At 37.1% G+C, this 144179-nt stretch overlaps 5 protein-coding genes across 10 annotated transcripts in view; 4 read left to right on the top strand and 1 right to left on the bottom strand.

Annotated features, from left to right (window-relative positions):
• LOC114365807 (monoacylglycerol lipase ABHD12) overlaps positions 1 to 13493 on the top strand; it is a 17536-nt gene extending 4043 nt beyond the window's left edge. For both annotated transcript variants that reach the window (XM_028322482.1, XM_028322481.1), the window contains 8 exons: positions 529 to 642; positions 2552 to 2692; positions 3582 to 3674; positions 4364 to 4501; positions 5208 to 5362; positions 7907 to 8074; positions 10180 to 10307; positions 12546 to 13493. In XM_028322482.1, coding sequence (XP_028178283.1) covers positions 529 to 642; positions 2552 to 2692; positions 3582 to 3674; positions 4364 to 4501; positions 5208 to 5362; positions 7907 to 8074; positions 10180 to 10307; positions 12546 to 12570 — 962 coding nt within the window. In that variant the 3' untranslated portion in view covers positions 12571 to 13493. The remainder of the gene's footprint in view (positions 1 to 528; positions 643 to 2551; positions 2693 to 3581; positions 3675 to 4363; positions 4502 to 5207; positions 5363 to 7906; positions 8075 to 10179; positions 10308 to 12545) is intronic.
• Positions 13494 to 13882: 389 nt separating this feature from the next.
• On the top strand, positions 13883 to 35990 carry LOC114365809 (monoacylglycerol lipase ABHD12). The gene is made up of 10 exons (XM_028322483.1): positions 13883 to 13993; positions 14090 to 14211; positions 14504 to 14617; positions 14819 to 14947; positions 15987 to 16079; positions 16899 to 17033; positions 18151 to 18296; positions 32542 to 32709; positions 34605 to 34738; positions 35893 to 35990. The coding sequence occupies exons 1-10, from the start codon at positions 13983 to 13985 to the stop codon at positions 35927 to 35929; spliced, it is 1089 nt and encodes a 362-aa protein (XP_028178284.1). The 5' UTR covers positions 13883 to 13982; the 3' UTR covers positions 35930 to 35990.
• LOC114365805 (piggyBac transposable element-derived protein 4-like) lies at positions 20109 to 31381 on the bottom strand. 5 transcript variants are annotated; one of them, XM_028322477.1, is made up of 14 exons: positions 31313 to 31381; positions 29425 to 29480; positions 27733 to 27847; positions 25830 to 25888; positions 25125 to 25188; positions 24957 to 25024; positions 24755 to 24824; positions 24392 to 24397; positions 24110 to 24187; positions 23005 to 23175; positions 22805 to 22924; positions 22618 to 22730; positions 22451 to 22519; positions 20109 to 22373 (listed from the first exon to the last, which is right to left on the bottom strand). In XM_028322477.1, the coding sequence occupies exons 3-14, from the start codon at positions 27822 to 27824 to the stop codon at positions 20638 to 20640; spliced, it is 2646 nt and encodes an 881-aa protein (XP_028178278.1). In that variant the 5' UTR covers positions 27825 to 27847; positions 29425 to 29480; positions 31313 to 31381; the 3' UTR covers positions 20109 to 20637. The 5 variants fall into 5 exon arrangements, with proteins under 5 accessions (XP_028178278.1, XP_028178280.1, XP_028178276.1 ...); XM_028322479.1 differs by having other exon boundaries at positions 24755 to 24812; XM_028322475.1 differs by lacking the exon at positions 24392 to 24397 and having other exon boundaries at positions 24110 to 24199.
• Positions 35991 to 55838: 19848 nt separating the features above from the next.
• oc (homeobox protein OTX2) lies at positions 55839 to 116271 on the top strand. Its single transcript, XM_028322480.1, has 5 exons — positions 55839 to 56172; positions 81241 to 81606; positions 106982 to 107136; positions 113296 to 114078; positions 114507 to 116271. Exons 2-5 carry the CDS (start codon positions 81354 to 81356, stop codon positions 114795 to 114797), a joined length of 1482 nt encoding a protein of 493 aa, XP_028178281.1. The 5' UTR covers positions 55839 to 56172; positions 81241 to 81353; the 3' UTR covers positions 114798 to 116271.
• A 23706-nt stretch (positions 116272 to 139977) lies between these two features.
• Positions 139978 to 144179, top strand: part of LOC114365803 (thioredoxin-related transmembrane protein 1) — an 11349-nt gene continuing 7147 nt past the window's right edge. Inside the window, exons 1-2 of the mRNA XM_028322473.1 lie at positions 139978 to 140145; positions 142204 to 142371. Coding sequence (XP_028178274.1) covers positions 139994 to 140145; positions 142204 to 142371 — 320 coding nt within the window. The 5' untranslated portion in view covers positions 139978 to 139993. The remainder of the gene's footprint in view (positions 140146 to 142203; positions 142372 to 144179) is intronic.

The following is a 144179-nucleotide window of genomic DNA, read 5'->3' as shown; positions in this document are numbered from 1 at the left end:
GAGATCCGAGGATCGCGGGTTCGAATCCCACCGCCGCTCGACTGTTGTGGTGAGCCCACTCGTAACACAAGCTTATTTAGCTTAACACGAGGGGCTAACGGGACTATTCGTAATATGTGCAATACAAATTGCTAATAATCTTAAAAAATATTCGAGAAAGTTTTCAGAAGAGTTCTTTTCAGATATGTTTTGCACTCAATATGTTCTTGCTCTGCTAATTAATTATTTAATCGGTACTTTTAATTTTATCTTTTGCATAAAAAGACTAAATTTTAGGCAAGTTATTATTGTTAGCGAGAATATTGTAGCTTTGTTCTACCGAAGATGCGATTTGTAGCACAATTTACAATTTACATTATTTACCAACATATTTATTTTATTAACCAATTAAACATGTTTGAACTTTTGAAACATGCAAAACAGAATTTTACACAGTGACTGACCTGTTGTCTGTTGTTGTTGATTGTTTTTCATCTTTATTTGTACAAAAGCTTGATTGTTCATAACAAATGTCTGTTGTTCCAACAGTTCAATGGCCTCTGTACATAGACCACGAAGAGCCATCGACAAGAGGCATCGACGGAGGTCGCAACATCAGCATAGAGTATCACTCCAAGGTTGACAACTGCAATGTGAAGATTGGTAAGTATTCTTCGTTTCAGCCAAATGACGTCATGCACAAATGCCTCCCCCAAGGATTTTCACAACGAATGGTCCTGCGCTGGCTGCATCCAGGTACCTACCGCGACCTTCACCAGATCGTCGCTTCATCTAGTGGGAGGCCCACACTTGTCTTCCTGTCCGTGGTCGCTACTGGTACGGATTATTATATCATTTCAGCGGGCCTAGACAAGTGACACTTTTTGATCGCTTCGAAATACATGCCGGAACGAAGGTCTTCCCAAACTCACTGCGCACACTCACTGCGGGCGCCCCTCGCACAGTCGCGACAGCAACATAATTACGCGCGAGCGATAGGGATGGGTAGCTTGGGGTCATTGGACGGGATTCTACGTGCTCACGGACCAGGCTTTAGAACTGTCAAGTCTAGGGGGGTAGGTCAGTCAGATTAGAATTACTTACTTATTTGTGTCGCGGCGGTGTGCCCCAGTCTAGTGGTTTGCGTACCTACTTGTATTCTAGAGGAGGTCGCGGGTTCGATCTCCACACAATACCTACAAACATTTGTGTGCATGAATATTGAACATGCTATTTGTATTAATCTGGGTGTTTTCTATGTATAAATCAGACAATACATTTTTATTGCATACTGGCACTTACTAGGATTAATTTGATTTTCTGTTGTCTGTTATCTGTACACAAAGGTTCTATATCCGCATAGATTATTGTAATTCTAATCTTTTATCTATTAGGTACGGGACTATTCCCACCTCTCGTTCCCACCACTGCAACTCCTGTGTAGCCAGGATCTACAGCTTGACCGCCACAAAAACCCAACCAATGAAGGTCAAGTTTGTCCCGGGGGAAAGTTAAACTGTCATTGGACCCGCAACGAAATTAATCAGAAGAACATAGGAGGAGTTCGAAATTAAGGTTCGACTTCCCTCCATTGCAAAGCGGATGACAGGTGACAAACAAAGGTTTAAAACCTTTAAGAAAAAGATTATGCACCACGGACAATAAATTAAATTAAGGGGGCCTATCTTATGAGTAATTAGCAACTATCTGCCAATATATACCATATATTTTTCACAAAATCGCTTAAAAGCACGGAAATTTTTCCTTGTCGCGACAAGATCGGTGTAATAAATTGCGGAAACAGATGTATGTTGTATTGTATATTATCTATTAGGTACTAAGCTTTCTATGACACACATATGTATTAGTAATATTGGTATATCTTTAATTAACCGTATTTTTTGGCTAGTTGAGACTATTAACCGATAAGATAACTTTTAATTCGCACAAATTGACACACATTCGTATCATGATTCGGACTTTGCACCTGTTGATTTTGTTTGTATGTGACCTACTGGTTGTTTTCTATTTATAAACTTTCCAATTAATATTTATATCAGTTATCTGATACCCATACAAACTGCGCAGTGTAAAAATGTCCCAGTAACAATAATAACCGACTGGTTCACTGTGGCTCAGTGGTTATAGCAGCCAGAAACCGAAAGGTCGTAGGTTCGATTATCTCCTGAGGCAATCGATTTTTTTAAGTTTACAAAAATTTAGTTTGAGATGTAACTCTTTACCTTTTAGTTAAATCATTGATTTTCAACTTCATGACAAAAATAAAGCTACAAAACCTTAGTTATTTAATTTTCTAGCGTTAAGGGTTCACCCAGTGTCTAATGCCCGTTTTCACCATCAATCCCTAATTTTTAAGTGACCCCTATGGCCTATGGTAACAAATAACAGGAATTTTGTTTTCATAGGGGTCACTTTAAAATTAGGGATTGATGGTGAAAACGGGCATAAGTAGCTCAGATGAAAGAGCAGTCGCCCGGCAAGCGAAAGGACGTGGGTTCGATTCCCGCCTTAGGCAGTTCAATTTTTTCAAATTATTACAAAACCTTTTCAGGGATATGGCATATCCTCCCGAGGAGCGTTTACGAGCGTTTAAAAGGAAGCTTCGAGTGCGGCGGTGATAAGGAAGACCTCAACAAGCTGCTTGACGAAGAACTGGCCACTTCCAAGATGCCCATCATGATATACTGCCATGGTGAGCCCTCATGACGAATGCCAACTCCACACATTTGGTATATTGGCTCCAAGTTATTATTTTGGATGCAATAGATGAATAGACCAATGTCTTGGTCAGATATTGGACATAAATGTTACATTGCGTCCAACAGCCATTTTTTGTACACGATACTCCCTTCTCTCTAATTTTGCCAAAAGGTATTGGAGTCAAAATGTGTCCGCATACCTTGTTGGATACAATAATTTGCCATTAAATTGGTGGCCTTTGGACCCAACTCGTGCCTATATGTGTGACGCCGGCATTATGCTATAAGCGTTCGTGATAATACTCGAGATAATAATCTTTAAACTTTTTCCTTTTTTTACACAGTCTATAGGATTGTGTCTTTTGAGCATTTTTTGTGTTTATTAATTGTGCAACGTAAATAAAATTATCGTACCTAACTCATAAATGTACGCTACTTATAGGTTAGAGTCTAGACACTGTTTTTTTATTTACCTACTTGTATTTTGTTATGTAACTGTAACCTGTATGTGTACTTATTGAATAAAATAAAATAAAAATTTGTCAATTGCGGAAGATGGCAGAGTTTTTAACGTTATTTAATAATTAAAAAGGGTTCAGCCGTATATTATACAGCTTTTTGTCGTTAAAATCTTTTGAACTCCTCCCCCTATTAAAAACACTGTTAATTATTTAACTGTGGAAACTTTGCGATTTCTGTCCTATTTTTTGTGTGATTATTTGTCTGTGTATCAAAATTGTTTGTTTCCCTAATATGAATAAATAAAATAAAATAAATTATTGTCAAAAGCATAAATAATAATAATAAGTCTTCATAATAATTAATAATTATCATCAACATAAATTATAATTTTACTAATTTCATCCTTTTTGTGTATTTCAGGCAATTCCAACTCCCGCGCAGCGACGCACAGGATACAGCTGTATAGGTTCTTTCAGCAGATGGACTTTCACACAATCGCATTCGATTATAGAGGTGAGAGATAACATAATAATATTTAATAGTCTCTGTCTAGTCCTGCGAGCATGCTGGGGTTATAAAAATAATCCTATTTAATAATTTGTTTTTAAATGTTATTATCAAATCGATAGCCTGTAGCTTTTAGACACACTTCCGTGAAATCCTTTAATGAATATCTTATGACATTGATATTAAGAAAATTTTATTTACCAGAAAAATATCACCCATTTTCAATTATACAACCTCTTCAAATAAACACTCGACATTGGCAGAAATAAACCTCCCAGGGAAGATATTTGGTTGCTACTAATTAAATGGGCAAAATACATACATAAATCAAATCAAAATCGTGTTTTCTTTAAATAAGTTTATCACAAAGGGAGTGTTGGTAGTAGAACTAGTAGAGTACTTATTATTATTCTGTGGTAGTAGGCGCCCTTTCGTACACCATCCCCCATATTTTTTTAAAGATGATTAGTAATTCGTTATTGCACAAATTACTAATACTCCCGTTAGCCCCTCGTACTAAGCTAAATATGCTTGTGTCACGAGTGAGCTCACCACAATAGTCGAGCGGCGGCGGGGACCGAACCCGCGTTCCCCGGATCACGAGTCGGCCAGTCCGACCCCTTCACCGTTCGGCTATCTATCGTGGCTTCAATGTGTGTCAAAACATTTATTTCTCTATTTTTCCACTTCCCAAGGATACGGAGACTCAACGAACCTGAACCCCTCAGAAGATGGCGTGGTGGAAGACTCTTTGGTAGTGTACGAGTGGCTTCACAACACTTTGGAAAAGGCCAAGGACAAACCCGCTATATTTGTTTGGGGACATTCCTTAGGTGAGTTTACTTACACTTTGATTTACTTGCTAGCTATTGCCTGCGGCTTCGCGTGAAATTCAGTATGTCACAGATCGTTATAAATTATAACCTTAGGCCCACTAGGGTTATCTTAGCACATAAATTCGAATAAATGTTTAGAAAACTCATTCAGATTGAATGAAATTGACGTAATGAAATCTGATTGGTTATTTAAAACATTTCTTCGTTCCGCTCCGCCTTGATGGATCCGGGCGTCAGTTCAGTGCTAAGATAATAATATAACGATATCTGTGACATACTGAATTTAATACAGTTAACCCTAGTCCTACTAATATTATAAATGCGAAAGTTTGGATGTCTGGATGTTTGTTACTCTTTCACGCAAAAACTACTGATCGGATTTTGATGAAACTTTACAGTATTATTGTTTATGACCCAGAATTACACATAGGCTATAATTTATGACGATATGTAACAAACTAAATTTCAGGCGGGTGAAGCCGCGGGTAAAAGCTGGTGGGAATATAATTCCCACCATTAGGGGATGGGTTCAAGGTCTTGTCGTCGGTATAAAAGCATCTTTATATGCCCACTAAGGGGATACGCTGCTCCCAAACCAGCTGTAATTCTCAAATTCGAATCCCACCTGCGACAGATATTTATTACGACTATTCACATTTCAGGCACAATTTCCCACCAAATAATCCTATTTTTCATATTCCAGGCACAGGCATATCGTCTCACCTGCTAGGCAACTTAGACGAACTGTCTGTTAAAGTCCTGGACCGGGCAAAGCCTCTCCCGATGCCCAAAGGACTGATCCTGGAGTCGCCCTTCAACAACTTGGCTGAGGAGGTCGCCGAGATCCCTATATCAAAGGTAAGGGTTATTTTAACTATCGATCCCCTCCGACTTCTGGATGGATCCCCTCTGGCTTCTAGATGGATCCCCTCTGGCTTCTAGATGGATCTCCTCTGGCTTCTAGATGGACCCCCTCTGGCTTCTGGGCTGAAGACCATGGTAGATCCCATATAGTTTCTGGGCTAAGGGGTATTTTGGATCCCCTCGGGTCGTCCGCTAATGGGCTATGTAAGGCCCCTAAGTGGGAAGAGTTGTCCCACCTGCTAGGCAACTTAGACGAACTGTCAGTGAAGGTCCTGGACCGCGCCAAGCCTCTCCCGATGCCCAAAGGATTGATCCTGGAGTCGCCCTTCAACAACTTGGCTGAGGAGGTCGCCGAGATCCCTATATCAAAGGTAATGGTTACTTTAACTATCGATCCCCTCTGGCTTTTAGATGGATCTCCTCTGGCTTCTAGATGGACCCCCTCTGGCTTCTAGATGGATCCCCTCCAGCTTCTGAATGGATCCCCTTTGGCTTCTAGATTGATATCCTGTATATTCGGGCTTAAGAGAAATGTTGGATCCCTTTTAGCTTCTCGGCCGAGGGCCATGGTAGATCCCCTCCGACTTCTGGGCTGAAGACCATGGTAGATCCCATATAGTTTCTGGGCTAAGGGGTACTTTGGATCCCCTCGGTTCGTCTGATACCATTCGTAAGGCCCCTAAGGGGGAAGAGTTGTCCCACCTGCTAGGCCACTTAGACGAACTGTCTGTGAAGGTCCTGGACCGGGCCAAGCCTCTCCCAATGCCCAAAGGACTGATCCTGGAGTCGCCCTTTAACAATTTGGCTGAGGAAGTCGCTGAGATTCCGATATCAAAGGTAAGGGGTCTCTTTTTTAAACTATACATCAGATTCGGTTTCTGGATGGATCCCCTCTGGCTTCTGGATGGATCCCCTCCGGCTTCTAGATTGATCCCCTCTAGATTCTAGTTTGAGAGGAATGGCGGATCCCCTCTGGCTTCTAGATTGATCCCCTCTAGATTCTAGGTTGAGAGGAATGGTGGCCCCCTCTGGCTTCTAGATTGTCAAAGTCAANCTGTTTTTACGTTAGGCAAAGATAATTTTATACATTTTGTTTTCTTTGCATTGAGTTGTAAATTATTTGTAGTGAACCAACTTAAAACTCTTGTTAGTGCATTATTTACATCGTCAAAGTTATTTTTACTTCTATCGATATTAAAAATCAAAGATGTGTCATCAGCAAATAATACGATTTCACAAGAGTCCTTAACAAAATATGGTAGATCATTAATGTATTAATGATTGATCCTCTCTGACTTCTAGATGGATCCCCTCTAGCTACTACATTGATCCCGATAGATTCTAGGTTGAGAGGAAAGAAGTTCCCCCTCAGCTCCTCGTCTGAGGGCCATGGTAGATCCCCACCGGCTTCATCCCCTCTGGCTTCTGGGCTAAGGGGTACTTTGGATCCTCTCTAGTCGTCCGCTAATGGGCTTCGTAAGGCCCCTAAGGGGGGAGAGTGGTCCCACCTGCTTGGCAACTCAAGCCTCTCCCAATACCCAAGGGTCTTATTCTGGAATCGCCCTTCAACAACTTGGCTGAGGAGGTCGCCGAGATCCTTATATCGAAGGTTATATCCTTATAAGGAACTTTTTTGAAGAAACTATAGATCATTGGGTTTTTGCATGGATCCCCTCCGACTTCTGGATGGATCCCCTCCGACTTCTGGGTGGAACCCCTCTGCCTTCTAGATTGATCCCCTCTAGATTCTGGGTTGAGAGGAATGGTAGCAGCCTGTGTCCAGCGCCTTCCTGCTACCTTTATGATGTCGTCGGTCCACCTTGTGAGTGGACGTCCTAAATTGCGTTTTCCGACACGCGGCCTGTACTCCAGAACCTTGCTGCCCCATCGGCCGTCAGTTCTGCGTACTATGTGCCCTGCCCATTGCCACTTCAGCTTGCTAATAGAGATATTTGGGGCCATTCATTTATTACGTAAGACTATTTTCGCAAGTTTTTAACCCCCTCCGTCTCTACTATAAGAAAAAATAAGAATAGGCCGACCCCCTACCCCCTGTTTAATATTTATTACGTAAGAATCTAAAGGAAAAAATGAAATAGGTACACGTTTGACGACTAGTACACAAGCAGGGAATTCCCGAGAGACGCAGTGCGGGTAGCGCGCGTCCTTTGCCATGGAAATGTCAAAGTCAAAAGTCAAAGTCAAAATTTCTTTATTTGTTTAGACTAATAAATAGTTCTTACAAATCGTCATTTTGCTCTTAAGGAGCCTCTACATGTCTCATAATCTTTTTTACCCTACCAGCGCTTCGAGACCAACATTTGGCAAGTGCTGAGAAGAAGCGCCGCAACAAACTCAGTCACCACTGTCTGCCGGTTAATATAAATGAAAATCATTTGCCTATTACGCATCTCACATCTCACCTCTGACCCCCTTGTAAGAAAAAATAAGACATGGTCGACTCCCTCCCCCCCTAAATGATCTTACATAATAAATGAATGGCTTCTTTTATTGCAAATACATTTTGTTTTTCATCAGCTTGTAACATGGCTGCCGTATTTCGACGCGGCGTTCGTGAAACCATTCCGAGCGGCGCCCGAGCATTCGTTCCGTTCGGAGGAGCATTTGGCGCGCGTTCCTGCCTTGCCGATACTGATACTGCACGCAAAGGATGACGTCATCGTGCCTTTTGTGGTGGGGGTCAGGGTAAGTAATTATATTTTGACTAGCAGCCGCCCGCGACTTCGTACGCGTGGATTTTATCCATGAGTTTTACCGTTTTACCCCCTTAGGGGTTGACTTTTGCAAATACCGTCTTAGTGAGCACCTACGTTCTAAAAAGAACCCCCATGCAAGATTTGAAACTGTTAGTCAGTGACCTTTCGCTTGTATAGTTTATTTATTTATATTCCTATAGTCTGGTCGGGGAGCACGTAGAATTTTGTCCAATGACCCCAAGCTACCCATCCTTATCGCTCGCGCGTAATTATATTGCTGTCGCGACTGTGCGACGGGCGCCCGCAGTGAGTGTGCGAGCGCGACAGCAACATAATTACGCGCGACCGATAAGGATGGGTAGCTTGGGGTCATTGGACAAAATTCTACGTGCTCGGAGACCGGGCTTTAGTTAAAAAACCATTTGCTATATTATAAACTGGATATACTCGTAATGCATGCCAAATATTTTGATTTAATGATGAAAGAATTTCTCTATTCCGAAGGAATATCTAACTTTATGTCCCAAACCCAATCTATAAAAACCGGCCAAGTGCGAGTCGGACTCGCGCACCGAGGGTTCCGTACCATTTATTTATGAAATTAAAATTATTATTTTTTATTTAAGTTATTAGTATGAAAGATTACGCGGTAATAAACGGTTTACGATTTACGAGGTATTAAAAAAAAACTACTTTTTAGATCTCGTTCAAAACAATTTTCGTTGGTAGTTTTTATAGTAATGTACATCATATGTTTTTTTTAGATTTTTCATTTTCTTATTTTAGAAGNAGCGGTTTACGATTTACGAGGTATTAAAAAAAAACTACTTTTTAGATCTCGTTCAAAACAATTTTCGTTGGTAGTTTTTATAGTAATGTACATCATATGTTTTTTTTAGATTTTTCATTTTCTTATTTTAGAAGTTAGAGGGGGGGGGGGGGGCAACTTTTTTCCACTTTGGAAGCGTCTGTCACGCAAACTATTCGGCTTAGAAAAAAAATGTTTTTGAAGACCTATCCATAAATATCCCACACGTATGTGTTTGATGAAAAAAAATTTTTTGAGTTTCAGTTCTAAGTATGGGGAGTCCCCAATATTTATTATTATTATTTTATTTTTGCATCAAAATCTTAATGCGGTTCACCGAATACATCTACCTACCAAGTTTCAACAGTATAGCTCTTATACACTCGCGAGCAAAAGTATGGAATCACTTACATGAAGTTGTTTCCACGCGATCTTGTGTACTAACGAATTTGTTAGGAACAAAAAAAGTGGCACCATTTTAAAGATTAAACTTTTATCTTTAAATTGATACCAAATTCATTTAAATCACACCAGTATTTAAAAAGATATCCCGGCTGATGTGAAGAAGTAACGAAAAAGACATGTATGAACTGTTTGATACGTCGCGAGTTGCGGCCTATTACCCCCTATAAAAGCACGCGTTTTCGGATTTTTGCTTTCACACGTTGATTCATACACATCTCCGCTTCTTTTTACACTTTACCTGGGATTCTACACCTTCAGAAGCAGCACGAATCGTTGCACTATTGCAAGAAGGGCTCAGCCAGCGGGCTGTCGCACGTCAGCGCCACATAAGCCAGTCCTGGGTTTCAAAAGTTTTAAGACGCTTTAGGGAGACTAGTGGCTTTATCCCGAGACCAAGTTCTGAACAGCGCCGGCGCACATCGCAGAGGGAAGACCGTTTTTTCATGTCAACCTCTCTATGAAATCGTCATTTGACTGGAATCGATGTCCAGTAAGAGCTCAGAAATGTTCGTAGGATAGCTGTTAGCGAGTAGACAGTTTGTATAAGACATAAGCAATAGAATTTAACTCCAAAAAGGCCTGCCACAGGCTCGAAACTGACGGCAGGTCACCGATAAGCACCCTTTCAATTTGCTCGTACACATCTCGATGTGTATCGATCAAAATAAATTTTATAAAATCCGATTTGTATGAAAAATAAATTAATTAAAATGAAGATATCAATTTTCTGACTTCACCATACCATTTATATGACCATGTTAACATGGGCTAGTCTCGGCTCATATACCCATTTACCTAACACCCTGTATATTATTTTCCAGCTGTTCAAATCGATCGTGGCGTCTCGCTCGCTAGGCGGCGCCACCGTCAAGCTGCACGCGTACGACAAGTCGCAAGGGCTGGGACATAAGTGGATCTGCCACGCGGAAGACCTGCCTGAGGTGGTCGGGTGAGTGGAAGATCCATCATCATCTTCATCTTCATCTTCATCATCTTCATCATCATCACCATCATCATCATCATTTCATTTCACAGGTCATTTAGTCACCATTGCCAAAACATTTCATCATCATCAGTTTATTTAGTCTACTGCAGGAGTACAACAAAGTCAAATTCATCATCATTGTCATAAAAAAGTCATTTAGTCTCCAATGCTGGAGCCCAACAATGCCCAATTCCATCATCATTATCAGGAACACGACCCTCTATACAGGGTGTCCTAAAATTAGCACGTCACACTAACACTGGAGGTAGCTGAGTCTAAGGCCTCAGCCTCGAGTTTAGCGGGCAGCGGGGCGGGAGCGGCGGCGGCGCGGGAGCGGGGCGGGCAACGCAGACCCGTTCTCGAAACCAGCGGGCAGCTCGCGCGGCGCTTTAGCGGCGAAGTGTTGTGTTCGGGGTTGTGTTGTCGAGATATTTGTTTTTATTCGCGAACGAAATGTCTGAACAACAGCGACAATTTTATTTCGATTCAAATTTATTCCTAACGCTCGATTTATTGTGGGCAAAAGAAGGAGTGCGCTGCCCGCTCGTTGCCCGCTCCCGCGCCGCTGTTTTCGAGAACCGGTCTATTTGATTTTACGCATAAGATCCTGCCGCTCCCGCGCCGCCGCCGCTCCCGCCCCGCTGCCCGCTAAACTCGAGGCTGAGGCCTAAGACGCATCGAACAAGCTTAATATGTCCATAGAAAAGTTTAATAAGTTTTAAGATATGACCAATTTTATTTATTAATTTCCATAAAAAGTTTGATGAGTTTTGAAAATATATGACTTATATTAGTTATTATTAAAAATGGACTTAATAGACTAGTTAGATGCGTCTTAAGCTCTTTTACTTCTGGTGTCAGTGTGACGTGCAAATTTTGGGACACATTTGGGACAATTTTGTTATATATGTTACGGCTAAAGATAGGTGTGAACATAAACTTAAGATTAGCCGGCTAAACTTAAGTTTATCTTCGACGAGGTGTTAATGTTAGTTTCTTCTATCTTTAGCCGGCTAAACTTAAGTGTAACCGCAGGCCCCTGGCTAAAAATGTAGAAGGAAATGGAAAAGGAAACAATGTAATAATGTTTACTATTTTGACACGAAAACTTTATTAACACGTTCCGACGCTGTACTCCAGTCCACTATGACACTAACAATCTTCATAATGTTTCATACACCTATACCCGTACTGTTGTTCACAATATTTTGCAACAACAAGTGTGCTCTCTATGAAACTCTATGTAAAATCGACGGTTGTTGCCGTAGTGATTTTTAGATTGATTTTCGTAAAAACGGCGAGACCCGAACTGCCATAATATGAATGAATTCCACCTTTACTGTATATGCCGTTACCGCGGCGGAACGTGTTAAAAAATAATCACTTTCATTACATATACTTTTATGTACCTATGTACATTGTACGTATTCAAAATTACAATTATTACAATAACAAAATATTAATTACTTAAAACAATATCTACCTAATCATTAAAATAAAATAATAAGGAACCATTTGGTCATTACAATTGAATCTTCTGTAGGTATTTAAAATTACAAAATAAACTGCGCGCGCGTTCTCTCCCCACCGCCCCCTCAAGCCCTCCGCCGGCCTGGCGCGCCCATCGAATACATTTTTAGCCGTTTCGTTTTGGCTAATGTGCACATTAGCCGGCTAAAGATGGAATATCACGACGCAAACTAACATGTTATCGAACTTTAGCTGCTTCTCGAAGATAAACTTAAGTTTAGCCGGCTAATCTTAAGTTTATGTTCACAACTATCTTTAGCCGTAACATGTATATGTAGTGAATTTGGCCCACACTACTTCTGCACACAACCTCTCCCACTCAAAGTAGCACAAACCTTTCTAATTTCATCGCAAGCAATGGTAGGATTAAAGTAACACTAGGACGTGTAAAAGAGATTTTTAAAAGGCTACTTACAAAATAAATGAAATCATCTGCAATATCCTACTTCCTACTAATATTATAACGGCGAAAGTTTGGATATCTGGATGTCTGTTACTCTTTCACGCAAAAACTACTGACCGGATTTTGATGAAACTACAGCATTGTTGTTTATAACCCAGAATAACATATAGGCTGTAATTTATGACGATATGTGACTAAATTTCACGCAGGTGAAGCCGCGGGCAAAAGCCCACAATATTTTAACAATAGAAAACTTTGTTTTGTTGCAGAGAGTTCGTGAAAAATCACCAATGAAACGGCACACTCCGACAGCTTTTAGACGCTCATTGTAATTTAGGATTATTATTGTCACAATACATTTTCAAGGCTATAAGTATAACTTTGTGATATACACAAGTCTGCTAATTTATATTAATATTTAATAACTATTTATGGATAATTATAATGCTGTAAACAAAAATACTCATCGTGGGGATTTTGAACGTAGTACATAGGACGTAAATTTTAGGCACATTTTTGTTGTTTTATGCCAGTTTTCACCATCAATCCTTAAGCGTTCCCTAACTAAGTATCACTTTAGTTAAGATTTTCGTAGACGATTTTCATAGGGGTCACTTAAAAATTAGGGATTTATGGTGAAAACGGGCATTAGTCTCTCTCAACTCATCACAGGTAAAGGTATGTTCACATATTTTAGAGTGCATTAGTGCGACTGACTTATTGTAAATTATTTAATTTTATGTTTTTGAAATAAATTGTATACAACCGTAAAGATTGAGTTGACTGGAGAATTCTTGAGGAATTATAAATTTTATTATTTTGGGAGATCTCATGACATTTTATTGATTTTTTTTATTAATATTTTATTTCCATAAATTCTCTGGTCTTACGATAGATATGGGTAAATCAGAAAATGTCTTGCATTAAACGCTAAAGTGAAATGTTCTTTTAGAGAAATTATGATTAACTGTCAAATACATAATTTATCACCCGGGTTTACCCGTGTCTACCAATATGTTGGTATGTGGTTTAATGCGACATTTTGTATGAGACAGGTTTTTTGTATGAATGAGTCCCATACAAATGACGCACTTGTTTTTGTTTAACGGTGTTTTTATTTTGTTTAAGTGTACTTATCGGGTACTCTTGTGATAATGTTATTATTGTTTTCTATTTATTTGTAATTTATTAAGATGAATAAATGACTTTTATACGACTGTACGTTTTTAATTCGTTTCTGGTTTTATTTGTTTGTATTCAGGGAATTCATATCAAAACATAAAGGGATATCATTACAATATTTTTAATAATTATATTATACGCCCAGTTGCTGGAAGAATAAATATTTAAGATTCAATTAGGCAACTTGGCCCGTGTACCAAGCCAAAAGTGGGCCAAGTCGCTGGAACACTCGTGTTATCTGTGGTTTTACTAAAAATAAATTCTCATTGTGACAACCTCCATGCTCATTGAAATATCTATGGAAAGTTATCTATGACTGACCGTTGGATTTGTATAATATTTCAGTCTCCTTGGTGGTTGTAAAAAATGTTTTTGGCAATTCCTTGTCAAATCTTAGTGAAATAAACACAAATAATGTTTTGAAAATGCAAAAAGAATAAAATAATTATGTTAAAAAATAAAAACAAATAGTAAAATGAAATTAAAAAGTGATTTTAGACAGTGTAAAATAATTCCTATCCACGATGGTGATAGGGTAAGTAGTAGATAATTACGGTTATGTTTCAACATAATTTACTAAAAGATTCTGGGTTTGTCTACCGAGTTGTGCTTAATGTTTCAATAAATACAGGACAATATTGATGGCTGGAGCCTCCGTAACGGCCAGCTTGTTGGTGGTGCAAGTGGCTGTTATACCTTTGTTATTCAAATATAGCAAGGCGGTTCAGAGGAAAATGGTCTTTTCCAACTGCAGTAAGTAAAATTACATTACCTAAATCAATTTTAAGTAAAAAAAATCCTCTAATATGTTCTTTCAAGTCTGAAAAACAGTACTATCACCGCAACCACGAAAGTAATGTATAGCGCCTGATAAAATTCGATAGCCACATGTTACAGAAATGAGTTTATGCTGTGAAGCTTATAAACGAAAACTTTTTCTGTAGCAACATGTTACAAAACAGAATTTATGCTATGAAGCTTAATAAAAATGTCTTTTTAATGATTATTAACAATATTGTGAAATACTAATGCTTTTGTATTTTAGTAAACTATCCAAGAAATCTCGACTATGACAATCCTTCGAGCTGCAACGTAGTCGGCGGTAGAAACTTTAAGATAGAGTTTGAGTCGACTGTTGATGACTGTCCTATAAAATTGGGTAAGAATGAGACAATCTTCGTAACAATACCACACATTGTTTTGTTTTACGTTAGTGTGGTTACAATTTGTCAAAGTTTAGTGGCCCTACATCTACTGTTGCTTTTTTACATACTTACTTGATGGTATATGACTAAAATTTTTAGTAGCTACCTACTAACAGTTTATCTTCAAACTTAAGTAAAAACTCTTATGTTCCCAGGGGTATGGCATATCGTCCCGTGCTCCATGTTTCGGGACGTGTTCGTGATCCGAGACTACACGCGGGTAGATGAACGTCTACACGAAGAGCTCAAGAGGACAAGGAACACTGTGGTGCTGTATTGTCATGGTAAACACTGAATTAACGAAATCTTCCTTCATCATAAATCAGGTGGCAGTGGCGGCGTAGCTTGGGTTGGCACCCGGGGAGATAGATAGAGAGAATACCCCATCATAATTCCATAACGTAAGTTGGGTATACATGTCATAGTCAAAGGTCGATATGCAGTCTCTTCGCGGAATGACTGGTCTATCCTAGGTTTGACCAAAACCTTCGGGCCAACCCCGAAGTGAATTATTATTTCGGCCTTTGACTAAGTCAAACCTAGAAGTGCCTAAACTGTTCAGTTAAACGTCGGAACTAAAATAATCTGTTTCGGGCTTTGCCTAGTCAATCCTAGAAACGACTGGCAGACTTGGTCAAAAGTAGACGCAGCGTTACAGAGGCCGGCAACAGTTATAGCTGAAAACCGACCAAGTTCGAATCGGATTCACGTACGAAGGGTTCCGTACTACTCTTTTATTGTTATAATTATGGCGAATGGGGATGATTTTTAAACTTATTTTTATTCATTTTTAAAGTGACTATAAAACTAAATATTTTGGGAAAGGCATGAGATACAGCCTGGTGACAGACAAACAGCAAAGTCATAGTAATAGGGTTCCGTTTTTACCCTTAATCCTTTAAGGTACAGAACCCTAAAAATAATAATTTCAAGATCGGTTTAGAAACACTGATAAACTACCGCAGTAAACAAGTTTAGTTATTCGTACTCGTACCTTCACCTAAAGAGAGAACCGGTCGGTAAAGTCTATGTAATAAGTTCAATATCAAAATGAAGTGTAGTTTAGTTTAAAGTCTTAATTGAGGTTTGACTAGTCAAACCCCGATTTCATTAAATTCAGTTTCGACGTTTGACTGACCAAATTAGTCTCTCTTAGGTTTGACTAACATTCTTTAGTTAAAGGCCGAAATGTTTGGGCTTTGACTAAGACTTCTAGTCAGACCTGAGGATTGACTAGTCAAACCTAGGAGCGCCTGAGCTTCGAGGTTTGACTATAACATACATATAAAGCCCCTTACCGAATTCAGAATTCGTTGATTTCAGGAAATTCCAACCACAGAGCGTCACCGCACCGGCTGCAAATGTACAAAGTGTTTCAAGAGCTGAATTTTCACGTCATCACCTTTGATTATAGAGGTAAGTCTTGTAATAATAAATTGATTACGGGCAAGATTATATTTAACACCGTTTGAATGAAAGACAGCCTCGAAGGAGAATTCCGGATAGACCGTCCTTTTACACGTACCGCATTCGTAACTAAAATTTTATTGCTACATTCTAGAACCAAAGCCAATGAGACCTATATGGTTTTTATACATAACTAGCTTTGCCCGCGGCTTCACCCGCGTGAAATTTAGTTTGGCACAGATCGTCATAAATTATAGCCTATATGTTATTCTGGGTTATAAAGAATAATACTGTAAAGTTTCATCAAAATCCGTTCTAGCTTTGCCCGCGGCTTCACCCGCGTGAAATTTAGTTTGTCACAGATCGTCATAAATTATAGCCTATATGTTATTCTGGGTTATAAAGAATAATACTGTAAAGTTTCATCAAAACATAACTAGCTTTGCCCGCGGCTTCACCCGCGTGAAATTTAGTTTGTCACAGATCGTCATAAATTATAGCCTATNATATGTTATTCTGGGTTATAAAGAATAATACTGTAAAGTTTCATCAAAATCCGTTCTATTGTTTTTGCGTGAAAGAGTAACAAACATCCATCCAGACATCCAAACTCAGTAGGCACCACTGACGATTGAAATGACCCTACTCTACGGTGGCGCCACTGTCTTCGTACTAGCAAGTGACAGTGATCTAAACGATCGACCTCTCATTATTACGTCACAGCAATATGAAGCAATATAGGGTGTTTTCATCAGCTGCCTTTTTCCCTTCTGCCTCTGAAAAACATTCTTCTCACAATGATTGTATATCAAACCTGTATACTTGCAGGTTATGGGGACTCCACACGCGTCCGCCCTACAGAGCGCGGCGTGGTTGAAGACGCCCTGCAAGTATACGCTTGGCTCCTGGATTCGCTCACCACTGTCAACAGGCCGAAGGTGCTGCTATGGGGACATTCTTTGGGTATGGACCAGCTGGTTGTAGTAAAGTTAATAATATAAGTTAGTGCTTGAACATTGACTTCGTTCGTTCGTTTCAGCCGAAAGACGTCCACTGCTGGACAAAGGCCTCCCCCAAGGATTTCCACAAAGACCGGTCCTGCGCCGCTCGCATCCAGGCACCTCCCGCGACCTTCACCAGATCGTCGGTCCACCTAAAAAGCGATGGAGCGTGCTATGCTCGGAGTTTCCCTGCGTGATCGAATCAGAAATGAGGAGATCCGTAGGAGAACCAGAGTGAATGACATAGCCCGCAGAATCGCTAAAATCAAGTGGCAGTGGGCGGGGCACATAGCTCGAAGAGCTGATGGCCGCTGGGGCAGGAAAGTTCTTGAGTGGCGACCACGAGCCGGAAGACGTAGCGTGGAACATTGACTTACTTACAGCTAATCTGGGCTAGTGACCGTCCACCAGCAAGGTGGACAAAATACCTCATAAAGGCAACAGGAAGGCGCTGGATGCAGGCCGTTACCAACCGGTCATTATGGAAATCATTGGGGAGGCCTATGTTCAGCAGTGGACGTCCAGTGGCTGAAATGATATTATGAAGAATGAGCTTTTGCAAAGACGAAATCCGAACGTTTCCTAGAAGATTCTCGCGGAAGACGATCGGTGTTGATTGATCCCTTTCTAAGTTGCTAATAGGGATGATGAATGACTGGGTAATGAAATCGAAATTCTATTTAGTCCGTCAGATAAGTAGTTAATAAAAAAAAATTGGACACATTTTTGAATTTTTTTCATAATCGAATATTTACAGTATTATTATTGAGTTGAAATGTCGCGTGATGTCACTTTTGAGTAAAAATTCTACTCAAGTGTGACGTAACGCGCCAATCCAACTCGATGTAGCACTGTTATTATATTATGTGAAAGAAAACAAAAAATATGAGTCTAATATTTTCTAATTAAGTATCTATCTGACGGACAAATAATTGAAATTTTGTCATCTAACCTATTCCCGTTTTCATCATCAATCCCTGATTTTTAAGTGACCCCTATGAAAACAAAATTCTTTTTATGTTACTAAGATGGTGAAAATGGGCATACGTCCGCTATAAGCTTTACTCGTGTGCCCACAGGAACAGCGGTGGTTTCCAACATGGCGGCTCACCTGCCCGAGCTGTGCAAATGTGCGGGCAAACGCCTGCCGCCGCCAGATGCCCTCATTTTGGAGGCGCCCTTCAACAACCTCACTGAGGAAATCGAGAGACATCCCTTCTCTAAGGTATGTTCGTTTTACCAGGCCTGTTCATCTCCGCGAGTTTACATCGAAAACAAAACACGCACGATGGCCCACCTACAGGATACTATTCGACAAGGCCTCACATACGAGCGAACATTGACTCACGCACGCGTATTCTTGTGTATGATAAAAGAAAATAAAGAAAATGGTGTACTAAATACTGTGCAGTATTTAACTGCCTAAATAATAATAAAAACACAGAATGTAATTTTTTAAGTTGCCTCAAGACACTGAGAGGTAAATAAGTAGTTAATATTATTCATGATAATTCATGCGAAATCATGTATTTCCTCCGTCATTTTCCGCAGTTTGGCACCTCACGTCACATCATTTTACCGAAGTCAGCCCTATAGCTTCGGCGCAGTGCCGATCACTGACGTTTGTCAACAAAATGGTGCTTGACTCTTGAGACATGCTAAATTACACCTTAATGTTAATGACATTGAGCATACATTTTTTTAAATACCTTCGCGAAGTAAAACTTCTGTACGTAGTACTTATTATTATTCTGTGGTTTCAGCCAAATGGACGTCCACCGGACAAGGCCTCCCATAAGGCCTTCCAAAACGAGTCATGCGCTGCCCACGTCCAGTGGTCCAATTCACGGCTTATTCCACTATTCCCCGTTGTCAATCCCCGTCAACTAAACTAAAAGTCAAAGTCAAAATTTCTTTATTTGTTTAGACTAATAAATAGTTCTTACAAATCGTCATTTTGCTCTTAAGGAGCCTCTAGGTACATGTCTCATAATCTTTTTAACTCAGCGATTTGTTGTCGTTGAAGTTTTATTACGTGAATAAGGCTACAGTACAGGTACTCCCCGTGACCTTCACCAGATAGTCGGTATTTTCTTAGGTATAAATCGTTTCATCTACGAAGACGCGCCCCACCACTTTTTGGTCGAGGGAAGCGCGGGGTGCGGGAAGTATTAGATATCTATTAAAGGGTTAAAAAATAAAATAAAACCAAAGTCGATCCTTTAAAAATATTTATTTACATGTCTTACAATTTTGTAATGAAATTTGTACTCACATTTTGTTTGGAAGAAGCAATTATAACAAAAAAAAAACCTTGTAAAATATCCTACAAATATCCTTTTCTATCTAAATTAAAATTTTATTCTTAGGCTGGGTTGCACCATCTTACTTTAATTTTAACAAATGTCAAAAGTCTGTCAAACTCCTTAATATAGTAAAATTCTGTATTTAGACTATATTTAAAAAAGGAATAATACACGTTATTGTACAAAAATAATAGGGATGTTTCCTGGGTAAAAAAGCAAGAGTTTTAATTAGTCCGTCAGTTAGCTTATCAAAAACTACTCGACACGCATTTTTCACTTTTTAAAACTAATGAAAATGTAAAGAGATAAAGCGTGCCAAAGTTCTAAAGAAAAGGCCCGTGACGTCATTGAGTGCGTAAATGTGCAGCACTTTGTAACGTCCCGCGGAACTTCAACGCACTATAAATTTGTAATTACAATTTGTTTGATTGACAATTAAAAATATATGTGTCTAATATTTTTTTATATTACAATTGACGGACTAAAAAATTTTTTTTAGGAAACTAGCCTATTAAAACACAGCATCTGAAAATATCACAAAACAGCGCAAAATGTAATGTACAGCCATCGTGAGCTGAGGCGGGCGTAGTCACAGCACACGTTACATAGGTATGTAACGTGTGCTGTGACTACGCCCGCCGCTACGGTAGGTAGGTACCTACCGTAGCACTTACGTAGTAAAACGGGATCCACGCGTACGAAGTCGCGGGCGGCCGCTAAAGCCCGGTCTGTGATCACGTAGAATTTTGTCCAATGACCCCAAACTACCCATCCTTATCGCTCGCGCGTAATTATATTGCTGTCGCGACTGTGCGACGGGTGGCCGCAGTGAATGTGAGCGATGCGAGCGCGATAGCAACATAATTACACGCGAGCGATAAGGATGGGTAGCTTGGGGTCTTTGGACAAAATTCTACGTGCTCGCAGACCAGCAGACTATAGTAGATTTATAAGTCAGAGTTCAGTTTACATGGTTTAAAAAGTGATGTCTATTTTAACCGACTTCAAAAAGGACGTGGTTATCAATTCGATATTTATATTTTTATATTTTAGAACTGGGTCGGGCCTGTCGCATTGCATTTCCAATTCAACTAAAATACAACCTTTAGAGCAAATTTCTGGTGGATAATCCTATCTTCGTTAACTAGACCGATTTGAAAGATATTTTTTGATAAAATAAGATAAGTATATTTGTTTACCAGAACATGTGTGGACAAACATGGACAGAAAACATGATGATGCTTTAAACAATCTCACAATCTATGAGCTGATATGAAATCGTTTGAAGCATCCATCAATGCACAAACTGACTAAGCATGTATCACACGCCCAGGGAGTACGAACATCCAGTTTACTTTTCGCGCACAATTTGCAACGCGTTCTTTTATTGGTTCTAGTTGGGAAATGACCAGTTTTTGGCACCTGAGCCGGCGTAGGGAGTTGCGGGTTGTATTTTTTCAAAATTTGGTCGGCAAGTTGTACACGAAACAGCCTTTGACTTATATTCGTTTTACAGTTATAAATTACGTATGAGTTGTGTATGGAGACATTTAGAAGTCTCCGAAACAATTTTTTGTACCAAACTAAATTTCTGATTCTTTCAACGGGGTATGCCTGCAAGAGTTGATCTTTCTTGTCGACACCCCCCATTGCAAGATTATAGTCTAGAACAACTTGGGGTTTATATTTATAAACACCATGTTTTTCTTTTCCACTGATTTCCACTTTGTGGTAAGTGGAAATCAGTGAAACTAAATTATTATCTTTCCACACCACAATCGTCAGATCCTGGGTTTGGCTGCTGGCAACCTCCCCCGTGCGCATATTAAGCTTTGTTTTGCTACGAAGGCTGTCCGGTACAAATTGCCGATTGAGCCGAAGAGTCCCGATGGTATCTGTTTTACGAGATTTTAGGGTTCGTGACAGTAGAGGCGAGTTATAGAAATTGTCCATCACCAAAGTGTAGCCTTTATCTAATAGAGGACGAACAAGACGATAGACTATTTGGGACGTGGCCCCCTCAGGTTCGTTCAATCCTCTTTCCGGGTCCACACTTTCTGATACATCGTGGCTTTTTCCTGCGTAAACCTCCATCTTCCACAGATATCCTGTTCGGGACTCGCATAACTCGTAGCTTTTTATACCTACCTGAGCAGCTTTGGTGGCGATGAGTTGGGAGAACGAGAGTCGCCCTTTCCAAAGAAGGAGAGACTCATCGATCGCTATGTTCTGCTCGGGTAGGTATAAACTGCTAAATTTATCATTTAAATGATTCAGTATGGGCTGAATTTTCTTAAGTTTTTTTTGTTCACCTGTAGACTGCTCAGTTATCGAAGTGTTGTCTACGAAATGCAGACATTTCTTAATTAAAAGGAACCGTCTGAAGGACATTCTGTTTTTAATGTTGCCGATCTGAAGATCGGGCAGTAGAGGGTACCAATACTCTTTTTCGACGGGATTTGGGACAAAGCTGTGTAACATTATTATCCCAAAGAAGGTCCATAGCTCGTCTCGCGTGACATCAGTCCACCGTCTCATCCTGGACTGCTGCGTTAAATTTGTCTGACTAAAAAGTTGAAAGGCATATCTATTGGTCTCCTTTATAATATGCTCTATAATAGCTTCGTCCCAAATCCTCTCGAAAATGTCTAGTGGGGTGACACTCTCCACTGGGAATGTTGGGCCCGATGGACCATGGAAGTCTTCTCTGGCTCCAGTAAAGACTTTGGGGTCGCTGCTCCAGGCAAAATGCATCAAGTCTTCATTACCTGCCATGGCCCGTAATGCAGAATCGTCTTCAGCATCTAAATGGTGCAATTGGTGCAGATGCTCAGGAGATATATCAAACAGGTCTGCTGGATAATCGTTGACATTCCTGCACCGGCCTTCGTCAATGTCAACGGTGCCTGTATCAAGTAGATCGTCATCCACATCGCTGCCTGTGTTGTTTTGACACTCGAAACTCATTTCCTCCGGGTCTCCGAATAATGATGGTTCTGAAATAAAACCACAATCATACTATATTATACGCACGCACAAGCACACAATTGAAAAGTTATAAAATAACACTCACCTTTAGTAACTGCGGGTAAAGACTTTGGAGTAGACGTATTTGAGTCTGGAATGGTACTGGTACCGGATGCTAAAAATATATAATTAAGTAGTTACTGGTTAAATTCTGGAAAAAAACTACCTACGTTTTTATGGGCTTTTTTAACTTGAATATTACATTTAACTCACTGGGTGAAAATCCAATTAGCTCGATACGAGCATCCACCACAACTCCTTCCGCCTGAATGGCCTCCACGAGTTTAGTGCCAGTTGAAGGTGAAAATTGTGCTAATTTACGTGGTCTGTAAAAAACATAGTCTTATAAATGTATCAACATCGACTAATAATTTGTCAAAGTACTTAAAATTATAGCTACCTCTTGGCAGGGGGTTTTTCCACCACCGACTCTGTGGCACCAATTCTAGGTTTGGGCAGAGGAGGAGTGGGTGGTGTGTCAGGTGTAAGGGGACACGGAATACGTGCTGGAGATTTTTTTCTGTAAAATATTTGAAAGTAAGACACAACAATTTTATTTACCTCATGATCATTTGAAAAAAAAAACACACAAATAAGTACCTTTTCTGCTTTTTTTCCGGGGCATCTGGCAGCAAAAACCTGACTACCTCCTTCTGTTCCCTTAAAGCAAAGAGACGTTCTTTCTGTTCTGTTGTAAGAACATTGAGGATCGTTTTGTCAGCAACCTTCTGGCCCCTCACTTTTTTTTTACCTTTGGCTGGTGACGTTGACCTAAAAAAAAACTTAGAAACTACATCTAACTGTCAAGACAAATTCTGTATGATATACACAGAAGGCTGTACTACGGCTGCGTTTATTACCGTGGCCACAGAATTAAGTAGGTACTACCAGGCCTGTTCATCTCCGCGAGTTTACATCGAAAACAAAACACGCACGATGGCCCACCTACAGGATACTATTCAACAAGGCCTCACATACGAGCGAACATGACTCGCGCACGCGTATTCTTGTGTATGATGGAACAAAATAAAGAAAATGGTGTACTAAATACTGTGCAGTATTTAACTGCCTAAATGATAATAAAAACACAGATAGTACTTTTTTAAGTTGCCTCAAGACACTGAGAGGTAAATAAGTAGTTAATATTATTCATGATAATTCTAAATCATGTATTTCCTCCGCCATTTTCCGCAGTTTGGCACCTCACGTCACATCATTTTACCGAAGTCAGCCCTCTATAGCTTCGGCGCAGTGCCGATCACTGAAACTTGTCAACAAAATGGTGCTTGACTCTTGAAACAAAAGCTTAAAACCAACAAGGAATCGAACCAACTAAAATATGTTAAAAATTACACCCTGTATTCTTATTGCATCGATCGTTCGGGTTAAGTATTTAAGGATGAAATCTATCAAACAAACTTGATAAATCAAATGAAAGGAAAACCATGAAATCTTAAATTATTGTAATTATTTACAGAAAATTGTATGTAATGGGGTAAATTTTCGAAAATATATGAATGCAGTTCTTTTTCTTTTAAAAAATAAAGGGATGTTTTCTTTGAGTAAAATTTTCTATCTACAGTATTAAGGGTGCTTTCCCTCCAGGTGGCATTACAAAATTCGACCCTGTATAATACCAAAATAACAATTTTCCCCACACTCTCATTAAGAACTATAACAAGACTCGAATAAATAATGAACTTACTCTTTTTTTGGCGACGCATCTGGCAACAAAAAGTGCATGACTTCTTTTCCTTGGAGCTTTTTATCTGCTATTTTTCTGGGCGACTTTTTCCTGGAAAATCATCAATTTTTTAATTTAATAATTTAAAAAAAAACATACGGGTCGAATTGAGAACCTCCTCCTTTTTTGAAGTCGGTTGATAATATTTAAAAAATAACTTTCCCCACAATATAACAAATGTAATTTGCATCAATCAACATGGAAAGCATTGGGGGAGGCCTATGTTAGGCAGTAGTGGACGTCCTATAGCTGAAATGAAGATGATGAATGTGCATCATGTTTAAGGTTTAAGCATTATATTATTTAAATATCTGGTATAATTGAACACACGGAAGAATTTACGCTTTTTTGGGATTTTTGGGATTCGGTGTATCAAAAACCTAAAGTGTAACTTTTTTTTCTACCCGCACATTTTTTGTAGCTTTGGTTGAGGATCACTTGTAGTTGTTATTTGTACGATATTACCAGAGTAAATACAAATGAGTAGGTAGGTCATCTTCATAGAAACGCCCGAGCGCGGTTTGTATGTGAGGGCGCCAATACGTATAATCAGTTTTGTGAATACTCGTAATTATTAATTCTAGCAAAAGAAAGTCAGAAACTTACTTGGAAGCGTTTGAATTAGTCGTATCCGTATTCTGTACATCTTGCATTGCAGGTGCGTCTAAAATTATGTCTAAGATAAGTGTTACAACAAACAACAGTATGAAATATTGTGTGAATATTTGTTATATTTAACAAATATTTTTTAATTTCGAGAAATAATATCAAACAAAAATCGAAAAACTTTTATGAATAAAAAATCTACCTGTATTGTTGGGTAACTTTTGAAACAAATCCTTTCGAAAACGAATTCTTTTGTATGGGGACTTGCTCCTGGAAAGTCATCAAATTAAAATTTTGTTGAATCATAGTATTATTAATTAATTACCTTCTTTCCTTAAAAATTTAACTGAAACCATTATAGCGAACTTACTTGCAAAGTGGTACCATTGAATTAGTTATATCCGCCTCCTGGACATCTTGTCTTGCAGGTAAGTCTAAAATATTTAAAAATATTAAAATTGTTATGATAAGGCTATGCACGCAAGCGCAAGGGTGGCTTTTTGTCACCGTGACAGTATATCTTTTATTACACTTTAATAAAGAGAAAAAGAGAGACTACGTAGTCTACTAATCTTATCTATGGAGAGACTGTCACGGTGACAAAAGTCACTAATATGTGTTACAAATAACTTTAAAAAAAAATATAACCGACTTCAAATGCGTGAACACAAAAAAAAACTAAAAATTAAAAATTTTGATAATACCTATTCAACAAAAAAATAATCGTTCAAATTGGTTCATAATCGGCGGAGATATTGCGTATAAAAAAGTTCATCCCCAATTTTCCACCCTTGGGGGTTGTTTTTTTTATTATTAAATTTAAATGGGACCACCCTTGAGGTAACCTATACGCCGAAAAAAGATTTGTTCAAATCGGAGTTATCGCGTAACAAACATAGAAAAAAAAAACATACGGGTCGAATTGAGAACCTCCTCCTTTTTTTGAAGTCGGTTGAAAAACGACAGTAAAAAAAAGTTTTGTGTGAAAATAGGTGAATAGGGTAGGAGGCTCAACAACATTGACATTAGTAAGAAAAACAACAAACAACGTAAATCTATTATGAATAAAAAATACCTGTATTTTTTATGTTTGGTGGCGGAGCTTCTGAAGTTCCAGGCGTCAGAGAGATTTTCCTGGAAAATCATCAAATATTTAAATAATCATAAAAAAACTTTCTCCCTCACTCTCACTAAGCCTAGGCGCAGACCATCGATTTTTCGTCGGCCGATAGTTTAGTCGGGCAGTTGATCAGTATGGGCATAGAAGTGCGCACATTATGCCGCGCCGATTCGATTTGGCCGATTCTTCATACAATTTAAATTCGTGCACAACTATCGGCCAACTAAAAATCGGTGGTCTGCGCCTAGTCTAAGATAATTATAACAAGATTAAGGGCTCGTTCTCACAGCAATCTAGTTTTGCAGGATTCAGTAATGCACGGTCACGCAAAACTGTGAAATTAGGTATGTGTTATGTGCCGGACGGTCTTGGGTTGCAACTGTGCGGACCCTCAAAACCGTACCCGTCACGGCGCGATGCAGGGTCCCGGGTAGGGGAGACCTAGGAGAGTTGTGACAATTTTTACTTTAGGGGCCATATCTCGCTCAAGAAATATTCCACAGCTATGAGTCATACAAATTAATGTAGCGCCGTTTCTTCTGTTTTCAAAACAATCACCAAAATGAACTAAAATATTAGGGTTTCTAAAAAAATCACCAAAATCTTAGACCACTCCCTCTGTCACAACTCTCCTACCACCGAGGTAAGTTGTGACAGGTACCGAGGTGAGTTGTGACAATATTATATTTCATTTATTAGATATAAAAATTCCTTAGTACTCAATCAAATATGATTTTTTTAGCAAAAAAGTACTTTAGTCATCCTTTAGTACCAATTAAAACAACAAAAACAAATAGTTATAGGATATCGTTACACAGCTTGAGCCACATCTCTCCAGCTTTCATTTTTCTCCCACGACACTGGATTTTTTTTATTATATTTTTTAGCTAATTTATAGTCATAGTCATTTAATATATTTTCCTCCTCTTCTGTAAAAATAAAATAGTCGCGATGGTATAATCCATAGACGGAGCTTCGCCTTTCGGGTTTGCTTGATATGCCTCTTTCTTCTTAATATATCTTGACAAGTTTAGAGTGTAAGTGTTCGCAACATTATCTTAAACTTTTACCTCTTAACCTGATCACTTCATAAGCCAGGTCCTAGATTTCGACTCTAGCAAGCAGTTCCTTTATATGGCTTTCATGTATAGTTATACTAGACATTCTGAATCAAAAAAGTAGCAGCATGCAATTATACAAATTATGAACCTACTAACACACAAACAAACATCTAAGACCATCGTGGAAATGGCCCATCAGAAAAATTAAGTAAGCCTAGGAGAGTTGTGACAGGCTGTCACAACTCTCCTAGGTGTTTAAAATGACGACTTGGTTCGAATAATAATTTTTATTTTCTAAACACGATGTGCACACAAAAGATCTGTGCTATATTTTGAGACCTGAATAAACATGCAACTTGAGAAAAAATAACACAACAGTACACTTATACTAAAACATGATATAAATTGAAATAAAATTTTGAAGAAAAACTTACTTTTCGCATTTTTTTGTACACAGACGTCATATTTACGTAACCGTACCTCTTGCGCCGCCCGCAGGTACTTAGTCAAGAAGAGCGTCTTAAAAGCGACAAACAAGCGTTTTTACCAGCTTCCTAACTATATTAAGTAAGGAGAAATCGTCCTTGTCACAACTCACCTCTGTCACAACTCTCCTAGGTCTCCCCTACGGTCCATCGTGCACATGTTTGAAATTCGAATTGAAAATTCAAACAGATCGTTTTTTGCGGGACTTTAATAATAAACGGGATCCCACAAAAAACAAGAGACATCCTGTAGGAACAAGCCTTAATTTGTACCATGAATGCGGTTATAGCTTAAGAAGAGAAGAAACTTGCTCTTTTGGGGGCGGCGCCTCGGGAAACAAAAAGTGCGCGATTTCATTTTCTTCGCACAACGTTTTACTTAACAACTGCTGTTGTTCTTCCATCTCAATTTCTTCGATATATTCTTCTGAAATAATAATATTTTTTTATAATATTGTATACATATTAAATAATATTGTGTAAATTACGTACAGTTGTGGTTGTGGTTCTGCTGGTACTGGTATCTTATTTCATCTAAGTTAAGTTAATATCAATTTTATACCGCCTACTTTATTTTCAGTTTGGCCCTAAGGTTGACTGGAGGAAAATGCCGAAAGGCATTAAGTCCGCCTTATGTACAATGTATTATGTGCATTTAAGTTCAAAATCTATACTAATATTATAAAGCTGAAGAGTTTGTGTGTTTGTTTACTTGAACACGCTAATCTCGGGAACTGCTGGTCCGATTTAAAAAAAAAACTGTCAGTGTTAGAAAGCCCATTTATCAAGGAAGGCTATAGGCTATATACCATCACACTACGAGTAATAGGTGCAGAGCAAAAATGAAAAATGTTGCGAAACGGGTTTTGAACTTTTGACGCGTACGAAGTCGCGGGCACAGCTAGTAAATAAAGGCATGTAGTATTTAAATGATCTTTTTAAATTAGCAAAAACGGCAAATAAAAAATCTAAATGGTCATCTATTTTAATGATTGATCCTCTTTCTTTGAGGCGTAAAATAAAGAAATCAATCGACTTATTCTGTTGTTCCTACACACTTAAATTAGCTGTGAGACTCTGTAATTGGCTAGAGTTATACAGGGTGTTTGGCGCATCGTGTGCCAAAATGATTTGGCGGATAGAATGGGTCATTTCCTATATTTTCAGCCCCCATAACACGTTCCATGTCAGGCGGCTACTTTTATATTAAGTTTTTTAGTAATTTCACCAACATACCCAAATCGCATCATTTAATTTCGATTTAAAAAAAACTACTAAGTGTAGCCTCAAAGTAAATATTTTGTTTTGACGTGCATTGACATAGGGTTGCATCAAATCTAAATTTACTGGCAAATATCATCTAGTATTTTTTTAATTCAGCTTTGAACTTTTCCGAAAAGTTAAAAATGGACTGAANCCAGTAAATTTAGATTTGATGCAACCCTATGTCAATGCACGTCAAAACAAGATATTTACTTTGAGGCTACGCTTAGTAGTTTTTTTTTAAATCGAAATTAAATGATGCGATTTGGGTATTTTGGTGAAATTACTAAAAAAACTTAATATAAAAGTAGCCGCCTGACATGGAACGTGTTATGGGGGCTGAAAATATAGGAAATAACCCATTCTATCCGCCAAATCATTTTGGCACACGATGCGCCAAACACCCTGTATAATGTACTACTCTGTAACATGTAAATTGTCGACCAAGCTGTTGAGTTTCCAAATAAATAAATAAATAAAAGATATTTTAACTTCTTTATAACTACGCAAAATTTTTTTGAGATGTAAAAATTATATCTGATCGTTAATTGGTGGTCCTCAAAAATAAGAGAAATGAACAATGAATTTCAATATTGTGATACTTTTTGAAATAATTCGATAAAATAAAGATAAAATTTATAATAAAACACATCATTTATTTTAAAAATGCACATACATAAAAGATCAATTAGTTTTTAGAGGATCAAATAATATTGTCCGTGAATAAATAAAAATAAATACCTCAGTCAGAAATCAATGGTTGCGGTGCCCAAGACTTAGAGGGTTGTAAATACGGTCTGAAACGGAAAATTTATAATTAAGATATATTGTGAATTCTATCGGAATTATGTACCTAATTTAAGAAATATCATCAATATAAAGAGCCCTTTACAGTCCACTGCTGGGCTATGAGCCTCCTCCACTATAGTGGAGGGTTTTGCCATAATCTCCACGTTTGGCAGGCGGGTTGAAGATCGCAGTTTAAAAGATTAATGTTTATCAGAGAGAGCTGCTGCCCTCTGAACACGTGGTTGTAGGTAAGACTTGATAGTCCGACTCCATAATCGAACCAACAGGAAAAAAAAATCACGTGGTCCGATTACGGACAAAGCAGTCGGACCACGTGTTCAGAGGGCGCTGCTGCCCGTTCTTTGTTAAATGTGTAGTCCAAGGTCGCCTCTTGTTACTAGCGTTCTTTTAAAAGAACGCTAGTTTTTACATAAATATTTTTACTAATGTGGGTAGTGTAAACAATTTATATATGCAACATTTGAAAGATGAGGTGTGTCGCAGTACTGTCCAAGTCTTATAAGTACACTGTCGTAAATAACTATAAAGTTTTGGAGCGATTGTTTTGAGATAAATTTATCATGACTGATTTAAAGTAAGTGATAGAAAAAGTGAATTCCGTAACAAGTGGGTTAAGACACCCGCGAAGAAATTAGGGGTTGGTGACAAATTTACCTATTCTACTCTGCCGTCTTTAGGCGCGACTACGAATCAGTACTTAACTTAATCGATTTACGTAAAAAATATAACTATACTTTTTTCACATTTTATCATTTTTATCCGCTGCGCGTGTTTCAAAATTGGCGTCGTTGGGAAAGTAAATAAATTAACACGAACACAGAATATTGTAAGTCCACTTCTACAGTGACTGAAATCTCCAACGACAGACAGACAGACATGACGAATCTGTAAGGGTTCCGTTTTTTGCCATTTGGCTACGAAACCCTAAAAAGTGTTAGTGCGGTCTCGCTGCGCCGAGCCGCGTTATCATATTTTGGCGCTAGTGTAGCAGCTGAGCCCGTCTTCGAAATCCAAATAAAGATGTATTTAAAAAGCTAACCAAATCGAAAGTTTGGTCAAAAATACTTACATATAGTCTTTTTCACGTAAGATGATCCGTATGACACTTCAAGGTTATCCATATTACGCATACTACATATGCAGAATATTTTTGGAAAAATATTTGTATTTTATTAGCAATATAATAATAAAAAATTAACTACTTGTCTTGAAATATATAGTAAAATTTGAGTCTATTGATTATATTTTAATTAAATACAATGTAAAAATATGTTTTATTTAATGTACGCAATGTGTGAAACGGAATAGATTTAGTGCTGGGGTATTTCTTGTATAATAAAATCGATTATTTCCGCGGTTCATTAATCGATTGCAGTGAATACTTAGTTATTAAAGAGATCACAAAAATCAACTATATTTTTCGATTACTGACTTTAATAAACGCATTGAAAATAAATTAATAGTTTTTAATTTAAAGAAACAGAACCAGTACTTTTTAGGAATCGTTTTTTTTTAACAAGAACCATGAAATTTGAATATTATCAATAAAAAATTGTTACAATAATATTTGTAATTAAAAAAAACATGTTTATTTGTTAAATAACACCTATACAAAATATTTCTCTAAAAGTAGGTTTTACTAACTCTTCGAAAAAAATCGATAGATAAATCGCTATGGTTTAGTTATGTGACATCTCTAAATCTTTCAAACTCGAAACGTCATACGGATCATCTTAGGTGAAATAGACTATAGTTACTTCTACACTTGAATTAATCGATAAACTTAATTTTTTAAAGAGTAAACATTTGAGAAACTCACCAAAACACGTTTTTTCTTAAATTAAACAACACGAACGAAAACACCACACACTTGCTTGACTGACGTTTGTGTATGACTGACTGTGACTGACCCGGCGCGGGCGGGAGGGGAAGCGTCGCTTACAAACATTCACAGGTCTATGAAAGAGATAGAATGAGGATTTCTAGAGGAGCGAAGGAGATAAAACACTCCAAATTTGTTGTTTGGTAGCGGCTAGGCTGCGTTACACACGCGGTTACGCGGCGTTGAATGAAATCAAATAGTGTAAATAACTAGGCGCCATATACGATTTTGAAAAATCAGTCACTTTGCGGAAAGGAAAAGGAGTTTACCGTCGAGAAATTAAAACTAAAAAAAAACTCATTAAAACTCATTTATTTCTGTAAATAGGCTTAAAAAAAGCACTTTTACACGTCCCAGTATTAACCCTACCACTGCTTCAGGACAACAAATGGGCCAGTGCTGAGAAGAAGCAGCGCAAGAAACTCAGTCACTATTGTCAGCCTCTTTTTCAAAGGTTTACATGCTTTAAAATGTACAAAGTTATAAATATTTATGCGAGCTAGGCAGTAACGTATCCCAAACATTTTTATCTTTTAAATAATCATCGACTTTATAGTAGCCCTTTTTCATTAAGGTACTTTTAATATGTGCTTTGAATTTATGAATGGGTAGTTCTACAACAGTTTGTGGTAATTTATTAAAGAATTTAATACATTTTCCCATAAATGAATTACCAATCTTATGCAATCTGAAATTTGGAACGGCAAGTTTATTTTTGTTTCTTGTATTAAAGTTATGCAAATCGCTCTTTTTCGTGAATTGCTCTATATTTTTGCGGACATATAAAAGGTTTTCATAAATGAACTGTGAAGCTACTGTCAGTATGTTTATTTCCTTAAAAAAATCTTCCTTTCTTTCTCTTAGTACCTACCTAATGAATTCTCATTAATACCTAATGAAATGCAAGGCTTACTAGATCAGCGCCCTCTGTTGTGGACGCTTAGCATGATGTATTGTAATCGACGCAGTGCTTGGCGATAGGTTTGTATTGTGGGCTGTTTCGCTAGTTTAATCCTGCCGAAGTTGGTGTTACTCAAGCGCTCCGATAGATGGCTCTAAACAGTATTTTAAAGAGACCTCTCTACTTTTGTTAAAGGCTCATTTTTGCAAAAGAGGTTCCTTTCTTGAGTTTGGGAAGACGAATAATTAAATTGCTCCTTCCTCAGCTGGTCTCCTGGCTGCCATATTACAAGGACACGTTCGTGAAGCCGTTCTCAGCGTCATCGGAGTACGCTTTTACGACAGACCAGTACCTAAGCAAGGTGCCGACGATGCCCATACTGATGCTGCACTCGCGCGGAGACAAGATCGTGCCTTATGACTTGGCTGCTAAGGTTTGTTGTTGCATGTATTGTTTATTCTAGTTCATTGTCAAGGTCCAGCGCCTAACTCATGCAGTGGCCAGTGCCTGAGGTAATGGAAGAGGCACGGGAGGGGTAACATTGACATACTCGCTGACATTTTTGACATCATCATCATCTGAAAACGTCAGGCAGGCTCCCAGCAAGTCCAGCTTTAAATTTCATGTGCGCAAACATTTTCTCGCTAGTGTTTCATCTTCATGATTTCTGTTCAACCTCCTTTTTTCCCCTTTTTTTTTTCTTCTCTTTTTTTTCCCTCCCTTTGTCATCCATCCTATTATTAAATATATGTATGTGTCTATGTATGTATTCATATGTTATTTATGTAATATTTTTTTTCTAAATTCGTCATAAGTAATTCTATACCGCCTACTTTATTCTCAGTTTGGCCCTAAGGTTGACTGGTAGAAAATGCCAAAAGGCATTAAGTCCGCCTTGTGTACACCGTTCTATGTGCATATAAGTTTTAAATAAAAAAAAATCATTACAAAAACACCCTGCCCGTGCCGCTTCCATACCTAACCTACCCTGAGGTAGGTATGGGAGTGCCTGAGCACTGGAGCACTCATTCAATTATACGCTAGATCTATAGCAAGTCGTATATCTTGTTGGTTTCGACTAAGTGTCCTCAGCTGGATGAAGGTCCTCCTCAAAGATTCCTACAACAACCGGTTTTGCGCTGCCCGCATCCAGGTACTTCCCACGATTTTCACCAGTGGCCTAAGGGGACATTAATTACGTGAGGCAATTTTGGCCAATTTTCTTAAAATACATATTTGCAATGTAAGAGTTAGATTCGATTAGGATTTAATATGAGAAAAAATCATTTCTTCTATTTTCTTTACTGTTTAGACGGTTTAGCTCCAACTCCAACTTCGATTACCATCAAACCTATGAACAAAGTTGGCGAACGAATTTTGATGGCTGCAGGGCAGGAGGACGTTTTCTCGCAATGTGACCCTTTTTCTTGCTGAAAAAAATTACTTGACATTTATTGAGACCCCCCCCCCCTCTCCCCTACGTGAGATTTAGTAAGGTTTTTCTTGACCCCCTCCCACCCCTAAACGTCTCACGTAATTAATGGACTCCCCCTAATTCACGTATTTTGACAGCCAAGATCTCGCTGACATTCAGAAGTCGTCCCATTGAAAAACAGAACTAAATGCGTACTCACAAGGGTCATTTTGATAGAACGATTACTCGATAGGATCGCAATTCAGCGATTTGTTGTCATTGAAGTTTTGTTGCGTGAATAAGGCTACTGATCGTGTCGGTTCACTGAGGCCTAACATACTACGTCTCTGATCCAGGGTGGCTACTCCAGAACTTTACTACCATCATCAGTTCTACAATAATATGCCCAGCCCACTGCCACCTAAGATTGGCCATTCTGCAGGCTATATCGGTCACTTTGGCTCTCCTATAGTTCCCCTTGGCTCTTGTTTCTGATTCGAACACAACGGGTAACCCCGAGCAAAGCTATCTACATCGCCTTTTGGGTGACGGACGTCGGATATCGTTTATCTGAACAATATAAACTGGAAATTTTGACATAATATTTCGTCAGTAAGCCAATTTTGTAATTAAGTTAGAAGTTTTTCGATGATTGGAAAATCAGCCCTAAGTTTACCAACTCTACAATCTTCCTAAAACAAGCCTACCTCTGAAGAAACTTATACATATTTTGATGTAAAGCAGATCCACACTTACCCCTTTACTAATAAAAAAGTTACACAGTTATTGAACACTGTTTTAAAATGACATTTCCATACTAAACGTCACTTTAAAACACTATTCAACGAGCGTATAAGTTTTATTAGTACGGGGGTAAGTGTTTATGTCTTATACCTATTTTATATTTTTTTTAGCTCCACGAGACAGTCCTCCACTCCCGGCTGTCGGTGCCTGACGCGGCGCCGCTGGTCTTCCACACCTTCGAGAAAGGCAACGGCCTCGGGCACAACAACCTTTGCGAGTCAGCCGAGCTGAAGACTGTTGTCAGGTGTGTATATCATCATCATCATCCTTCCAGCCATAGGACGTCCACTGCTGAACATAGACCTCGCCCCCTTTCCACAATGGCCGGTTGGTGGCGGCGGCCTGCATCCAGCGCCTTCCCGCTACCTTTACGAGGTCGTCGGTCCACCTTGTGGGTGGACGTCCCACGCTGCGTTTTCCGGTAGGGTGANAAACAATTAAATTACGAACAATATTCATGAATATTTACCTTAAAATTTTGACAAGCATGCGGCTACTCGGACGACTCGTTGTCGAAAGAAAGCTTCTGCTGTTTAGAGTGCCATCTGTTCTTACTCTGACATACTACATTGGATAGGGTATTGCTCAGAGAAAGTATTTGTGTCTCTTTTCCACTATTAATAACGTACATATGCTTGTTTATTTTTATTTTAGCCAAGGTGGCCAATAGCTATGTACAGGCCAATTACTATAGCAATCACCCTACGTAGCCTCCACTCCGGAACCTTGCTGCCCCATCGGCCGTCAGTTCTGCGTACTATAACATAGTTATGCCCTGCCCATTGCCACTTCAGCTTGCTAATCCATGGGGCTATGTCAGCGACTTTAGTTCGTTTACGGATCGCCTCAGTTCTGATTCCATTTCATCAAACACTTTTAAAATAATATTATCATTATCATCGTTCGTTCGTTTCAGCCGAACGACGTCCACTGCTGGACAAAGGCCTCCAAAAAGACTAATCCTACGTCGCCCGCATCCAGGCACCTCCCGCGACCTTCACCAGATCGTCGGTCCACCTAGTGGGAGGCCTACTCACACCACGTCTTCCGGCTCGTGGTCTTCCACTCGAGAACTTTTCTGCCCCAGCGGCCATCAGCTCTACGAGCTATGTGCCCCGCCCACTGCCACTTGATTTTAGCAATTTTGTGGGCTGTCTATTGATGTGCCGTTCCCGAGAACGCTCTCCCAACTGAGAATATTCTCGGGAGCGTTCCCGGGTGCGTTCTCCTAAGTGAGAAAGGTTGAGAATCATCTCCTGTGGATCTCCTCAATTCGATCACGCAGGGAAACTCCGATTATTCCTACCTAACCTGAACTTCGGGTAACTATAGGAAAGTAGCCTTTTCATAAAAATACATTTTAGAAAAATCAAAATCTATGAAACTTTTTTGTTCCAGTGACTTCTTGGACCTAATCAAGATAAAGCCCGAGTAAATAATTACAAAAACAAACTACGAACGATCTATCCTTGTAAAATATACCTCTACGCTGTTTACTTTATTGTTTTTATTTCAAAATTGACCATTTAAAAACCAACTCTATTCGTTTAAGATAGAGTTCAACAAACTGGCTGGTTATTTTAACAGCAATCGTGCATTAGTTAATTTGTACAAATTGGTGGCCATATTTTATAGGTCTTTTTTAGTGGCATCGCGCGACTTGTAATAAATCTCGGCGATATTAAAAGGACTGGCCGCTGCACGGTAGCCGAGAAAAAAATAATTTATTCTCTGTGGCACGGACCCGGAGCCAGGGGTCGTAAACTTGGAAAAATTATAATTTTAATCGCTCTTTTTTTCGATTGAACTACTGACCTGATTTGGGCTGATTTTTATACCGTTATAAACCAATTTTAAACCCTTGTTCGTACCATAGTAGAGTAGCTCGCCGTTAATAACTAAACTACTCGCTTCTGACCAAAAAACCGTTCGCACTTTGGTCTAGTACAGTTTAAAAGTAATTTTAGAGTTTTTAAGCTTACTCGCCTGTTAAAATACAACGAAATGGATTGGCTCGACTAAGGCCCAGAACAGACGGTGAAACGCAACTGCAACGAAACTGCAACTGCTAGTTACTTTTGAGTTGCATCTAAGTTTCTGCCATAGCGTCCGTTGAGAGACCACACATGACGCGACCAGTTTGAAACTTTCAGTTTCAGTTTCATTCATCAAAATCATCAAAAAGTTGCAGTTTCGTTGCAGTTGCATTTCACCGTCTGTTCTGGGCCTAAACGATTTACTAACCTACTCGATTATGTAATTATTGTGTTCAGATATGTTTAGCAACTAAATTAAATGTTTAGAAACTGAATCTTCCAGTAACTTGAACCACTTCTGGCTTGGTCCACGGGCCAAGTCACTGAATTGAATTTTTAAATATTTTTGCTTGCTGCAACTGGGCTTTAATGAACAGGTGTGGGTGACAGTTTTGTAGACTTCCTGCATCTTGGCCCGTGGCCACGCTAAAAGTGGGTCAAGTCGCTGAAAGACTCCGAAACTGTTCCCCATCCCTGTTCATTAAGCGCGTGTGAATCAAACATTCTTTATTTGAATTTATTCGTCTCTCGATCGTGCGCACAATGAAGCGGAAGCCTTTTGTAGAGTCGTCCAGTTTAACTTCATCTTCAGACCTTCCCTCCCTCCCTTGTTTCTTAGACTTTAGTGCACCAAAAAGGATATTTTAAGGAGTTTTGGGGGTCTAGCAAACTGGTTACTCCGGTTGGAGGCAAAGGATGTTCCATAATGAATTGTATTTTTTTAAGATGCAGTATTTTGAACTTGGGTGCTGGCAATTTAGGTTTGCTACGTATGTTACTTCTTAAATTTTAGCAGTAAGGGTTTTGCTTATTTATTTTAGGCATTACATAGCTCCAGTCCAGATCCAGGTATTAATGGCAGGTAGCTAACACCTCGCAAGATAGGTCCCCATAATTGATGCTTACCGTCCATGGTGTAATCTTTTCATAAAGGTTATTCAAACCTTTATTTAGTCACCTTGTTATTCGCTTTGAACTTGAGGGAAGTCGAACCATAACGTCTATCAAAACAAGTTATTATACTTTTTACTTTTATTTTAATAACATAGGCTCTAATGACCACCAAAAACGCACAGGTTGCACTTATTATTTTTTCTATTTACTTCAAAGTTAATAGTGAGGCCAAGGAACCGTGAAATGCAGCCGGAGTGCCCTCGACGGCCAATCTCGCCGCATGTGACGAACGGAACGCAGTTTATTATCTGTGGTATTCATTACAGGCCACCCCGCGGCGAAAATTGGCGCGAAATCTCTGCCGGCATGGCGGCCGTAGGGGTGGGAAAGGTCGATAAAATAATATGAACTCATTAGTTTTAAGAATGACGAATTGTTATTAGGATTGTACCAGCCACAAAGTTGGAGTTTAGACTGTGGGTTGATGTTGCAATAAAAAAGGAGAAATTGCAAGTATAAGTTAAAGAAAAACATTTGACTATACTAGACATGGAAAAGCGTTTACGAAGTGAGGCTCCACAAAAGCGAAAATGAGATTTGTTTTAATAACTCAATTAGGCTACTTAATAGGCTATCCCGAAAATAGGCTCGTAGTGCAAAGCTCTCTTGAAATGAACATACTGCTACGAGCCTACGAGTATCTACAGATGACATCGAAGAGATCGACTACGGATTCCCATTTTAAGTAAGTACCTACTATCTCCCCCAAAGATTTTTCCATAACGACAGATCCTGCGCTGCCCGCGTTATTCCAGTGACCTTTTCCAGATCGTCGGTCCATCTAGTGGGGGGCCTGCCTAAGCTACGTCTCCCGGTCCGTGGTCGCTACTCGAAAACTTTTCTACTATGCTTCTTCTATAGATTCTTCTCTTCTATTCATAATCCTACTTGTATAATGAATGTAATATTCGTGTGTTGTTTAGGTATAAATGAAAGTAAAATTTGCGTGTATTTACAGCAAATTGAACGAAGAATAAACTGTAGAAAACTAGCTTTTACCTCCAACCCCAACAAATGGACTTTCAAAAGCATCGATACCGACATTTACCGCACCCTTACCCAAGTGAGGGGTGAAATTTAATATTCATAATAGCAACATGCGGCGTTTGTTTTGCCATTTCGCGGTTACCACGAGTTTGATTGCGCCTGCACGCCGAAGATTTTGAGGAAGTAAGGGGTAGGGGGTTTTGCGTGGAGTGCTTCTTATTGCACAAAATTGCAAGCGCGTTGACACTGAGGGTCGGAGTGTGGTATTATCGCTATACTTATGTAGGTATAGGTCATGGGACATCAAGGAAAAGACTGGCATCATAATAATAATTACGTAGTTGAAGGTGCATTTTGCGACACGAATGTAGTTTCTGATGTGCTGTTGACTATTTTGCTTCGAGATATTTTTGGTTAATGATTCCCAGATATTATGCTGTTAGGTTGTAAATTGGCAATTACAATCATGGTTTAATTATAATACACTTTTAGTAAATGATGAAACTAACGGCCCCCTAACTTGCATCAAAAAATCTTAATCGCTCAAAGGTGTACTAAATGTAATTGAAAACAAAATTAAAATGTCCCGTAAGTTAAGTACTGACCCCGCTACAGCAATTACGAAAATGAAGCGCTATTTAGATAAAAGGACATTATGCTGTGGATGAGGTAGTAGGGTAGACTCACCCTTTTAAAAATATTTTTATTTGCAAAGTATGATACAACGGATACAACTATGATATGATAAATGAGCTAACATATCGCATGGTGCCAGTACCTACTGCTAGTTCCAGTGATAAAGTTCCTACAACAAACATTAATGGAAATTACGAAATAGTGATAAATTTCTTGGTAAAAAGAAGAAGTCCGCAAATCTCTAACTACTCAACTAGCCTGAAACATAGATCTTCAAGACGCTAAATACCTACATTGAATAGGACTTATTCTGGGTAAACTCATCCCATCACACCTACACCCCTGTAGTAAATTGTAAAAGCAAGACCAATTATAAAAAACCTCGTCTCATCTACGATAAAAAGTACTTTTCCGCAGGCGCGGATTTGCTCGCTTCTAATTTGAACAAGAGTTTTTTACTTAACAACTTTTAGTAACGCTCCGACTGTTTTGATGGACGTCTGAGTTATTATTTTCCTTGTTTCTTGGATATTTTAATTAATTATTACAATGAATTAAGTCTCGAAATTAATCTCTACCAAATCATTTTATTTTAGGGTCTCCTTTTATGGTCACGTGACGTTGGTTTCAGACAAGCAAAAGTAATTATTTTGTCTGTTGTATTTAGATGTGTTTTGTTTCTTCCGCATGACTCGTGTTCGTGAGTATCGTGACATAGGTATTCTGAACGAAATGTTCCCATTTTCACAGTTCCCAAACATGAATAGTAATTTAGTAGGACAATTTTGATAGCTCTATCTCTACTCTAACACTTTGAAGTAACTAGTGTTTACGGATTTTGATTTTTGTTCGATCAAGCTTTTACTGCGTACCTTGCTTTTTTTTCGAATTCTAATTCTGTGCGTAGGATTTGGATTTTTATAACTGAAAGAAAAAAGCTATGACACGAAACAGTGTTATATGGACACCATAAAGTCCGTGTGGCTACTTACAAATAAAATTGGGTAACATTTCCTTGCATTATAATAATAACATTTACATATCACGCATAACCTCAACAATAAATTATAACGTTCGTAACTATTACTACTTAAATAAGAACCAGTATATTACTACCATAATCTGAATATCGCTTTAGGTCCCCTGTTTCATCGTAAATCATAAATACACCATTATTTATTACCGATTCAATTTCACCCACCTACATGCGGTTCATTGTTTATTTCGTAGACACACGCCTATGACAAAAAAGGAGTGCGTTATCGTAGTCTGGTTGAACGCCGAGAAAAAAATACATCTCTTGGGCACAGACTCTTTTAAATAAAACAAAAGAGGCTACAAAGACATGTCGGTAAAACAATTGACTTCGTATCGACCGTAAACGTCACATCACTACTCCCCTGCAGTTCCATTTTCAATTTTCGCGCCCGTTAATAAAAGTGAGAATGGAACGAGGGTGGTTTGAATTTGGAACTGTTTGGTGCGCATCGAACGGAAGCGGTTACATATTTATAAAATGGAATCGATTTTTAAATGGGCCAATGGTGGGGCTCGTTTTGAGAGGCGGGATGCGGTAAGCCCCACCCAGCGTTTGCTGTCAGATGAGTGTCTCGGTCGCTTTTTTGCTCATTCGCGCAGCGTCCGCGGGCGCAAGCGGTCGTCGTTTAACGCATGCTTAATGGAAACCGTTCAATTTACTTTATGGCTTCTCTGAGCCGTTTTATTGCGTATAAAGATGACACTCAAACTGGGTTTTATGTATTTAAGTATTTTAATTAATTATGCCACTAAATAAATACTCTATTTTAGTACGAATGGTCGTGATAGGTGGTGATTGATGATATTTTTATTGGTTATTTTGATAAAACTATTTTTTTTTTTAATTTCACCTATTTTTTAATCAAATAAGTTATTCTTGTAAATTCAAGACAATTGCTATTACTAAGCTGAAAGTTACATCTGTAGATGTCATAGAGAGTCTCTTCCTTTTTGAAATAAATTAACTTCATCGGAAGGAATCTAGTCAAATAAGCATCACAACTCAAGGTCACTTAGATTTTCTAAACAAACATTAAAACTTATCTGTAGTTTTCAAGGTACAATATATTTTGACGCTCTTTTAATTAACAACTCATAACTAGATACAGAAATAATTAAAAAATATTAAAGCTAAATTCAAGTTCTAGCATTGTTACAGCATATTTGTGATTTCGATGTTAAAATACGGCCGCGAGACGCGACAATCGGCCCCGTAAAGCATCGATACTTCCGAGCGCAACACTAATCCAGCTTACGGCCCGCGCCGTGCGCGCTCTCGATGACATATCGGCGTGTCGATTTCTTTGTTATTTTGCGCTGGCATAGATAAAAAATTGGCGTTTTGCGCGGGAAACGAAAAAAAAACTGACTTTATTTTTTAATTTTCTAAATTCGATTTTTTTCTAAATTCAAATTCAGATTCTTTGTAGGGCTATAGTGTAGGCCCTTTTTAGGGAACAAATAGGGTGTCCCAAAAATAATACAAAATTTGAATTTGCCGTTATGTTTCCACTAAATTGTTCGAAAATGTCTCAAAATGTTAATATTTTTTAAAATAGTGTTTAGAACAAAGTAGTGTCGTCAACGGTTTGTTTTTTGATGGCCAGCGTGTTTAATTAGAATATCCAACTGATTCAAAGATTCTAATAGAATCTTTTCACAGTTGACGAGGTTAAACAGTATTTTTTTTACCATTTGCTGCAGCCATCAAACTTTCCTAATTTTGAAATGTTTTTCAATAACAAAAATGCGTCATAATGTTCGTTCGTTACGTGCCCAGTTCAAAGTTCGTAAAGTATTTTTATATGTAAACCTACAAGTTTCTCTGACAGTGATATTATGTAAATGATACGTGCTAACTGATGACAAACCGATATTTTATTGATACTCGCCTCGTTTGCATAAATACGAGTTATGACTTAATTATATTGCACTATGTTTTGTATTTTGAGTTATTTAAAAACACATTGAGTATTTTTAAAGTTCTCTACTTTCTTTCTGCAGGATTTTTGTGTTCTAAAGTCAGCAAAACTTGCATCACCATCATTTCATCTTAGTCGCCATTGCAGGAGCACGACCCCCTAATTTACCAGAGGCAAATGGAGGATTTGGTCTACACTCCCCACGCTGGCCAGACGGGTTGGAGAGGCCTAATTTTCATAGTAACCCATACATTTTACGAAATCCTAGGGAAGAGTGGGGGTGGTTCTATTACCTTCCAGAATAACCAGCATACACAGTTGTTATAGTTCTTGCAACTCACGAAGGCGAGTGAGCTTTACTTGTGTGTGCACGTGTACATGCACATAACGATAGTGTAATGTCTCTCAAAACTTTTGAAAAACGAACGGTAGCGAGCTACCACACATGTAAAGCTCACTCGCCTTCGTGAAATGCAACAACTATACCGTTTGTATTTCTTCTTAATATTTGTAGGTAGAGTTCCTTTATGGTATGTTATCATGTCATTGTATTACCTACGTAGTTGTTCAAGGTAACAAACCGGTTTACACGATGAAGTGTGTGAATTAATTCCCTTCCTGCTTGATATACTTAACGCAAAACTTTCAACTTTCCCAGATGAGAATAAAAATGTGTCCTTCTGGAGATTTAACCCTTCAATCGTTCTTTCGTTCGTTTCAGCCAAATAACGTCCACTGCTGGGTAAAGGCCTCCCCCAAGGCTTTCCATAACGACCGGTCCTGCACTGCCCGCATCCACGTTCTTTCCGCGACCTTCACCAAATCGTCGGTTCACCTAGTAGGAGGCCTGTCCACGCTACGTCTTCCAGCCCATGGTTGCCACTCGAGAACATTTCTGCCCCGACGGTCATCATCTCTACGAGCTATGTGCCCTGCACACTGCCACCCTTCAATAAAAAAACTTAACTGAAATTGTAACGTAAGCAACATAAGCCATATCAATGCTACGTTATTCACACTTCCAATTGAAAAAATACAATTTTTTTAACCATTAACATACAAGTTGCATATTATTTTTTACACAACAAAAGGCAGTATTTGACCGCAATCACACCTGATGTAAAATATGCAGTCTAGATCCAAGATGCTAATATCTCGTAGTAGCTCTTCTGGGACAATAATGTGGCAGCGAGGATGCCATAAATTAGTATCCGCAACCATGAACTGGAGGCGTGAAAAAACTCAAGTGACCACCGTCCATTGCGGAGGGGAACCATGCGATGGGATTTTGTTGGACATTATACCTGAGTTGCACCATCTTACTTTAACTTTAACAAACGTCAATACTGTCAAACTCCATACAAATTTACCGGTTATTGTTATAGATGGTTAATGTATGATGGTGCAACTGTAAACTCAGCCAAAATGTTGTTAAAGATCAAGCTGTAAAAGGTGGGAGCGAGAGACAAGAGGAGTCTCGTATAAGTAAGTCTAGCATTTTTTTACATAATTCTTTTAAACTATAAAAAAATATATTTTAGTCCAATAAACATTACAGTAAGTTACAGGTAGGTAGAGATATTAATCCAATCAGGATCAGGGCCATAGACATCAGGCATAGGCTGGCAAATCCACTTTAAAAAAAATCAGAATAAGAAGTAACTACCATTGTTCTTGAGTGCGTCACCACCACCAGATAGTAGGCGATATCAGTGAAAGGATTGTCTGCACTTTATTTATACATTGTGTCCTTTTAATGAAATCTTTAAATTTGTAGTGTTTATTGTCATTTAACTCGTTTTGTCATTATGCCCAGGTAGTTAGCCATCTATTGTTCTGTTACAAAGTCGCTATTGTACGAAAAATCATGAATAAAACACAACCATTGTTTGTTTTCTAATCCTAGCCCCGACTAAAACATGGCCGCCCTAACCGCGACGCAGGAATGTCTATGGCTGTTCGTTTTTTCGAACGTTCCTTTTTTAAATATTCAAATCGAATCACCCAAATTAAGTAGCCATAAACGGAATCAGCTTCCAAATTTGAATATTTCATTCGTGCCCGTACGAGTTCACGCTTTGATTTGTACGTAGTGGTGTGCATGTGTGCGTGTGCTAGTGAGGTTTAATTATCGATAAAGATCTGTGATTGTCAAGTTTATTTCAAGTACAATTATTATTAAACCGTGGCATGTGGGCATGTATGAATATGTTGATCTCCATTTTTGTTTTTAAATACTTGAGACTGATTGGATTTAAATGAAAAGTAAAAATGGAACACCAAATGATGATAGCTAACCTACTACACCAGTTAAATATCCTTGATTCTAGGCTTTCGTGCAGCTTTTTTTATTACGAGGAAAAGAGGATTCAAGGTCTAGGTAATCTATTCTTGTATTTCAAAGAAGTTTAATATATGCCATACCAATCTATATTTAAAATACACGGGATTAAACGACGTCTCCACGATTGAAACGTTGCATAATTGCTTGTATTAACGTACTAATCGAATCTAAATTCATGCTTACTGCTTTATGAAATGCTTAGATATTCTGGATTGCTTCATTACCATGGACTTATTCATATCAATTAGTTTCACGCAAAAAGGTGCATACATTAACAAAGACGTGAAATGTCGTTGGGAATCGAGCAAATCGATTTACATCGCTGATTATAAGATAATTATCGATTCTCGATTGTAATACTCGTTTGCATGAATGAGTGAGCATTACCATAGTTTAATTGTTTTACTCATCGGATTAGTCTTACCGTGCGAGTCTTTTTGCAAAGTTCGAAGTGCTAAGCCTAATTCCCATGTCTAAGTCTGTAATAGCAGAGTGTAACTGATAACAGTAGACTCACTCTATCTATATTAACTCGTGGAATGAGACCGCGGTAATAATCGATTTCGTTCGATTGATTCCAAAGTTCAGTCAGAAATGATTCATTGACTATTAATAATTATATTAGGTATTTGGAGGGACTTTATACTTAAATAGTAGAGCTATTTAGTCTCTAGTATCTAGCTGATGTTCGATGTTTTTCGCACATGTAGAGATGTGTGAACCAACCTATTTCAACTCTATTGTGGTAGTAATAGCGTGTTAAATGTTTCAAATTGATTGAGTATGGCTTTTAACTAGTAGCTAACGCCACTGATAGATTTAAATGCTATTCAAATGGATAAAATCATCGAACATGTTATTTTTTGTGACTTCGTATTTTTTGCGATTGAAAATTATTATGTAGAAGCTATTATGGCAGAGTAACAGTTATAATTAGCAATCCCATGCAAAACATCGATATCGAAAAACATTTCAAATCAAAGTCAACACATCCCTAATTCTTTTGTCGCAGCGCGCCGCGCGATGATAAGGAAACATTTTAAATTAGTAGAAAAGGAGAAGAGAAAAAATATCGTAAAAAAATATTATATTTTTTTTATTATTTATATTTTATCACGCGCACACAAAACGGGTAGCCGCTCGCTACCAGCGAACCGATATAAATTATATCATTTTTCACTGCGACATGCCTAACGGGTGTAAAAAATGACGGCCATTCAGTTTTAAAAGTTTTGCCGCCGTTTTTTTATCGTTTCCGGACGGAGGGATTCCATTTGAACTTGGAACGATCGGTTTCACGCGACCGCTCCAAAAAGTCCTGATACATCAACGATTTGATGCAACCTCTTTATTGGAAATGGTTTTTAAAGCTGCATTGGAGGTTAAAAAGTCTATGTAGCCAGTGTCATTTGTTTTTTTCACGTTTAACCTCGACTGTCGGCCTTTTTATGATTCGTTTGTGAATAAACGGGCTCTATGGTTCAATATTGGAATTTATAATTGTAAGTTTTGGGGCTACGTTAATGAAAAATAAGGTCCTTGAACCCTGATGTGGGTCAAAGTCGTAGTGGACTTGAAAAATGTTTTAGTTTTGGGACTTTTTGGGATATGACAGGATTAGATGGTGGTCATGGTAGCGAAGATTTCATTCATACACATAGGTTTACCTACATTACACCTTGAGTAAAATACTATGAATTAATACTACACGCAAGTGAAGATAAATATGAAAGTAAATAGTGTGGAGCGAAATTAATACTCTTATTTTTTAATATTTGTATTAAAATTGCCTAGAATATTAAAATGACGGCTCTATTAAAGTTTGACGGGTTTGGGGAATTTTGAATTTAGTTGTAACAATCGATATAATACCTAGTTAGAGACTTATGTAAGAATGTTAAACTCTACTACAGAAAAGAGAGAAAAAATCAGCACACACCTTTTTTTTATAGATTTATCTTATTAGTTCAATTTTTAAGGTATTAACGTATTATCTATTGAAACTACGGATCGGAGACCACACCGAATTTGACTAAACATGGATGTGCTAAGCGTGGAGGTGTCTTCATTTGTAACAAACCTTTTTATTATATTCAGTAAAAAATAATGTTTTTCAGTAACATAGAAAATAAGTTCAACTTAAAACGTCGCAAAATAAATAAAATTAATGTAATTATTTTTAATTACAAAACTTGTCTCTACAATGTCATTTTTATTTTCTTTTTACAAACTAGAAACATCAAAAATTATAAACTTGCTTGCAATGGACAATATGAGCTAAACCATCTACTCTATTAAAAGCACATTTTGGGTGAATTTTATTCTACGACTTGACTCTTCTTCTGAATGCAGCTGCAAGGTCTTCGTAGATTGTAGAGCCATAGTTGCACCTCTCTACTAGATATAGGTAAGTATATTTGATAGGTCATTCTCTTGAAATAATTGTTAATAACTGTTTTAAATATTATATTATACTTGTTGCAATTCACGAAGGCGAGTAAGCTTTACATGTGTGGTGGCAAGTTTTGATAGACATTACACTATCGTTATGTACACACACAAGTAAAGCTCACTCGCCTTCGTGAGTTGCAATAACTATTGATACTTACACTCTGGAATGGAATCCAGTTCCAGCTGTGTAAAATGAGGGTAATTTTACTTAAACCTTTTAGTAGCTGCTTGGTCAACACCCGTTGCCCGGGTTCGACTCCCGACTCGGGCAGCGTCGTAAAATCACTATATTTAACGTATAATATCTCACTTTTGTACTGCGCCGACCGCGAGTAGGCAGAAAAGTATGGATATGCTGAGTACAAACTAAAATTTACGCCAGTTTGAAGCTCAACAAATACGTAGTCATTCAAATCTGTTTAGTAGTATCACAAATAACAAGTCGAGCAAAAAAGCGGCACGGCCGTACCATGCTTTTCTCGAAGCAATTCAGGCCATTTTCGACCCCCTGTATCATCGTTGTGGATAAAACTAGAAGACTGAATTTTCAGTATCCATGCAGGCATTGTAAAGACACGGTATATTTCAAATTTCATTCAATTTGAACCTGTAGTTTAAGAATTATAATGGGTAAAAGTTTCTTAATTTTGTCACTCACTGACTGACTGACTGACTGACTCACCGATCATCAAAATTCTAAGGCACTTCTAGCAGACCTAGAAGCTTCAAACTTGGAATATAAGTAGTGTTTGGTGTATGAATCAAGGAAAAACTAAAATATTTGGGGGCACGGTAGTGCAACCGCTAACTAAGACTAGCAAAATTTTTCAATTTCGGTCCAGTTTTATAAATATTTAACTACTTACTTAAATAACTTTGTAATACCATATAAATATAAAAGGCGCACGGTAGTGTCCCCGCCAAGTCGAGTAAAATTTTTCAATTTTGGTCCAGTTTTCTAGATACATAACTGCTGTCTACAAAATACAAAAAGAAATGAGATCCCATCAAAAACAATACTTGTCAAAAAACCAAGTCTCAAACAACTTTTTACCGTAGAACAACTGAGTTGCGAGACTTGGTTTTTTTGACAAGTATTGTTTTTGATGGGATAATATTTAACCTGTGACTAACACACCTACATCCATATTCAGGAGCAAACTTGTGAGACAATGTTCCGTTTAAAAAGCTAAGATACCCCGTTCTGTAGTTGAGAATTCCGGGTGAAGCTCGCTTCCGCCTCCAGCCTAATCATCCCTTTCGATCATCAGTTTCCTTGTGGTCGATAAAAAAAGAAGATAATAAGTTTTTAGTAAAGTATACCTAATGAGGATAGAAAGAAACGATGCTTTGGTATCAGATGACGACCTCTATGCCTGTAACTATATTTTCAGAGATGTGTTTCCATTTTTTTCAGCTAGATGCAAGATGTATTATGCAACCAGTCTTATCCACACTACAACTACCTTCATTAGCCCGACAAAACCAATGACATTTACCGCAAAGGGCCGCAGCGAAGAACGTCGCAAGTCCAAAAATTCAAAAATCATAACCGACTCAAATTTTATTATTATAAAACACGTTTTCGTTTTTATATCTTTTATGAATTGAGCCTTTATGGTGGGTGTGAAACTTATGACATTTGATAATGTATGTCGCCCCAATATGTTTTGGTTTTTTTGGGCCGGGACCCGAGAATGTAGTGGCATCCATTGCCATCATTTTTATAGGTAGGTTATTACGAATGTATTAAAATATTCCCAATATTTATCCCGCTTCCACTAATGGCGCAGTCTTCCAGCGACTTGGCCCACGTTAAGCTTGGTCCATGGGCCAAGTAGCCAGTTTGAATTTTTAAATATTTTTTCTTTCGGTAACTGAGCCCACCTTCAATGTTTTATTTTTAAACACTAACCACCTTACTAATGTTTAAAAAGTTACACAGTTGTTGAACACTGTCTTAAAATGTCATTTCCATACTAAACGTCACTTTAAAACACTGTACAACTAGCGTGTAAGTTTTATTAGTAAGGGCGTAAATCAACAAAGATCTACTCTTAGAATCTTAGAGTTTGGTCAGTTGCTGGAAGAAAAAATATTTCATATTCATAAATGTTTCATAACTTAGTCTTACGACTATTTCTATACTTCTAATTCTGTTAACTATTTTTATACTTCCTGATGTTAGAATTTTAATAACTAGTGACTAGGCTACTTTACTTAGAACTTTTCTAGTCGTCTAGTCTCTTAGTACCGGTTTTGCGTTCAGAGGTCGAGGTCCCGGGTTCCTTTCCGGGGTCAAGCAATTAACGTGTGTTGAGTGCAATATAGGTAATAATATTATGGAGAAATAAAGTTGTTTGTGGGTATAGAGTCGTAAGAGAAGGTATAGTTTATCAGCCTGTATATTTTTATTATTTTTGAAAGCAACGTGAGACGTCCACCCACAAGGTGGACCGACGACATCTTAAAAGTAGCAGGAAGGCGCTGGACGCAGGCCGCTACCAACCGGGCAACATGGAAAGCATTGGGGGAGGCCTATGTTCAGCAGTGGACGTCCTATGGCTGATATGATATTTTTGTTGCAAAAATAGCATCTATTACAATCGCTTAAGGTAAACCTTCGTTTGTCACCTGTCACCTGTCGCTTTGCAATAGAGGGAAGTCGAACCTTACTTCGAACTCCTCCTATGTTCTTCCGATTAATTTCGTTGCGGGTCCAATGACAGTTTAACTTTCCTCCGGGACAAACTTGACCTTCACTGGTTGGGTTTTTATTGGCGGTCAAGCTGTAGATCCTGGCTGCACAGGAGTTGCAGCGGTGGGAACGAGAGGTGGGAATAGTCCCGTAATCGGATAAGGGCTTGTCCCCACGGCAACCTAGTTTTACGGGATCCAGTAATGCAGGATCAAAAACTGGACTGTCAAGTGAAGACACATACGCCCGTATTCACAAACGATACTTTTTTAAGTGAAGCAGCAAATCGAATGCACAGCATTGAATAGATCTCTGACCCTGTACGTCCTCGCGCACTGTGAGACCTCATAGTAATGTTAATAAATATGGGTGATAGAGATAGTTATGTGTGTTTGATATTCGAATTACAAATTCAAACGGACCGGTTTTTTGCGGGACACTGCAAACGGGATGTCTTCGTGGGATCTAGCCCTAAGATGCCACAGTTAGCTTGAAGTTCTATCTTAAGTACACGGTAGCAATTTTAAGTAATTAGTAGTATTTTACCTACAGACTGGAATAATATCGTTTTAAATACATTTCAAAATATTTTTACCAAACTAAAAAGGATTTACCCGACTTACTCTCTCAATTTTCTAAGCAACAAGATTATACAATAGTAAAAATTAATAAAAAAAACTTTTTGGCAAAACTTCAGGTAATCGTTATCTATTTCTTTACAATTTTTAAACAATGCATCATTATCACTAGGCATTGTGCTATTATGCCTTTGCCAAAAAAACTGTCAACTATAAAAAAGTAACAGAAAAATAGTTCGTACAGGTTTGGTAAGTAGGTAGGTACAAGAAAAAGGTAGAGACGACTTCGAGCGTCAAGTTAGCAACTTGAAGAGTAAACAGTGGGTCTAGACAAAGTGCAAATTATAATCGCAAACCAGTCGAAAAGTGGTCGAAAAGCCCCTTTTTTATATGGACTTTTGACGGATTTGATTCGATCAAAAAGTGCGTTTTGTCTAAGGGGGCAGGCAGCATAGTTCATGACACCTAAAATGGCCAAAATGTTGACAACACAAACTTATTCCAATTGCAACAAAGACGTGTTGCGAACTTTTTGGCTACTTTGGGTGTCGAGAATTGTTTTGACGCTGACTGTACAGCTTAGAGCTTTTGGGAAGCTGCGTCATATCCTCTCGTCGCCACTGCCAGTGCCTAGATATTTCAAATTCAAATTTAAAATTGGAACGTGTAATATGACAGTAAAGTTGTGTAAAAAATAATTACACGAAAAAATAGCTAGTCTATAATACCCGTCCTCTATGCATTCTTGAAGCCTGTGTGACTACGAAATTTACAGAAATGTGGGGTTCATTCCTATTAATCCATTAAACACGCATGAAATACCGTATTTTTGTTTAACTACTAAAGGTTATTAATAGTTTTTTATTTCCACCATCTCAAAAAACATAATCTTCTCATATTGTAATCATTAAATCCAGAGCAGATACCAAAAAAGTTAGTAAGAGACAGTACGAGTACCAGCTACCAAAAAATATCATCACAACATCTTAGGCTGACTTGCACCATCTTACATTAACTTTAACATATTCCATACAAAAAACATCGGTTATTATTGTTATAGTCACGGTCAAAAGCTGGCGCAACTTAGCCTTAAAAATCCAAAGCCTTCCCAAATCTTAATATTTCCGAGCATCTTGATATCAAACATGGCCGCCGCATTCGGTAGCCGAACGGTTTATACTTTATAGGGCCATATCAATTAAATTACGTTCCGTTACGAAACAAACGTTATTTATTGGAATGTTTGAACTGGGCACTGACGATGGTGATATTTTATAACTTGGGATGACCTTGTCGTTTTATTGGATGACTGTTGTTGTTTTGAAATAGAAAGGTTAACTTTAACTTGAAAAGAGGCTGACAATGACGCCCGTATTCACAAACGATGCTTGCTTAAGTAAAACAGGAAATCGAACGCACGGCGTTGAATAGAGCTTTGTGATTGGTTCGTGTGTCACACTGTGCGTCCACGCGCACTATGAGACCTCATAGTAAATGTTTGTGAATACGGGAGTACGGGAGTAAGACTCAGTTGCAACAACTAACTTTAACCGTAACTATAATGACTACCGGTGTTTTTGTTAGAGTAAGGTTGGGTTGCACCATCTTACTTTAACTTGAACAAACGTCAAAAATCTGTCATACTCCATACAGAAAGCACTGGTTGTAATAAGCCTTAGTTTGATAGATTTTAATAGTCTTTTGGTCTTAGTGAAGGTTAACTAAAAGTTGAAAATCTTTTCCAACTGACAATAGTGATTAATGTTTCTTAAGTTGCTTTTCAGACTGCATAAGAACGTTCAAAAATCACTTTTAGCCTTTTTTTTGCTATTTACTGATAAAAACGAGGAGATGACTCTCATTTAACTGTCTCTAAAGAATTGCAACAACTATACGTACACAATTCACGAAGGGGAGTGAGCTTTACATGTGTGGTGGCTCGCTACTGTTCGCTGAGTGTGAGTTTTCATTTCACTAGTGAGCGCGTTTGATGTAAACTCACGCTCATCAACCCACTGTTCGTTTTTCAAAAGTTTTGACAGACATTACACTATCGTTAAGTGCGTGTACACGTACACACATGTAAAGCTCACTCACCTTCGTGAGTTGAAAGACTACGATATGGGTGTCCCAAATATCAGCGTCAAGCCAGTGGCGGCGTAGCATGGGTTGGCACCCGGGGCGATCTCCCCCCCCCCGTTACAAGTCCTATGGCACCCCCTGGTATCCTGGTATCCCCCAGGATTTTTTGGGGTTACCTACCGATTCGAAGATTGAAAGACAATCGCACCCCCCACCCCCCNCTGGTATCCTGGTATCCCCCAGGATTTTTTGGGGTTACCTACCGATTCGAAGATTGAAAGACAATCGCACCCCCCCCCCCCCCGTATCATGACATAGACCGCAGATTTGCCATGCAGATGTGCCAGTGAGTACTAATCTGCGCGACTTGTCACCCCCTGATGCTTGGCACCCGGGGCGGACCGCCCCCACCGCCCCCTCCTTACGCCGCTACTGCGTCAAGCGGGCAACGAGTGACAGAAAGGGTAGATAATGTGACTTAGGATTAGAGAGAGACACTTGACTCTCTTGACTCAAGACAGCTCTGAGAACAATGCGCGTGTCTCTCCTGAAGATCTAACACATACGCATTCACAAACATTACTATGAGGTCTCACAGTGCGCTTGAACGCACAGGGTGACACACGAACCAATCACAGAGCTCTAATCAACGTTGTGCGTTCGATTTGCTGCTTCACTTAAGCAAGCATCGTTGGTAAATACGGGCAATAGACACACAGTGTTAAGTACAGTTACCTAGTAGATGCAGGCACACTTGAAAACGGCTGGAACATAATAATGTATTCATAATCATCATAATTTCAGCCATAGGACGTCCACTGCTGAACATAGGGCTCTCTCAATGATTTCCACTTTGGCCGGTTGTTAGCGGCATCCAGCGCCTTCCTGCTGCCTTTATGAGGTCGTCTGTCCACCTTGTAGGCTGGACGTCCTTTGCACTTGTCGGTATGGAACAAAATATTGTTTCTATCTTATTAGCCACTAGCTTTCCGCCCACGGCTTCGCCCGCGTGGAATTTTGTCTGTCACAGAAAAACTTTATCGCGGGTGTCCCTGTTTCAAAAACCGGGATATAAAACTATACTATGTCCTTTCCCGGGACTCAAACTATATCTATGCCAAACATCAAAATCGGTTCAGTGGTTTAGGCGTGAAAGCAAGACAGACAGACAGACAGAGTTACTTTTGCATTTATAATATTAGATAGATTTGTTGAAGTACGCTAAAAAGGTTCATAAGAAGAGAAAAATTGAGTAACCTGAAAAATCGTAATAATGGAAAAAATGTCTTTAAAACGTGAAACCCACACGGGTAAAGCCGCGGGCAAAATGTTAAATATAAATACTGTAATAATTTTGTATGTTATTTAATATTGGCGATGCTACGAGAATGGAGAAATTGTTGAAGTTAAAATGTACATGAACTTTCATTTTACATTTATAACTGAACAATGATACGGTTGAAATTCTCGGTTATTTTATTTTAACTATTAATTATATCCGAAAGTAAATCTTGCTTAATATTGTATCGATAAAACAACACTTGATTGAATATCAGTCATAGAATCTGTCCTGCGATTGGTCTAAATATTGAAGCTTAACAAATTTTAAGCTCTATGCTAGATTCGAGCTTTAAGCTTTGATAGTACGCATCTTCTTGAGATACATACATAATTTATTTGTTACTCTCGTGTAAGCTAGCTTTGTAAAGTTACATCCAAATCCGTCCAGTAATTTCGCGTCAACGAATATCAAAATCTATCTTTTCCCGCTGAGAATCGAATGTGCTATCCACTGCATCCACCGGTCCCCCGGTCAAAGATTTGAAAGTTCTTACAAAACAACTTGACGACAATTGTTGGAATCAATACCGGTTTCCGAACGTGGTGACACAGTTCAATTCCGCGGTCGGGCGGTGCGAGGCGCAAAAGGCAGTAAGTACAAATGTTCATTTATTTTTGTATTCGTTCTTGTAAAATAAAGGCAAAAGCTTCGGGGTGAATTAAAAGAAAATAGTTAATTAAAAAAGTACTTCCTAAACATTCTTGTTTTATTTTAAACTGAGTTTAAAGCTTTGGCTCTCCATTGGCAACTGACTCATAGGTGGCTCAAAGACCGACGGCTTAAGTACATTCTATGAAGCACGGAATAGGTACATACATCTCTTTCACAATCAATTTTATTCAAACCTAAACAAAAAAATTAATTAAGCTCATTTCCATTTTATTGTTGAATCTGAGATTTGAACCCAGGACTTCCAGGTTAAGTGTCGACCTCACTCACTATTCATCATCATGACAGGACACATCTCAGGACGTCCACAGCTGAACATTACGCCTCCCCCAATAATTTCTAAATTGACTGGTTGGTAGCGGCCTGCATCCAGCGCCTTCCTTCGTCAGATGGAATGGAATGTGTGTTATCCACTTACCATTTAAAACAATATTAAATAGTTTAAGATTTTTATAAAAGAAACTCAAGAAACCAAAAGTTCACACTACTGGACACCATAAACAATATCGACAGAAAAAGAAATTGTTTAAAAATTAAAAGCAATTTGTAAGAAAAATAAATACCATGCAAATAAAAAATCTAAAAATTTCGGCGACGCCACCGTAACACTATTGTCTAATTTTTAGACAAAAAAGGGATTAAATCATCATTTCCAGTATTAACTTCTGTCTGTTTGTCTCGTTCTTGAGATTTCTTTGTTTGAAAACAAAAGAATGGACGGATTGTCTTTGGATTGTCACCCTTGTGTCATATTTTTATACTGTGGGAACAGATTTTGTTATTTGCCAAAAAAAGGATTTTGCAAATTATAATAAAGTTTTTACTTTAAAACGTTATTTTAAAGTAAAAATCAAGTTTGTTTCACGATACTAGTGCATTAATCCGTTTTTGACTATAGTTGAGTGTTTTATCCCATTAATAAATCCCTAATTTAGGCGTCTAGAAAGCAAAAGGGTATAATTTAGAAAATGTTTTTTTTATGTTGAAACATTTTGGTTGAATTCAAAAATGATTTATTTTATCTGGAGATCAAAATAGTTATTATAAAATATGAATTTACTTCAGTTCAAAAATAAGACTTCGGAAATCCGTTAATAATATTTTTTAAGGATAATCGTTGATGTCTTTTTAAAACCTCATCTTTCTAGTCATAGCCTAGCCTTTTATCCATTAGTCCTTCAGGAAAAAAGATAATTATTATGTAGCTGCTTCACACCTAAGTATTAAAAACAAAGTATTTTCTAAAATGTATTTTCATTGAAAAACATTAAAGTTTCATCACATAATATGTATTATCTGTAACTCGCAATTTGATAACGTTAACATGTAGATCGTTACATTTGTTTGGACTGGATTCAAACAACAACCCCAAAACCGATGTATCAAAACAATCAATATCGATCCAGGCCAGCACGTGGTACGAAGACACGCCTCTTAAACAAAGCCTATACCCACACAAAAGAGACCACCTATATCGCTCCACCGAAACTACTAAACACCGCTAAATATCGTCAGGTATTGCCAAATACTCGAAAAAGTGACGCTTTTTCGTTTTTTCGTACCTGAAAATTGTGTCGCGACAGGGGTGGGGCGAGTGAGGGGCGCGATGCGGCAGTCTGGGCCCAACCTCCCGGCTGAACGTCACGCGCGCGCTCCGGACAAAGACATTCGAAATTCGAATTTTGTTTACGGACAGTGTTTGTGGTTTCTTTTTTCAAACGGCCTAACCTACAACGAAGTTTTTTTTAATTGACTTATATCGAGTCGAAAGTCGCTGATTAGTGTTTTTAAGATAAGATAATTCGGTAGAAACATCGCATTCGTGCCGTGCCGTGAGAAGTGATAGATCGTCAGTCATTAACTCCGCTGATTGTGATATTGTATCGAGTTTTACACTCTGTGCAAATTGCCACAGGACAGATTGGATTTTCATTTTCTGAGGTGAGTTTTTGTTTTTTTTTTACGTGAAAAGCGACGGAAGCTCGCGCAAAGCTGACACTGCGCACTGCCTTGAATAAAAAACCTTGTTCCAATTTCAAAAGACAAAAAAAACAACATAACTTTATAAAATAGTTTACGCACAAAAATCTTCTTTGTTTTTGTCGAAAAACTATGCGACTATTTTTAATATGTTAAAACCTCGTACTACGTCAGCGGAACATTTTTGCTTTGCGGTAGGCGTGAAAAATTAGTGCCTGAATCGGAACGTAGTTTTTTATAACAAAAAAACATACAAAATAAACATTGTAGTAAATTAAATAAGTTTATTAATCGTTAATACTTTTTAAGAACCGTGGAAGACTGTCATATCTTGCAATGGCGCGGTGATAACAATTTGTAATCAGTTCTTGTATCTATGATTAATGCCGTACATTATCAATTATAAATAAGATTAACAAAAAACAGCTGCCTGTTTTTTTGCTATTTTTTAATAAACAGATTGAAGTGAAAAAGGGCGTAACTGTAATTAATTACCTTTTTTTTAAGTTTTAGGATTGTAATATAGAAGGGAATTGTAAATAATCGATACTAATTATCTTAATATTTTTAGTTTTGTAACATGTTTCGCTACTATTAAGAAAAAATACATAAAACACTTTTAAAACAAAATGAGTGTCTCTACTTAATTATTTTAAAAGGCTTGCAGTATCGTATCCTAAAATTTAAAATTTTAAGGTGTTAATAAAATGACAAGCAACATTTTTATAAAATGTAATTACACACATCATTAATTACAGCTTATCAGGTTATCAGTGACACCTAAGGAACGTGAAAAAAATCAGCCAGACTATTATTTTATAGGAAATAAGTATTAATCATAACTCTTCTTACCTTCAGCTTCAAAGAGTCTACTAACTTAAAATAGAATTCAATTTGTCCCAAAAACATCAGATTAATCATATTTTAATCTATTATTCCTAAGTGACATTAATTTAATTCATATTAAATAAGTAAATTAAATATGACTTAATGAAAAGTATCGAGAAATGTATTTTTCATTAGTCTTGACATATTATTTAATTTACTTTGATTACGAATGATATTTTTATTATACTAAAAATTATATAATTTTTGATTGAGCATCGACGTATTATTATTGAATAGCCTGCCAAAAAATATATTTTAAAATTCAATTGCGCACGCCCCTATGGTTTCGTTAATAATAATTTTATACTTTTGTATTCACTGTGAGGGGAAGGGAAATGCTCATTTCTGGGGTGTGAATTGTTGATTGGTATATAATTTCTATTACATTGGCCTATCCGTTACATAGGGTAACGCTGCTGGCAGTAACCCGACTATTTTTTTGCACTTACTACATTTTTGATTGCAGATTAAAAGCAAATGAAATGCGATATAATGATAAAATTGTGTGTTATTGGAGTATAATAATTGAGGTAAATAATAAAAGCAAGTTGGCGACTAGTAAAAGTTATAAATCTATTATTTTATTTTACTTTAAGCTACCTGTATTTTCTACAAGTATAATTTCTGGTTTATTATTAGCAGTGCCCGCGACTTCGTACGCGTGAAAATCATTTTTCCTCTGCACCTATTACTCGTAGCGTGATGGTATATAGCCTATAGCCTTCCTCGATAAATGGGCTATCTAACACTGAAATAATTTTTCAAATCGGACCGGTAGTTCCTGAGATTAGCGCGTTCAAGTAAACAACAAACAAACTCTTCAGCTTTATAATATTAGTATAGATAGGTAGAGAACAAAACTGTTATCTTTTGAAAATTAAAGTTATAAATCTAACTTTTTAGTACAGTTAATAAATTAATTAGAACTTCCAATCACGGCACGCAAAATACTCGGTTAGATTACTAAATCAAAAAAAAGTTATTTCTTATCCAAAATCCTTGTGAATTACACACGTACAGTAGGTATCTTGTCAGAATATAATGGATTAGTTCCTGATTTCGAATACAAAGATAAAAACTATAATTATGATAAAATAAGCGCGTAATCCACATATTGTTGTAATTCCTATTAATTATTTGGTTTGATTTAAATTTTATTTACGGCATACCATTTGATTTCGTCCTTTGTATAAAAATAATCATAAATTAATTAATTAATTATTGCAACATTGCGAAATGCTCTAATGTGAAAAATTGTATTGTATTGTATTGTATAATCATCATTGATCATAATAACTAGAAATAGCTACTATCTAGCAATTATTGCATCAAGTAATAAAATTAAATACTACCTACCTAAATCTATTTTGTCTTAATTGTGTCTTTTACGTTTTGTCTATCCTATACCATTATTTTGAATACACATAAACTTATTCATACTTCGATTACAATCAGAAATGTCAACCCTATTGGCCATTTTAATACCACGTGCTAATAAAACTATAAAAAAAAACCTTTCTTTTAAGGACAATAAAAATAAAACTTACAGTTGCGCGCAAAACATCACAAGCCGTTTTCGGCAAAAATGTATTTGTGATTCGCAAAAAAATAAAGAACGGATTCGCCAAAGTATTGTCTAAACACTTGTAGTAATAAAATACATTTATTGCCCCCGAAAACACTGGACAATGCATTTTGTTAACAATGAAAACCGTCCTAAGGAAGTGTATGAAAGTACTAACGAGTGAGATTATAGTTTTATTGCACCATAAATATAGTAAAAGACGAGAGTAGACTTATTTTGTACTCCTTTTAATAATATTTCTTTTAAAAATATGTTAGATGCCGACAAATATACTAATTACTGATTTTTAAACGGACAGTTTTGTTCCAACATTTTTTATAAGAATCTAGATTTTGTTAAAAAGCACAAAATATTAACCTAGTATGCTTAAATAGCCATTCACAATACTGCAAAATCCACGTTAAAACTATCAAACATGTCTCTAATTAATAAATAATAATAAATAATAATAAATAAATAAATATCCTTGGACATTTTACACTGCGCCGCTAGCCCCAAACTAAGCAAAGCTTGTACTATGGGTACTAGACAACGGATATAAACATACTTAAATACTTTTTTTTTTTGTAAATACATACATATTATACATAGAAAACACCCAGACCCGTCACAGAAATTAAAATTCATCATTTCAATTTCTGCCCGGCCGGGAATCGAACCCGGGACCTCTCGGTATAGTAGTCCGTTCTGAACCACTACACCAAACGGCCGACTGATTAATTTAAATTGGTATAAATTTTTGAAACTTTTTTTCAAATTCAGCGATTCAAAAAAAAACATTCATACAGAATATTATTCAACAAAAACACCCACAGCACACTATTGTATATTTATGATGATACACCCCTACCCTAGGCGTGGTGGCGACACGCCCTGCAATTTGCGATGTTTCCACTTAGGACGCTCTGCGACGCGGCTTTAGGGCGTAACGGTTAAAGTACAGGGTAGTAAGTGCGGTCGATTTCGAATTTCGAACGCAAAAAATGAATAAATGCACTTTCGGCGTTTTTATCTTGGCACTTACGTCCAAACGAACCACTGCGTAAAAGTACTTCAACTTCAAGTACTTCTTTTCTTGTCTGTTTGGTTATTTTCGATTCATAGTTCAAAAGTACATTATTATGTAGTAAAAGTAACGTAAAGTCACAGTTACGGCAAATAACTAGCAATAAAATCATTAGACAAATAACATTTTATTTAGGTTCTTAGTTATGTAACATAAACATAACAAACCAAGCACTGAAAAATAATTTGGTGATTTGCAGCCTTTTTCCCAGTGAGGTTACCAAATAACCAACGAGCTTTTCCAAGCTCTGGTAAAGCAAAAGAAAATAAAGAAACCAACCGAATTGAGAACCTCCTCCTTTTATTGAAGTCGGTTAAAAAGACAATTACTTAGACATATTATACCTATTTGTAATTGGCTTGTATTGTAAAGGAGGCTATCCAGTAAGTACCTACTTGTATTTAATAAACTGGAACACTTAAAAATTTCCAGAAGCTTCTAAGTAAATAACCGATTTAAAAAATACGCTTGAAAAATATCAGAGGAAACTTTGACTGAAAAACAAACCTTGTAGCTGAAATAAATGGAAAATTTTCGGCTTTACTTCGTATTTTAATAATCTTAGCGTGGGCTGCAACAGCCCTCGTCTTCGTCTCACGATCAGATGTTTACCGCCCATAGACAAGTGTTTACCGCCCATAGACAACTGTTTACAAAATGTTAATCCTTTTAAAACCTACAGGTTTTCATGATAAATAATTTTCCATTGTGAGTGTAATAAGCGTGTACTTGACTTTGTTAAGCTATTATGTAACAGCATTATTTCTAAGTGTATGTACTTATAAAATACCTAAACATTAACATAAACATGTTTCGGTAACTTTTACTCAATAATAAGGCTTAACCAGCTATTACCCGCGGCTTCGTCTACACAGAATATTATCCTAGGATTTAGGTTTATTTTCCCTTGCCATTTAAAAGGAATTTACATAAATAAACCATAGACACCTATTAACTAACTTTAAAGTCTCTTTTTTTGACACAAGTTATTTTTTTTATGAATTGCCTAGTGAAAACATAATTACTCGTATCTACTAAATCCTACATGAACTTTCATTCATTTCTCTTTTTCACAACTTCAGACATGTTTTCCTAAGTAACTCATGCCTTTTTGTTTTTTTTTTTTACAACGGGGACATATTTGTCACACTGGTGCATCTCAATATTCTAAATTTTTAGCGCCGCCTTGGTGGCTAAATCCTGGATGCACCCATTCAAGTATTAACTCTAAATTTTCAATATTTTAATGGTGCTATGAAAAAAAAACTGGTAAAACATCACAGTAGCGCCGCCCTGATGGCTAAATCCTGGATGCATCCATTGAAGTCAAAAGGCATACATTTTAATTGGCCCTCATTAGAGAGGGCCATCCCTCCGTCACAAACAAACAAACTGAAACTAATTGGGCAGATCTAATCGGTGATAGTTTAACTTCATTTTGCGAGGGGTAAAAATTAATGATGTTGAAATATTTAAAGAGAGAAAATCTAAGTATTTGCTTTATTTTATTGCTCTAAAAAATTGGTCTGAAATATGGTTTTGCCAGCGCGGGAAGAGACAAGAAAAGAAAAAAGCTTTGTTGATTGGTTTATAATAAATAGAAAAAAACTGAAGACTTGACTGTATGGCATAATGCCTTTTCCTTTTCCAGGAAGAGGAAATAATCCAACCGAAAAAAGTATATTTAAATAATAAAACGTGATAGCAGTAAACAACGTATAAATTAAACATCAAATAAAAAATATGAAAGAGTTGGTTCACCTATCAGTTGCGTTTTAATTTTAAATGTTCAAAAATAGAACGAACAATTTCCCGCGTAAAAGCGTTCCATTTTTCGGCGGCAAAATATTATTTTTATCTCAATATCAGGCAAAGGCATCAAAGCAAACAGCCTACCCTTTGTGTGATACTCTTTTGTGATATCTACATTCGTTAACTATACCAAATGTGTACGCAAAATCTGCTAATTAGAAGCGCCTCTGTTATTCAATTTTCAGTCGTATTGCTATGAATTTAGGTATTTAATTAGAAATGGCATAAAGTTAGGATTATAGCAAATGGTAAATAGATTTGCAATGGAATTGATATTTGAAGCTTAATTAAGTTAATCAATGCATGAGTATCGAACTGATGAATATTTCGTCGCATCTTGTTGGCTACTGAGTCTAATAATGATTTGAAATTTAATTCTAGTGTTATGAGAATATAATGGAATCTAAATTAAGTGAAAATTTATAACATTTCTCGCAAAAACATAATGATAGTGCGGACTTTAAATGGAAATTAGTTTCTCTGTAATAAAACATCACGCAATCATCCTTCGAAGACAGCAAAAAACGGTTGTTAATACACTGTTAGTTAAACATTATTATTTACTAATTAGGTAAATTAACATAAATGAAAACCTACAATATTGCAGTTAACTGAAAAGTTAACACGCAGCGTATTTATGAACCATCATAGGTTCAACCTAAAGTTCATCTGTCCAACGGGTAAAAAGCGCGCGACCTTTAGCCTAGGCCCAGACCACCGATTTTTTATCGGCCTATTCGGGCAGTTAATCAGTATGGGCATGTATGGAAGTGCGCACATTACACATACAAATTAGAATCGGGCCCAACTATCGGTCGACTAAAAATCGGTGGATTATTAGAAACCACGTTATACCTACTGAGGAAATTCATTGATTTGACAGATACAAAAGATTTTACTAAGAGTACGTTGTAAATACCCAAAACGACCTATAATCTGCAATACATTCGAATTACGCGTGTTATTTTAGAAATGAAATCACGAATTATCGGTAATTACCGAAAAATTCCGATGATAACTCGATAACAGCTGTCAGATAATAGATCGATGTGGCTTTAATCGATTTACGAAATCATTCTGATTTAATTTTGGATTGTGATTTCATTTTGAAATATTTTTTGTTAAAAAGTCGAGGAGAAGGAAAAGGCCCCAACTACAAAAATAAGAGTTTTCTAATTTGTTCCTAATTTTAAAGTAACTATCTTTTTAATATTTGTGGTTTGTGATTGTGGTGTATTGCAGCAATGACAACCTTCTTTATTAAAAGACAAGAAAAAAAAAAGTAAAAACTACGTAAATATTTCAGACAATTATGTTCAATGATGGATATGATTAGTTGTATCAAATCCTCTAATCCATTTTCCTCTGATAAATTAGAGTCTTGCCACAGTCTTGCATTGGAGAATAAATGACCTGATAAAGATGTATAATGAAAAACTATTGTGTTAGAAACACATAATATTTACAGACCAGTTTATCAACAAATTATTTTATTTCAGTTGCGTAATCCCCTAACACCTGCATAAATCTCAGTGATAAGAAATAGTCCTAAAGATAGATAAATTCACGTTTATTTATTTTGATATCATTGTAATAACATTGGGATTAAATATCTTTTTTAGAATTTCCGTAAATAAGTCTTTATATACATTTAAGTATGTGTAATTCTCAGCCGTAGATTGTACATAGGTACATTCAATTTGCTATAAATAATAGGTACGGCATCTCATTATTTGGTAATCTAATACTTTTTAATGTGTTAAAATGTCTCGTCAAGACTGTATGATATTATAGAACTAAGAAACAATAAACGTAATAATGATAACATACGCACTTATAAGTATCTAAAATTACTCCCAATTTCAAGGGGTATTTTTTTACTTACAATGGCAAAAATACACTATGATAGTTTATTAAAAAAAAAAACTTAGTATAAAATATGTTATTACGCTTATAGATTATATTTGCTATCTTAATAGTAGTAATTATCAATAGATATAGCTAGATACGTAATTGCCCAAATAATGATGTCGAAATAACGTGACACTATAATACACGTGACTACATTACATGTGGTATTCTTGTAGGTGATTATAATATGTGGTAGGGCAAGCTATAACGTGTAAAAGTGTCCTGAAAAGGGTAATTATATTTTTAAAAATTAAACTAACCGTACCTTTCGCGAAAGCGTTCTTTACTTCGGTTTCTGACATTCGGCAAATATAATAAATGTAAATATTTAGAACTTTGATGTCGTTCGGGGACCTTCATAGCTTAGCAATTGGTTGCGTGTAATTCTTTGGGATTTCAGGCTGAGATGGAGTCAAATTTTTACATACTACTTAAACTTAAGATTCACAAGTTGTGACATTATTCATAAAAAGGGCGGATTCATTACTTTCAGTTTTTCAAGCAAGCAAGCAAGTAATAAAAAAAAATATTTCAAAATTATGTCCTCCATGCAAAATAACCATAATAGATTTGCCAAACTGGATGCGGTCTGCGATCACGTAATATGATTACTTTGACCCGACCGCAGACCGAATGCAGTGTGGCAAATCCTTTAAATCTTAGTTCAAAACGATCTACCGTTTTGATAAATACCTATCCAGTAGCAAAAGAAACGCTCATTATCATATAAAATCAATTCCACGTAATAGATTCAGATAACTTATATCGCTTCCATTTTTATTCAATCGCAAAAACAACAATCATTACGCCTCCGCTGCTATGTCCGAATGATCAATGATTATCGAGTTTGTTTATTCGATTCATTCGATTCTAAGTCTCATTCGAGATAATTGGGCATCGATGCTGACGAAGCGCTTCTTTTGTGCTACCGAGTTACGCAGCTAGCGTAGACAGATACTCGTATACATTTAACATATAGTATGGCGCCAGTGGGTAATTAGATATGTCAGACGCTTGGGTTTTACTATTCACCGAAATACTGGCAGGTTCCGGCAAAAGCAGAATAAGGGTTCGTTCCCACGGCAGTCCAGTTTGCGGGATCCAGCATTACTGCAAACTGGAGTAGTCGTGTGAACACACACTATGGCCGCTTGTAAACATCCGTTTTTTTGACCGGACAACGGCCCGATTTTTTCACCGGATTTAGCGGTGGCGTATGGTTTATAATGAACGTGTGCACATGCATCGGACATAGGTCCGGCGAGAAAATTGACAGCAAACAAAGGATATCCATTTTTTGACGGTTCGTCGTCCGGTGAAAAAACGGATGTCTACAAACGGCCAAAGGATATCAGTTTTTTGACGGTCCGTCGTCCGGTGAAAACGGACGGATGTCTACAAACGGCCTATGTGTACCTATTTGAGATTCGAATTACAAATTCGAATGGACCACCACCGAATCCACCTTCTAATGTTGTGTTTTGGAGGTACGGTAGCCAGTTCCTCTGTGGTTGAGGATTTCGGGTGAAGCTCGCTTCCACCTTTGATCACTTTCCATCAGATTAGATGCAGGCCCCGTTGTGGTTAAAAGACTCTTGTATCGACCATAAGATAGCCTGAACTGAACTAAGATTTACTGCTCGAAAAGCTTTGATTGCTATCATACACGGAAAAAAATACCTCGTAGTGATTCTAGAATTCTGGTAAACCCAACAAAATTATCGTGCTATTACGTGACAGCAAGAATTGCATTGTAACAAATACAAATTCTCGTTTTTCTGAATTGACAAATTGTGATGATTACAAGAATGTTTAATACGCACTACTAGTTTCTAGTTCGTGTGACATTTTTGTAAATTACTAATCGTTCTAGTAGTCTCGTAACTCAAAATTTATTTAAATGTAAGTAGTTAATCTTTATTGAATGGCAAAACCCTCCACTAAAGTGGAGGAGGCTAATAATCCAGCAGTGGACTGTAAAGGGCTGTTGATGATGATGATGAATCTTTATTTTAATCGAATTCGAGCTGTGTCGCGAAGCTAGGTTAGGTAAAAACTAACACTCATAACACTCAAAAAAGTTAAGATGTTCGTCTAACAGCTTTTATATCAATTTGTAGCCATAGCATAGAAGTTTGATGTTGTTCTCACTGATGTCTATTACTTTCAGTCAAATGTAACTTTCTATTGAGGCGGTTACATCAATCCAATTACCCATACTCCTTTGAACTCACCTGCAACCTTTACTTCATTGTTTAAAAAGCAAACGAATACAACCTACTTTGTTTGTGACCCTTGGCGGCACGTCGCTAAAGGCTGACATTGTAAAACAATGAGGGCTATCGTTTTTATACTTAACAGTTGGCACCCCTGGCGATTGACAGGACCTTACTCTACAGTGGCGCCATCTTGATGAGTGCAAATGCGATAGTCCTCCTACCACTTTAGCGCTCCCCAGTTGGTGCCACTGTCTTCGCTACTAGCAAGTGACAGGACCTTACTCTACAGTGGCGCTAACTGGTGAGCGCTAAAACGATTGCCCTCATTGTTTGAAATTGTAAAAACTTACTCATGGATTTACAATGGGGGCTAATAAAATAATTTGCAGATTACAGTTACCGTTTTGCTGTAAAGTTTTTTGGTATAGAAAACCTACTGTATTGTTTAACTGTAACACAGTTACTTTTGTTGTATGTTTTGCAAGTTGCCGACATTTACGAAGTTTTGGGTTTTTGGAGAGCGATAGGCAATACTTTGTGTCTAATACCTAAAGACACCCCGGTGATTTTCGTATTTTTTAAACAGTTTTACAAACGGACGCATATAATAAAATAATCATGTCTTTCTAATTTTCCTGAAGAAGCGTTTTATCAGTTAGTTACCATAACGAAAGCTCATTGCTCTACCTTAAGTGACGGATTTTCAGCAAAAGCGCTACTTTGCTACAAATATTTAATTTACACATTTCTCACAATGAATAAATAAATATCCTTGGACATTTTACACTGCGCCGCTAGCCCTAAACTAAGCAAAGCTTGTGCGATGGGTACTAGACAACGGATATAAACATACTAAAATACTTTTTTACAATATTATTGTTTATCAGAGCTATTAAAATAGTCCTAAAAATCTAAATATTTAACCACCAAAAAAACATACCTCCTCCTTTTTGAAGTTGGTTAAAAAGCATTCGCTTATCTACCAAACTATGACAAAAGAACCGAAACAAAGGTGGCATCCCACTATACCTAAAGGCAGATGTTCGCTACATTATGTAATGAAACAAACTACAGCCCCAGTGGGTCGCACCACCCTTCGTTCGGGCAAAAACTTGGTATAATAATAGTTATTAGTGGAATGAAAATGAAACGCAGTGATATGGCCAATGTAGTTTTGTATTTTGAATGGATGCGTTTTGGATGGAATATCGCCCTATTGGAGATATTTTTGGGTAATTTTTAATTTTGGACTAAGGTTTCATAGTGCGATTTTAGATTTTTTTATTATGTACCAAGGTTAGTTTTTAATAAGCAACAGATTTCTTTTTTTTTTCTTAACATTAAACAGTCGAATTGCAAAGCTTCGTATACTTCCAATGATCTTAAAAATAGTGGACCGACGATCTGTAGGCCTAGGATGCGCGTCGCGATAAGCTATCGCGCCATTATATCGTTATACCTACGCGATAGGCCCATAACATTTGTCGTCTAAAATCGACGATATGATTTTATCAACATCCACAGTGCACATCCTAGCCCGGCTGGCGAAGGTCGCGGAAACTTCGTTGTGGAAATCCTTCTGTAGGCAAGTGTTGTCCAGCAATGAAGTTTGGGTGAAACGAACAAAAGGCATCCGTTATACAGTCTCAGTAAATAACTGTATGAATTGAGCTGGATTTCGACTCGTTTCGCTTTCGAAATAAAACAATAGCTTATTACCATGCGTGATACGACCTTGGTCTTGACCTCAGTTGATTAACCTGCTTACTTTTGACCTCGACCTTTGAGGATTAAGAGTATGCATTTAATGACGATTTTCATCATTTTTGAACTGTCGTTTTATTAAAAATTGTACTGATTTATGATTTGGAATTTTGATGCTACCAAGTTAGGGTTTCGTTGAAATATAAAACGATGGAAGCCATAACTATGCAGTGGGACTAGTTACATACTAGGCTGACTTTGGATGCTATGGACATGTGGAATAATTGTCAGTAGACCAAACCTAGGAGGCTTTCATTAACAAAATAAAAAAGGCGATTCTTCATAAAAATTTGAATCGGGCCCAACTATCGGCCAACTAAAAGTCGGTGGTCTGCGAGGCTTAATTGAACAAAAAGTAGCATCGCTAACGATTTGATCCACCTCCTTTCTACCCTGGCTGGTGATTCAGGTTTTTTTTTAAGTTTCCCGCCCACACGCGAAGTCGCGCACAAAAATAGGTTCTTTCATATCAACACAATCCAGCGTATTTGTTTGTTGCTATCACGTACTGCATTCATTGGTGCGCAAAACTGACACCATAAATTACCTTTTGTGCTAACCTTTTTTAAAAGTCACGTATAGAGGAAGTTATCAATTTAAATGTATTTTTATTCCAAATTCGAAGTTGAAATGCTGAATGATTGATATTATCCCATTAATTTCTTAAGACCCTATCAAAAGTCAATAAGAAAAATGTTACCTATTTGTTACACATTTAATGTTAAAAATGAAAAAAATAATTTGTCAATTGAAAATTGCTTCACGTTTTCTCATAATTGATACAATGTGCGATTTTTTCCTTGCTTGACAAAGTGTGTCATTTAGTTACATTGAAAAAGTAATAATAAGTAGGTTGATTTATTATATTTTTGTTAAGACTGAAACTGAAACAATGATCTTCTGAAACGTTATTGTAATTTTACTCTGACTTTCCCATTTTGTCTTTCTTTTTGGACACGCTTAAAAACTGTTTATGGGTCATTCCATAAAAATCTGTATATTTTCGACGTCATTTTGTCCGTAACTTTTTTAAGATGCTTTTGAATACTTTATTAGTGTAAATTATTGTTTATTAATTAATTATGTTATGTCTAAAAGGGCCAGTCATTTTATGCTTTATTTTAGGAGAAATTATAATTTTCAATTTTTTCATACTACATTACTCCTATATGACTTCTAATAAAGTATAAAACTTTTAACCTTAACATTTATAGATAAGTTAATACACATAATGTAGTTGTTTTGTTATTATCACTATATAAAAAACACCATTCCCTAACTAGTAATTTAGTCCCAAGTGCCATTTAAAGTTAGGGCCTGACGCTCTAGGGACTGACGATTTGGAGTAAAACTTAACACAAATGCAGATTAACTTTATATTATAAGATGCTTAATACCATGTGCAGAGAATAGCCAAAAAACTACACGTAAATACTATTAAATTATATACAATTTCCTATTATAATCAATACAGCTACTCAACTAGGGACTGACGAAGTGACTGGATTAACACATGTTTCGGTAACAACTGTCACGTTTGCACTAATTCAAAAAACGGCTACCGCAAAGCCAGTATGGTCTGAGGATAACTTCGTATCGTACTTTAAACTCAACTAAATGTCATTCACTCTAAATACATATTAAAGCGCAAAATTATAAAATCAGTGCGTGGCGAGGGAATGACGCTAAAAACTGTAGACTCTTTTTCAACTAAAGAAAATCAAATTATTGTTTATTGAAACCGCAAAATATTAATAGAATTTGGTGTAATATACATTTAAATAGATTATTCGTTAATTAAAACAAAGGATAAAGTTGATGTTTTTATAAATGTGGGTCCCAAAACACAAACTTTTGGAGTACAGACATGCCTAGGGAATGACGTTTTGGGTCATTCAAAAGGAATTTAAGATGTTTTAAAAATAGTTTCAAAAAATATAAATGGGTGATGAATAAAGCACATTGCGAGCTGTTATTTAACAATTTTGGAATAAAATATTTACAAATATTTCATGTGAAATGTGGCGCGGACTAAGAGTTGACATATTTTTGTGGAATGACCCTTATTGGCATATATTTTGCCCACAGTGCAGTTTGTAATATTGTCTCAATTTGACTGTAGGTATTAATAGAAACTTAGTTCGTTCTACGCTCCAAACATTTACCTTACCTTTGTTCCACATGCATAATTAACTTATTTAAAAGGTATTCAGCACGCGTGTAATCCCTAACCTCTCCAGTCTGTGCTAACCGCATTATTGTTCATAATAAACCAACTCTGATGTAGTTAATAAATGATTCGTCTACAGTACCTACTTATAGACAGCGCTTGCATTATTTACATGTGCCAAGTAGAAATTCCACCACTAAAGCGGAATAACCAAACTATATCTGTCCAGCTCACTCGTATAGCCGATCGTATCGCCTCTTCCTTTTTCATAGGCGGGTTTTAGCCACGCCTTGTAACGATCCCTCCGCCGCCCATCCTTTTCTTTCTTACGCGAGCCTAATCCGGCGTCTCGCTCGCTCTTCAGCTATCGATTTTCTTAACTGCTAGCTTGTTTACTCGGCTGAGTTCTGTTGGTATGAGTTTGTACGATAGGTCGTAATAACTGCTGTTGACTTACCGTGGTCGTATATTGCGGCGATGTAGACGTATTTTATGTGCCAGTAATTCACTGAGGACAAAATGTAATAAAACACGTGAAATAATTCTGAGCACTTGCGATCGTATGGAGTTTCATTTTATCTTTCGACTTTTAATTTCGAGATTTAAGTTTACGCGTCAGTTAAGTCCGATGTTTTTTTTTTTTTTTTTTTTTTTTTTGCTAGACAAGGCAGGTATTTGTTTTATGAAGTCGCAGATTATTGCTTCAATTTCATAATAATGTCGGGGTTTCGTTTCACTGGGTACTTTTCTCTTGAATTTAAGGTCCTGCCTGATAAGCAGTAATCAATAAAATAGTTTGTTTAGAAACAGTATTGAATTTTTTTGGTACTATTTACCTACAAATACAAAGCTGGCTTTATTCAAAGGATCACTACTTATCAAAAAAATTTTACAATCGAAAAACTATTGAAAATAATGAAAAATAACGAAAAAAATAACTTGGCATAATGTAGATAATATAAGTAACTATCAACAAATACCTTTGCGTAACGGTTACAGCTATATCAAGAAGGTACTTACCTCTTAAAAACACAATTAAGTACAATTAACAGTAATTCCTCTACTTAAGTGCCTACTCACTTAAGTTAAGCCGGTAACATCGACCTTTCTAGTGTGCTAAATTATTTATTATAGGTACCTAAGTAAGTGCTGTTATTGGCCATCAACAGCACTCAAAATATTAAATTAAATGTTTAATAATCGTAACTAATGAAATTATTTGACAACTAGCTTTTGCCCGCGGCTTCACTCGCGTGAAATTTAGATTGTCATAGATCGTCATAAATTATATCCTTTAAGTTAATTTGGGTTATAAATAATAATACTGTAAAGTTTCATCAAAATCCGTTCAATAGTTTTTGCGTGAAAGAGTTACAAACATCCACACAAACTTTCGCATTTATAATATTAGTAGGATTTCTTTTAAATCAACCGTCTAACCTATCCACGATAGCTTGATTGAGAAAATGAAGCTTGCAATTAGATGATTGATGAAAAATCTGGACACCGCGGTTTACAAAATTCATGCCATCTATCGGCCAAAGAAGTAACTATAAATACTTAACATAAACAAATTTCACACCAGCGAAAATCGATACAAAATCCTCTCCAACCCCATCTAAACCATCAAATTAATATCATAAATGTAACAGGAATCGTATGGGTAGAGAAACTATCAATTTTCACAGTAATTTGGGCCCACAATGAGCGACGCGTGCCCATTGTGCAGCACGCAAGGGAGTGCAATGCGAAATGAATTAGAAATTGAATTGATAGCAGATTGTATGGGAAACCATATTCGATAGCGATCTTGGAACGCTAATTTTGATTATCGAGATGGGTTTGCGGGGAATCGTTTGGGAAATGGACGGTAGATGGATAGATTGTCAACTCTACAATTTCGATTCGATATAGTTATATGTATGTATCATTTTAGTAGCCCGTTTACACGACACAACTAAAAAGTGTTTCCGATTTTAGGGTTAGTGTTAAAGTTAAAATATTTAGCATTTTTCTGCCTGCATGATGTCAGTTATTGCACTTCGAAACTACTGAACGGATTTATATTTTAATAAATCGCACCCTTAGAATGAAAGTGACCTAACTCAAAATTCCTGTTACTCTCGATTTCACCATAAACTGACCTTATAAAGCATGCTCTATATCCCTGTATAGATAAAGTGACCTATCTCTTAGTAAAGGCAGAGCAACGCATACTTCGGTCTCTTTCACTAGTACCGCTTTTCATGTATGCATATTGTGTGAAAGAGGCAGAACTAGTTTTACGTCGGCGGTGCTTGCGAGTGTACGTGTAAAACATTGGCAGATCTCGAATTGTATCTGTTTATTACAAAAACACTGNACACTCGAAGTTGTTGACAATTAAGTGTACCTGGGACAATCCAGTTAGGTAGGTCCAACTTCGAGAAAGAGGTCAACCGTCGAATTCATCTCGGCTGTGCTGCGTTCGGGAAGCTTCGCAATATTCTCACGTCCGAAATGCCGCAGTATCTCAAAACAAAAGTCTTTGACCAGTGTGTGTTGCCAGTGACAACTTAAGGATCTGAGACGTGGTCGCTTTCTATGGGCCTCATAAGAAGGCCCGAGGGTGATGGAGCGTGCTATTCTCGGAGTCTCCCTGCGCGATCGAATCAGAAATGACAAGATCCGTAGTAGAACCAAAGTGACATAGCACGCAGAATCGCTAAAATCATTTGGCAGTTGGCGGGGTACATAGCTCACAGAGTTTATGGGCCGCTGGGGCAAAAAAGTTCTCGAGTAGCGACCACGAGTTGGAAGACGTAGTGGCAGGCCCTCCACTAGGTGGATCGACGATCTGGTGAAGGTCGCGGGAGGTGCCTATGCGGGCGGCGCAGGACCGGTCGTTTTGGAAATCTTTGGAGTAGGACTTTGTCCATAAGTAAACGTCATTTGGCTGAAACGAACGACTAAGAAGCCGACTATAGTTTGCTTCTTAGTCGAAGAAGAAAAAACTAACCGAAGTATATCCCAAGGGTATACCCTTGGGCTATACTTCGGTTAGTTTTTTTCATACAAAAAGGCTACCTTATAGCACCCAATATCTGAATGTGTAATTCGAATTATCCGAATTATTCGATAATTCGGATTATTTCGGATAAGATTTCTTGGTGTAGGTAGGTACCTACACCAAGAAATCTTTCACCCAAAAAGTAGTTGGTAGTGTACATCGTATTGTAGTTAGTACCAAGATAATTATTTTTTTTAGGTTTGGTTAGGTACCTGACAGGTTAGAGCACTTGCCCCACCCTGCCCCACCGTGGCTACGCCCATGTTCATTACCTTATATTCACATAACATTAAGTATAGTAATGACTTATGTCAACAGATTCATTTGCAATATGCGTCATAAACAGACTTAATTAATAAAAAATCTCATTAGTTTCAAAAGTATTTTGTAATAAAGTGACCTAATTTAGAAGTACTTTATATTTTATGTCAAAATATATACTAAATAAAGTATAATTACAAAAAATACTCTGCCAATGTTAACTTAAAAGGTTAATCAATACATCTACTTAAAATCAATCAAATGCGACGGAACACGAAAAAGATATAGTAAAATGTATTCAAGACTACACTTTTTTAAAGACTTTCTTGTTCATTTACCACAAATTGTATTTTTTGGATTCGGTCACTTTCATTCTAAGGGTGCGAAATGATTACCACCTTAAACTCTAGGATACTTACTTATGCCCGTTTTCACCATCAGTCCCTATTTTTTAAGTGACCCCTATGAAAACAAAATGCCTGTTATGTGTTACCATAGGGATCACTTAAAAATAAGGGATTGATGGGGAAAACGGGCATTAGGCACTTTCTACTGTGTACAACTTGTGAAGACGCTACTAGAATAATAGAAGCAGTTTCTTAGACTGAGAGGTTAGTTGACTATAAACTATTATCATTCACTAGCGGCCGCCCGCGTCTTCGTACACGTGGTTCCCGTTTTACCCCCTTAGGGGTTGAATTTTGCAAAATCCCGTCTTAGTGAGCACCTACGTTCTAAAAGGAACTCCCATGCAAAATTCGAAACCCCTAGCACTTGTAGTTTCTGAGATTTCGTGATGAGTGAGTGAGTCAATCAGTGACCTTTCGCTTTCATAGATAAATTAACTTAGTCACAGGAACAGGCAAGTTAATGGTGAACTCTACATCTGTCCAAAGCTGCAGCCAGTTGCATAAAAAGAAAAATCCAAATGAACCCATCAACGAAGATCACAACAAACAAATCCCCAAGACAAGTGTCGGGTTACAGGCCCACCAGTGGGCCATTAGCGGTCCCGTGGGACCACGCCCTCGTATCACGGTTGATAGGTTTCTAAACTAAGACGAAAACTGCATTTATTTCAAAAATAGACCTAAAAGAAAAAGAAAATTTAAACTGATTTTAATCGTGTAATTCAATCGTTATTCTAGGACTCTTGTTTTGGTCATAGTTGTAATTTCTGCAGTCTGTACACCAAAGGGCGAAAAGAAATTAATAAAAATAGAAAATATTATAACTAGATTCCCAGACTTAGGTCTGTTTTGAATTGGAAACCAGGCCTCATGACTTAGGTACTGAGCATTATGTTTGCTCCTACTAGTTAATCTGGCTTTTAACAGTTAAAATAGACGAGGCAATCTTGACACTTACGCCCGTACAAACATTACTATGAGGTCTCACAGTGCGCGTGGACGCACAAGGTGGCACACGAACCAATCACAGAGCTATTCAACGCTGTGCGTTCGATTTGCTGCTTCACTTTAGCAGGCATGTGAATACGGGCGTAAGCACTACACACAAATTAATAGGTGCCATTTCAATTAAAACCCCTTTTGAATTTACCCACAAAAATCACCACCAACAGCGAATTCTTGCACTTTCTTACACTATCAAATCAAATACCCCTTAATCCCTACCCCATCAAAAACCCATTCCCCCTTAATGAGCGTATCAAGTTACTCCTCCGGGAGTGAGGGCGTAATTGTTTGGCGGCCTGTAGGGACTCTTATACGGTATTTAGTTTCGAGAGAAAAGTTCCACGAATGTCTAGCATTGTTGGAAGATGTTGAATTTGAGGATGAGTATTAAATAGACGTGGCTCATTATTTAAATTGTGGTAATAGTCTTTGATGACAAAAATGTCTTTTTAGGTCACTTTGTTTTGCTCCCATTTGATCCTCGAAGAGAAAAAAGTGCTTCGGACAGCTAGTAATGCTAATAGGACAGGCTTACAGCACGTTAAAATTGCCCTGTCACAATTTTTTTAGGAAATTAAATCAATAAGTTTTTACCTATGAAGGTACTTTAAAATGATTGTTTTAGATATTGACTTGTTTTTGTCATTCCTAAATCTTATTTCATTAAAATAATGCGACAATGATTATTATTTATATTATATTATAGTAATTTGATTGGAAAAGATAGACCAAGAACAAAACGTATTTTCTTTATTAATACCTACTTTACTTTTTCTATTACCCCCATGCATACCAGTTACAAGCTGCCAGTCAGTCACAATGCTAGCCCAACAATACGAGCTACATTTAAAATTCGAAATAGAGACGTTCCAATTTCAAAGACACCCGAAAAAAAGTTCTCCGGTGCTGCCAACTGTATTTGGTGAACTGTCACATTGGACAAAGGAGGATGTTGCCCCGTCGGCCTAAACATGCGTGTCCAATAACAAATTATATTTTTTTGGACAAAATAAATATTTGATGGGGACTCTAATATGTTTCTTTTGTAAGAGAGACGTTACGCGTAATTTGTATAAAATTTTGAAGCTTTCTTTACAATTTTGATAAAAACGTTAAAACTATCTTTTAGTAAGGAAAAATTATTTCTACTCTTATACTACTAGGTGGACCGACGATCTGATAAAGGTCGCGGGAAGAGCCTGGATGCGGGCAGCGCAGGACCGTTCATTGTGGAAAACCTTGGGGGAGGCCTTTGTCCAGCAGTGGACGTCATTTGGCTGAAACGACGAAGGAAAAATATTACTTTGCTTGAATCCATAATAAACATTTTTACAACAATTCCAATTAAACTGTTATCGTTTTATTATCACACATGTGTTCTAGGAAGTATTAATTTGCACATAATTTTATCTGAATCAAGATTTTATTTATCATCATAAATATTGAACAAAAACCCTGATAAACATTTTTCAACATCATTTTAAAAATTTCTAGATATTTTACTGTTCATCGTCAAGTCACGCTTCTGAGCAGCTATAACAAGCTGTGTAAAGTATGATAGTGCAATTAGCTTAATATTTTGCATATTTAAATAGTTACTTAAATAGTATTTTTGTAACTGTCGTACCCAATAAATGAAATGAAACAAAGTCAAATGAAAATTCACTCTCCCAGAACTTTTGGGGGCGTAGTGTGAGTTTACGTCAAACGCATCGATGTCGACTGCGTATAAAAGTGACATTAAATGTTTGACAGATTGTACAGCGACCCCAGCGGAAACTTTCAAGAACTAAAATTTCATATACGAGCTCACTAGTGACGATGATGTGAACTCACACTAAGCTCGCTCTCTATTCGCGTTCGTAGACGTCTAAAACCCGGCCGTTTCCAATCACTGAAAATCATTCACAAAAACTCCATTGAGGATCTAACCCTAAAATTGCGACAAAGACGCTAATTCAAGGCGTGATAATTGTTGGCCGGGCCGCATTGTCCCGGATTCCTCGCTTCACCTCACACTATTAACTATTCTGTACGCCCCTGTTGTGATTTTTTCCGAAATTTCCGAGTAACCATTTGTCGACACCGCAGACTGACGTTGTCGGCACTTTTTGTGTAGGTCTTTGTTGGGATGTCGCAGTTGGGAATGTTTGCAAATATGGACGAAATTATAGTGGGACGGTGCTGAAATTAGTTGTTGAGTGAGTGATAGGGAAAATGGGTGGCAGGTGGGAACTGTACGTGAAATGAAAGATGTAACTGCTAACAAGAACAATTTAGTGAAAATATTTTTTATGAGTCGGTATTTAATACACTGCAATAATGCTGATACTATTAGAAAGAAAGAAAGAAAGAAAAAATATTTATTTGGTACTAAAATAATGATACACATTGACATTAAAAAAAAAGTAAACTAAAACATTATTAAAGTATTACGCACACCTAACTAAATATTACAGCGTCTTATGTAGTTTTAATAAGAGTAAGCTATAAAATACGATTTGTAAGCACTATTTAATAGTCTATGCAAATAAAAAAAAAATGACTTTGACTTTGACTATAAGAGCAAAGATAAAAAGGTTTGTATTGATGATGATTTGATGCCGCCGTCTCTACATTTTCAGTTTCCATCTTTCAGCTATAATACACTCGACGTCAAATAAATCGCACCTGCCGCGACAAGCATTTTCAAACGTATGCATCCCCACTTCCCACCAATATTGGTACCATTTAAAAGCCTAGTTCTAACCCTCATTTCATTAAAGGAAAGGTTTTTACCCCAAAAATGTGTCTTTAGAAGGATCCAGAGTCACTTCTTCAAAAAATAGGTAGTTACGCTAGAGCCAACTTTTATGGCTATAAAACTGTTAAGTTGGGTTTAATTGCTATCCATCTGTTAAAGAGGACACGTGAAATCATTATTTGGTTTTATAACCATAAAAATTGCTCTAATTGATCCCATAGGTGGGCCCAAAGTGAAGTATTTTTTCAAGTCACATTTATGGTATATGTTAATTATTTATTAAGAAATTAAATGTGTTTTTCTTTAAGGATATTTATTGGGCTTTCAAATAATACCAATATTGTTGGGGTACCATGATTGTGTCAGAAGAAAATCGTTAAAGTTCGCGTCGCGGAAGGTGCGGTTTATTTGATGTTGAGTATATTAAGTAGACTTCTGATCATAGTCTAGTTTCTTTAACTGCTTACCAGAAATTATTAATTAAATATCTTGCTCATGAGTAGGAAAAGGTTTGATCCCACCNCGTCCTTTAATATTATAGGTAAACATTTTTTTTACGATATTAAACACATCTACCTTTAAAATGGACAACGAATCAGAATTGTTTTAATAATAACTTAACCTTAGCGAACCTCACGATATAATAAACGAAATGAACCAAATTCATATTACACAACATTCAACTTAATCGACGGGGTCTAGAGAGGAAAAAAATTCTGGACACCGCGGTGCAGAAAATCGACGCTCAAAGTGCTAGCGCCATCTAGCGGTGAGCGGTACAGGCGAACACCACGGTGCCGGTGTGGCGCTAGTAGTATTGATTATGAATGTGGTGTTACTCCAGATCTTCGATTTTCCTAGTTTTTATAGTTTTCCCTTTATGTGGCCATTAAACCATAACTCTTTACCAAATTTCAGCTCTCTGAGTTTATGGGAAGTACTAGTTCTATTTTGATGATCATCAGTGAGTGAGTGAGTGTCATAAATGCGAAACTTTGCTTTCATTTAACTTCGGAACTAAATGACCTACAGACTTGAAATTTTGTATTTTAAGTATGTGATTATAGCTTACTAGGTGACGAAAATTTCTGCGTTCTGGTCTTATCCAGAGGTTCTCAAATAGGGGCCTGAAAATGCGACGAAATGGTTCCAGTAAAGGATGGTACGGCAGTGTTTGCTTCGCGCTCGACTTGGCGGGGGCACTGCCGTGCCCCCAGATACCATTAAACTCCTCTGATAGACATAAAGGAATGATAGACAGATGACCAGAACTCTGAAAACGACATTTAATCTAGCAAATTAGGATATCAATGAACTATTCAATTAGCTACGAAATCAATGAATAGTTAGACAACTTAGTTTACTAGAAAATGACGTCAATATGTTCTTCTTAATTACCACACATACTTCCTATGTGAGATCTGCGAAACTTTTGGGAATGCAATCCTTTTAATTTTTTGTATTTTCTTAACGTTAAGAAAATTAACTAAACGCTGGTCATTTGATGTATTTTCTGTGTCGAAGAAAATCTCTATCGTGTGCCTTAAAAATTCCAAATCCAAACATCTCACGTCCCGCCAATTTGTCACTGACAGCCACCGCAGCCAACTGCGCAAACAAAATAATTGAAGGGCGCGAATGTTTGCGCGCGAACAATATGGCGGTGTTTGCGAACGTTATTTATGGCGTTCATTGCTGTGCAAATAGATTTCGGGAGTTATTGACACCATCGTTTATGAGGGTGGCTGCTAGTTTTGTTGCTTTAATTTTTTAGAAATTGTAGTTTTTAGAAAGACACAAATCGCAGAGCTCTATTCAACGCTGTGCGTTCGATTTGGTGCTTCACTTAAGCAAGGATGTTGTAAATACGGGCGAGTGTGTTTACCATGAGTTTACATAAGGCGTGCTCGATAGCGACTACGTAAAAATATTGCATGAAATGTATGACAGATTGTACAGTTTCTTTTAAAAACTAAAATCTTCTAGATTTTTTGACGCACTCGTTAACGATGACGTTTGATAATATAACTCACAGTTACGCTACTGATAATTTTATTCTACGTGGGTGTGGGTTTTTATTTACCTTTTTAGTCGCCAACTAACTGGTATGCGCGTTTCTTCACAATTCTTTTGCTTTTAAAGAAAACAGAAGATGTAAGTTTAACAAAACCCAACATTGCTTTATCTGTGCCAAATTAAAAACTTGTTCCCGTCCGTGGAAAGAGTATTGACGCGAAAACACTTCAATAATGCCGCTGCAGAGAAAAAGTAAAAGGGACACGTCCCTTGGTTACACAATCGAACGCCTTTTCAAAAATTTTGCCGCCAAAATCTGAGAATTTTCTCGAGCGAAAATCCTTCGTGGATCAACCTTGCGAATTTATACCTTACTCCATGGAGTTACAAGTGTGACTTGAGTGGAACTTTTTTGGGTTCTTCAACATAGATACTATCTGAGGTTTAGGATAATCTTTTGTTGACAGAATCAAGGTGCGCAGAGAAGTACAAAATGTGGTTTCTTAGAACTGACTCGAAGAAAGTGACGATTTTTTTATATTAAAAAAAATACGTGCAATGAAAAGCAGACTGAAGTTGTCGAAAAAAGTTTTACTTTAATATTTTTCTCAAATACAAGTGACTCATTCGTGCCAGCTATTTTTGAGTTTGTAAGTAGGTATCATTTTTTCATGATCTTTCTCCTGAAACGTATTTATAATAGTGATAATAACAAAACAACTACATTATGTATATTAACTTATCTATAAATGTTAAGGTTATAAGTTTTATACTTTAATAGAAGTCATATAGGAGTAATGTAGTATGAAAAAATTGAAAATTATAATTTCTCCTAAAATAAAGCATAAAGTGACTGGCCCTTTTAGACATAACATAATTAATTAATAAACTATAATTTACACTAATAAAGTATTCAAAAGCATCTTAAAAAAGTTACGGACAAAATGACGTCGAAAATATACAGATTTTTATGGAATGACCCATAACTGTATGTATGGGGATTTAAATTATTTATTTAACTCACAATCACGTTCACTTTTATTATTGAAAAATGTAGAGTTAAATAAAATTCTCAGAGAATTCAATTGGCCTGTTTAATTCCCAATAGAAAATATTCTCTATTCAAAAATAAGCATCATTTTTTAACCACCCGTACCACACTGTCCGTTGCGTATCATGCCAATTTTTTCGCCTCCTCAAATGTCATCACTTTGATATTGCTCGTCAATTTTTTCGTGCACAAAGCCCCAGCCCCTCGATTGGCAAAGGAATCTCAGGTAACAGCCAACAAAAAAACAAACGTGACAGAATGTCTGTAAACACGTACCTACACCTAAAAAAAGGTATCCGAATTTTGCAATACGAATTTCGAATCGTTTGTGACGAATAGAACGTTCATTCAGTTTTCAAATTTGGAAGGCGTTCCGCGCGTTTGACTTCGCTTTTTTTCAGTGTTGCAACAGCCCGTAAAATTGCCTTCGAACCGGGTAATTGTAAAATAGTTTATGATTGAGGCAAAAAATGATATCCATTGCTGGTAATGTGAACCGACGCGCGTGCAATTGAATGCAGAATTATTATGGACTGAATGAGGCGTGGATAATTACGATATTGAGCTCGATAAGATACTTTTTACGAGTTGTATTACACGTAAATTACAATAGAATCAATAGAAGAATACACTGAAGAGGTCGCTTATGAAAACAATGAGTTGTTAACGGTGTTTTAACATCGTTTTTGTAATATCTTTCTTATAACTTTATTACAATTACTTTTATGTAACCGAAAATCATTCTACAATCGATAAGCTACCCAAAAATGGCAATTATTAGTCACATGTTGGTAATATTTACCAAACACAAATAATGTTCATTCGTCCTGTAAACGTGTTCAGCATAATACGCTTGAAAAAACCTAGGCAACTCTTAACGCCAAAAAATTTTGATCATCATCACCATTTCAGCCACAGGACTTCCACCGCTGAACATAGGCCTCCCCCAATGATTTTCAGATTGATCCGTTGCTAGACTTATCTCCTTCCTGCGACCTTTTTGAGCTGTCCATCTTGCGGGTGGATCGGGTCGCTGCGTTTTCCGCAAATATTTTAATGAATCTTTCTATTTGTTCCAGACCAACCCACTATGCATCGTTCGCTGCCCGCTCCTCCCTCGGCACAATAACGACCGGCCTCCAAAATGTCAATACACACACGCAAAAGGTGTACACGGTGACTACGCTTCGCGATGGCGTTACTGACGAACTCGGCGTCGGCGACGGGGCCCACGGCCACTGGGCCCGCGGCCCCACAGGCCCACCATTCCACCACGCCGCTACATCACTATTTTCACTATTTGAAGCAGCCCTCGCCGCTTGCGCAGAACCCCTATGCGCATCATTCGAGCGCCCACCACATGGGCATGGGGCCGGGCCCGTTGGGGGGCCTGGGCCCCTTCGGGTTGACCCACCACGGGTTGGAGGCGGTCGGATTCCCGCAAGGTAAGCCTTTTCTTTCATTATCAGTTTTCTTATCTTTGAATTTTATAGGACGATGCACACTTATCAACGGATCGTAACCGTATCAACTTGAGGCGGTCAGTATTCTTTGTATGAAAGTCCGTACTGCAACCCACACTTATCCGCACCGTAACCTAAACGCCTCGCCTCGCCGCGAAAGGCGATACGATGTTGATCCCTTTCCGGGTTGATAAGTGTGCTATAACCTTATTAGGTACAATAATTTCGACAAATTGTGAAGATCTCATGCTAACTGTGCATTTAATAACTAGATTCTGCTTCAAGAAGGCATTCTATCTGGTCCTTTTCTACAAGGGAAAGCTTTATGACACTTCTTGAAGAAAGGGACGGACAGTCGCCATGCAGTTTATGTAACTAGTTTCATTTGTATTGCAATAAAATACTTATTTGTGTAACTCGAATCAGCAGTGATTCTGAACTGCTGAGTCAATCAGTCATCAATCATTTTCAGACGTACTGTAAGCCTAGTTTCATTGCTGAGGCATACAAATCACGACTACCTTTATTCATTGCTGATTCAATACATACCTAGCTTTATGATCTGTATGACTTTATGTACACAAACTGTCATATTGTATATGATCGTAATGGAGACTCCAAGTCATACTTATAACTACACTCCTGGAAATCAATTGAGCGAATAACTATATTGGTGCAAGTTTTCAATAACAGCAAGCACGTTTATTCATACTTCGATGTTGTAATTAATGTGAAAGTTTGTAGCAGTTTCTCTGATCTTTACAACACTAATAACTAGTTAAAGGTACTATGGGTGTTATACTAAAGAACAACATTATGAATAGTAGAACTATTTTGCTTTTGTAATTACTTACTTAAAACACACACAAAGTGAAAAGAACTGACTAACTTTGAAGGTAAAAAAATATAGATACCAACATTCTTATGAAATTATGAACTTTTGTTCCAAGGTTAGTGTATGTCCCTACGAGTAAGTTTAGATTTATAATTTAGTGTGCTTAGTGCGAGTCTACACCAAAAGTCATCGTTAGCGACTGCGTAAAAAACATGAAATGTACAGCAGATTACTCACTAGTGAGCGCGTTAAAAAAAAATGAAAATTTTAGTTCTTGAACGTTCCCGATAAGAGCGCTGCTGTACAATCCGTCATACATTAAATGTCATTTTTTCGCGCTCACTATTGAGGAGGACGTTTGATGTAGGTAAACTCACACTCAGCCCACAGAAAGTATCTACTAGGAACGCTTCACTAACGGATATCAAGAACTAAATCTTCATAGATTTTTTGACATATTCGCTAGTGACGGTGCTTAATGCAAACTTGCACAAAGCACACAGTTCGTGTGTATTTAGCCAATATTTTGACCATAAACGTACGGCACTTAAGGCATGTAATCTGCCAACTCGGTCCTCAGGCCTCACAAGCTCCTCGGGCCTCTGAGGCTTAGAGACCTATTAATATTCTACACAACTAAGATTGTTTTCGCTTAAGGCTGTACAGTCATGAATATTCGTTCAAGAATGAAGACCTTGAGTCAAAATTAATATCAGATGCTTCATAGTTCTCTTAAGCCAACATTGAAACATTGACGAAAGAACATGACGTGTAACTTACTTAACTAATGTTGAAACATTATTTGTTTTGGATTTTTAATCAAAATTACCTTTTTAAACGGTTTATTTTCACTTTATCATTTAAGTTTATTACCGTTCTATAGCGTAAGATCTCTTTGTCATAAAATCTTTTACATTTGCGATATAACTGACAAAGATAAAACAACACAAAACAAAAATGAACCACAAAAAACGGTTAATTACACAGGAAAACTTCGCGAATACCTATTCTTTCCTTTATCCATTAAACGCCCAAACGACTCCATTTCGAAAATGGAATCGGGAGTACCAACCTGACGCAACTAACAAAACAACGGCGAAAAGCATTGCATAATTTACGTACCAAGAAGACATCCTTGGAAATAATCAAAACATCCCAACCACCCCGGTAAGCGGCTTATTCCCCCTCCAGTGTTGCCATGCTACCCCAAAACGCGGGAGAATCGGAAGTCGACGCTTGTTAGTTGTTCTAATTAGTACGCTCGAGTTTTGATGTTTCGCATGTGGTTTCGATTTTTAAACGCATTTTTAATCTACAATGAGTTCTATTTTCAAACAAGACTAACGTCCGTATTCACAAACATATTACTATGAGGTCTCACAGTGCGCGTGGACGCACAGGGTGACACACGAAACAATCACAGAGCTCTATTCAACGATGTGTGTTCGATTTGCTGCTTCACTTAAGCAAGCATCGTTTGGAAAGCCAGTTTTGCAGGATCAAGTAATGCAGGGTCCCGAAAACTGGATTGTTGTTTGAAATTCGAATTCCGAATTCGAATGGATCGGTTTTTGCAGGACTCTGCAAACGGGATATTCGTGTAAATGGTAATATTAAAACACGTTATTACTACTCAATGTGATCCTGCAAATAACAGTTCCTGTAAAGAACGGGAAAGAGGTACCTAAGATAAATGTGCATAAAGGTAGCCGATTATTTATGAACAAAAATAAAACACCTCTGTCCACTTTTCATGGTAATATCCTCATTTACATTTCCTTCGCCATCCATTAAAGTTTAAAAACCAGTAGTCTTGCCATCATGACAAAACTTTTTTCTTCCATAAGTATACGCAACTTTACAATAAATTCAAATATTTCTTTAGTTAATTTATAAATATCGTCTGCAGTTACTACGTTAAGTATAAAACTTTAAAGAAATGTCAATGAACTGTTTTTTATTCATCCAAAAAAAAACGATACATTAATCGTTTTAACAACGCATGGTTACTTTCTTAGCCCTTTGTAAAGAGCACGCATTGCATTTTCAAAAATGGAATCCCCGTTCTGAAATCAAAAGGGGACTTTTTCTCCGAAGAGGCCGGATTAGAGCCCTTGTAAGGCAGACGTTCGGAAACCGAGTAGTGGGGCCATAGATACGGCCACAGATATCGTGTGCTGAAACGAAATTAAAAAAAGATAGTTGTCATTTTTGCCGCCAAATGAAAATAAAAAAAAGATAGTTTGACTTACCGCTGAATTTTTTAAATTAAAAAAAGATAAGTTTGACATTTTCCATTCGTCAAAACCTCATTTCAGCGTAAAATTCTTAACTTTAGCTTTGAAATACTACATTGGATCGAACTTTGGTAAAGTTATTATGCGGGCAGGGTCTAGTCTAGAGTTTTAGACTGAACAAGATGCTCTTACACTTTGGGGTGTACTTGAAGCAAATACACATCTACTGTTTGTTAGTTAGTAAGTCCAAATATCAGGTCACCACAGTTAGTATTTTTCAACAAGTACCTACTAAGTACATATAGAGCTTTTAGAAATGTATCGAAATAACGATGAATATACTGAAATTGTATACCTATCTTGAGAGGAAACAGGGTTTGGTAAACACAGTAGGATATCCTACAGCAAGATATAGCGAGGACACACATCTCAGTAGCATTTAGAAGAACCCTGGCGAGTAGATGAGGTGTCCTGACGATGGTTTTATTGTCCATAGACTTCATACCATGCTTGTAGGTTTAATAATACTCGAGGTTATCATAAAAACGTTAATAATACTCGAGGACCATTCACTGTGGAAAGCCTTGGGGGAAGACTTTGTCCAGCAGTGGACGTCGTTTGGCTGAAACGAACGAACGAATACTCGAGGTTATAACACACTTTACAGAGTGCCATTTCTAGGTAACACATGAACAGGGCTTGCCTGCTAATTTTACTTTTAAAAGGTAAACCAAAACCATATTTATGGCAAAATACGTTGGGCCCGGGCCGTTGCCCTGTCCTTTCTTATAAAAAAATAATAATCCGCAAAAGGGTTGGTACTCGTTTGGCACAAAAGTCTGCAATATTTGAACAGTGTGGAGCGGAGGTTTCTTGTGTACCTTATGCTCTTAGTTTTAAAGGTTAGAATGTCTGCCAGTTGTACGGAAACCTTCAGGTAGCCTCCTAAACCTGTCTATGTGACGTTTATAGTTTGTTTGAATACAGCAGGAAAGGATATGAATCACATCCTTCTTTAGTTTTGGATTTACCAGAAGTCCTGTTTTCCTTTATTTATGAAATTACGTTTTCCTTTTCCTATAGTTTTGCACCCCGAAACCAAGAAAACCGCGTCTATCATCAAATACTCAACACTGAAAAGCTCGATTCTAAATCAGGCCAAGATTTAAAAGCATTTCATTGGTTGAATTTCTCTACATAAACTGCCTGTATACATAAGTCTGAATCAAGTTTTGAGGTCGTTCCATAATACAGGCTTTCATGGAGTGGATTGTATGAAACTGAAGCCGATGGCCTAAAAAAAAACAAAAAATAATCAAGAGAAACAATCAAAATCTTAATTCTAAACTTGATCAAGGAGGCCGTTCTGCTGGACAGTATCAATTACACAGGCCTGAAACTTACTTAGGTTCCTTGCGTTGTCGTAAGCAGATTGTCATTTTCCGTAAATCAACATTTTCGTTTGATTTTTGGAATCAGACTGAAATAACTGCATCCAGCGTTCCAGCAAACCAATACCAAACAAAATTAACGGCTCGCAACCTATTAGATTTAAAGTCCAATACGCATTTAATACGGGAATAAAATTAATCCGCGACTTCCATTTTTAATCCCTATATCCGTCTCGCTCCCACTCGTTTATCAACCGGCTAACGCGGACCCGCTCCCTCGCAGCGCGTAACATGGCAGCTGGGCGTTCGTTTTTTGAAATTTATTTTTTTCATTGTGTTTCACTTTTTATTGGCATCCCTTAGAATTTTATACGGCCAGTTGCTTTTTTAATCTGTCGACGGTATAATTAATTGATTTTTTGTTCTCTCTTATTTTTTAATCTATTTACGTTGCACAGAATAAGGAAGCCGGATCTGTTGCAAAAAGTTGTAACTTTTTACGTCAAAAATGAATGGTTGACCTTTACGACCTTATTCTTCACACATGCTCTAATAAAGTGGTTGTTTTTTTATAAATTATGTTTTTATACCAAAGTACACTGTTTTTAACCGACTTCAAAAAGGAGGAGGTTCTCAATTCGGTTGGTATATTTTTTTACTACATATTTAATAATTTGACTGATTTTTTGTTTAGGTAGGTTGGACATTAAGGCTGGGTTGCACCATTTAATTTAACTTTGACAAACGTCAAAAATCTGTCATACAAAAAACACCGGTTAACGTTAAAATTCCGGCCAAAGTTACGTGGTGCATCAGCCTAAGTTGTCATAGTATCAAAATACAAAAACCAGGCAATCAACAATACTTATAAAGATATCTTAAGCCTTAACAGCTATTAATGCTCGTAGCAGCCTACATTTTTTTTACTGGGCAAGAAATCTTGACTTTTTGTTTTCAAAACGTGAAGGTGCTTATCATAAACTATAGCAAAAAACTGCATGTCATTGTGTTACGGAATGTGTTTTAAATGAAAGACAATTTGACACCCCATACCTAGATATAAAGCCTAACCTGACACCTCTTAAACCCTCTTAAATACGGATTAAAACTCAATTATTTCTGCACTGAGCAAAATTAAGCGGTAGTAACGAATATTACTAGTAAAATAACGCTTCTTTAATTAATTAATTCTGTTTTTACCGTATGGTTTCAAGCCACTGAAATGTCAAACCTCTAACCTTTTCAGAACTGTATGGGTTACTAGAGAATTCTCAATGGAATTGACTTGATAAATGATTCATGATTCATTTCAGAATCTCAGAATGATTAAATCCTGACTATCTTAACGAAAATAAAGCCACATAATAGTGCAGTGAATTTCCAATTTGTGTAACTCAACGTCGAATCTAACACCTCTATGTTGAATTCCGAACTCGTCTAATACTGGATCATAGAAAACAACATACAATTAGAAGGTTTTTGAGAAAACTATAGGTAAACCATTCCTTTATTTCTGTGAACGACCTTAAATCCACGCGTCGTAAGCCGGACGGAAGGAATTTTTTTATGGTTTTTTTTATCCACAACGAGGAAGCTCTTGGCCTGTATCTCACCTGATGGTAAGAGATGATCAGGCCGAAAGTGGAAGCCAGCTTCACCTGGAATCCTCAACCACTGAGGAACTGGCTATCTTACCTCTAACTGCCGGAACACAACAATGCTGTTAACATTGTTGTTATGGCGACAGACTTAGGTAAGATGGTGGTGGCTAGCCAGGCGGACTTAGAACAAGCCCTACCACCATCCAAACCGAACAGAAAAATCTGCCCCCACTGGGAATCAAACCCAGGACCTCTGCGTCTGAAACAATGAGAAATTAGTTCCGTTACTATTTATTGCAGTTTAATGTTGTTTATTACAGAACTTCGTTCCGTAAGCTCCTCATTTTTGTGGGCCTTGCAAGGCTTCCCTGGCACAATGACCTTAATCAATATCGATTTTCGACGGCTCAGCTGATATGCATCGATCTATTGACATGACTGTGTAGCATGTTAGTGTATAGCTGTACCATAAAACAAAGTAACTGTATGAAAAATCTTTACATTTTTGTGAAACTAGCCTTTGCCCGAGGCTACGCCCGCGTATACTTCGATTTTTCATACAAATTCGTTATTTCACACTCGCTTCAGCCAAATGACGTCCACTGCTGGACAAAGGCCTCCTCCAAGGTTTTCCACAATGCACAGTTCTGCGCCGCCCGCATCCAGGCTATTCCCGCGACCTTCACCAGATCGTCGGTCCACCTAGTAGGAGGCCTGCCCACGCTACGTCTTCCAGCCCGTGGTCGCCACTCGAGAACTTTTCTGCCCCAACGGCCATCGTCTCTACGAGCTATTTATTTCACACTAGTTATCCCAATCCCAACTTCCCAACTAATATTATAAATGCGAAAGTAAGTCTGTCTGTCTGTCTGTCTGTCTGTCTGTCTGTCTGTCTGTCTGTTACGCTTTCCCGCTTAAACCTCGCAACCGATTTTGATGAAATTTGGCATAGAGATAGTTTGAGTCCCGGGAAAGAACATAGGATAGTTTTTATCCCGGTTTTTGAAACAGGGACGCGCGCGATAAAGTTTTTCTGTGACAGACAAAATTCCACGCGGGCGAAGCCGCGGGCGGAAAGCTAGTCTACAATAAAAATATTGCTTCCTAATCCTCTTCCAACTCTTCTAAAAAATAAAACCTAATATCATCTATGATACAAGTAAACCTATCTTTAGTTGCAAAGTAAAATATTGTTACGGATAGTGAGACAGTTCAATCTCTCTTTGAGTCGACATTCATAATGTCGGCTTCTATTGATGCAAACTATAATTATTAATCTAAACTTTAGATAATCCAAATACATAAATACCAAATGCGTCGTTAGCGGGTTGCACCATCCTATTTTAAGAAAAGTCAAAAGTCTGACAAACTCCATACAAAAAAACACCAGTTATGGTTAAAGTAAGGTGGCGCAACTCAGCCTCAAACTTGCTATATGTCAATAGGCCTTTAACATAGAGCAAATTTGATAACACTTGAATACAGTCGTATGTTTAGATAATACAAATATACTAATACCAAATGCGTCGTTAGAAGGTGTCGGGCTGGACAAACAAACAGACACCCGACACCGGATTACGATGTGAGGGCTCTATAATCGATACGATGCCGATGGCTTCTCGATTGTTGCAATCGTAGACAAAAGTTGGGTAATAGATTCGTTAGTTGGACACGAGTACTGGGCACAGATAATGGCATGATGAAATGAACACTGTGTATTCTATGTGCTTTTAATTGATGTGATTTCGCCATCAAAATACCTATCTGGTGAAGTACCGTAGTAGTAAATTAATTTTCTCCAACTTTCTACTGTGTTTATTATAAGCAGAAGTATGGAATCAGTCTCTTGTGTTTTGTTCCAAGTAAACTAAAAAACTTTACGATAATCTAAGTATCTGTGGTATCGATTTAAAGTTTTAATTGGTACCATGTTTTATTCAATCTTCGTAGTTATTTAGTTCTAAAGATCACTCGAAACGAATAGGGTGATTTCATACTTTTGCTCGTGAGTGTTGTAATTATTTTTTAATACATTCTGTAGTTCCGTAATACTTGATTTAGGTCTCTCTGAGTAGTGGTCAATTGAAACCTGCATCAAAGTATTATTCTGACTCCTGTCCGCGCCACCAAGTATTACGTCATCAGCCAGTCGGCGGTCTTTGACTTGCATGATGGATGACTCACAAGTGATACGAAACGAGTGCCTCAGAAATTGTGAGGCACTCACTTCTGAGTCAGAATCGTAGTTTGGCACACCTTGTAGGTACGTATGTAAGGGTCAGAAAATAAGAATATACTGGGTATTTTGTTACAAAATAGTAGGGATGTTATGGATATGTAGTTTCGGTTATGGATACGGTTACGGATATTAGAATAATATTATACCGGTTTCGGTTACGGTTACGGATGTTTTGTTTTCGGATATCCGAAAGTTTCGGTTACGGTTACGGGTATCAATACTCAATCGTATCGATATCCATAACATCCCTGCAAAATAGCATCAACTTAGGTATAGATAAGATGTTAAAGCTTCATGTGCTTTCGCCTCTATAGGTACCGCCAAAGTGTTTAAATTCAGATATCCACATTGATAAAAGCTAAAGGTCACTGATTGACTGACTCACTCATCACGAAATCTCAGAAACTACAAGTGCTAGGAGTCTCAAACTTTGCATAGGGGTTCTTTTTAGAACGTAGGTGCTCACTAAGACGACATTTTGCGAAATTCAACCCCTAAGGGGGTAAAACGAGACCACGCGTATGAAGTCGCGGGCGGCCGCTAGTATTCAATATTTTCAGATCTGAAACGAGGATTTCAGAGCAGAGCTATATGAAATTACTTTTGTACGGACGACAGCACATCTTCAAATCACTGTAGCATCATTAAGTCGTCGTATTAAGGTCTTATTTGCCTTTTCCTTTTTCATACTGTATTATTTCCCTTCCCTGGCTTTCCTACTTAATTAAACCTTACATATTTGTTTAAATAAGATTAAACGAATTGATCTGTCGATGTCACTTAGCCAGAAGACTGCCTAAACAATCACCATTATCTTACCTACATCAATTGCGAAGATTTCGTAACCATTTTGGACGCAACTCCTACAACAAACATTATAATTGTCTTGCACAACGTTTTCAACGCGCCACTTCATTTTAAATCAACTGTACGTATACTCCTGATATAAATATACGTCGGGCGCGTGAAATTGGGGCCAGAACGAGTCTTGTATAAATTAACTATCATATTTTATCAGCCGCTCTGGTAATTGTTCAGAGGCGATAATACCACCTCTTGTGATATAATTAACGTATTATTGACCATGATGATATTTTAAAATGAAAATTGACGAAAAGTTATTTTAACTGAGCTTAAATTGTGGAATTACAATGAATTTTTCCTGACATACAGCTAATCGCTATTAGATATTATTTAATTAAGCATAATAAGATTTGAACTTTCTTCTCTTGGGGAAAATTGTTCATTTGAACAGTAATCCTTTTTGTTTCGTGCTTACATAAAAGGACATCCTGTATCGTCATGTGTTTGTACAGGGTGTCCCAAAAAGTAGTGTCAAGCCGAAGCTCAGAGGTAGAGCAACACTAGGGCTATCCTAAGCATAGCTGATTCAGAAGTATTTACATCCATAACACGAATGTAAACTAATATCCTGTATGTTGTAAAAAAAAACACTACTTTTTGGGACACCCTGTATAAAAAAATGTTCATCCAAAGTCATATTGTAGAGTAAAGAAGATTGAGCAATGTTTCAAATAACCCCTGATTACAACAAGTTCCATCTTTTACATCTAAAAATAGCCCGCTACCATTTCAAAAAGCAAACAGAAAAATAAATAACCGACCACAAATTACAGCTCTTAATACTTCTGCCTCCATAAATTATATTAAATTTATCATTTATGAATTCCAAGTCCCAGAGTTGCTACCGTCGGTTCCTTTGTCGCGCCGCCATCTTGAGGTCGTATTTGTTTTTTTTCTCAACTTAATGCAATGCTCTTGTCACCGTCAGCCGTTATCTGTGGTACGTCATTGAAATTTTTAAATTTCGCTACCACAGATAACCGTATTGAGCTCTCACAATTATCTATGGTTTGTCGTACGTTAATGGGTTTTTGTCTATGGTGACAGGTTTTTTGATGAAACATTTATGGTGGGTTGGATATGTTTTCTAGCTTACTGTAAGTATAGGGAATCTTTATTGATAGAAACTTTAGTTTACAAGACAAAAGATAAGTAGTTACAGAAATAAAGTAGGATTTGTCGTAATGAATGCTAAATAATGGATTTAGACCTTGATTACCGTCATTTATCAAACCTAACATTTATCAAATATCGAAGATAGTAACTTAACAACTATTAAAACACTTTAATCATTAAAAACTTATGAACATTAATAGAAAAAAAACTTAAATTAACAATTATTTGACTACGAATTCATCTGACGCGTTTATGTCTTTTGTATGAAAATCAAAATAAAACTAGTTTCTTTGTATTTTCAGCACTTTAGTTATTAAAAAACATACTGATTACCTGCCTATGATTAAAGTATACAATTTACTTGAAAATCAACGACTTTTATTTTAAAGAAAGAAAGAAAGAAAAAAACATTTATTCGATAACTAATAAGTACAAAATACAATGGAGAGAAAAAGAAAAAAAAATGCTGTCAAAGAGTTCACCCACTCAGTATCATCTTGACAGTTGACATTTAACCGCCAAGTGCCAAGACACTGGTTTTCTGGCGGTACAAAAAAAAAAACAAAAATTCCGTTTTTCACAGTCAGAAAAGTTTCGTAATGCTTAAGGCACTTATGCCCGTTTTTACCATCAATCCCTATTTTTTAAGTGACCCCTATAAAAACAAAATTCCTGTTACGTGTTCACTTCAAAATTAGGGATTGATGGTGAAAACGGGCATTACACTCTCAGTATCTCCAATAAAAACCAAACACCCCATCATTTTCCCAAGAAAGCCAACCCATCAGGGTGCAAACTCGAGAACAACGCCCTAATTGATTAACTAAACAGCGTGAGAAATCCGACACTTGTGTCAGTGTTGGTCCGTTAGACCCCCGCTGGTTTATTGAGTTCGGATTGCGCACGGCTGATTTGCAAACTCTTTGGGAATTTTGCAGGATGTCGCCAGATTTTTAATGGAGAATATCTTGGGATTTTCGTGGCGATGGATGTATAATTTTAACAATATAATATGTATAATGTTCAATAGCAATTACATTTACAATAAAATTTCAATATAATTTACAACTAATTAAACTATTTGTACTAATTTATTAATTAAATAATGTTAAAAGCAAATATTTCTTGATCATGAAAATTTTACGAAATGGAGTTTATTTTTCGGTGTGAAAATTTCCTATTTTACTTTGAAAATCTGTAGTAGTATTTGGTAGGTACGAAATGAATACTTTTTAAGAATTTTATTTATTTTATTTTATTAAGTTTTTTAATAGATATGCGTCAAAAATGGTCATGTTTTTACACTTTTGACTTCCTTTATGATTAACCAACAACTTTAAACAATTGTTTATTTTATTACGTACCACAAAATAAAAACAAACAACACCATCACGTCCGCACCTACATAAACATCAAAGTTTATTTTGCTCGTCTAAAAAATCAAAACCCCCCGTTGTTTTCGTGGCGAAATTGTCACCGTGTGTAACAACACTTGTGTCGCCGTGTGAACTGGCAGGCTGCATTTGTTTATTTATGCGATGGGCCTGTGAGACCAGGGGGTAGGTATAGGGTTAGATGAAACATTGCGTGTTAGGAGGTTTAGAAGCGAATACTGTTAAATGAGTTTAAAACATGATGTAGAGTTAAGTGTTTAAGCGAGGGAGTGTAAGCAATAAGCAATTCCGATCTGTCGTCGTAAACAATGATATTTTCATGAAAATCACTATTTTGAAGTGTTTAAGCTTAAATTGTGTGGCACTGGCCGCAAACTAAAATGCTTTCTTTGGATTAAAGTCTTTAGTCATTTATAAATGGGAAAAGTGTCTCAAGTATATCGGTTCTTCCCAGTTGTCACCACTAGTGTAGTTCCCACTATTAAGGATTAATCTACTGAATGGTTTTTGATTAAAGTTGACATGCCTGTTTTAAAATAAAAAGAAAGTAGAAAAATCTCTGAATTTTAAGGTATTTTCACCTTTAAGGTATTTTTGTTTTCTTTAAGCCACAATCAGTGAAACTTGAAGAAATTAATCACTTCTAAACCTTTAACAAACTTAAACTACTAGCTTGAAGTCATGTTCTCGTGAAGTCAGGAACTTTTAAAAAATGCGTTTTATTGTTAGTATATGTAATTGGAAACTTACTTGTGAAGAAATTAATAAAGATTTATTTATTTATTTATTTATTTATAACTACATGTACTTAATACAGGGTGTTACACAAAAACAAGGTTAATCCAAGCAAATCCACGGTTTACAAGTGCTGGATTAATCTTTTAGTAAGAATACAGCTTTATCGACTTTAGTGTTTTGGTAATGAGGAAGTTTTTTAAAGTAAAGTTTTTGATTGGCACTGAGCGTCATCAATTGGATATTTTACATCATTTACCAATCATTATAAGGAACAACTTAAAAAAAATATAGTTGTTGCATTTCACGAAGGTGAGTGAGCTTTACATATTGTTTGGTGGCTCGCTACTGCTCGTTTTTCAAATGTTTTGATATGTAGAGATTACACTATCGTTATGTGCATGTACACGTACACACACAAGTAAAGCTCACTCGCCTTCGTGAGTTGCAATAACTATACCTGAAAGTAAACACTTGAATATTGAGAAAAGAAGTGTAGACATTTTGAAATCAATGATTACAATCAGTGCACATTACAATCAAACGATCACGATAACATCAACAGAAACATTTACCTAAGTGTTTTAGAAGTCAACATCAAGGGCGTGCAGTGTATTTAAACAGATAGATAGATAAATCATTTATTTTGCAATCACTTATTACTTACCCACAGTTAATAATAATGCTAATAATAACAGTTAATAATAATAGCAGCTTAACAATAATGGGAAAACAGCAGGTGATAAAGTTAAGCACATATAGAACAAAATTGGAAAAATGCTTTATATAATAGCTTTATTTCTAAGAACTCTCTCTCTCTCTGTCTGTACTACACAGACAAAACATTTTCAGCGGCTTCTGCACTAAACTAAAGCTTATAGCGCAGCTGTCAAATAAAGATGATGAGGTGTGCCGCAGCGATGCAAAAATCAAAAAGCAGATAGACAATTTTTTCACTTTCCGCAACAATTTATTGTTCCAAACAAATAAAGTGTTTTCCTGAGGTGTGAAAATCAAAAATTTTCCCCGTTCCGTCCTTTAGCCCTACATCAACAGGCAAACACATTTGCACTGCCAGGGGCGGCACACGCCCGCCTAATTGCAAAGTCAACACGTTTTGTTGTTTATTTGTGTTTTTTGGTGAGTGCACCGCTAGAGGGCACAAGTACCCTCCCTGGAGGTCCGATAATATATTTAAAAATATGAAAAATTACTGGAAGAAGACCTGTCAAAATTTTATGCACGCAGCTAGACAAAGATATGCCTAGTTCTGAATTTTAGGTAACTTATGCCCGTTTTCACCATCAATCCCTAATTTTTAAGTGACCCCTATGGTAACAAATAACAAGAATTTTGTTGTCATAGGCGATTAGGTGATTTTGTGGCGTCGAACCTGGGACCAGGCATATGGCTAAGCAATGCAATCGTACAGGAGGGTACAAGGAAGAGGGGCAGCCACATTAGGTAACACAGAGTCGTTCAGGAGAGTACCAGGAAGAGGTGCAGCAACCGCAGTTAAGGAACGGCTGGGACGAACAAGGATAGGCGAATCCAACTCGTGAGCCTTGACAGGGATACGCTGGTTAAGGCGACCCTTTACAAGGCTTGGGAGCCTACGGGTGACGAGCTATTGGACGTGGAGAGGGTCATTAATTATACACATATTTTCTACTTTGCCGAACATTTGCACGAGAACAGTTTGTCCAAAACATATGAATTTGGTCTTATTTAATGCAAGATTAAATGCCCTTCAACCGTCAGGAAGAACACTTTTCGATAGGGTCAGTCCTTCACGCGGTATAACCGGAAAACCTAAAAAGCGCCCCTTTCGGGGGCCCCCACCACTTAAGCACAACTCCGTCGAAGTCTAAAACCTAGGAGAGTCTTAATGGGCAACCAATGAAGCCATTAAAGCAATAAAATCTTTTGTAGGAATTATTTCCGATTTAAAATCTAATTCTTCTGGACTATATAGTCTAGCAATACATGCCTTTACCATAGAGTATAGAGAATAAGTACCCACAGTCAAAAGCAACTTCGCGCAAAAATGTGATGATTTATTCATTGAACTGGGGTCGGACACGTGGCGACATCTCCCACGTTCATTTGAAACGAGTGCTTACGTTTGACACCGAACTTTTGTTTGTATTTGAAATTGCCATCACAATCTAATTCAAAAATGGTTTAAGTTGCGACTAGTTTAACTTCATATCATTATAATTTGCCTCTGGTAGCTAGAGAAGGACTCTAAATGATCATGATAATTAACTTCAGTCATTTTATCAAATACTTGCAAGTTCACCCTCAATTTTAGATAGAAAGGTAAAAGTACTGATGTTCATCAATAATAATATAACCCTCGCCTTTTACTGTCTGTTGATAAGATTGTCATCATAGAGTAGTGAAAAGATTAAATTATTGCTTGGTAAAAAAATCATAAGACGCAAAGAGTTTTGTCCATAAGATCTATTATATTAGATAATTTGAAAATACATTTTTTTTGCATTAGTCCAAACAAAAAAAGATAATTTTGATTTGATTTATTGAAACACTTTTCTTAAAATTTTCCCTACTACCTCCCGTTGCCATAGCAACATCTAATCACTAATCCAAAAGCCACCAATACAGTTATCAGTCCTCGCCCACCGTGGGACGCACGTGTCGGTCACACGTCTGTATTTGTGGTGCACTTCGCGCCCGTTAGAGGGCGTGGGTCGGAAGTATTAGTATTAGATTAATTGGGAATCTATTAGAAGGATAAATATTATTATGCACTTAAGTTATTGAGAAGTTGAAGACACTTGCAGCTCGTTTATAAAAGTCACACTTAGGCCGGCAATACACGGACCGCTTGAAGCAATCAGGGTCGACAGCTTCAAGCTGCGACTGCACAGTGAACTGCAGAGTTCTATGGACGCACATACACGAACCGCTCGAGCAGTTGCAACTGATTTTTTGTGTGGAGTTTGACAGACGTTTGACTTCTGTTAAAGTAAGATGGTGGAACCCAGTCTTAATCTCGTGGGAATAGACAATGCTCTATAAAAGATTCCCACCTCTCGTTCCCACCGCTGCAACTCCTGTGTAGCCAGGATCTACAGCTTGACCGCCAATAAAAACCCAACCGAACCAAATACGATCTAACAAAGTATCTAAAGATTCTTCTTTATTTCTGGAAGACCAAAATGATTGAGGGACAAGACCCGTCTGCCCAGCGTGGGGATTGTAGGCCAAGTCCTCCATTTGCCTCTTTGAAATTAGAAAGATTCGTTCTCCTGCAGTGGAGAATAAATGACACAATGATGATAATGACCTTTTGAGCATTGGGCTCCATAAAATGGCATCATCGTCAAAATTCCTTTTCATCACTAAGTCGTTCCATTGTTTGTAAAACGATGATACCAAAGTTTTTCTCGCTTAAAAATAAGCTTACAAAGAACTTATCCATTTTAAACAATATTTTACCGATCATAAAATAATAATTAACAATAAAACCAACAAAAGAACCTACCCGAGAACCGAATGCTTATCTCTCTCACCCAGTCCTACGGTAGCTTGTGATAAGTTAATCCGTGACAGAGATAGCGCGACAGGCTGTCCTTATCGCGCCAACTAAACAGTGATTGGGCACTTTCTTTTGTCTGTAGATTAAAAAACTTAGGTACCTATTCTACCTCTGACAATGGACTCTACAATGTTTACAACCTTTGCTTTTTCTGTGAAATAAAAAGAAATAAAGAAATAGTAATGATTTTAAATTTAAAAATAGACAAATTTAAAGTCATATTTTTTTATTTGCAAATAGCTAGACATAGACAAAAGACACATTTGCTGAGCTAAATACAATATTAACTATACTATATCGTGTAAATTTTATGATAAATACTTATGTATGTTACTGTACTACAAATATTAGTCTGTATACCATGTCAAATTGAGTTAAATAATCAAAAATACACATGAATCTAAAATACCCTATAGATGTCAAACCAAACGCCCTAGCATTATATTGCCCAATGTAGCAAACGAACAATAATTTATTAGATAAATTTCAATTTACTGACAACTCGGTTAGCACCCCTGCGACAGTTCTGGCAACATTATCGTGGTAATAAAAACTCATTGCGTGCCTACTATCAATCAAAATTGCACCCATAATCTATGACATTAAAGGCGAAATTGCTATGTCACAACCGTCACTGTCTATGGCCAACTCTATTCAAACAAGAATGCACTCAAATTCTATAAGTATACGGTACAACTTAGTTTGGAAAGCACAAACTTGGCATGTTTTCCACGCTAATCTGTGGCGAGTCCTCCCCCAGTGTTGCCAGCAATTAATGTGTTAACATGATTTATAGAGGGACGCGAGCTTGCGCTATGTGGATGGCAACCCCAGTAAGTGTTAATTTTATTTGTTCAACTAGCTCCTGAGGCGTGAAGAACGTATCAATGAAATAAATTAGTGTTGTTTACCCTCACTATGTGGGAGGGTCGTTGGGACCCAGCCTTGCCATTAAAACTATCCTAATACAAGAGAAAATCTCTTACACTCTCGTTCTATGTATAAATAACCAACTGCCTTCTTTTAGTTAAACTTTTCTGTATAATCTTTACTTCAGCCAGTAGAAGTCCTACTAAACTAAAGCTGACTAAATAAGACTAGAAGTTAGAAGATTAAGGAGTTAAGAAGACATTCATCCAGTCTCTGATAGCTACCTTCTAGATAGAGGTGGTCTTTGTGGCAATTTGCCATGCCAAAGAATGCTGCTGAAAAAATGAACTCAATAGCATGCCCTGGGGAAACCTTATTAATCAGCAAGACTAATGCCCGTTTTCACCATCAATCCCTAATTTTTAAGTGACCCCTATGACAACAAAATTCATATTATGTGTAACCATAGAGGTCACTTAAAAATTAGGGATTGATGGTGAAAACGGGCATAAGATGGACAGACAAATATTACTATGATAAGTCCTTTTGAGCTTGTAACGATAAATTCATTAAATGCATCCCTTTTCTTATCCAGAACAACTTAACACGTACATCAAATCGCTACAATACAACGTAATCGAACCAGAAAACTAATTTTCCTAACAACGTTTCCCCCAAGAAACTCTAGCTCCGGAATCAGTTCATCTAATTGAAAGTTTGCCCCTCAGGCGCAACGCAACCGCTGATCTAAAACAACAATCCGGTTTAAAATCCGAACGCCGCCATTAACGCCCCTCGAGGACTGTCAAAGTGACAGTTGACAGCCCGCCATTCTGTTCGCACTTCTTAAAACGCACCTAAAGCAAAGGCATAAAATCCAAAATGCATGAAGTTGTGTTGTTTTGCCCGCAGCTGTGTGTCTCCCCTAAGTATTTTACAGGTCATTAAAAAAGAAGCGAGGGATGCTCAGGGGTCAAACACCGTGAAAAACGGGAAAATAATTTGTTGTCACATTCGCTATGAGGGCTTGTTTATAAATGAAATCGCACGAGCGGGAAATGAAACATAAAATACATTGTTCAAAGCCTTGGCAATTTTTGAAGAAAAAGAACTCGTCTGGGAGAGCTTTTGGTGTTAAATTTTCAGCCACGGTTTCAAAGGTTTTTACTGACAGCCAAAATAAGTGATATTTATGTAGGTATCTACAAGATTTTCAGTAGCTCAAAGTACAAAATCAGTGTTCGAGAAATAATCGCTTAAATCCTATGTAATTGCAGGTACTTATCGTGATAGCTCAATGCCAAATATAATTGATTATTTATCTTATCTGTATTTATCGCTATTTGTAAAAATCGACTTAGTTGAACACCATAAATAACTACTGAAACAGGAAAAACTGAAATGTTCGAATTTTATTAAATTCTATTTCAAACCCCTTCGATATTTAGCTTAGCCACAGACTTTTAGTCGACCGATAGTTGGGACACACATTGGTATCGGCAGATTCTTCATACAAATTAGAATCGGGCCCAACTATCGGCCGACTAAAAGCCTGGTAGTCTGCGGGCAGTCTTATAGGTAATATTAAATTAAAATCACAAAATTGTCTTAAAATAGATAACATGCATAATGCAGGTTGTAGACCAAGAGCTAGCTATGTTAATCTAGCTTAACTCGCATAGCTGTCGCAGTTTTCCACAGTTGTCTTTTTCAAAACTATGTCAGCTATTGCGAGCGAAGCTAAACTAACTTAGCTCAGCTTTCAGTCGGGTTGCCTTATAGATTTGTCAATATTCCAGCCAAACATAAACAAGATTTCATTTTCTGCTCATTCAAAGTCAAATCTAAACAAAAATTATGTCCCAAAACCAACAAATAAGGTGTCTCAGACGGCTTACGCATTTCTGTCGTGTAACTACAGTTGAACCGATGGAGTGGACGATTATCGACCACATCTAAAACCTTCGGATCTTCGATAGCCCGTAACGAGATCTACAAGAATACACCATTAGCGGGCATAGACAACCACGACCATAAACAAGTATTACTCGGTAGCTATCAAAAATCAGCCACAGATAATATCGAGCGCACTCTGAAAAAAGTCCCGCGTGTCGTACGGATTATGCCCGGGCCCATTGTGGGCATAACAATTGAAATCTATCCGTCCCACTCGCGTACCCCATTTCTATTTAGGAGGGAAAGGGACAGATGTCGTTCTATTTATTTTCACTTTTCTATGGAAAGGTAACGTGACAGTTTTCGTATTTGTTTGGCCTTCCAGAGGGGAATGGTCGTATTATTTCATTTATAATCCGTAAGATCGGAAAGCCTGGCAACAATTTGGATTGATGTTTTGGTTGCAAGTTTCTGCTTCGATAATGACGTAAAATGCTTTTGGTATTATAATAACAATGTTTTCAGCGATATAATAATATCAAATCAAGCTTACATTTGGCTGGGTTGTACTATCTTACTTTGACTGTAAGAAACGTCAAAAATCTGTCTGTCAAACTCCATACAAAAATCACGGGTTCGTTATAGTTACGGTCAAAGTTTGGTGGTGCAACTCAGGCTTAGCCTCCATGGCACCTTAACTTTAACCGTAACTATAAGTGTAACTGATGTTTTTGTATTGAGTTTTTTGACAGACTTTTGACGTTTATTATAGTTTAAGTAAGATGATGCAACTTAGCATTAATTATGTTTCCAATACCAATAACATGGCCTAATTACTATGTATTGAAAAATAACCGAGAAGTCGCGTGGTAGTACAGAACGACTTTCTCTTAAAAAGGTGGGTAGATGAACAACAGTAGGTATTTCTTTTAAACCTTTGACACGCACGTGACGTATTGGGGGCACAATATTTCATGAAAACAAAATAAGAAGATCGCTACCAATTCATTAGACATGCTTGTAACTCACTTAGGCATAGACAAAAACATTCCATAGACAAAAATAAAGGCTCTACTCTCGTCATAGACAAAGCTCGACGAGACACGCAGTCTGTTCTGACCATTCATAGACATGGTTTAATAGAAAAAGTTTTCATGTACATTTGTCATAGAGTTTTGTCTACGATTCGTGTTATGTGCTCTATGGAACTGCCACAAAGATGCAACAAGCGACAGAACTATATGAACTTTTGGAACGTTATATTCAGAACTAACTACTAGTTAACAAACATTGAAATTCAACTAATCTTGAAGCCTATTAATTATTGTAAGCCTATCTTTTACGGTATATTTATTAGACTGTAGTGAATTATATTTACGTTTATCATAAAACCTGATTTTGTTATAATATTTGGACAATAATTATGTTGTTTCCTCATCCGCCAGAGTTTTGACCGTTCCAACCCCTTGCCAGTCAATCATTTTGACATAGCTGCCAAAGTCACGATGACCCAAACTTCATGATGCACCAATGTCCTTACCTATGTTGAGAGCATGCGCTGACAAACTTTTAGCTTTTGTAAAGTTACGTATTTCTGGCGTCCAGTAGCTCTTACACCCGTATTCACAAACATTACTATGAGGTCTCACAGTGCGCGTAGACCCACAGGGTGTTACACGAACCAAGAAAAGAGTTCTATTCAACGCTGTGCGTTCGATTTGCTGCTTTTCTTAAGCAAGCATCGTTTGTGAATACGGGCGTTAGTCTATAAGTTTGAACCAAGTTGTTATATTTCCCGTTTCAAGCCTACAACTACACTCATCATAAATTTAACCAATGTATACTTATGTTATACGCAATACTGTTTACTAAATAAACTAAAGTTTACGATACATCGCGCTAAAGCCAGTTTATGTTGTCCATTACATAAACAGTTAAAACAACAAAGTTGTAAATTGAACTCGCGGTAAACTCAGGAATAACCGCTAGTTTATTGTTAGCGTAATATAAATAGTACTTAAATATAAATAATACGGTATCATTAACTGTAGTAAAGGTAAGAAGCTTAGTATGTAACTTGCGGGCTAAATATAGTTGTTGTTGTTGTTTCAGCCAAATGACGTCCACTGCTGGACAAATATATGTACTCGTAAATAAATGGTAAACGATTCTTGTTTTCTATGCTGTCTATCTTTAAGGCCAATTTTCTATCAAATCAAATAAATCCATTTTCTGTTCTTATAACCAGTTTATAAATCCTACGTTATTTAGCTTTTAATTGCTTCTTTCAGCAATAAATAAGTATGACGTATTGAACAAAAATTTTAAAGACACTTTTAGTAGAGGTACTGGTAAATTGGTAACCTGAATGTAAGGATGTCGATAGAAAAACTATAGTTTCGGCAAAATAAATATTATGCAAAATATAAAATGAAATATTTATTTATAAGTATTTTGTATGTTTGTAACGAATAAAGCTCAAAAACCAGTCATTTTGACCAATATGTCAATATTCTTAAAATATTTTATCAATATGCCTAGTCACGACTTTGAGTAACATAGGCAGACTGAAATTCACTCGGGCAAAACTGCGGAGAAAAGCTAGTACGATAGATAAAAGTAAACTTATTCAAGTATCAATTTTAATTCATCATTCTGCTTGAAGATATCGTCTGTCGCAAGCCTGTGGCGTTAAATAGAGATGTCACGTATGAATACAGTGAAGTCTCTACTAATGATTTTATATTCTAAACCAGGATTACATGTTTGACACGAGGTCTGTCTGTTTGTTTAACGAATTAAGAAATGAGTAATGGCCCCAAATTCTTCTAGAGAAAGAAGTTTTTGTTCAAAGAAACTTTCAAGCTTGTTAGTTGTGTTAACATGAGCTTAAGTTTCAATATAGAGCAAGGCAAGTGAGCAGTCTATTTTTAAACGTTATAGAAATAATTTTAAATATATTACATGTATTTTTTATAAGACACTTTTGAGAAAGAAAAACATGAGGATGACCCCAAAATGGTGGCTTTGGCTTGCATTCATATTGAAAAAGAAGTCGTATCAATCCTAAAAACGAATCAATATAATTTTCTTCGTCTTTAAAAGCTCTACATATTTAGTACCTATTAGCCTTAGTTACCATTATTCGTCCTGTTTTTTTATACTTTCATTATCACAGATGGTAAAATCTATATTATCATATTATTATTAATAAAACCCTAATCTACAATGATGACTAAGTTTTTTTTAGAGCTTAAAGCACAGAATACCCCTTTCAGACCCACGACGAAACTAAACAAGGTAGTAATAAAAAAACTCGATATTTNAAGTTAATGTTTATATTAGCTAAAATATTTTTTTTGCTAGATTTTTGTCATAAGTATTTCAAAATTATTTAAAAAGTGTAGTATTTTTTAATTATTCAAATTAGTACAGTTAATTATTATTCCTAAATACTACGATTTTACATTAAAGAAGGATAACAGTGCTGTTGGAACAATAAACCTTGATTGTGACGATGATCGACCGAGCGTGTATAGAAATACGCGTGTGCTCACAGGCGCGTGGCGGTCCTGACTGATTTGCAACTTGAAGTTGTCGCGCGCTGTAGGTAATTATCTCGGCCGGCATAGGCGAGTGACGGAGGCCTGCTTAAAGTCTATGTTTATTCCTAAGGTTTATTCTGGCTAGAATTTAGAGCCTCTAGAGACATAAACTTATCAGTTAGCATGTCAAAAACATGCTAAATAATAAGTTTATAGATAAAACACACTTCTGCTGAACATAGGCCTCCCCCAATGATTTCCACATCGCCCGGTTGGTAGCCACCTGCATCCAGCGCCTTCCTGCTACCTTTTTGAGGTCGTCGGTCCACTTTGTGGGTGAACATTTTATGCTGCGCTTTCATTTAATTTTTTAGTGACTGCCAATTCAAGTCTTTCTATAGCTAATTACAGTCCAAAAATAAGACCGAAACGACGAAACATTATTATTTAACTAAGAACTATAAATGAGTTAAATCAATAACTCGTTTTATTTACTACCGTCCATTCATACGTCAACGTATTAAATGCAAAATACCGATATTAATATTATCAGAGCTATCCATAAATTAATTATAATTTGTAACAGTTCGTTTAACATAAAATTAGGATTAATTTATTGGTGAACATTAAAATTTCTCACAGCGCCAGTTTATCGAGAGACGACTTTTGCATACCTACAATAGTTATAGTTAATAGAATGTTTAATTTGATAGTGATAAAGTTACTAGACTACATTTTGTCAAAAGCTTGTTACCGTCTTAAATAAAATATGAAGTAACGTAACTTATACAAATTATAATTGCAATGATCATCATTTCAGCCACAGGACGTCCACTGCTGAACATAGGCCTACATCCAGCAACGCAATGATCGACTCTACTAAATAAAATTAAGGCGATCTGATTTTGCTAAATCTCCTTGATTCTAATATTAAAGCTCTACAATAGCTCTTGGTATTACATACGAGTACCTGTACCTATGCTATATGTATTGTGAAAGTATTTATTCCTATTATACTTTAGCAAACACGACATCCAGTCCAAAAACAAAAAATGGTGCAAAATTTTGATCAATTTATTAATGATAGCCATTCATTACCATCATATTATTATAAAACCAAATTTTGTATTCCTTCCTTTCCAATGTCACAAATTGGTATTTAATTTTAAAAATCAAACTTCAGGTTCTTTTCCGCGACCTTCACCAGATCGTCGGTCCACCTAGTGGGAGGCCTGCCCACGCTACGGCCTCCTACGGGCCTAAAAAACTTTTCCAAAACTCAATTCGAAACAAGTCTCTAGTATTTGAGTGCCCAAATCAGGTTTTGGTATCTATTTGATTTGATTTGCATTTTTATGATTATATTCGCACGTTCGGCTTAGCTAGTTATAATGGACGCTTAAACAGTAGGGTAGGCTAATTTTATTAGTTCCTATTTAAAGTCATTTATCAATTCGTTGGTGGCAGGGCTTGTTCTAAATCCGCCTGTCTAGCTACCACCATCTTACCTAAGTCTGTCGCCATAACGACAATGTTAACAGCATTGTTGTGTTCCGGCAGTTAGAGGTAAAATAGCCAGTTCCTCCGTGGTTGAGGATTCCGGATGAAGCTTGCTTCCACCTTCCGTCTGATCATCACTTACCAACAGGTTGCAGGCCAAGACCTTCCTAGTTGTGCATTAAAAAAATCAAGCTTTTAAAAAGCGCTTTTATACTTCCCATTTAACTCTACCACTTTTCAGGATAATAATGTGGGCAGTGCTGAGAAAAAGCAGTGCAAGAAACACTGAGTTTCTTAAGTTTCTACTCATAATAATCCCAACTATAATAATATTATAAATGCGAAAGTAACTCTGTCTGTCTGTCTGTCTGTCTGTCTGTTACGCTTTCCCGCTTAAACCTCGCAACCGATTTTGATGAAATTTGGCATAGAGATAGTTTGAGTCCCGGGAAAGAACATAGGATAGTTTTTATCCCGGTTTTTGAAACAGGGACGCGCGCGATAAAGTTTTTCTGTGACAGACAAAATTCCACTGTACATATGTACACACTTAATGCACTAATGAAGTTACACATTTCTAGTGCAATAAATTATTTGAACTTTGAAACTATAATTTGCATGTAATAGGGTTTCTTACGTCGATTTTTCAGAAGTTGATTTTAAGCAACAATTATTCTTTAAATTTTAATACAACTCTAGATTGAGTCCTAATTCTAAATAGCTGAGAAAGAACTTCTGTACCTACTTCTACTATGTGATTATTATTAATATTTATCTTTTAATCCGTTTGTAAACCGTTCCTAATCATATCCAGTCGAGTCATAACAAGCTTGACGACATGACAATCAATGTCGCTTAAAATTTCATTAATTTTTTACACAATTTATTGGGAATTATTGATTCAATTGACAGGCATAATTAAAACCATGGGAAGCAAAATTTTCAGTGATGTGAATAGACAACTATAGTCGAAAATGTTTGTGGGACTATATCCCTCTGCCTATGTCATCGTACAATGATTCGGTTTCTTGTGATGGTGCGCCGTCTTAGTAACAAAGTAGACGTTTGCGCAGTCCCTTACATAAGAAAATGTTATTACTACAATCTATCAATTAAAACAGGATGTTTCCAACATTTTATTTTTATAATACCACTGTGGTGTCTCCGCCTTGGAGACGTAAATAAAAGTTGTTTCTATGTGAAGATACTGTCTTTTATTTTCGATTAAACACAGAACTTACAAGATTGCCTATCGCCATTTTGCCTTGCGAATCAAGAAGAAGGAATCTCGGATACACATCCTGAATCATGCTTAGAAACTAACTACGTTTGGATACGTGCTTATAATAACTAATTAAATACTGATATAAAATAACGATAAATAACAACCACAATTTCGATATCTTTTTTCTTACACGTGTGAGATCGACTTTAGTGAGGACTTGAGTCTCTGATTTTCTTGCGGGATTGTATTTCCAAGTACAGGTCCAGAAAATCCGCCGGTCGGACAATAGGTGCGTTTGTGTTAATTTATATTTATTTTAATATCCTTTATTTCCTTGTCCACAGGCGTGAACCCGCGTAAGCAGCGACGCGAGCGTACGACGTTCACTCGCGCGCAGCTCGATGTGCTAGAAGCTTTATTCGGGAAGACGCGGTACCCCGACATCTTTATGCGGGAGGAGGTCGCGCTGAAGATCAACCTCCCTGAATCCAGGGTACAGGTAAGATACATTCAAAAATAAAAAGTAAAAAAACTAAAACCCAACTACGACAAAAAACGACGCTGAAAAAGTATAAAACAAGATTTTCAGAATATTGAACTGAACAAAGTTGCTAATATAGTTGCATAGTCATTTTCATGTTTGGAAAACCGCAGTCACACGTTGTCAAAGTGCTACGGTAGGTAGGTATATGTAACGTGTGACTACGACTGTTGGTTAAATATTACCAGTGGACAATTAAGACGCTTCTAATGATATATCATTTGTCGAATTCTGATAAGTAGTTTAGAAGTTACGAGGGAACCGATGAACATACATACATACATACATAGCCTGTCAAAATCATAACCCTCCTTTTGCTTTGCCGTAGTCAGGTAAAAATACCATCATTTTTACTGTCCTAAGGATTTATTTTTGTATCAATGTCCTCCCCAATTCGTCTGGCCAGCGTAAGGGGTGTGGGTAGGCCAAATGCTCCATTTGCCTAGACAAAATTAGAGAGCTCCGTGCTCCTGCATTAGAGACTTGATGATTATTATGATTTTTTGACGTTCAATGCCAAATCCTGTCAAATTGACATACCATTTTATTTTCATGAAGGAGACCAGAAGGGTTTCTATTATGGTCCACCCACAAAGTGGACAAATGACCTTAAAAAAGTTTCAGGAGGGCGCTCAATGCGAACTACCTACTTCTAAGTTCTAACCGCCTCTGTGGTCTAGTGGCTAGACCACCTGCTTCAGACGCAGAGGTCCCGGGTTCGATTCCCAGTGGGGGCAGAATTTTCTGTTCGGTTTGGTTGGTGGTAGGGCTTGTTCCAAGTCCGCCTGGCTAGCTACCACCATCTTACCTAAGTCTGTCGTCATAATAACAATGTTAACAGCATTGTTGATTCCGGGTGAAGCTCGCTTCCACCTTCGGCCTGATCATCACTTACCATCAGGTGAGATACAGGTTAAGAGCTTCCACGTTGTGGATAAAGAAAACTGATTGGAAAACATTGGATTTTTAAGTTGTAAACGCCGCTAGGACCCCCGTCAAATAAAAGAAACCAATACAATCTCACTATTAAGTATCTCTACTACATCATCTTCGATGATGTATGTAGCTACGATCAAACAGACAGATTGTTGAACCATTCTAAGCACCCCATTACCACCCGGAACGTCTTAAGAGCACATTAAAATAATCCACCTCGCCACCCGGGATTAAAAGTTTAAACCTTCGTCTTGGACCCAACGCTTGGATACTCTGTAGGAATGTAGGTACAATACCTACTCTTTAACTAATACGATCTTCTGTGCTTAAAATGTACAAGAATATCACAAAATCTTATTTTGATAACACTCTGAAGAAACACACGAGTAGGTAAGGTAGGTAGAAGAAATGTTGATGCAAAGTCTACTTTTACTTGCAGTGCCATCACATTAGAATAATCATTTCATTTAAGATGCTAATGCTTCCACCTTCGGCCTGATCATCACTTACCATCAGGTTAGATACAGGCCAAGAGCTTCTTCGTTGTGGATAAAAAAAAATGCCGCCATATGTGTCGTTTCCTGTGCTTATTTCTCTCAGAGTTGTCCGATATAAAGTTTAAGATAAGACAAAACAAATAAACTTGATATTAGTTTATTTATAGTAGAATGTGGCTCCTGGTTTATGACCAGTTTAGATCAAAAGGTTTAACGTGTACGTAAATTATTATCCTAAATATTTAAAGTTTTTGACTATGAAATGTTAAGGCTACGGTCTCTTACGCCCGTATTCATAAACGATGTTTGCTTAAACGAATCAGCAAATTAAATAGAGCTCTGTGATTGGTTCGTGTGTCACCCTGTGCGTCCACGCGCACTATGAGGCCTCATAGTAATGATTGATAGTGAATACACGCGTAAGACAATTTGAGTATCATACCAGATCACCCAGAAATGATTGATCGAAGATTACAAAGCGAGCACTTAAAGTAATCCACGCCATTAAGACGCATGCACCCCGTCCGAAGTCCGCCGCTCGACTGGGTCCAGTGTTGCCAGCGATTTTATATAAGTAGCCGTGTTTAGTACAAAAATGCTGTCTTTATAAGGAAAAGCAAATTTTTATTGCCGTGTTTGGTGGGAAAAATGCCGTGTTTATAAGGAAAAGCTATCTCCGGCTGCCGTAGCATTAAAATCAGTAACATTGCATGCCTTAGACAACCACGCATCAAAATTGTGAGGGGGCATTTTGAATTGAAAGAAAGTCAATGAATAAAGGGTTTCTAAAAATGATCATTGCAAATATGATATTTAAAAAAATGTTAGTCATAAAACTACAAATGAGGTTTCTTTTGTCAGAGATTGGTACGCTATTTTTCCGTAACTCTTTCCAAAATACGACCTGACAAAATTGGCGCAAAACTTGCTGCCATAGTCCGTAGATTTCCTTATATCCCCTAAAACACGGCAATTGCTATAGCAATGGCAACACTGCCCGCTCGACTGGGTCCTAATTCGTTCAGCCTCCTATTTATACCGACCTCAGAATACGGAACAAACCAGAAACCGTCAACGGGCGTAAATGTGTATTCATATAAAGTACTCCAGATCGCACTAGTTTGACTTTAGAGCAATCAGTCAATGGCCGGCGCGCGCATTGTTTACATATCCGTCAGNATTCTGAGATACCGACACGACTCCCGCATTAGTGCGCCAATCGAATTAGCGTTCCAAATTCGAATTTGAAAATCGAATCTCCTTTGTTGGGCCGTTAACGTAACGAGATTGTGACGGCTGGGTGGCGATGAGGATGCCCTTGATTTTAAGATTCCAAGTTCTGGGGACAGGGCAGGGTTATTTTTTAGTATAAAATCAATACTTTAAGCACATTTTAGATCTTTTAGGTAGGTCTACCTAGATAGAAGATCTAAAATTACAACAAGGATAGCTCTATAATTTTGACGTCATCGGATGCACCGGTCTTACTGCACTTGCCGTATTTCCTTTGCTCAAATCTTGATTCCTTGTTCACTTATTTTTGCGAAAGAAAGTAGAATATGTTCATCTTCCTGATTATCTTGCAAATGATCAGCATCAAGTACTTAAAATCCGTCTAGGCCTGAAAACGTAACAGACATACAGGGTTACTTTCGCATTGAAAATAGTAGCTTACGTGTAGATTATTCCATAGTGTGAAACATAATAACTTAAATGTTATAGTTTTTGCAACATTAACGACAAAACTGTCAAAAAATTCCCTTTGTAAATCATCTGCCTGCTGAGCAAAAAAGTATTTAGGTTTTTTTTTTATTATGTAACGTTTTAGTATCATCAAGATGTCTGTGCCCTAAAAACCGACAACATCGAAATTTCTTCAATATTTTTAGACTATAAAAACATGTAGAGTCACCAACACCTCAAAAACATCTTTATTCGTAAAGTCGCACTTATCACAACAATACGCTCGTATTCACAAACATCACTATGAGGTCTCACAGTGCGTGGACGCACTGGGTCACACACGAACCACAGAGCTCTATTCAACGCAGTGCGTTCGATTTGCTGCTTCACTTAAGCAAGCATCGTTTGTGAATACGGGCGCCAGTGTAAATTAAGCACTGTCCATAACGTATGCACATTTTCGCCCAACCACTTAGCACTGCTTTCTAATACCTACTTCCAAAGCTCGCACAATAACAAACAACAATGAAAAACAACAGTCATCACTCGACACATGCAAATTTGATTCTCGACCCTATTTCTATGACCTTAGGGATGATATACAGGGTGTTTTGACGAGACTTCGTGCCGGGACACGCTGTAGGCGGATTAGCAATTGGCAGAATGGTCCATTGTGGGGACGAATAATGAGTTAATACGGTATGGAAAAAGTTGGGCAAGCGTGAGTCGGCAGGGGGTCATGAATTTAAAACTATAACCGTTATGTTTGGTTTTAGTAGTTTTATGGTTATTATTAGGACTTCAATCAAAAACATCAGAAACTGAGTATTTTTGCCGGGAATATCCTTACCATAGTGTTAATGTGAAAAATCTAAAACGTTAAATTATCGGTATCGTTATAGCCAATGAGCTGCTGTCATAGTGACAATGACATTACGTTACAATTAACAATAATTATTGTTGTGTTTCATTTATTTCTAAAGCCAAAGGCGTAATAAGTATTATAAAGTCAAGCCCACAAAATAACAGACATTATAAATTTCCTTTCCTGCAAAAACAAAAATAAAGGTAGAAGCTTTATTACCAATTCTATCTGTTAGTTTTATTTAATTTTTGTCCAAAATTCAAGTTGAATAACTAAAAAATGCTTGTAATAGTCCAAAATGTAGACGAAAATGGGAAAGAACTTCTATTACTTAGTGGTCTTACAAGGTAGTTGAGAACTTCTAAAACCCATTCTATTAATTAACTAAAAAGAAATCAAGTCATGTTACACGTTTTCGCAAAAAGAAAGAAAAAATCATGCTTGCCCCATTGTATCTTAAACTATGAGCATAATGTCTTAATTCGCAAACTTTTTTAATTTCCAATTACTGCCAACAAACAAACAAACTCTATCTTTGATCCTCTGTTAGTTTTAACCGCCTGGTCAGTACCCTAATTGACGTTATCTGTGCATTCTGCTATCTCCCTGACGGGGTGAATTTACCCCTAAGTAGGTGCTATACAGGGTGAAATTTAAATCGTTGGAATCCTTTTCAAATAAGACTCTACTCATGATACAGTATATTCCTGAGAGAGAAATCCAAAAAAAATTTTAACCTAAAAAATGAACTTTCTGGGATAAGTATAACGAAATTCACGCCGGCGAAACCGCGGGCAAAAGCTAAATTATAAACTAGCGGCCCGCCCGGCTTCGCCCGTGGTACATAGCCCATAGCACTCAGAAATCACACATATCCAACGGTGAAAGAATTTTTGAAATCCGTCCAGCAGTTCTTGAGATTAGAGCGTTCAAACAAACAAACTAATATGTATTAGTATCTATAGATTTTATGTAACGAACTTGCAACCAAAAAATATTAATTCATTACACCCAGTTGCTTGTACGGAACCCCAAAAAGAGCAATAAATGGCCCCTATTTGCAACAGATGCGTTATTTGAAAGAGGTTACTAATATGAATGAGGGCCAGGAAAATAATTTGTCGGACGAATGGATAAATGCAGTAGCTCTTGTTAAACGAAACAACTAATTATGCACAAATGGTGGAAAAACTAGCAATTCTATTTAATCAATCAGAGAGATAATTAAAAAAAATAATGGACAGCTATTTTTTTTTTTCATAATCAAATAATTACAGTGAATCATTGACTTGAAATGTCGCGTGACGTCACGCAACATTTTCAACTTCTTGTAATTTTCAGATTACTAAATTGTTATCAATATTTAATATTTTTCCAAACCTGTTCCAATTTTCATGATTTTTGGATAGAGATAGGTAAGTAGATCCAAAATCATCAAGGGATTCTGACTTCTGACATAACATTTTATTTAATAAACAACAGTATTAGTTACGTAAATAGCATTTTATAAATACATACACTCGAAAAACCTAACCCTCCTTCAGGCACAGTCGGGTAGCTAATAAACTTAGCTCACACACACACTAAAGTACTGACAAGATTGCAGTTATTACTGTAATTACTTTCAGAAACAAAATTAGTGCTTATAGAACCTATTATAGGGTCAAAATTATGGTCATTTCAATCATAATTACTATTGTATAATGTACATCCTTAATGGAAGGAGATACTTATTCTAAACGATAGGAAGTTGAAATTGCATCTGTCATACTAAATTCTGCCGAGTTCATATTGTTAACCATTATTTTCACTTCATGACTAAATGGTCAGAGTTCATTTCCTTCTTAGATCCAAACGGGAATTGAAGCTGCTACATTTACTGCATAAATCAAATGCATACGTAAACCACCTAGGCGACTGTTACTTCATTTCGTCCTACCTAGTTATTTTTTAAATAATGTAACTATAATATCCTTGGACGTTTTTATAGCGCACTGTCTAGTCCTGCGAAAGGCGATACGGTATTGATCCCTTTCCAGGTTGATAAGTGTGCTTTAACCTTATAACTTTACATTGATTTTGATACTTTTATAACATAGACATAGAAAGTAAATAACCATATCCTTTCTTCAACAGGTCTGGTTCAAGAACCGAAGGGCGAAATGCAGGCAGCAGCTGCAGCAGCAAACCAACACCCAGATATCCAGCAAGTCTACCTCCAGCTCGAAAACCGGGTCGTCCATCACCTCCAGCTCCAGCCTGAAAGGCTCCACATCTTCTACCTCGAAAATAACCACTTCGAAAACCTTAACGAGTTCCGCAAACAGTCTAACAACGACGAACTCTAGCATCACGACTTCGTCTCCAAATCTTCCAATAACACCAACAACTTCGGTCAGTCCCCCAATCAATGTCATTTGCAAGAAAGAATCAGCGCCTTCCAACTACGATTCCTCCCCTTTAAACAAAAACAACAGCCTAACCTCACTGTCACACTACAACTCCGAAGCTCTAAGATTGAGTGGAAAGGAGTCTTCGCCTTCAGAGGCGCTTTCCAACGTCCACGGGTACGGTGTGACCCCAAAACAAGAGCTTTATAGCAGTCCTAAAAGAATAGACTATGCGAGTAAACTGGATTACTCAGAGAAGTCCTTCGGGAGTAGTCTGGTGAAGGATCAGTACAGTTCTCGGCTCACGGGGAATCTGACTCCTCTGGGGTCGAATTCTTCGATAATGACGACGCCGTCTCCCCCTATAACGCCTCAGAGCCTGAACGGGCCAGGGAACGTGTACCACCCTGATAGCTACAACAGCTTCCACTGGCCTGGTAGCTCGGACTACATCAGGAGCTACTCCTCGTCGCACCATCACCAGGGCTACGGGCAGAGCGCGTATAATTCGCCATATTATCCCAGTCAGGTAAGAAAGTATGATTAAATACAAATTCAAATTCTTTATTGCTTTTGTATAATGTTATAATAGGATCTTTATAATTTTGGACAGTATCTAGATACTGTATCGTATCTCCTTTGTTATTTTACTAGTTTAACAGTTCACATCCTTCATGATTATTTCGCTGTAATGGTTTTCAGACCTTTAAGCAATATCCGGATTATTAATACCGGGATTACCTTGTTAATTTCCGTAATAGGTAACTATTATCAAATTCTGAAGCGGCGTTCATACGTTATACTCGCGTTTTGTCCGCGTTTTCACAATAAACAAGGCACTGGCTGGACTAAATCAGCCACCACAAACATCACAAAATTAGAGACACCACTGTTCTCCTCATTCTCTTAAAGCTCTAGAAATTAAAACATGACACTAACCATCAGTTTCTCCCGCAGATGGAATACTTCAACGGTTCAGCGGTGAACCAAGCGCACGGCAGCCATCACGGCCACAACTTAACTGCCAACGGGAACCAGCTCTACAACCAGGTGTCCTTCGGGAACCCCTCGCCACCAGCCGCCTGGCCCTCCCACCATAACATCCTATCATCAGGCCCGGAGTCGCCAGAGAATCAGTCTCAGAACTCCCCCCATCTAAGCATGCTCCAAGCATCGCAAATCACGAACTTTTCGAACTCCGGCAACAGTTACTTTGCACCAGAAAAATACGGCATAAACATGGTGTAGTGTTCTAGTCTTTTAATTTAGGTTGTAAATAGAGTGTAAATTTTGGCCGTGTAACGATCCTTGGTCGGTTTACAAAGAGTTTGCTTGTTTTAGAGCTTCCAATTGACGATTCGCAGTCTGATCTACTCTCCGGATGGTAGCTGAATATTTTTGTACTTTTTAAACGCCATGCTTTCACAAAATATACGGGATTAGACGGAGAGTCGGTAACACTGCGATCTAAGTACATATCATGAATTTTTTTGCTTTAATTTCGACGTCTTTTTCACACAAACAACCAAATTCAGTGTAAACCGATCATACGCACGACGAAGGGATTGTACTAAAAGTAAATTAATCTTTTGAGCAAGACTTAAGGTCATACTGTGATTCTTCGTAGACAATACTTTTTTTTGTTAACAGCTTCACCTAATGTAAACTAGATGTAAACATTTGGTTTTTTCGCCTTACGGTTTTACCCTTGTATGAAATTAAACCTTGCTAGATTTGTTAATTTACTAAGTACTGATAAAATACAAAACAAAGTGCTGCATTTATTAACAAGGGACATTGTTTTAACTTCAAGAATCAACGAACATTAATTTATTAATATTTTCATAGGGCCTAAATCAGAATCGAATGGCGAAACCTATTTGCCAAAAAAAACTGTAAACCCGCAATGTTAAGTTGGTGTAATATAGAAAATTACTTTCATATTTGCTTTATAACTCCTGTGTATAAATACCTACCTGAGTCATATCACTTATATTTAAATGAAATAATTAGACTATGTTTAGTGACAAAATTCGCTAAAATAAAGCGTAAAATATACCATAGTTTTATTATTGTAAATAGTTGTGTTTAAGAGTTTTTATTTTTAAAGACAATTTGTAAATGTGTGTGCTCCGATGTATATGTGATTATATCGTACGAGTAATTTTAAGGTTTCGTATACCTCCCCCGTTTTAGACCAGTGACTTTGCGATGTAAACATTCAATTATAAAGTTAACTTTGTGTTTACAAATTTTAAATTAGAGTATATTTTGAATTAAATTATAATTCGAAACAAAAGGGGGTGTAATTATTTTTACCAATTGATGGCACAGAAGCGCAAGCAATACATTCTTGTAGCTAAATAAACCTCATGCTTACAACGTTTTTTATCTTGTTTACATTGTATTTACATTGAAAACAGAATGTAAACTCGCCAAAAAACTTTTCCCTGATTTCTTAAAGGGGACGTAAGTGTAATAAAGTTTGAAGATTTAAAGAGATTATTAGTTAATTTATATTTTTATTTTTCAAATCGTAGTATTTAAATGTAATGAAATTTGTAATTTATAGTACATTTTAAGCTTGGACATAGCTAAGTTAGTTTTAAGTAAGTACTTACTGTACCTATGCGTTGGATGAAGAGTCAGTGTATTTTTTTTAAGTTAAGTTCTATTAATTATTAATTGATAGCTATTGAAATATTGAATCCGAATATATACATATAAAATACATTTTTGCTGTGTTTTATTTTAAATACTTAATTCCTTCGAAAGATAAGGTATCAAAACTTTGGATGACATTAGATACAATCAAAAGCTTCAGTGAGGATTTTAGAGTTTGAGAACTTGAGGGCAGCCATAAAAAAAAATCAACCTAATTTACATGTAAAAGAAGATACATTAATATTAGTTGGGTAATAATAGTGAATGTTGTGTGGTGCTTCTTCTCACTAACACCAAAATAAACAAAGTAGCAGTGAAAATACATATAAGCTTTTCTAAAGCCCAATAGCAAAAAATTTGAAGCATTATGGCAATGACAGAAGCAGAATATTTTGAATTGAAATATAAGGAAAAGCTTCAAAAGCTTAGAATTTGATTATTTACAATTTTACTAGACTTATTTACCGACTTCAATTGGTACTTGTATGCGTCAGATTTGTAGAAATACCTACCGTGAAAAAAGCAAACAGTTCTGTAATGTATACAGGGTGTTAGGTAAATAGGTATATGAGCCGACACTAGTCCTTGTTAACATGGGCATATAAATGGTATGGTGAAGAAGTCAGAGATATCATCATTTTATTTTTTTTAATTTCATACAAAATAAATTTTATAAAATCCGATTAGTATGAAAATTAAAATAATTAAAATGAAGATATCAATTTTCTGATCTGTGTCGGCTCATATACCCTTTTACCTAACACCCTGTATAAAACGACTGGATTTTCTTCCAGATTTGAAGCTTAAAGAACATTTTTCCAATCAATGAACTTTTTAGCCATCATCGTCTACAAGTCCAGTACTCGTAGCTTCATCATTAAAATATAATTTATATAATCACACTCACGTTACAAATCAATATTTTTGTCCTTAGTGCTGCTGGTACAGTTGACAGCAGAAAATTGTGTCTCAAATTTTTCTACGCTTCACACAGGATCGAGCACAAACAAAGCGTTGGTCATCGCTTCCTTTCTCAAGTATTTTTAAAATAAAATGAGATTGCGTCACGCGCTTTAACAAACAAAAGTTGTAAAACAAACAACTCTAAAAATCCTATAGGCGCTGAAAGTTATCCAACCAAGGGTCACGCCAGCACGTAAGTCCTGGGTTCGATTCCTAGGTAGCGCAAGTTCAAACTTAACAGGACACAAACCAATAAAAAGTAAAAGAACACTAAACAATAATTGAGTTAATGATCGCGGGATGCACTTGGATGCCTGTAGCACCTGTATTCTGCAGCGGTCATAATCGAAATCTTTGAGGGAGGCCTTTGTCCAGCAGTGTACGTCATTTGGCTGAAACGAATGAACAGTAAGTAACCGCAAGTTATTCACATAAATTCTATGAATTCTTAAGCCATGTATTCATTAGGCAACATTTGTTGACAAACACTGTTTATAAACTGTTCATAAACAAGCTGCAGCTGTTTAGAGCAAGTGTGGACGGCCAAGTTTCAGAAACCTGTGTTTATGTTTAACTTGTTTCACATTAGTCATAAACAGTTAATCAACAAATGTTGCCTAATGAATACATGGCTTCAGTATTGAGAGAGCAGTGTAATAAAATATTATTAAAGCTTTTTAAAGAAAGAAAGTTGCAAAAAATGTTTCAGTGAAAAAATTGGGGTACATATTCGTCAAAACTATTGCTAGAAGTTTGTGTACTAAGATGAATAAAAAGTACTAGGGAAACAATAACAAAGGTGCGCGAGGCATCGAAGAATAGTTTAGGTGCGCTTCATTAGGTGCGCCACAAAACGGGTGCGCTTCGAGGAATGCCTTAAAAAAATTTGAACGTAAGATTTTAATTAGAAAGTAATTTATTCAACTGACTGTACCACAGAACGTCTGGCTCAGTGGCGGTAACCCGATAGTGCGGGTTCGACGACTGAAGCCCCGCGGGACATCGATACACTTGATACTAGCTCACTCGGGTTGTCTAGTGGTAGCAGGTTTGAACCCTGTGAGGGACGTTCTACATCTAGAACAACGGGCTATACTTACCTACTGGTAATTGCGGAATATGGGAGTTTAAAGGAAAGAAGTACTTTAGCACAAATAAACTGTATTTTACGTCTTCTACAACAATAGACCACAACACCGGCCGGCCTCCATGACAGTGGAGGAAAAAAACAATCAATTCCGTATCCTTAGAGTAGCATATCGTTGATTTTTAGTTGGCCGATAGTTGTGCCCGATTTTAAATTGTATGAAGAATCGGCCAAATTGAATCGGCGTAGTGTGCGCACTCCCATACATGCCCATACTGATCAACTGCCCGACTAAATTATAGGCCGACGAAAAATCAACGGTGTGCGCCTACTCTTAGTGAGGTGTCATTAGTGATGTGGCGTTGTACTCACATCATAAGTATGGCTCGGTTTCCACCAACAAGGTGGCGTGGAGTGGAGTTGTGCGAAACGGAGATGAGATATGGAAATAATGAACCCTAGGCGCAGACCACCGACTTTTAGTTGGCCGATAGTTGGGCCCGATTTTAATTTGTATGAAGAATCGGCCGATACCAAATCGGTGTAATGTGCGCACTTTCATACATCTCCACACTGAATTATCAGCCCGACCAAACATTCGGCCAACTAAAAATCGGTGGTCTGCGCCTAGGCTAAATCTAATTATATTATTCGAGACACTTCTCCACTCCTTGATGGAAACCTGACCTAAAGTTGTGGTAGATGTGGTAGAAAATTTTCCCTCACTGGAAAATTTCCAGTGGAAATTGAACCCGATACCTCTGGGTCTGAGGGTGGTCTTTTATCACTAGACCATAGAGGCGGTTAAAATTAACACGAATGACTGATAATATTAATAAAGCTGACATTGATAAGAGGAGCCGGGTTTGATTCTCGGTGTGATCGATTTATAAAATGATGCGTGAAAGTGCGGGATGTAAAGTGATGGTTATTTATTGACATTTCAGATATCAAATTATTCTGGGACTTAACTTGTAGACTTTACGTTCGTTAATCGATTTGATCAAACCAATACTTATTATAGCTTAATGACATAGCATAGATGATATCTAGCGTTTTCTACGTACCTACTTGACTGAAGTAACATGTAGGTAACAAAGCAATCGCAAAATTAAATCTGTGCTAAGTACACGTAAGTATTTTTAAAATATCAAAGTTTTTGAGATGCATAAATTAGGTGGATTAATGTTTGTTAAGACTACTTTTATTGAATTTATTTGGATGAGACATTAAATCTTAATCATAAACTTCAGAATTTTATCAGAATAACACGTGGGCTACACGATTTTTGTGTTTTTGGTGTAGAAGCCATGTCAACTATTAGATTTTGCTTTCGTGATCGTTTTTTTGCCTATGTCCTTTTGCAAATCAGTAATTTTAGGGATATACATAATTATTAATTTGTCAACAATTTTCGAGGACTCCCAAATGATACTAGACAGAGCGTAACATGGGCATTAAACCTTCATTTTGTCCATGTTCATCCAAAAAGGCCCTTGGCTTAATCTAAGAAATGAAAACTAGAGAAACAGATCCTTTTGATTGATTAATTCTCAAGAACTGTCCGCCATCTTGAACGAATGAGAGCAAAAGAGAAAATCTTCCAAACAATTTAATTATCAATGAATAAAACAACCGCAAAACCTCTCCATTATTGAGACAGAACGAAATAAAAAACTCAAATTTGTCTCCGACAAACTCTGTTAGAGTTCTTTTAAAATTAGCTGTTTAGACGACGCTAAATTGTGCCGTGTGCCGCCATAACTATACGCTCAACGCAAACTTTACTTGTACCATCGTAGATATTCGCTGGAAAATGTATTTTTATTTTACCCCGGTTACTTTTCGAGAATAACCACATATCCCCAGCAATCAAATCCCAACCTTAACACACTTAAAGATAAAGCACAAATTCGAGCGCGCTCATCTGGATCATAGAACATTTAAACGCAGAACGCTCACTCAGATCGTACGCAGTAATGTTCGCAGCTGTATATAGGGATGTGTTGCCGTCTCGCTCTATCCCAGGCAGGCGCTGCGTGCATCCGTCCCGCTCTAAGCCGCTTATCTCGCGCCCGCACGCCCCTCCCGGCTGCTGCGTAACAGCGCGATTCTGCAAAAGTTTCGTTATTTTTGTTTTAACAATTTAAAACGACGGTTTGCATTTTGTCCGGTACAAACGAATAAAAATGGTAGATTTGTTATAGTTTACATTTTGATCGGTATCGGAAAAATGCGGGATATGGATTCGTTATGGATTTTGCGTTGTCAAGTGTCGGATAAAGATTTTAGACGGTAACAGAAGCGATTTTCTAGTCGCTATTATTTGGTTGTATTGGATATTCGTATCATATTCCATTCGATTAGTTTCAATCTACCCAAATTGTTTATAAATGTAGCTATTTTAAGAATATTTTACCAACTTTTCAACATTGTTGCTCAATTAAAGTTTAATTTCGTCCTTCATTATTTTCAGTTTCAGCCTTTCGAATAACATCCGTAATTAGACATAATTATTCTAGGACGAAATAGATACATCCGTTTATAACTCTAGCTAATGCACTAATGATCAATCATTCATTCATCATTAGTTCAAGATTGGTAATCAATCATCAATGTTAATATTTAGCACAAAAAGACTTTTTCAAATCGGTCCAGTGTTTCGAAGCCTATTCAATACACAAATCTTTGCTCTATAATATGCAAGCAATCAGAAATAAAACTTAGTTGACTCCAAAATAAAACAGTGTTTTACCACTTTCTTATACTACTATAACTGCCCAGAAAATTCTAAATTAGCAATTTAAAAACACCTCAAAAAAGTGACAAATATTCCAGAAATCGCATAGCTATTTGGAATTTTTTGAAAGCATCTAATTGCGTTAAAAATTCTAGAATACGCAGATTTGTAATTTTTTGAAAGCATCAAAAAGCGCCAGAAAATTCCAGAATTCGCAAATTGGAATTTTTTTTTTGCATCAAAATTTGCCAAAAATTCCAGAATTCGCATATTTCGAAATTTTTGAAAGCATCAATAATCGTCAAAAATTCCAGAATGCCTAGATTTGGATTTTTTTGAAAGCATCAAAAAGCGTCAAAAATTCCAGAATCGACGTCGTACGAGAATGTCTCAAGCCGTCGTACGCCGTATACGTATATCTGCGCACTCCCGTAGCTACAATATTATAGCCTACTGGTTTCAAAGGCCTACCCTGTGACAGGAAAATATTACTACCTTTTCTACGAATACTACAATGCTTAGAATGTGATATTAAGATTTTTGACTTGGAAAGTGAATTTTTGTGTTTGGAATCCTTTGGTACACGATTCTACTACTGAAATATATGAATTTAAACGTTAATATTTACAATTCACGCTCAATTATATTATTATTGAGATATTTAACTATATAGGTTGTTTGAAAGAGATAGCTTCATAGCGATAAGACCGCTTAAATTGTGCCGTCTCTCTTGTGCATTTCTTTCTTTTCTGCTTTTGTGTTTCTTATAAAACTCTAAGCTTTAGAGTTTTATTGTAGTTAGAGTCTAAAGAGTAACCTATTATTCAATAAGCTTAAGCTTATTAATAAAAACTTATTAAATATCATTTTAACGTTAGCTTGTAGGAATTGAACATCTTATTGACCTTTGATTTGATTTTTTAAACAAAAAAGACTACAATATTATTTTAAAGAACATTATTCAGGACGGGGATTTTCCATCATTTTTGAGCCGATTTAAGAAGTACAGTGACATTTGGTAATGATAAGACGCTACAGCTACGTATGTATTAAAAATTTCGTGCTTAAGAGCGTTTACGCCGTTTGGCGCAAAAACAGTACTTTTTCAACTCGTTACAATCATTAACCAGTAATACTACAAATATGTTATAGGCATAAATAGTTAGGCAATTTCGTCGTCTAAATAGTTAATTGAGAAAATATTGCGATTAGTTTAGTATTTAAGAATTCTATCAAGATAAGTCCACACAGGTTTTGTAAATTTCCACTTTAGCGTCAGTATACAAGCTGAAATTTTTATAAAAATACTGTGAAAACGATTTANGTAAATTTCCACTTTAGCGTCAGTTTACAAGCTGAAATTTTTATAAAAATACTATGAAAACGACTTAACAAACATATATATTCTATAGCATAGATCCTTGGGCAAATAGTTATCTGAGAAAATTTTTAGATTTAAGCATTTTACACTAAGAAATCACAAATTAAAAGAACGTGAAATACCCAAAAATCAAAGTGATTTTTTCACCAATATTCTTCCTTTATTCAACACAAAAATAGCTTAATATAATAGAAGAATATCTTATCTAAAATATTTACTTTGAAATTTAAAATAATTCATTGTTATTGTTTTGCTATAAACATTTGAAAACTATTAAAAAACGCCGCGCGCGAATCATTTCCAATGATGCCCCTTGAAACGCCGCGCTTCGCGTAAACGCTCTTAAAGTCAAGTACAATAAAATTTCAAGATCTCCAATCTTACGTTTCAAAAAGCTCAATACTTGAAAACCAGAGTCAACAACTTCAAGAATCGCTCAACCGTGACCCGTCAACAACTGGTCAGAAAGCAATAATGCCTATGCCTTTGCCTGTTTGCGTTAAAAACAATAAACTTACCGCACTGGCCAGCAATAAACGTGCCAGCATGTGGCCACTTGAACGCCATGAGACTAATTCAAACAATTAATGCTCGATGCCCCTTTGAATCGGCCTTTTGAATTTGGAATTCGATGTTCGGATTTCAAATTTTCAAGTTCAAGAAAACTTGAGTGAGATTTTTTTTGTTGTTGGATTTTCATGATTTAACAAAAAAAAGGTTGCATAAAAAAATTCAAGTTACACAAAATTCCTTTTTATAACTATTAGGTACATAATCGTCAATACAGCTACATATTCATACTTCAACTTAACGTTCGATTTACAACAAATTAGCTTAAAATTGGCTAGTAAAACTTAAGTAATTTTATTTAGACTTCACACGAAAATGTCCTAAAAATTTACCTACATGATAGATGTAGAGCACTATACACACTTACACATACCTTATGCGATTCAAATAATAAATAAAGGATAAGACACACAACTGTTTGTTTAAGAAATCCATTAAACACTCATCTAAAAGCAATCCAAATGTACGAAATCTTACATACAAAGTTCATAACCATCAGATGTATTAGTTGAATGAATAATAAATCCGTACCACAGACAATAGAAGCATTAGCCGCACCATAGACGAGGGTGGGGTCCGGTTACAGAATCCACGTCAACTTTATTATTTATGGATTCTTTAACATGTAAGAGCTTTCGAATGGGGGTGTCGAAGGCAAATATCGGACATTTGGTGAGGTAATGTCTATGCCTCGGTGGGCAGGGAGGGGCTCTCGATCGGTACTTGTGCTTTGAAATAGTTTCTGGATATATTTTGTGGTGGCAGGTGGTGATAATGAGACTTAGAAGCGCAAAGTGGTTGCATTATGACATGTTTTGTTTGTTTGTAAAATAATATAGTTGTAAGTGTATCTTTAGAATGACTATAGGTACTCATAAATGTCATTGAGCTTATTCGTTGAATGTAGATTCCCAAATTATAACAGAAAGAAAAACTGAACAACACAACACTCAATATAACATAATAATATAACTCAATATCGTTAAAATTTCAAAAACTATGAATTATTTAAGATAAATAAAGGATTCTTCTTTAGAAGAATGTAGAGATCCTATTGAAACACAATTCCTAAGACTTTTCACGAATTTTCTTCCATTGCGAATTTTCTTCATAAATCACACAATATTGTGTCATATTACTAACTTTTTTAAAACAGTCTTTCTATTTATGACTGGCAATAGACATGAAAACCATTAAACCAAAAAAGAATAATAACGAAAACATCTAGTTCCAATTACCGCCACACATTTAAGTGGCGCTGCTAAGACAAGAAACATCAAAAGCGAAATGGAACGCGGTTCAAATTTAATAACCCCCTCCCGCCCCGCGAGTAACTCACCGAAAAATTGAGTTGAGAAAGGTGCCTCTTTGAAATTTACAAAATTCAATTTCTTATTACAATCAGCGAGCCAGACGGAATTCAGTAATGGCCGATTTTGCCGTTTGTCATCATATTTTTTCGTTATTTATTACGATGATTTTCTAATGGTACTCTCTACAAAATTTCGGGAGCAAACAACTTTGTTTTAGTAAAATATCATGAAATAGAAACAAATTGTTCAAAAATATTGTCAACTAGTTTTCCGCCCGCAGCTTTGCCCGCGTGGAATTTTGTCTGTCACAGAAAAACTTTATCACGCGCGTGTCCCTGTTTTAAAAAACGGGATAAAAACTATCCTATGTCCTTTCTCGGGACTCAAACTATCTCTATGCCAAATTTCTTCAAAATCGGTTCAGTGGTTTAGGCGTGAAAGCAAGACAAACAGATAAGACAGAGTTACTTTCGCATTTATAATAGAAGTGTAGATTTCATAATATTACCATTTAATTCATAATTCCATTATGCCTGAAATCAGGTCAATCGGAGTCAATTTTCCATTTAGGTAAGTAAAATTGAGAGTTTCCGTGTAACATAATAATTACGATTTAATTAACCCAATAACCTATCATCTTTTTAATTAAGTCATGTTTCAATCATTCAAATCGCGGTCTAATCTTTAAAAAATAATAACCATTTAAAATTCGAACGCTCTCCTTTCCCTCCAAAAACAACCAAATGACGTTTCCGTGTAATGGCGTCTCAATTTTCGCTTGTTTGGTGATTTTCAAACGATTTATCGAATTAAATTGTAAAATACTTTGATGTGGGTAGATATTGAGCGAATCGGGAATATTCGATTATGCGCTACTCGACTTTTCAATTTGGGAGCTTTTATCTTTTATGTGAAAGAAATTATTGGTGTAAGCAGGATGGGAATAGCGCAATGTAGATTGAAACAGAAAGATCACTTTTGTTTTACCGGTTTTTCCAAGCAGGAAATGGCAAAGGCATACAGCCAGTAAACTTCTTTCTTTTTAGAATCGTTTGTTGTCGAAGTTAAACAGCCAGGACTTTCTGAATGGTTTCGCTAATTGTTGCCGCGATCCACCTCTAAAATTACTTGATTGATTGTTATCATTTTTGATGAAAATTAAATATTTGTGGCCAAAGCATATGAAGTGGCGACTAAATAGCCTAATTATGACAACAGTAACTTGCTGACATCAAACCAATCTTCAGTGCAAGCAAGAGGAGAGCTGTGCACTAGTTAACTGACTAACTGCTTGAATTGTAAGATTTGTAAGACCTAATGTGATAATATTAAAATATTGTATTTTAAAACAATATTAAATGGTTGAGTATTGAGCTTGCTGTATATTCTTCTACTGTAGAATTCACAGATATAGATATTATATCTGTGGTAGAATTAGTCTGGTTCGGGGCGAATTTGTCGATGTTACAATATTTCGTGTTTGAGGGGTCGCGAAATGAACGAAATATAAGTTTCCGTTCAATTCGTTCTAGATTTGATTTTGATTTGGTTGATTTAAATAAACTGGCTATAAAACAATTCTTAATTTAAACAGATAAAAAAGTAAAGTTACGCCCGTATTCACAAATCAGGTCTCACAGTGCGTGTGGACGCACTGAGTGACACACGAACCAATCACAGAGCTCTATTCAACGCTGTGCGTTCGATTTGCTGCTTCACTTAAACAAGCATCGTTTGTGAATACGGGGCGTTAGGCCTTTTTAAATCTAGAATAGATTCTTGGAGTAGAAAAGGCCTAGCTCTCTATTTCTAGGAACATAATTATGGCGCCCATTTTTAGGAAAAAGACTTCTCGAGAAGCGACCATGGGCTGAAAAACGAAGCGTGTGGGTAACTCGGTGGACCGATGACCTAGTTCAGGTTGCAGAAAGTCGCTGAAGACAAGTTCCTATCTTGTTCTGTCCTGCCTTCGCTTTACCATAGCGCCCTAATTATCACCATATCTAACAAAATCCCATTCATAGAAAAGCCCTCAGTTTGCATTGCAACAGAAGAAAGTCGTAATACTATAGTACTTACATTATAACAAATTCTCGTGTTTGTACAAGCTTTGCTTAGTTTGGGACTAGAAGCGTAGTGTAAAATGTCCAAGGATTCTTATTAAAGGACAATGACCAAAAATGTATGGAGTGTGGTCCAAATGTCCACCACTAACGAGACCTATGTAGTAAAATAGTCTACTTAATACTGATTCATTATAACCAAACCGCAATCAGAAATATGCTGTCAGTAAAAAGTTAGACTGAATGAAAAGTCTGTTTTTTACCTTTTCATCCGAAAAATGTTCTTGATATCATTCTATCCATTGCACATTTTGAACTAATCTACGCATGTTATAGATGAATTTTATTAAATATTATACTAACTGTGCCTACGACTTTGTACGCATGAAAATAGTTTGAATAATAGTTCCCGGTTCAGTTAATTTTTACAACATTTGTCTTTACTGCTCCGCCCCTATTGGTTGTAGGGTGATGTTATTTATCCTTAAACCATCCATGATAAATGGGCTATCCATAACAAAAAGAATTTTTCAAATCGGACCAGTAGTTCCTGAGATTAGAGCATAAACTACTACAATTTTTAAAACAGTCATAAATTTTTACTAACAGCTCATTTTTTTTTTCGTCCCATATTGAAAGTTGGTCTATTTAATGGACTATAAGCCAATATAGGTCTCATTGGTGGTGGACATTTGGACCACTTTTGGTCATTGTCCTTTATTTATTTTGTAACAAAACTCGTCCCATAAACGACTTTTCCGATTCTTAGGAGTGTGAATTTTCCGTAGGTCTGAGAATAGGACGTCATAAACTATGTTTCATACCCGTAGGTGCAAAACAACGTTTGCTAGGTCAGATAATTTAGTGATAAGTTGTATAACATTAAGGGTGGATTCGACCAAACAAGAGTTAAATATTAATTTCAGAATAATTCGTCAGTTATTCGTGACATATTTCCCATATTGAAACTGTCAATGTGCCAGTTATACCAGGAGTTATTCTCGGATAAAAGTTTGGTCGAATCGGGCCTAAAGGAAAAACAAATGAATCCATTAGCTATTAGAAGAACAATCACACACTGGCCCTTGACCCCATCAGCGTTTACCGCCAATCCGCTTGACTCGTTCGAATTTCAACGCCATTTTGGGTCGCGTGCGCGCTAAGCGTGCGGGATGGTGATAGTTGGACTTGGTGCTGATATACAGGATGTGAACTTATTTAGAACTGTTAGGCTGAGTTGCACATCAGTCTTTAACTGTAACAAACGTCAAAAATCTGTCAAACTCCATGTAAAAAAATATTAGTACATAATCGTTATAGTTACCGTTAAAGTTAGGTGTGCAAATCAGCCTTAGACACCATTTCTTTGTCTGCCGATAGTTTGGTCGGGCTGTTAATCAGTATGGACAAGGATGGAAGTACATTTTTTTGTCATGCCAACCAAACTATCGGTTGTCAAAAAAGTCTGTAGTCTGTCAGTCTGTGGGACTACTAACAGAGGCTCTTCAAATGTTACGTATATGTGACTTATTATTTATTGATTGATTGATTCTGAAAATTCATGTAAATGTAGTAAGAAGAACTCTACATTGCCTGTGCACGTGCCAGAACTGGAAAAAAAATCTTATAATACGAATGAATGAATCAGTTGTATAATATGTTATTAGAATTATAATAGAAACGTGAATTAAATAGATGTTACATAAAGCCAGTATTATGTTACATTTACCTTTCTTTTTTTACTTAAAAATGGTTCAAAATATCAACACCCTGTATACAAAACAGGAGTGCGTAATTGGAGCACTCAATTTGCGGAGGACGCGCGCGCGCCGCGTGCCGGCTCCTTGTCTATGCTCAGGGTTGCCAGTATTGGTTTTATTTGCTAAATTATTCGCACTTTTCTCTACAGGGTATAGTGAAATTAGCCCTAGCTTGGTGGCGATTATGGTCTCCATAATTTTTGGGAATAGGTTTACATACACCTACATATCAACGATTTTGGAATTTATTCACATCAAAATAGATACTAAAGGAATAAAAATGATAAATAAACTTTTTATATTATATTGGTTTCAAAAAATCAATATCAAAATCAAAAAGTTCTACAATAACTGATTAGAACTCATTGTGGTATCTACTAACTTCAAATGATGATGTCTCAATATTGAGTGATAATTATTATCTTGAAAAAAAGCAGTCTGCCAATTGAATTAATACATTTCATTACTTTATTGTTTCAATTACTAATTTTAATATTTACAGGCATCTTCTTATCTTCTTTCACAATTACCAAATATTTAATGTTATATCAATACAAACATAAAATTAACTCATACTCACGATGTAATCATTTCGCTCTGCACAACCCTGATGTGTTTATCGCAAGTACAATCAAGCGTTTTATCTATGGCTCCCTTTACACCGCCTCTACCATAGAGAAATAAACAATAGCCGCGTGTCCACAGATAGAGTTATAAAATAAAAAAACACAATGGCCCATCCGTAGATTAATTTCATTTTCAATGCAGTAATAAGTAAGTAATACTTATTATTTCCGTGTTCCTGCAGTGGACACTAAAAATAAAATGCGACCTGATGATAATGACTTTAATTACACTATTCAACTTTCTTATTTTAGCTACTTACATAAGAGTTAAAAGTTACCCAGGAAAGGTTTTTAAATTACTATGCAGATATTGGTGTGGTCCTTCGAGCCAGATATTTTATAAAAGACATTCTAAAAGTAACGCAAGTGCTTTTAAATCACTTCCTACACACTACAGAGATTTCTACGAGCCTTCCTTCAACAATAAGTGTGCAGACAGCACATCAAGCTAAAACACTGTAGCACCTAAGTTAGTTGTAATAAGTGTTATATTGCAACAAACATATACTTAGTATAGATGTACCTACGATGATTGTCCTCACCCCTTTGTAAGAAGTCAAGCGTCCCTATTGTGGACTTCAGACCATTTTTTGGGCGAATCTTCGCGGCCCTAAGCTGGGTCATAAAAAATAACTCGCAAAAAATGAGCCAGGCGTCACCCGTTCCTGAGTTAGAGTTCTTTATTAGGTTCTTTTTACGGAAAGTTCCTTGGAAATGGTGCTAAAATGGTATTTTTTATCTAAAAAAACAATGGGTTCTTAATCCTAAACAGCTTTTTTTTTGTAAAAGTTTCAATGGTTGATTTTCACTAAACATTATTCCATTCATGATAAGCATTCATCATCATCATCATTTCAGCCACAGGACGTCCACTGCTGAACATAGGCCTCCCCCAATGACTTTCACTTCCACATCGCCCGGTTGGTAGCGGCCTGCTTCCAGCGCCTTCCTTCCTGCTACCTTTATTATAAGGTCTCGCCGGTCTACCTTGTGAGTGGACGTCCCATGCTGCGTTTTCCTGTACGTGGCCTCCACTCCAGAACCTTGTTGCCTATATAAACATTAGTAAATTTTATTTATGTCTGTGTGAAATAAGTAGGTACTTCTGTCATTTATCGTTTAAAAAGATCTACTGCCTGAATTATTCTCAAAATTCTTCAATCAAGAGACACCTTCCTCTAATTTTTTATGTGCTTAAATTATAGAATATTTTTAATGCTAACTAATTTACTTTCTTGAATTTAAGACAAAACTGTTATAAAATCTATCGTCCCTAAAACTATCAACATGCGGATCTCCAAAACGCAGAATCAATGGATTAAAGAGCACGCTCCATTGCCGATTATAATTTTCGCCTGCCATCCCGTGGCGCGCTTTTTTTACTTTTTTAACTCACCCAGGTGCAGGCCAGCGACATAATAATTGGCCTTTGACGTAGAAGAGCCCAATTTTTATATAATAAACTCCTTGGTCTTACTCGTATGTACAACCCTTCTAAGCTTCAACCTCCTTTCAGAAAAAAGGTTTTGTTTACTAAGTTGGTAGCATCGTAACGGTGGGGGGTAAACTATTGACTGTGATAGCGATTGTATTGCATTTTTATACCGCCTTTAGTTGTGTTTTAAGCTCTCTTTTTATTATTTTGACGATGCAAACGATGTAAGTACGTTTTAAATAGAACTATTATGATCCACAATTTTCAGCCAAGCCAGATCATTGCAGTTTAAAATCTTTCGAGTGTTTTAAAACACTGAAAATTAAAATTATATAACCAATTGTTTAAAAAATAGTTCTATATTCGAATGTTTTAAATAAAAAACTAACGCTTCCTGTCCGAATACTATTGAAATACCAACATCGCTAATTCAGGAAGAACATCCGTTGCATTATGCTAGGACGAATAAAATGCACAATCCGATTAATCCGTAACAGATTCAATTAAAAAACCCCTATAAATAATTCCTGGCGTATAAAAAACACAAAGGTGACCTTCCGATCGGCCAGGAAACTTCAAACTACCCTTGTAAAAATAACAAAAATATAACCTCATAACTCACAATTAGAACGCTACTGGTCATGCCCGAATATAGATAATAAATTTCTACCTTAAAAAGGTCTCACTGAAAAGAGCAGGATACTGGCACAAAAGACGCCTCGGCCGCGCGGGGAAAAAATAAAACTTGTTTATGGTCATTTTGCCGCCAACGCTCGCATTTAAATTTGGAATCCTAACTTTTATGCTGGCAGCGATGGCGGCTTATCTAGTTTACTGGTAATATTGTCTCGGAGGGATCAGTGACATAAATAGTTGGGATTAAATACAAAGAGGCCGAGGAGCTTGACATGCGACCTTAGGCCTTGGTTTGATGATCTGTCATTAACGTGTCCTATTTTTTGAAGTTGGAAAAATAGCGTGTTCACTTCACATGTAGAGTCGGTCAGTTAAGTTTCTAATCTTCTATCGAATGGACGTCCTTTTTTGAGGAGCTTCTTGCTATATCGAAATATTTTCAGTTTCTTGGGAACGAAGTTATTTGAAAAAATATGTGTGACACTAAAGGAGGTGGCAATTGAAAAAATTTACACGATACATGAAAATTACACAAGGTGTTTTTTAAGTTCGTATTTTATTCTATGTTTCGGCTACATACAAAAAATACTTGATATTATTTTGAATACCATACATGGCCTCTGTCGAACCTTTTCAATTAACATGCAAGCCCACAATACATTACATTCCAAAATAAACATTTCCAAAACTTTGATAGATCGCTATACAAATCAAAATAAATACACCTGTGCATACAGGAACGCATTGTCACGCTACAAAGGCCCCTTTCATAAGAAACGGAAGTGACTCCATTTTCCGACAATGGACCATAGAGCTTCCCACGTTTTTTTTACTGGCCGAGGCAAAGATTTATAGTGTTGCAAAAAGGTTGCCCAATGCAGGTTATAACAATAGAGCAGCAATTAACAAGGTCGTAATTTCTGTTACCACCTTTTTACTAGTGTAATAAATCAATAAATAGCAATGCTAACCTGGCTGACGTATAATTATAAAAGTGGTTAAGGTTTGTAACCTGTGCAATTTTATCAACTTTCACTTTCATTGAACAAGACGTTTCAGATTCAAATTCTTTGTCCTGTCCTTGTGGAAATCCTTGGGGAAGGCCTTCGTCAGTAGTGGACGTCATCGCGTCATTCCGCTGAACCGAACGAACGAATAATAATAAAATATATACATAACTACTTAGTTGGTAGGTAGGTTTTTAATGAAAAAACCCCGTTACATGAGCCCTATACACCAATACATTGCAATGTTTAAATCATAGTTATCATGATAACTTGATAAATTCTACATAATTTTTATTCAAAATTATCTTTGTGGATTCTTCACATCACTAGGAGCTAGTTGAAAATATTCAAAACCTATTTTCGATAGATCTAAAGCAGTCTTCAAATAGTTTCAGCTTTCAAAAGATCGAAACCTTTCGCGATACATCAATCACTCGTCAGAGGGCATTACTTAAATAATTGAAGGGCTATTACTGGGCAAAACAAACGAAACACAATACGCTCCAAATAATGTATCCCGATTATCCCTGGGGAACTGGCCCACACAGGATCGACAGGGCGACCACGCGACTGGAGGCGTGTGGACTCCTACTTTTTCAGGGATAAATTCCTCAATCAATCATCAATGCTATTTAATTTTTTTTTAGCATTAAGAGTTGCTGGCCGTGTGGTGACGGCAGAATAGAATAAATTTTTGTCACCAACCCCTACTCTTCCCGCGGGTGTCGTAAGAGGCGACTAAGGGACTACACATCAAACAGAGAACGGGCAGCAGCGCTCTCTGAAAAACATCAATCTTTTAAACTGCGATCTCCACCCGCCTGCCAAGCGTGGGGATTATGGCAAAACCCTCCCCTATAGTGGAGGAGGCTCATATAGTCCAGCAGTGGACTGTAAAGGGCTGTTGATGATGATGATCATGATTAAGAGTTGCATCTCAAAGCGAAAGGTCGTGGGTTCAATTCCCGCCTTAATAGGCAGTTCGATTTTTTCAAGTTATTTATAATTTTCCATCATCAATGCTCAATCATTTAATGCTAGCATGACGAACAAGTTCAGATGTAGCCTAGCCGCAGACTACAGTCTTTTTGCCGGCCGATAGTTGGGTGGAGCTGTTAATCAGTACGGACATGTATGAAAGTGCGCACATTAGTATCGGCCGATTCTTCATACAAATTAAAATCGGGCCTAAGTATCAGCCGACTGAAATTCTGTAGTCCGCGGGAAGTACAGTTACAAGAACCTTTGTATAAGAGAAAAGTAATGAACATTTTTCACTTTACGTTCATGTGATGATAGCTCAACGGGCCGTGCCACTTTGTCTAAGGTGTCGGAATAGAGTGTGTTTAGTTAGAGGGCTTTAGAGTTAGAGGTGATCTAAAAGTTTGGCCCTACATGAGATCTGATAGCTTTTTCACAATTAACGCTCTAAATTTTTGTTGCTAAAAGCGACACTATATGTCACAACGTAGCCTCGATATCGGTTGTCTGTAGTTTTTCTGTCGTTTTACGTGTCCTATATTTCAATACGAGTAGAGACACTTGATGCTTTGTTCATTTCAGAGTACTCGAATGAAAACGAAAATCAATTAGTGTAACTATTGACCGACCTGTTGAATTATTTACTTTGCTATATTTAGGTACTCGGATAGATTACCTAAAAGTTATTTTAACTGCAAAACTCAAAAAAGTGATGTATTTTTTAGGGTAAGACTTTACTAACTATAGAAAACTCTCTAACGAATATTTTTGTAGAAAGATAGAATAAGTAAATAATTACGGAAAAAACCAACAACTTTGCACGCTAGATTTTCAGGCAATAACATTGAAAGGAATGGATGAAATGGAATATTTCCAGACCCAGAAGAATACAAATTACATATAAAAAAATACAAAACTTTAATAAAAACCACCTATTTGAAACTTATTTTAACGAAAACGTCTCTACCTTTACATTTTGTCTACACTATCGAGATCCATATTCAATAACCTTCGATATCAAATTGTTGCTCAGATTAGGCAGATGCCCGCCCTGTCAATCACGCCACCTACCTGATGCCACAATGACTAAATAAAATTTAATAAACTGTATACGTAAAACTCACTGGCCGAAATACCATATCCCACGGTGACAATGTTTAAAAAATAATTGATAGAAGTAAAAAAACCGGTGAATAATCCACGTCCCTAGAGGATTACACAACAAACGCATTTCGACGTGTGGCCACACCGAACGGCTTCCAAATTTGAATTTTGAAAAAGGAACGCCTACGTAGGCTATATTTTTATTTAAATTGTTTTTTTGTCTATTACTGGGGTACTGTCTTCTAAACAACAGTTCGATTATTTCGATTCCTTTCAGTTAAAAGTTAGTTCCTTCAGAAATACTGAAGCGACTGAATTCTAAGTAAATCGTATTGATTTAAAGGGCCAGTTTTACTATGTTCGATGAGATTGTACAAATTATGGTGGTAAAATAGAGGTATTTTTTCTTTTAAACATTTCAATTTTTTCATAATATATATTATAAATTTTCTCGGTACCTACATGATTTCAATAGATAAGAAGTCAATATCTACTCACATCTACAGAACCCAAATATCTCATACATGAAAATACGAATTTACCAAAAAACGCCTTTTTTGATTCGATCGATTCAAACGTGACAGTGACGTTACTAGCAAGTGCTGCCACCTGGCGCGATCTAGCGTGTGAATGATCCATAGATCTGTATTGATCACCGATTGATGATTTAGCAGAATATCGACGAAACTACTTGGGTAGCTGGTGCGGGTGACGTGGGTAGATGAATAAAGGACATGACGTCTAACAATGAAGGTAATGGCGTGTGAAATGTGCGACAACAAACAAGTAAAGAATAAAAAGTGCGAAACGGTTGTATTTTACTACGAGTATATTCGAAAATAATTTTTCCTTTGCAAGAAGGCACTGGATGCAGGCAGGGCGATGTGGAAATCATTGGGGGAGGCCTTTGTACAGCAGTAAACGTCCTGTGACTGAAATGATGATCATTTTGTTTCCTTGCTTCTTTACTAAGATAAAAAGCCTAAAAGATAAATAAAATCCTATTCCACATGTAGAGAAAAAGTTGTAAGATGTAATAATTGCAAAAGCCTTAAAACTAAGTGTAAAAGTGTAAGCTGCAAATGATTCTGATGCCACGCGTTTTTTTTTTCTTAGCATTAGTAGTGGGAGTGAGTAACTTTTAACTTTTTAAATCCGTCATCCATATTGTAATGGACCTTTTAAAAAGTAACGCCAATTTGAAATGTGAGAATAAAATCGTCGTTTTTTTGAAATTCTTCCACCCTTTTAATGTGGACAAGTATTCCGATCGCCAAGTTTCCGATTACATTTTTTCAAGCGAGGACCTAAGTTGAGAAATACGATGCAAGTTATTTACCAAGAGACCACGTTTAAAAGGATTACGCGGCCATCTTGCTTGGCGCGTCGAAAAAGAAAAATAATTGTTGGGGATTAGCTGCCAGTGTCAAAGTGTTAAATATCGAACACACGGCGTCTAATTTGACAACTGAAGCTGGCCGAAAAATTCGAGGCCGTCGTAAAAAAATATAAATTAAAAAAGTGTAATTTGACAGCTGTGTCGTATTCGTTGGTGGAGGTTTGACAGCTCGATTGGAAGGAATGTCGCCGTCTGATGGCGGATGGCTTAATGTTTGTGTTTTTCAACAAAATTGACGATTAAAATTTCATTATTAATTACTGAGCTGGACCTGTTTCGAGATTACTTTCAACTGATTCATAAAAGTCCGGTGATATCTAACATCATAGAGCCACACAGGTCGCGTTAGGATTAAGTGCGAATATCATAAAGATAATTTAATAAAACCTACCTGGTACCATTAGCTAGTGCGAACATAAAATTTTAATTAACTGGATGCTATTTTCTACGTAACGTAGTTACTTAAGCATTTAATTATTGAATTAGACTCTTATGAAAGAGATTTTGATCTTCCTGATTGTTTTTGTTTTTAAACCGTTAATGTTTAGTAGAGATTCCGTTTTTGGTCTATAAACCCCCTCTATCGAATAAGAGCAAGCGTTGGCATATGGCCGTATGCAATTGCAGTGCCTCGTAGGTAGGACTTGAAAAGCTGTATTTGGTGGATGGACTTCAGTCAATCTAACGCCAAGATTGGAAAATCAGCTGAAAGTTTTTGAGAAAAGTTAAAAATGTTGGTGAAAGAAAAGACTGTATCATACAAACATATCGAAAATCGAACCTCTTTGTAACAATAATATAAGATGCCACTATTTTAAGCTCTTGTTTCTACATTGCGTTTGTATTGAATCGAGCAGATAACGAAAATGAAATGAAAAGGTAAATGTAAGGTAGAGTTCCTTGTTGTTTTAACAAGATTTCTCTTAAACTTGAAAGTTTGGAATCACGATTACCTGATGAGATGACGTTGAGTGGAACAGTCAAAACCACCTAACCATGTTTATGTCAAAAAAACAACACATTACTCACCATTCAACCATCCCGAATACCAAAGTTCGAATTTCACAAAAGAAAAAATGCGTAACACTTATCACCTTATCAGCTCCAGTGACAAAACGAAACGCACAGTCACGCACAAAAACGAAACGCATCGAGGTATCCATTGGTATCCATTGATCTAGATACGGGGATCTTGTCCACAAACAATGCTATTCTTGTGAAAATAAACAAGCGAGCTCCTTCGGTTCGATATTTGAAATTGAAAAAACAAAATACCATCGCCAGTGTTCGAGTTTTGAAACTGGGGCAATGTAGGGCTGTCGCATTGTGTAAGAAAATGCGTTGGACACTTTTCTTCGTACCTCTGAAAGTAAACCAAAAAATCTCGAAGGTTCCATTCCCAAGTGGATCACTATTTGTGCTGTGGTATGGTACCCAGTCTCTTATTGCAGTTTGAATCCATTTCAGAGGGTATCCTCTGAATGTACAGAATAGCGTATGCTAGTCAGGCGCTATCAGAGGCATGGCATATAAAAAATCTGATAAGAATAATTTGACTCTACCAACCTAGTGAGTTCGTTCGTTTCAGTAGAATGACATCTACTGCTGGACCAAGGCCTCACACAATGACTGGTCCTGTGCTGCCCGCATCAAGGTGCCATGGCTTCACGAAACCTTCACTAGATCGTGGTGGTCCACCCTTCTGATTACCTTAACTTACTTACTCAAAATCTCCAATGATTGTAGAGTTTTTACTTGATTGCACTAGAAGGAAGTTTATGTTTTTTTCAGAGTATAGATGGTGCACCTAAATCTTAAGAAAAAATAATAATAATAATATGAACTTTGATCACTTACAGTCGCCAACCCTGTTCACTCCATAGACAACGGTGTTGTGTCACAGAAAGCGCGCGTAAAATATTTTGATGTTTGACAACTGTCACACTTCGATCGGTATCTATTTATTTATTTAAATGCTCAAGCGCAGCACATTGACGCTTTTTGTAACTGCACGCCTGTCGTGTACCCAAATGTTATTATAAACAATGACTTCTTGATGTTGGCCGCCATGTTTATAAGTCTAGTTTTTAATTCGATTCGGTGAGAGAAATGAATGACACTTGAGCGATTGATATCAATTGGCAAAAAATGAGAGAAAGGTCATCAGGGGTTCGTCAGGAATTAAAAACTGGAGCTGGACTAGGGTGGTTTGATTACAATAATAAAAAAACACAAAGAGGAAGCTCTCGGCCTGCATCTCACCTGATGAAAAGTGATGATCAGGCTGAAGGTGGAAGCGAGCTTCACCCGGAATCCTATACCACAGGGGAACCGACTCTCTTAAAAACTGCCGGAACACAACAATGCTATTAACATTGTTATTATAGCGACAGGCTGATGTAATATGGTAACTAGCCAGGCGAACTAACGAGTCTTAACCACCAACCGAACAGAACAGAAAATTCTGCCCCCACTAGGAATCAAACCCGGGCCGGGACCTTTGGGTCTGAAGCAGGTGGTTTACCACTAGACCACAGAGGCGGTTAACAAGAAATAGTCTTTCTTTTTTGTTATCGAATTAGTAACAATAATTACAGAAATAGGTATTTTTAGTTTATATCACATAATACACGTTTTATTTACTGTTAAAATCCTAGGAAATGTACCAGCTAGCTCGTGGCCATGAGTAAATAAATATTTTTCGTTGCCTTCTAACCTCCAAACGCGTCCTTCCCTGTAATCACATTAGAAGGCGAGTCACACGAAGCCAGGGAAGCCCTACCCGCACGGTGACGTGACACTAGGTACCTCACTATTCCTTTGCGTTCTAAAGACGGGTTTGAATTTTCAAAAGTTTTTTTTGTCTATGGACGACGAGTTTTCAAAATTGCGGAAATTAGGTACGATTCAGTGAAACATCTAAGTTTCAAATTTGGAACCACTCATTTACTTCATTCTTTCCGGTTTTCCAGTTCGGGCCATTTGAAATTGGATTTGCCTAGACAAAGTTTGGTAAGAAGTAGTAGAGATTAATTATTCACCCTCCTGAACAAGGCCTAAAGTGTCAACTCTCAGTACTTAGGTCCCTGAGTAATTTAGTTACTTATCTTGTTACATCCTTAGATTAATATTAATCTAAGGTTACATCAGTATTTCAAAACTAGTAATGTACCTACTTGTAGTACCAATAGGCACTTACAGGGCAGATATGTACCATCCTAGACTGCATCTCACTTAACATCAGGTGCGATTGCGGTCAAATACCTGCCTTGTCTAGCATAAAAAAAATCTGTAGGATAAAGACGAATGAGAAAATCATTCGAGAATGCCAATGATATTAATTAGTAATATTCTGAGGCAATACCTTACCTTACTAAAAAGTAATACCTACCTTATTTTACGCTCTAATTTGTGTGGCTCACCTGGGATTCGAACACGAGGCTAGTTTCTTCAACCTCACTACGAGACCATTGTTTGGCTTTGGTTGGTTGTTGATTGAGAATGCAAGTGCCGCCATCTAGCAGGCTTTTGAAGAAAAAATAAACCGTAAAGACTACTAGATGGGGTTAGTATTCAATATTTTTTTAATAAAAAGAATCTTCGAATTAATAATACCTATCAAAAACTAAAATTAGGCAAATATTTTTGCTTTATATCGTAACAGAATGATTGTTTTGTATTACAATGCATTCATTTAAAAATTAAAAAAGAAACATTATCGCAAATAAATGCTGCCAGTTTAGGGAGAATACTACTATTTAAGTAGAACCAGAAAAAGTAACTACTTAGTGAAAAAAGTTCAATCTCCAAGATGAATGTTGATTAATGTGATCTGATTTATTTGTGTGAAAATATACTTTTGATAAAAAATAATTTTATTGAAAGAAAGAAAGAAAGAAAAATTGTTTATTTCGTTTAAACATACTAATTTCACACAATTTGGATAATAATTAATAATAATATTAATAATATTCATAATATGAATAAATTGTTGAACCAAAATGGCTCCTACATATGCTTGTATCATATTCCGTAAAGAACATGATGCTGGTATTCTGTAGGGACCATTTTGAAAAGAGCGTCACCAGAGACGCATTATACATTGGCATTTCACCGTAAACATTATATAAACTTTTACATAAATGTAACACTTAACAATATGAAATAAAATCCAAAAATACTTAGATTTTTCTAGATTTTTTTCTATTGGTTGGATTTATTATATTATTTATGTATGTATTTATGTTACAAAGAATACCCCAATCTAACTGAGAAGCTAATTCAATGATTTTATAGCCACAATAGCCCAACGGTGAAGTGGTTGGACTGGCCGACTCGAGATCCGAAGGAACGCGCCGCGGTTCGAATCCCACCCGCGCCGCTCGACTATTGTGGTGAGCCCACTCGTAGCACAAGCTTATTTAGCTTAACACGAGAGGCCAACGGGACTATTAATAATTTGTGCAATACAAATTGCTAATAATCTTAAAAAAAAGAGAGATTTTGCAAGGTTTCAAAAACTAAAAAACGTTAATTATGAAACAATTTGATTTGCTTGTTGTTTATTGCTTTGTTGTTTGTGAAAGAACTGGGTTTTAACACTTTTAGTTTTGTTTATTTATTTTTTCTTTCAAATAATATTTTAGTAAAAAATTTACGTTTTATTTGGTACATTTTCAGTCTTTACTTCTGGCAACATTACAACATAATCAAACATGGCGCGCGTACACACGGCACCGAAATTTTTACATTTTTCCCTTTGTTTCTCTGTTATTTTATGTTTTCTAACCAGTTCAGTATGTGCAAATCGTGAGCTAGATGAAGATAATTGGAGGGACATCCTTGAAGGAGAATGGATGGTGGAATTGTGAGTATTTTTTCACCACCGGTTTCGTTGTAAAAACGTGTCATGTAAGTTTTGCTGCGGTTTTCGATGTAATTGGTTTGTTTAGAGCTTATTTTTAGCCACCTACGCCCAGGGTGGACTATTCTTATGGATATCTAGCATGGTTTTTGGCATAAATGGTGGTGGTATTGGTGTGAAAATCAAGCATCCCACATCGGGTTCAATAAACCACGACAAGGTCGTGCCTAGCTAGGGTCCGACCGAAGAACCGTTTCGAAAACCGTGACGCATACTTTTTTACTATTGTCTCCTTAACTGGATGCTTTTCATGTGACACAGGGCAACAAAAGGATCCAATTTTAATGAAAATTAATTCTAATTAGATCGTTTCACATCTAGCTAGAGTATTATTGTTGTTGCTGTTACAAGTTTCTATGAATTGGTACAGAAAACATTATTAAGTTGTTAATAAACTTATGCACAGAGGTTTTCTTATTACACAAGTTCTTTAATAAGATTACAGTTTACAATTTAACAAACCATTTATTTGAATAACAATCATCAAAAATATGACATGACCTTTCCTTGGAATCAATTACCAATAGTTAGAGGCAACTCTGGTAGATGTTAAATGGTTTGTAAACATTGATAAATAGTGATCTATTTTTATATTTTAGGAATGGCCATGACGCTCAATACTCCATTGCTTCCATAATGTAAGCGGATACCTGATAGTTCAACCACAGAATAATAATAAGTACTACGTACAGAAGTTTTACTTCGCGATGGTATTTAAAAAAATGTATGCTCAATGTCTTTAACAATATGGTGTAATGTAGCCTGTCTCAAGAGTCAAGCACCATTTTGTTGACAAACGTCAGTGATCGGCACTGGGCCGAAGCTATAGGGCTGACTTCGGTAAAATGATGTGACGTGAGGTGCCAAACCACGGAAAATGGCGGAGGAAATACATTATTTAGCATGAATTATCATGAATAATATTAACTACTTATTTACCTCTCAGTGTATTGAGGCAACTTAAAAAAATTACATTCTGTGTTTTTATTATTATTTAGGCAGTTAAATACTGCACAGTATTTAGTACACCATTTTCTTTATTTTCTTCCATCATACACAAGAATACGCGTGCGTGAGTCAATGTTCGCTCGTATGTGAGGCCCTGTCGAATAGTATCCTGTAGGTGGGCCATCGTGCGTGTTTTGTTTTCGATGTAAACTCGCGGAGATGAACAGGCCTGGTTCAACATAGCTGAACTACCTTATACCCACAACTTCACTCACATAAACTTTGATTATTTTCACACAAATTTATACTACATTCTCTGTACTTTTCTAGTGTTTATATGTATAAAATTGTATAATATTTTCACAAGGTCAATATAAACGATTATAACTTTTTATTTCATTTTAATCATCCAAGTTAGTAGGTTTGTTTCTGGGAATCTAAATATGTAAATGACTCCCTCATTTGATTCTCTACATCAAGAACAGTTGTGTTTCCTTAGAAGGTTTCAGGATATGATACCAACTAATTTAATCTATGACATCATACAGACAATGCCATAAACACAGATAATCGTGAAAATAAGATGATGCGTTACATTATTGACTAATGCAAACAATATTCTAGTCACTAGTGAATCATTCCGTGAATCATTCCCTAACTTAAGAAATAAATGAAATGATGACGTCTTATCCTAATAGATCATTATGCTGGGACCAGCTGATTTAGGGCTGATTTTTCAATCGTCGGATAGCTTTTAACCAGGGCTGTCTTTAACCTACTAGGGGCCCTGGGCACTTCAGGATCAACGGGGCCCTTTTCATCTTGAAAAAGGTTTTCTTTGAGAGCAGACGGGGGCGGTGGCGGCGTAGCATGAGTTGGCACCCGGGGCGGACCGACCGCCCCCACCTTACGTCGTGATGGAGGTCCTAAGGCTCACTACATTTACAGAGTGAGAGTGGCCGTATTCCATTCCAAAACACGGCCCTACTGATTTTTTAGGCTATTTCAAATAAGACTGAGCCGTTTACTAAAGTAATACTTAATATTCCACAGCTACGCCCCCTGGTGCCCGGCGTGCAATGCGCTCGCGCCGGCGTGGCGCGAACTATCGGCACAGGCGACGCGCAAAGAGCTGGGAATGCGTGCGGCTGCGGTCGACGTCACCAAGTCGCCAGGGTTGAGCGGGAGATTCGTGGTCACCGCGCTGCCTACGATCTTCCAGTGAGTGGACTTCTAATGAGTATCTCTTCTCGTCTATTTATTTAGTAAGGCAAACAGTCAAATTCAATAAAGAGGAGACCAAAAACAAATGAAGCTGGTTTCTTGATTGCTAAAGGTTGTAAATCAAGTAGGTCACTAACCAGCTAGTGCAGCGTGGGACATCCACCATCAAGGTAGACAGATGATTTCAGGAAGCTAATCTGGAAATCGCAGCGTGAGACGTCCACCCACAAGGTCGACCGACGACCTGATAAAGGTAGCAGGAAGGTGCTGAATGCAGGCCGCTACCAACCGTGTGATGTGGAAATCATTAGGGAAGGCTCAAATAAAAAAAATTTTCTCTTGTTCACCTTGTTACGTACTATCATCTAGTAAGTAGGTTTTTATAGACGGTCAAGCTGTAGATCCTGGCACACCGTACTTGCAGCGTCGAGAACGAGAGCTGGGAATAATCTTGTTAGTAAGTAGGCAAGACTACGCTCCCTGGTGCCCTATGTGCAATGCGCTCGCGCCGGCGTGGCGTGAACTATCCGCGCAGGCGACGCGCAAAGAGCTGGGAATGCGTGCGGCTGCGGTCGACGTCACCAAGTCGCCAGGGCTGAGCGGGAGATTCGTGGTCACCGCGCTGCCTACGATATTCCAGTGAGTGGACTTCTAATGAATAGGTCTATTTATTAAGCATGGCAAACAGTCAAATTCAATAAAGAGGAGACCAAAAACAAATGAAGCTGGTTTCTTGATTGCTAAAGGTTGTAAATCAAGTAGGTGACTAACCAGCTAGTGCTGCGTGGGACATCCACCATCAAGGTAGACAGATGATTTCAGGAAGCTAATCTGGAAATCGCAGCGTGGGACGTCCACCCACAAGGTCGACCGACGACCTGATAAAGGTAGCAGGAAGGTGCTGAATGCAGGCCGCTACCAACCGTGTGATGTGGAAGTCATTGGGGGAGGCCTATGTTCAGCAGTGGACGTCCTGTGGCTGAAATGATGATGATGAATCTGGAAATCATTAGGGAAGGCTCAAATGAAAAATTTTCTCATGTTCACCTTGTTACGTACCATCATCTAGTAAGTAGGTTTTTATAGACGGTCAAGCTGTAGATCCTGGCACACCGTAGTTGCAGCGTCGAGAACGAGAGCTGGGAATAATCTTGTTAGTAAGTAGGCAAGACTACGCTCCCTGGTGCCCGGCGTGCAATGCGCTCGCGCCGGCGTGGCGGGAACTATCTGCGCAGGCGACGCGCAAAGAGCTGGGAATGCGCGCGGCCGCGGTCGACGTCACCAAGTCGCCGGGGCTGAGCGGGAGATTCGTGGTCACCGCGCTGCCTACGATCTTCCAGTGAGTAGGCTTACTATCTTCTAGCTAATAACACTAGGTTTTCAAGCAAGAAGAGGTACTTAAAAAGACTAACAGAGGTACTTAAAAGGACTAACAGAGCTAAGCTGGAGACGTCACCAAGTCGCCGGGGCTGAGCGGGAGATTCGTGGTCACCGCGCTGCCTACGATCTTCCAGTGAGTAGGCTTACTATCTTCTAGCTAATAACACTAGGTTTTCAAGCAAGAAGAGGTACTTAAAAAGACTAACAGAGGTACTTAAAAGGACTAACAGAGCTAAGCTGGAGACGTCACCAAGTCGCCGGGGCTGAGCGGGAGATTCGTGGTCACCGCGCTGCCTACGATCTTCCAGTGAGTAGGCTTACTATCTTCTAGCTAATAACACTAGGTTTTCAAGCAAGAAGAGGTACTTAAAAAGACTAACAGAGGTACTTAAAAGGACTAACAGAGCTAAGCTGGAGACGTCACC

This window comes from Ostrinia furnacalis, unplaced genomic scaffold (assembly GCF_004193835.3).
Source record: "Ostrinia furnacalis isolate ACB-3 unplaced genomic scaffold, ASM419383v2 OfSCF7650, whole genome shotgun sequence".
In the NCBI taxonomy this organism is placed as follows: Eukaryota; Metazoa; Arthropoda; class Insecta; order Lepidoptera; family Crambidae; genus Ostrinia; species Ostrinia furnacalis.
This window is presented reverse-complemented; position numbering and strand designations above follow the sequence as displayed.

Excerpts from the sequence above, each read along its gene's own strand:
- LOC114365809 (XM_028322483.1), top strand. Across the intron at positions 16,080-16,898 it reads CATCACCTTTGATTATAGAG|GTTATGGGGACTCCACACGC; the intron begins GTAAGTCTTGTA and ends GTATACTTGCAG. Across the intron at positions 32,710-34,604 it reads CTTATGACTTGGCTGCTAAG|CTCCACGAGACAGTCCTCCA; the intron begins GTTTGTTGTTGC and ends TATTTTTTTTAG.
- LOC114365805 (XM_028322475.1), bottom strand. The coding sequence starts at position 27,824 with ATGGAAGAACAACAGCAGTTGTTAAGTAAAACGTTGTGCGAAGAAAAT. Across the intron at positions 25,889-27,732 it reads GAGGCGCCGCCCCCAAAAGA|GAAAATCTCTCTGACGCCTG; the intron begins GCAAGTTTCTTC and ends ATGATTTTCCAG. Across the intron at positions 25,189-25,829 it reads ACCAAACATAAAAAATACAG|ACTTACCTGCAAGACAAGAT; the intron begins GTATTTTTTATT and ends TAAATATTTTAG.
- oc (XM_028322480.1), top strand. The coding sequence starts at position 81,354 with ATGGCGTTACTGACGAACTCGGCGTCGGCGACGGGGCCCACGGCCACT. Across the intron at positions 81,607-106,981 it reads GGCGGTCGGATTCCCGCAAG|GCGTGAACCCGCGTAAGCAG; the intron begins GTAAGCCTTTTC and ends CCTTGTCCACAG. Across the intron at positions 107,137-113,295 it reads TCCCTGAATCCAGGGTACAG|GTCTGGTTCAAGAACCGAAG; the intron begins GTAAGATACATT and ends TTTCTTCAACAG.